Here is a 122038-nt window from a genome sequence, read left to right on the forward strand (position 1 = left end):
AAGTCTTCCCGACACCTAAAAAGATGAATTGACAAAGTCATCAATTGATCTCTTTCAAAAAAAAAATATATATATATATATACGAATTAAAAAAACATGCGACTTTCGCCGTTCTTACATAACTTGTGTCTTATTTTTCAATGTTGTAAGTGGTTTCTTGTGCTCTCTAGCCCATGGTAGAAAGGGAACTTTAATAAAAAGTTCTCGGTACTCATTTTAATGAAAAACCACATTTTTACACTAAAAAGTCAATCATGATACTATTCACTTTACCTTTTATTTTATTCTTATAATTAAAACTCAAAGTTTTGAAGGGATTTTCATTAGTTTTTCTTAATAGCGATCATTTCAAACCTTTCGGATATGCCTACCAAGTCCCATTAAGATTCGCGTCACAAAGAGCTAAGCATCATAAGATGCTGAAAGTTCCAGACCATATACGTTAGGATTTTAAATAAAAAAAGTCACTATCATATTCCTAGCTTTTTCTTAGTGGTGAATTCTTTTGGGTATTTTTCTATCCTTTGCATAAAATAAAGTAAAAATTATAACAATGATTCGTTAACTTTAACTAATTAGTAATCCCTTAACTAAAAATTATGATCATTGGTCTTTTAGCTCATCAACACGTGTAGTTATAGTTATTTTCGTCTACTTCGTCAGAATTCCATCAATATGAGTCATGTTGGAAGGATCATTGCTACAATTGGGTTAAAGTTTGGTGACCATTGCTATAATTGGGTTAAAGTTGAGGGACCATTTCTCCAATTAGGTTAAAGTTTAGCGACTATTGCTATAATTTTTCTAATTTGGTTTTCCATATTTGTCATTTGATTCAACCTCACAGGCATGGCGCATAACTCATGTTGCGAAAATTTTAACGAAGTTGATGAAAATGACTATAACTGCATGTTTTGATGAGTTAAATGACCAATAGTCATGTATTTTTAGTTGAAGAACCATTACTCAAATTGTATTAAAGTTGAGGAACCATTACTATAATTTCTTCTAACATAAAAAAAAATATATTTTTACCAGAACAAAAATAATTTTATTATTGTCATGTCATTATAATTATATATCTCCATTCTTATGGGCTGGAAAATTTGTAATCATATATTACCTGATATTTTCTGGTTCATTGTAGAAGAATTAAGTTAAATTTGGAATCAAATGTAATATATAACCAGCTAAATTAAAAGTTATATTTGACTTTCGATATAATTTTAGGGTGAGATGTGAGACTCCACCTTTAAAAGATACGACATATATGTTTAACTTTAAATTTGACTTAATATCTCCCTAATTTGGAAATTTTGATTCAATCATTTGAATTAGTTCTTACTTGTTCGTGTTTTGGATCTAAAAATTTTGATTCAATTATTGAAATTTAACAAATAATAAATTTATATTGCTAATGATTTTCATGCACAAACTTAAATATGACTTTATAATTTATTTCACACATAACACATTGTTATTGTTTTTTGTTCCAAAAAAGAAAGGAAAAAAAAAACACGTTGTTGTTGTTATTAGAAATTCAATCAATTATTCATGAGATCTGAAAAAAAAAAAAAAAAAAAAAAAAGAGGCAAGAACCAAGAGAGCCACCCAATTACAAATTTTAAAATGACGCTCCAACCTGTGACATCTCTGTTTATCCCCTTATGCAATTATTGCTCATTTTTCTCATTTTTTTATACCCAACTAGATAATGCTTCTGTCACGATTAACAAATTTTTATTGTTCAAACATTATAATCGAAATTGTTCATTTTCTTTATCATCATTTAAAGATTATATGTGCAAAATTTAAAAATCGTTTAGTCATTCATACTTGTACCAATTAATAATTTTGGTAACAAGTAGGATCCTTATGATAAACTGTCCATTTGTTTCATACATATGAATGACTAAAAGCCCTCAAAGAGTTCAATTTGAAGATCGTTAAGTCACCCATACGGGTTTAAAGAATTAACAATTTTGCATGTAAGTAGCATCCTCATAATGGATCGTCAATTTGTTTAATGCATATGCATCATTAAAAGATCTTTAAATTCTTGCATGTATGATATTAAGTAATGATAAAAAGAAAAAATAATTTCAATTATAATGTTCGGACAGTAAATATTGATTAATTGTAATTGAAAGATAACCAAATTTCCCTAATGAGGGAACACAAGCATTATCCTACCCAAATGCCATAAACATGTTTGATTGAAAACACTTTAATTTGTTCTGAGTGAGTTGACAGCGATTTTCGCTCTTATTTTTTTAACTATTTGCACTTTGAAATAATTAATTGGTTGTTCTTTTACACTTGCATGTGGAGTGGTAGAAGTCTAAAAATGACGGTCAAAATCACTAGCATTTTAAGTCAATGATGATCAACCCTCTGTACAGAACTACCCAAGTCAACAAGATTTCTCGCTTTGAAAGGGTTAGGAGGAAAAAATGTCTATGGTACGCACTCTTAAAGTTACTTTACAAATAGATTGTTTTCACGATTCGGACATGTAACCTTTTTATGATCAACCATTCATAAATTATAAAATTTATTCTATGGTCTCATAATGTATTAACGAGTAATATTTACCCACATAAAACATCACGTAACCATATCTTAACTCATAAGTTATGATTGTACGTGGTTCAATATCCTAGTGGATAAGATGTTATAGGATGTTGGATTTCTACCTATGCATCCGGGTTCGAAACTCCTCCTTCCCCTTTTTTCTTGTAATAGTTTTGAATAGTTAAAAAAAAAAACTCATAAATTATGTGACACACCCCGACCGAGATCAGGGCATGCTGGCCGTCACACGAAGGTGACGTAACCATGTGCGCGTGCGGAAGCTATTAAAATAGTAATATAAAAGTACGAATAAATAAAAAAACCTAATAGCATACAAAGTACTAGTGTATGTGAAACACAGTTCAGAGCAAGTCTACAACAGTCCAAAAGGAAAATGTACGACATAATTACACCCGAAGGTGACCCTACAATGGTGAGTGTCTGTCAGAAATGCCGAGACGCCCTCTGGGATAGACCACTGAACTTGCTAGACCACTAGAACCTGGAGGGGCGAAAAACAAAAGCGTGAGTGGGCAAAAACAAAGCTCTTTGAAAACTCTTTAGCAAAACACATTCTAACCCCTCGCCGTAAAACCTGTATACTTCCCAGAAAATGAACATATATACGTATGTATAGGTATGTCAATCATGCTCCACATATGCCATTTATGCTCACAATATGCCATTCATGCTTGAGAATATGTCACAACAGAATCTCATAATCGAATGTAAATGCTCAAGCGTAATTCACATCAATCACATATAAACTGGCAGCCGGGAGTCACCTAACGTGACATGTACCGCTGCATATAGAGTTCCAATCTCAACTCAATATCTGAATCTGCACACGAGTCGGAACCACCTAATGTAGTCTGTCCGACAGGACTGGGTGTAATATATATACGCTCTAGTGCTACGATCACGTGAAGACTGTGCGAATAATCGCGGGTCACCTACGAGTCGGAACCACCTAATGTAGTCTGTCCGACAAGGCTTGCACCTAACTTGGATCCAAGGCGAGCGTGTGGTGCTGATGAACATCACGTGAAGGACTGTGCCCTGGCCCTGGGCGGGAGCACTAACACCGGGGGTGCAGATTATGAGCTCTCTAAACATCTCAAACTATAATTGCATAACAACAAGAATACCACTTACCTGGCACTTACCTGTGCGTCCACAGCACCAAATACACAAATATGAATGTATGCCACTACCAATGCATATGATGATGCGTAAGTGATAATAATATAGTGCATGGCATAACTCAAATAACCTTTTCTATTTAATTTCTGGGAATATAACTGTATATAGGTATATACGGAAAACAAAAGCCCACTCACTGATAATTAGAAGGGTCGTAGCCCCCCTGCCTCGAATGTGAACGTTCGTCCTCGGAAAACGAATCACCTATACGCAACAAAGTTACGAAAACATTAATTTAAAAGCACCTAAGCAACTTCTCGTAATAACTTCTCATACATTGCTCAAATTGGACAATTGAATATACCAACGTGATCTACACAACCTCAGGATCACACCCATATTTTTAAAATAATTTTTGGACCACACACGCGCCCCCACGCGCCTGACCACGCACGGACCTACGCGCCCCCCACGCGCAGTCACGTGCACTGCACACTGACGGCGTCAACTGACGCCGTCAGGAATATTCCGTTATCCTGACGGAATATTCCCTAACTGACGCCGTCACTGCCGTTAGGAATATTCCGTTAAACTTAACGGAATATTCCCCTTTCTTCTCCGGCCAGTCGCCGTCGCCGGCGCCGCCGCCGTCGCCGGCGCCGTCGCCGGAAAACTGGGAAAAATTCAAACCTTGTTTTCTCCTTCGTTTTTCAACCATTTTTCACGTTCTTTATACCAAAATGAAGCTTAGGACTAGTAGAACAACGTTAGACTAGTTTTAAGGCCTAAAAACCATGAAATCTCACCTACAACAACGATCCAAGTTCGGCCAACTTTGCACAGGACAATCCCGACGTCCAAATTCACCCAACGAACCACTCCCAAGCTCCTTGGGACCTCACAAACACATCTACAAGCTTAGAAATTCCAAAAACACACTAGTTTAGGTTTGCATGAACAGTGCAATAATTCGGCCATTGTTGAAACTACGTGAAAACGTTCGAATTCTTACCTGGAATTGGTATGGTTGTGCTCCTCACAACCTCACGAGTACGATGGTGGTCTTGGTTTCTCGATTGGTGGAGATTTGAGTATATGTGTGTGTTGTCTGTGTGTTTGTAGAAGGAGAAGAAGAAGTTGGACTCGGGGGAGAGAGAGAGAGAGACTGAGACAGAGACAGAGAGACAAAGAGTGAGGGAATGAGGGAGGGAATCCCGGGAAAAGTGAGGGTGTATGAGTGTGTGTGGTCCCACCACACTACACAACACACATTAACGGGATAAAACGAATTAGGGGTATAATCGTAAATTCACACGTACGTTAAAATGAAATTTGGGACGGGATGTTACAACCTACCCACCTTAATAGAATTTCGTCCCGAAATTCAAAATAACTAATTACACCCCTAACGGTCAAAGAATAATCTAGGATACAAATCCCTCATCCTATTTTCTGTCTCCCATGTCGCTTCTTCAACCGAGTGATTCCTCCACAAGACTTTCACCAAATTTACCGTCTTGTTCCTCAGAACCTTTTCTTTCCAATCCAAGATCGTTAACGGTTCCTCGTCGTACGTCAAATCTGGATTTATCTCTAACGGTTGAGGAGGTATCACATGTAACGGATCGGCAACATAGTGTCGGAGCATAGACACGTGAAAAACGTTATGCACTTTAGCCAACTCCGGAGGCAACTCCAACCTGTAAGCTACCTCACCAACTCGTTCTGTGACCGTGTACGGTCCAATGTACCTGGGACTCAACTTTCCCTTCTTTCCAAACCGCACAACACCTCTCCACGGTGAAAGCTTTAGAAACACCCAATCTCCGACCTTATACGTTCTGTCCGTAGCATGTCTATCTGCTAAACTTTTCTGCCTGTCCTGAGCTGCTTTCAGGTTAGACCTAATTACCTGGACATTTTGAGTAGTCTCCTCAACAATCTCCGGACCTACTAAAACTCTTTCGCCAACCTCTGACCAACACAACGGAGTGCGACAAGATCTACCATACAAGGCTTCAAATGGCGCCATGCCAATGCTCGAATGGAAACTGTTGTTGTAAGCAAATTCCATCAAATCTAACCGCTGGTGCCAAGCATCACTGAACTGTAACACCGATGCTCGCAGCATATCTTCCAAAGTCTGAATAGTTCTCTCGGACTGTCCATCCGTCTGTGGATGATACGCCGTACTGTAAAGTAGTCTCGTACCCAAAGCTTCCTGAAAAGCTACCCAAAACTTCGATGTGAATCGTGGATCACGATCCGAGACAATACTTACAGGGACACCATGGTATTTTACAACCCTTGAGATAAACAATTCTGCTAACCGGCTCAAAGAATACTTCTCTCTCACTGGAATGAAATGTGCCGACTTAGTGAGCCGATCAACGATCACCCAAATGCCATCAAAGCCATTATGTGTACGCGGCAACTTGTACACAAAATCCATAGTGATATTTTCCCACTTCCACTCTGGAACGGGAAGCGGCTGCAACAATCCAAACGGCTTCTTTCTTTCTGCTTTAACCTGCTGACAAACAGCACAACTGCTCACATACTCAGCTATCTCCCTTTTTATACCCGGCCAATAGTAAAATGGTCGAATGGTATGATACATTTTAGTTGCCCCTGGGTGCATGGCATAAGCCGAGATATGTGCTTCATCGAGAATTTCCTTCTTCAATTCCACATTACTAGGCACGAACATTCTACCCTCTAACATCAACATGCCATCAGAATCACGAACTCTGAGATCTCGCCTCCTTCCTTGATCTCGAGCTCGAATTAGTTCTTGAGTTTGTTCATCAGCTACTTGAGCTTCAAGCACCCGATCAACTAAGATTGGCCTAACTTGAAAATTAGCAAGTAACGCCACTTCTCGATCTTCTGCTTCTAACCTTACTCCCGTAGCACGCAAGTCTACCAAAAGAGGAATACGATTAGCGTACAGCGCATTGATACGACCATGTGACTTCCTGCTAAGTGCATCGGCCACTACGTTCGCACGACCTGGGTGATAGTCAATCGTGCAATCGTAATCGCTGAGCAACTCCAACCACCTCCGTTGACGAAGATTTAGTTCCTTCTGGGTGAAGAGATACTGAAGACTCTTGTGATCTGTGAAGATCCTACACTTCTCTCCGTAAAGATAATGTCTCCACAACTTCAACGCAAAGATGATAGCAGCCAATTCCAAATCATGTGTAGGGTAATTCATCTCATGGGGTTTCAACTGCCGCGAAGCATAAGCAATCACCCTACCATGCTGCATCAATACACATCCCAGACCATTCAAGGAAGCATCACTATAAACCTCAAAATCACCACTATCGTCCGGAAGTGTCAAAATAGGTGCATTAGTAAGACAATGCTTCAACTGCTGAAAACTCTGCTCACACTTATCATTCCACTCAAACTTAACATCTTTCCTTGTTAACCTCGTCAGTGGCAAGGCAATCACCGAAAAATCCTTAACGAATCTCCGATAATATCCCGCCAAACCGATGAAACTTCTCACCTCAGTGACGGTTCGTGGTTGCTCCCAACTCTCCACAGCTGCAACCTTTTGAGGATCAACAAGAATACCTTGAGCAGAAATGATGTGCCCCAAAAACGCGACTTGATCTAACCAGAACTGGCACTTGGTAAACTTAGCATACAATTGGTGTTCTCTCAACCTCTTCAACACCAAAGTAAGATGTCGGACATGCTCTGCTTTGGACTTAGAATACACCAGAATATCATCAATGAAGACAATAACAAATCTATCCAGGTAAGGCTGAAATACCCGGTTCATTAAATCCATAAAAGCTGCTGGTGCATTCGTCAACCCAAATGGCATAACCAAAAACTCGTAATGACCGTAACGAGTCCTGAACGCCGTCTTAGGAACATCATTCCTACTAATCTTCAGCTGATAGTACCCAGACCTCAAGTCTATCTTAGAAAATACACAAGCACCTCTCAGCTGATCAAACAAATCGTCGATACGAGGCAATGGATAACGGTTTTTAATCGTCACCCGATTCAATTGTCTGTAGTCGATACACAGCCTCAAAGTTCCATCTTTCTTTCTCACAAACAACACTGGAGCGCCCCAAGGTGAAGTACTAGGCTGAATGAATCCCTTATCCACTAATTCCTGTAACTGCACTTTTAATTCCCTTAACTCAGCAGGAGCCATACGATAAGGAGTTAAAGAAATAGGATTGGTACCTGGAAGCAACTCAACATTGAACTCCACATCTCGATCCGGGGGTAAACCAGGTAAATCCTCAGGAAAAACATCAGGGAAGTGTCTAACCACTCTCACATCCTCAATTCTGCTAGGAACGGTCTCCTCTAGCACCACATGAGCTAGATACCCCTGACAACCTTTAGACAACATCTTCCTCGCTCGCAAAGCCGATATAACGCCGTGTCTTACCCCACTCTGCTCACCCACAAAAGTAACCTCAGGTAATCCAGGACGGTGAAACGTAACTACTTTCCCGTAACAATCAATGTTAGCACGATAGAAGTGCAACCAATTTGTGCCCAAAATCACATCAAAATCAACAATATCTAACGGGATAAGATCCGCTGGCATAACCACATCCTCTACTATCACTGGACATCCTGGGTACATACAATCTACGACACATCTCTCTCCTCTAGGCATAGCGAATTCTAAATCGTACCCTAGAGGTGTGGGGCGAGGTTGCGTTACTTGAGCAAATGTATGAGAAATAACGGAATGTGTAGCTCCACAATCAATTAAGACTCTAGCAAAATAACCAAGAATATTTAACGTACCCATTATCAAGTCCGGGTTGTTCTGAGCATCCTGCAGGGAAATATTGTGAATACGCCCCTGGCCCTGCTGTCGTCCTCCACGACCTCTGCTCGCACGAACACCGCGACCTTGAGCTCCACGCCCCTGACTGGGCTGACCCATCTGTCTCGAAGATCCTGCACTACTAGTGGCATTCTCACTCTGCTGATATTGTCCTCCTTGGTACCACTGAGAACCACCAACTGGAGCTGGAGGATACGGCATGTAGTTGCTGGGATATGGGGGATAACCACCTTGTGAATACGGATCCTGGGGGTACTGATACGGTCCCGGGGCATAGGGAACAACATCACCCTGATAGTGATAGGCACCACCTCTACCTGTTTGACTATAATTACTCGGACCTTGGATTTGCCGAATCGGTGCAGGTGGCGGCATAAAGGTCTGCTGCGGCTTCTGCTGTTGACTCTGGGGACAATTCACAGCTATATGTCCCATCTGCCCACACGTGAAACAAGCACCGTTGCCACGCCTACATTCGCCGAAATGTCGGTTATTACATCTACGGCAAAATGGAAGTCGGTTTCGGCCACCATCACTTTGTCTCTGGCCTCGAGCACCTCCATAAAACCTACCTCCGCGTCCTTGTCCAGAGGCACTGAAACCACCACTAGACGAACTTGAACTCGCACCACCCCTTTTAAAGTTCTGAGTTTGACGAGGCCCCAACGATGTTTGACCTTTTCCTTTGTCGTCTTTCTTCTGATTGCCGTTTTTCTCTTCGTCACTATCACTTGACATATTCTCAGAGTCCTCTACCCTCAACAATATCTCATAGAACTCCTGGTAGGACTCACAGTGAGTAGTAGTTACCATAGAACGCCATCTCTTCTTAGTGCCCAAGCGAAAACGACGAAGCATCTCCGCCGGATTACCAGCGACATCAGGATAGTAACGAGACAAATCAGTGAACTTACGATAATACTCGTTAGCCGTCATCTTTCGCTGTTTCAACTCAGTAAATTCCTGTTTCTTACGGTCGATATACTCAGGGGGTACAAATCTCCTCTGAAACACGTCCTTGAAAACATTCCAATCGGTCCTCTGAGCTGGAGTCAACATACGAAGTTCTTGCTCCCACCAAGCTGCAGACTCCATCTCCAGAAACCATGACGTTGTCTCAACCCACCTTTCCATAGGAAGGTTCCCCTGGTTATGTAACACACGAAAAGTCTTCTCTATGTGTTCCAACCAACGTTCTGCGCCTTCATGACCCTCGTTACCTTTAAACTTATCCAACTTCAGGTTATACATAGTCTCCAGAGGAGTCCTCTGGGGAGGGCGCATCACTGTTTGAAGGGCTGTAGCAATCACTTCCCCCAACTGAGTAAGATCAGGGAAACTAGGCTCATCTGAGCGACGTGGTTCCCGACGAGGCGGCATGATTCTGACAGAAGACACCAACTATTAGAATACTCACAAAGACACAGGACTGCCAAACCTAGGCTCTAATACCAAGCTGACACACCCCGACCGAGATCAGGGCATGCTGGCCGTCACACGAAGGTGACGTAACCATGTGCGCGTGCGGAAGCTATTAAAATAGTAATATAAAAGTACGAATAAATAAAAAAACCTAATAGCATACAAAGTACTAGTGTATGTGAAACACAGTTCAGAGCAAGTCTACAACAGTCCAAAAGGAAAAGGTACGACATAATTACACCCGAAGGTGACCCTACAATGGTGAGTGTCTGTCAGAAATGCCGAGACGCCCTCTGGGATAGACCACTGAACTTGCTAGACCACTAGAACCTGGAGGGGCGAAAAACAAAAGCGTGAGTGGGCAAAAACAAAGCTCTTTGAAAACTCTTTAGCAAAACACATTCTAACCCCTCGCCGTAAAACCTGTATACTTCCCAGAAAATGAACATATATACGTATGTATAGGTATGTCAATCATGCTCCACATATGCCATTTATGCTCACAATATGCCATTCATGCTTGAGAATATGTCACAACAGAATCTCATAATCGAATGTAAATGCTCAAGCGTAATTCACATCAATCACATATAAACTGGCAGCCGGGAGTCACCTAACGTGACATGTACCGCTGCATATAGAGTTCCAATCTCAACTCAATATCTGAATCTGCACACGAGTCGGAACCACCTAATGTAGTCTGTCCGACAGGACTGGGTGTAATATATATACGCTCTAGTGCTACGATCACGTGAAGACTGTGCGAATAATCGCGGGTCACCTACGAGTCGGAACCACCTAATGTAGTCTGTCCGACAAGGCTTGCACCTAACTTGGATCCAAGGCGAGCGTGTGGTGCTGATGAACATCACGTGAAGGACTGTGCCCTGGCCCTGGGCGGGAGCACTAACACCGGGGGTGCAGATTATGAGCTCTCTAAACATCTCAAACTATAATTGCATAACAACAAGAATACCACTTACCTGGCACTTACCTGTGCGTCCACAGCACCAAATACACAAATATGAATGTATGCCACTACCAATGCATATGATGATGCGTAAGTGATAATAATATAGTGCATGGCATAACTCAAATAACCTTTTCTATTTAATTTCTGGGAATATAACTGTATATAGGTATATACGGAAAACAAAAGCCCACTCACTGATAATTAGAAGGGTCGTAGCCCCCCTGCCTCGAATGTGAACGTTCGTCCTCGGAAAACGAATCACCTATACGCAACAAAGTTACGAAAACATTAATTTAAAAGCACCTAAGCAACTTCTCGTAATAACTTCTCATACATTGCTCAAATTGGACAATTGAATATACCAACGTGATCTACACAACCTCAGGATCACACCCATATTTTTAAAATAATTTTTGGACCACACACGCGCCCCCACGCGCCTGACCACGCACGGACCTACGCGCCCCCCACGCGCAGTCACGTGCACTGCACACTGACGGCGTCAACTGACGCCGTCAGGAATATTCCGTTATCCTGACGGAATATTCCCTAACTGACGCCGTCACTGCCGTTAGGAATATTCCGTTAAACTTAACGGAATATTCCCCTTTCTTCTCCGGCCAGTCGCCGTCGCCGGCGCCGCCGCCGTCGCCGGCGCCGTCGCCGGAAAACTGGGAAAAATTCAAACCTTGTTTTCTCCTTCGTTTTTCAACCATTTTTCACGTTCTTTATACCAAAATGAAGCTTAGGACTAGTAGAACAACGTTAGACTAGTTTTAAGGCCTAAAAACCATGAAATCTCACCTACAACAACGATCCAAGTTCGGCCAACTTTGCACAGGACAATCCCGACGTCCAAATTCACCCAACGAACCACTCCCAAGCTCCTTGGGACCTCACAAACACATCTACAAGCTTAGAAATTCCAAAAACACACTAGTTTAGGTTTGCATGAACAGTGCAATAATTCGGCCATTGTTGAAACTACGTGAAAACGTTCGAATTCTTACCTGGAATTGGTATGGTTGTGCTCCTCACAACCTCACGAGTACGATGGTGGTCTTGGTTTCTCGATTGGTGGAGATTTGAGTATATGTGTGTGTTGTCTGTGTGTTTGTAGAAGGAGAAGAAGAAGTTGGACTCGGGGGAGAGAGAGAGAGAGACTGAGACAGAGACAGAGAGACAAAGAGTGAGGGAATGAGGGAGGGAATCCCGGGAAAAGTGAGGGTGTATGAGTGTGTGTGGTCCCACCACACTACACAACACACATTAACGGGATAAAACGAATTAGGGGTATAATCGTAAATTCACACGTACGTTAAAATGAAATTTGGGACGGGATGTTACATTATGACTCATTAGAGGCATCAGATTTATTTTTTATTGTGTGTTGTTCGTAAAATTAAAACTTCAAACTTTTTTTATGTTTATAAGCGATATCTAAACTATATATTAATAAAACACTCATTGTTAATTAAAATCCTATAAAATTATCAGTTTAACTCTCTAATTAAAATTGAACATGAATAAGTAATATGGGCAGAAATGTAATTTCTCACAACCAAATTTTACCTTTTTTTTTTCAAAGCCTCATTTACATATAATTCTAACATATCTCTAATTTAAAAATAATAATTTAAAAAAAAAAAAAAAAAAAAACTTCCTACTACTACATTCTCTATCACTCTCTTTCTCGCTCCTTCTACTTCAAAAACAAAAATTAAAAAATTTTCACACGCACCTTGTATGTATATGCTAGTTTTCATTAAATTCATCTAAAATTATCGGAAAAAAAAAAAAGATTTAATGCCTATTACAGGAGCACGATGGTTTAGCCAGCTTTATAAATTTACAACAAACGATAATTTGATTCGAAAATGTGACGTGAGCATTTTTCCAACTTTTGCGTTTGATGGAAGCCCATGCCTTGATTCTCATGCAGAAATGTTTTAATTTCCTTGAACAACGAGCTCGGCCCACTAGCTCAGGCCAAAGGATTTCTCTTTAATCCCCTGCATCCAGCGTACTGTTGTCACGATCCAACTTACAATCATCCTGCGCCACGTATGCAGATGCTTTCGTCATCCTTTAAAGTCAAGGCTTACCTGTGGAGAAATTACGCGTGGCAGGACGTCGAATCGCATATCCTTTTATTTCTTTGCGTCAAGAAAAAGAAAGATTCTGATATTAAAGGTTACATTCCAAAAAACTCAAAAGTTCATAAAAATTAACGTTAAAATTAAGTAATTCCAACGTGTGATATAGGTTGCAAGTGAATTCAAAAAATTGAATCTACATAATGGAATTTACAAATTTTATGGAAAAGAATGGAGTAGTGTAGTAGGACTTTTGATTTTTTAGGATAAATGCTAACGAAACTTTCTCAAAGTAGAATTTTTTATGAACTATCTGATATCTTACATTTTAACGTTAACTCTTTGAGAAAGTTTCGTTAGCATTTATCTTAAAAACTCAAAAGTCCTACTACACTACTCCATTATTTTCCATAAAATTTGTAAATTCCATTATGTAGATTCAATTTTTTGAATTCACTTGCAACCTATATCACACATTGGAATTACTTAATTTTAAACAAATTAATTATATCATTAATGTTTTTAACATTGTACATGAATTAATAGCGTGATTTATACGCGAAATATTAAGATAATGATAAGAAAATTAAGCTTATGATTGAACATGTTCCATAAATAAATACCTCGTAATGCAAAATCACAATCAGAAACATGCAAATTATTTTTTATTTTTAGGAAAACTAATGAAAAGTATTTGAAAATTTTGAGTTTTAACGATAAAGACAAAATAAAGAATAAAATGAATAATACCAAGATTGACTTTTAAATGTAAAAATATGATTTTTTTGTTAAAGCAAACAGTGCCGCGATTTTTTCGTTAAAACCCCCTTTTTTTTTTTTTTTTTTTTGTGTGGAAAAAGAGCACTTAACAGGATTTTGTGTTGTTCTCAAGCACCACCTTGCTTCTTCCCTCCCCTTCTCTCTCTCTCTCTCTCTGACTCTGATTCTGATTCTCCATAGCAAAAATGTCCAACGGCGACGACCCAATGGAGGAAACAAATGGGGATTCGTTTCACCAAGCAGTGAGGCAAGGGTTGAAAGACCGATCAAAGGTATGGCCAAATTCGTTTCCTTTTTGTCTTTTTGTTGCAAATTTCGTTGTTTTGATTCGTTTTGGATTCTGGGTTGTGTTTGCTTTTGGTTTTTGTTGATTTGGGAATGCTTGGTTTTTCCAGAAAGTTGCTCAAACGAAAGAGATTTTGTCGAAACAAGCGGTTCAGACCAAAGAGGTCCTCTCGAAGCAGGCTGTGAAGATCGTCAAGCAAGCTGAGGAACACGAAAAGTTCATCAACAAGGTAAGCACTTCAACTTTTATGTAAAAAATTATAAACCAATTTCATGTGATTGAATTTTGATTCAATAATATGTATTATGTTTGTGTAATTGTGTGAAGTGAATGTATTGGGTTTGTTAATTTTTGTGTTGGAAATTTATGATATAAGTTGTTTTTTACATGCTTTAGGTGACGTATCTTGTGGGGGTTCTCGGTTTCGGTGGATTTTGCTTCCTGTTAGGAGCAAGTAAGGTTTCTTGATTGGTGAAATGGTTGATTGGTGCAATGGTTGTAGTAATTACTATTTGAGAAAAGCAATTACATCGTGTTTTTGTTTCTTACATTTTTATCTTTTAACAGGACCGCAAGATACTCGATATGTATATTGTTTGTTCTATGTCATCTTTGTTCCTCTTCGTTGGATATACTATCGGTTCAAGAAGTGGCATTACTATCTTTTGGTAAGCTTTGCTATTTCATATTGATTTCGTTAAATGCATCCGTTATTTAATGAATGTATGTGGACCTCTAGTAGTGATTTAAACTCTGTTAGTAAATTGTTACCGCATTTGGATGAATAGGGTATTGGTCGTATACATTGGACGATAGTGATAACCATTCACGTAAAACAATTAAATCATAGGGGGTTTGCCATCTTCAATACATCTTTCGGCTTGATATGGGATTCCAAGATGACAGTGGGAAAAATTTTGGGTGTGTTCTAACTGGTTTTGTTCTTTTCTCCTTTTTATTGTCTTACCTACCTTGACAAAGAAGAATGAATACTTCATAAAAAGTTAGAGATAAGAGAGGAAGCAACTGTTGGTTTGAAATTAAGAACAGTGGCTAAGTGTTCGGGTTACCCTAGTTCTATGTTCTTATAGATGGTAGAAGAAATTTTATGGTGCTTCTAATCTAATGTGTCTGATTGAAATCTTGGTGGAACTATTTCTATATATTGTCGAAACTCATCATGCTCCTATCATCCTTTGCTTATGTACTTTTTACTTTCTTCGGATTAATTATGATGAAAACTGAGGAAGTAATAAACTTGTTTGTATGTTCTAGGACTTTTGCTACTATGCCAATACGATATTTTTGGTTGACCTGCTTCTTTATCCAAGGAACGAAAAGTTTTTCATGGTTTGTTTCTCATTTGCTGAGGTAAGCAAGAACTCCTTAGTTGCTTTACTTTGTGGTGAAGTAACGATTCACTTGTACAATTGTTGATTTTTTCAAATGCTTAACCAGGGGCCGTTAGCATGGGCATTGATCGTTTGGCGTTGTAGCTTGGTTTTTAGTTCTCTTGACAAAATTGTCAGTGTCCTCATACATCTTTTACCTGGTGAGTCAATTGTTTCCTTACATGTTCTTATAGATTCAAAAATTTAGATCCAATCAGTAGGTTGATCATGCCTTAGTTGTGGCCAACCTAGTAAATGCATTTTAAGTATGTGTCTTAGTTCGGCAGTCAGGGCCTGCAAATCAAACCTCCAAATCAAAGTTTAGTACAATATATGTCCGAGCTTCCCCGAAAACTTTATGTTGCATACTCTGTAGTGATAAATATACGTTAATGTCATGCCCCTGATGCAATAGGTTTATTTCAGGGTTAGTTTTCTTCACCATTCGATGGTGGGATCCAGCAACTTTTGCAGCCATGCATCCGGAAGGAACTTCTCGCAGAGCTTTGTGGCCTTACGTAGAAGACAAATCCTATCTTTGGGTATGGCTCTTTTGGGTGCCCTTGTTTGCTTACACCCTCTGGCAGGCTTTGTATTTCCTCATTGTCAATGTTTTACGTCGGCAAAGGCTGTTGAGAGATCCCGAAGTCATGACTTCTTACAGGTTCTTACTACCTCTCTCTCCCCATCATCCCTTGCATTTTGGTTCTCTTTCTTTTTCCTCGATTCTGATTTCATCTCCAACAGGGAGCTCTCAAAGAAGGCGCAGAAAGCAAACAACGTATGGTGGCGCTTGAGCGGTTTGCTTGGGGATCAGAATCGCTTGCTCATGTACATTCTACTCCAAGGCGTATTTACTGTGGCGACAATGGCACTCACAGTCCCAATCTTCTTGTCATATGAACTGCACGTTAGCTTCCAAATACTCAAGGTTTCCGCAACTGTATGGAACGGAGGAAATTTCTTGCTGGAGGTAATGCCGAGGCAAGTGATTCTCAAGGAGAAGAAGAAGTCGGAAGTGCAGCCAACACAAACTCAGGGAGATCAATCGTTGGATTGTGATCGAAGGACGAGTAATCCAGTCGAGGCATCCCCGAAAGTCCTGTGAAGTAGTAGGCTGTGTAATTTTGTATTCCTAGAACTTAGCTTTTATTTGTAGGAGGTTCATATTTGTTTTCCATACAGATGGGAAATGATTTGTTTGTGTACAAATTTGTAAAAAATGAAATTCAGACCGTTATGGGCAAGAACCCTAGTTATCTCTCTCAAATATTATAAAAAGGGCGACCCCAAACTGGCAGGCTCCCTGCTTAGTCAGGGTTAGAGAAGGGGTAACGCCTATCTTACGCAGCCTTACCCTTGCTTTTCAAAGAGACTATTTCCACGACTCGAACTTCTAACTTACGAGTTTTTATAAGTACCGAACTTTGAGTTCTTAAAAGTAATGCACAAATAAGGAACAATGGAAAGCAATTTTGAGGAAAAGAGGTCAAACAAAATAAAAATCCAATAAATTTGTATTCTGTAATCTTGTTAATACAAAAGCTTCCATCTAGTATTAGAAGTAATAAAAAAAACATTACACAACTTAATTACAACTTGCTTCCACATACAACAAATGATGGCCTACAAATCCACTCAAAAACCGGCAGACGACCTTAAAAACCAAACAAAGGAGCTACCGGCGCCAGTGCCCGTTTCCAGGCACATCGTCACATAAATTGTGACACGGCAACCTACGAAAATACCCTCGTGTTGACAAAACTCGAGGGAAAGAATGAACTGACTCCGCCATCCAAACCAAAATGGATGGCATGAGCAGATAAAACAAGCTCTATACACAAATGTTGATGATTGCAAACAATGAAACTATATGCACAGGTTTCAGCACATCACCTGATGTGCTGTGTCTTTCGACATAACCACAAAGACCCGAGCGGAACATGAGAGACGATGATCACGAACATCATTCAGACCGGGGGAGCAAGAAGCCAAACCCAGAGTGTTCACGAATCAATGGTGGAGGTTCAATGTCAGTTACGTCTACTTGTTGCATTGACTTTGAGATATCGTCCACCGAGAATGGTATGCTGCATGGAAATTCATCGAATTTAAGCAAAGAGAGATAATTTTCAGATGGATAATCAATACATAATTACATTGTAGTTCGGGGATCACGAATATCAGTACCTTGAGTCATCGTCTAATAGGAAAGAGCTGCTCACAGCATTGTTGGAGTCCTCAGTCATCAGAACTCTCATGCTTGAAATAACCTGAGGCATCAAGGAAGAATTTTAGAACCGAAATGTTTTAACATACATCAGTGGACAGAGGCTATATGTCGGTGCCATCTGAAGTCGACTTACATCTGAGGACACACTGTGTGTACCGTATTTGTCATCCCAGTACATTGTACTGATCCTGTATAACTGCTGTATGCTAAGCACCTGATGACGCCACAAGCAGCAATAACATCAGAAGGAAGGAAACATACAAATACGGGAAAAGAAAGAGGTCTGACATTTCAAAGGAAGAGGCACAAACCGGGCACAGCTCGTTCGTTATTTCATTCAAGGTCTTCTTCGGTTTCTGATGTATAACCTGAATTTTTCAGAAAATCTGTCAGCAAATTAAGCAAAAAGTGAGAATTACCATTTACTGCAATGAAAAGATCATAGGAACGAAATTTTACTAGGAATCCAACAGCCTGCCTAATATGCTTCAGTTCATCCCAAGCTGAGCCCGCATACTGTTGACAAAAAAGGTTTAAGGTAAAGACATGAGAGATTTGTAAAAAAAGGGTAAAGACATGAAAGAATGCATAAAATAAAGTTCATGGTTCTTACTTCCTCACTTGCCCCGTAGCACCACTGTTCTAATTCGGCCAAACCCGCTTTCACATACTCCCCATTACTGAACGAACAACACTCGCGCCGCAAAAGAAGGCTGCAGAAAATGATTGAATTAAATGCCAGAAGACCTCTAAACAAAGAGTGGTGGACGAAAAAAGGCGTGGGAAGGGATGCCGCAGAGAGGGAAAGGACTGATTGGATCTACCTATTGAATAGCTGGACATTGATGAATGAGAATATCTGAGTGAACACCTTGCGGACCAAGAAGGGAGGCACCTGCGATTCGCCAAACAATATAAGAATAAATTACTGTTCACCCGAGAAACGATCACAATTTTTTTACATTCTATGGGGAACCATATAACTCACATAATTTGCTTTCATTGTCTTCAGGCAACTGTCCAAGCTTTTCACAATGCTTTGCCAATGAGCAATTAAAGCTTGCTGAGCAACAGCATTAGCTTGGGCACGTCCTTTCACTAAACTTGCCCGTGATGTCCTGGGGGCCTGCATGGTACAAAAAAGCAAAATCAATCAAATTTTCCAGTTGTCCAAGTTGGTATCCCCATTATTTAGGGAGGAGAACATCTACAACACCAAAACACGGGCAACAAGAACAAAGTTTTCAATTCCTCCTTTATTAGCATATTCAGACACAATTCCTTCTTTTATTTTCTTTCTTATCTCACTTATGTCTATGGATTCTATAACATCAAAGAGCATGCTTTTGTTCACAGAACCATAAAACAGTTAAGTAAGCCACCTGGATACATAATCCGAGCAATGGTGAAATCTCCTTCTTCAAATTGTCTCTCATCATTCCATATATCTTCTCGAGGAAGGCAGTAAGCTGCTGCTTAAACAATAATGCAGGATACTTGGCCTCAACTTGCCGTAAGTCATCCAGTCTACCAAGTCCTCTACCATTAAGAAATGAGAGCCCCCCACTTTGAGGAGAAGCCCGTAACCCCTATTGAAGACGAGGGTACAGATGAAGATTGGTAGAAAAATAAGGATAAGTACAATACGAAACAACAAACTACTTAAATTAGAAGATAAGTAAATGTAAATGCTTTGTACCTGAGACATCCTTCCAAAAAGAGATGCTGATGATGTTCTCCTCCGTTGTGGTGTCAAGCTAGCTGCACCACTTGCCTTTAGTGTGTGCTGGAGCAGCAACAATAAAGTTGAGGTATTGGATAACCAATAAGCTAATACGTCATTATTATCCGGGACCTGCAGTACGTAAAACCAATTGTAACATGTTTAAGAATATTCAAAACTTGTTCTAAAATGTAGTAAGAAGGTACGACAAAGTTTGCACTAACAGGCTGTGATTTCTTAAAACCACCCAGAGTAACTTACCTCTATGGCTGAAGCTATTGTTTGAATTACACGGTCAAAAATTCCAGTCCTTTCCACTTCAAAGGACCTCCAGTGAAGAAGACATTTGTATACGACACAAGCAGCAATTGGTCTTCCCCCGAAAAAACCCAAATCCTGTGATATGCATTTGACCAGCAAGTCCTGGTTCTCCTGAAAACGAGTGGATAGCGGTAAACTAATTAGAAAGAGAAAAAGAAAAACCAAGGCATCAGGACATGCCAATAGCCACTTACCAGCTGCTTTTCATTTAGAGATTTCTGTGGTTTTTCCTCTGACTCAGGTTCGCGTGCATTTGATAAGGCAAGAGTCATATCCTGAAGCATATAGCAAACAGTAAGCAATACAAATAAATTCTTATCCTCTAAAGATTTGCAAAACTTTCATTCATTAAAGCAATGAAGTACACTTACCGATGTGACCTTGGATACTCCATTTACATAATTCCCATTCTCTGGTGTCCTCTGCGGATTTCATGAAACACTCAACCTATGAGTTTAAATGACAATGCAAATAAATGCAGAATGGGTAATGATCCTAAATTCAATAGACACCTGAATAATCACCGTCTTTGATCTTGAAGATAGAGATTTTCCAGTCGGCGACATGGTCAATGCTTGTTGACGAAGTACTTGATTCTCGGACTCTATGTTCGAAAGCTTCTCCTCTAGCCTGATATGGAGAATAAATCAAGTCCAATGAATATGACTTCACAGAAAATTGAGAGACAGAGAGAGAGAGACAAAGAGAGACAGAGAGATGCTTTGGATAAAATTTTTTAAAAAAAAAACAAAGGAGGGCACATTTCGAGACAAGAGAGGCAGAGGGAATAGTGCGTATCAAGGTGACAATTGATAGCAGGTTAAAAAAGCCTGATTCGTAAATGTAAAGGGGCAAAAAGGGAAAAAATGTAAAATTGAGTGAAGAATGGGATGTGGGTTAAGCAACTATTCTGCCGTCTAAGTTGGGCTCTTTTTAGCATAATTTTCTTCCACCTTTTCTTTGGGGCCTCTTTATAATTATTAATTATATGCGTTTGGGCCCAAAAACATTTTCTAAATCTTTTTAGTTCCTTTTAAGTCAGGCGAAAAACAAAAGACCTCAAGTAAAAACGTGAGTAGTAATTGTAAAGGGGCGGTGTGGAAAAATAAACATAAAAGTGAGTGAAGGGTGGTTAACAACCAACAAAATGTGAGCTTGCATTTTAACCTGCTGGACATGATGGGAAAATCTCGAGCCAGCCAGGTGTATGAAGCATAATCGTCATTATAACATACTAGAAACCTGACAATTCCATTATCACAAGTGTTTACAAACCTCTGTGCAGATTCCTGAAGCTGATCCACTTTTCTGCATGAATCTTCAAATTGTTTGACCAGCTCTGCATTTCTAGCCTCAGCATCAATAGAAGCTTTCCTTGCCTCTTCCGCTGCCTGTCTTTCTGAGAGCAGCAAGGCCTGTAAAGTTTTAAGGCGTCATTAAGTCAGCACATAACATAACTTTTCTACATGATATAATTAGAACAACTTTTAAGCAAAAGAACATAAGCTTAACAAAACTCAGGTAATTAATTCAGGCCAAATACTTCAGGCTTCAAGCTAACCCAACCAATTGGCAGTCCTAAACCTAAAATGCACAACCGGTTGCATTTTCAATGTGACTGTCTGCATTACAGAGATATGACCTCCTCTGAAAATGCATTATTGTCATCGTTATGGTCATCTGTTACAAATTGGTAAATCTAACAGAAGATACTTCATTGACAGATAGATGGTATTCATCATCCAAGTTAAGAGTCCCCACCTTCAAACTCTCCACCTCAGCAGATAATGAGTCAATTTTTTCAGTGTCTTGAATTATTACAGGAGTCTCCTTAATGACAGGAGGTGCTTCTTTAACAGCTTTCTCAAGTGCTTCTCGTTCTCTAATTGCTCTGGCATTTGCTTCTTCCATTTGTATTTGCATTGCATGCAAAGCTTCTTGCAACTTAGCAGTTTCTTGGGCCCTTTCCTCTTCTAAATCAGTCTGCAATTTAACTCATCACACATTAATTTAGGTGCTATTAAATGATCTACATTCTCTCACCAACCAACAACACCAACCAAAATGGATATTAAATATAAACATATTTACCCTTAATCGCTTCTCAAGTTGTAGGCGCCATGTAAGTTCTTCCACCCGCTTTTCTAGTTTGTCCTTAGCTTCTTTGAGGGCCCCTGTTTCTCTTGCAGCCTGAACAGATTTAAACCACAATGTAATTGATACAACGCCTTAGATCCTCCTACAGAAACAAATCACATTAAGGAGTGGTAATACAAACCATTTTGAGATTTCTGAGCTCTTTCCGGGCAACTCTACGCCTCCACCCACACTGCGTATATAATGCAGCTTTCTGGAGACTCCTATAGTAAGAATAGGCTATGTGACCACGCAAATGAGTCTGGAAGCAATCAACAAGAATGACTAATCAATATTAATTCATCTGAAACAAGATGCACTAACAGAAACATAGAAGTTTCTAGAATTCGTTACGAAATTTAAAACAATACAGTAAGAATATGAGTGATGATAGGACCTGGATAAGAATTGCAGCCTTAGTTTGCTTTCTGAATCTGAATTCATTTCGCGCAGTCATTGCTCTCAACCCTGTCTGTATTGTGATTGCAGACAACCGTACTGTCGAGAATGATTTCCTGGCAATGTATCGTCGGAAATCTTTCTGTATCTTGACAGCTGCTGCTTGTTGTCGCAGCTGCTCAAATATCTCACGAGCGTATGTTCCTGATTTTTTTTATAAAAACCAAGAATACAGTTATAATTTGGAATACCACTGGGTTGAACAACCAATTAATATGATGTGTTTGAGGCCAAAGGTTATTATTTAAATGCCAATAGATGATGATACCTCTCACATAAGATTGCAATTGAATAGCAGCTTTGCGTAATGCAAAGAACTCTTTGCGTGCAACATATGTACGGATTTGCCTTTGTATGGTTCTGGCTGCATTTCCAAGTACCTCTGCTCTCCTTGCATCCAACTCAGCCATCTGACCAGCTCTTAGAAAGACCTTTGTCTTGCCTATCTGCCAAGGAGTTGAACAAAATGATTATCAGACAAAAGGTACATTGACAAAATGCTTGGCAAAATATGAAAAATCAAGTGAATTACGCAGAAAACAACAGCATACATATAGAAAGTTCAAACAGGTTACACAAGCATCATCTATTTGATAGCATTAAGAACTAAGAAAAAGTGAGGAAATTTCAGAAAGCTATTAGCCTGCTAGGGACAGCTGACAGGCATGGATAGTCGGGTCCCCGTCAACTCCTATTAGAACAGGGATGTCAGCCCTACAACCTGGGTTCGTGCAGTAATGACCTCATCCCAAGCCGGCATTGTTTAAAGATAAGCTCGGGTATAAAATATAGGGTGTATATGGGTTGCACTACCCAAGCCTGCCTAACTGCCGTAGCTAAGTAGTATCATCAATGAACATAAAAACTTGAATCACCTGATAACCAGTCAATCCCAGTTTATCCAGGATCATTTGGCATGCAACCTTGTCCTCGCAGCTGTTCAGGCAAAAGTAAAAACAATTCAACATTTCTGTTGAAAATGAAAGCTAAAGATAAAAAAAATCTGTCTTTCACCTGGCATAAAAATGTGTACTTACTTTCCTTCCAAAACTTCAGGAGCAAGAACCCCAAAGCGGAGAAGAAAATCATAAAATGTACGTCGGGTAGGATATCCAGCGCAGCTGATCCTAATTGCCTCAAGAACACCCTGAAAAATAATAATAATGACTGGTATAAGCTACCCAGAAACACAGGTTTTCGGATGATTGTTTTTGCAGGTTATGCAGTAGAAATTAAGGACAAGAGGAATTTATAGGCAGATCATACTCACACCACAGCGTAATTGTTGTATAATGTTAAAATTCTCAAAAATGGCAGGCTTGAGGACACTGTTCGGCTTCACACATCTGATATAGTGAGGTTCTGTTGAATTTAAGGTCTCCATCAAAGATTGTAGTTGTAACTGCATTTTCAAGAAGATAATCTCAGCTGTTGCCTCCATAACAAAAAGTTTTCAATAATATAATATATTAAGATGTAGCTGAACATTAAATTTAAAGTAAAGGTGTTCTGTACAGACAATTCCATACATCGTGTCTTGCAACAGACTCGGTGCTCCAGAAAGTGACTAAGAGAGTACATGGTGCTCAATAAATCAAACTTTTGGGTGTTATCTGAGACAAATTTGCAATGTCAAGGATAAGAATTCATCCCCGTTTAGACTTATGGCGTCCCTCCGACTCACTACCATAAATTTAAATCTAAAATGTGGATACTAATTCAATAAAAAAACTATAATCCACACAATTATAAGACAGCGTAGAGTACTTGATCCAAATAATACCTTGAAGCGTGATCCAATGGATGAAAACTTCGATGACTTGGATGAATCCTCTGGAAGTGGAGGAAATAGCCCCGCCACAAAAGGGCATTTGGAGGCTGTCAACAGATCCTGGTGCTCTGCAACCACATAATCTTTGTTTTTATCAAGGAACTGATCAGCCAGATAAGTTACCTGAAAAACAATTGATGAAAGTTTAGCACAAATTACAATAATATATAGAGGTACTGGACATGCATAATGGCCCCAACATGTATACCTCCCCTGCATAGTGAGATATGGTAAAGCTAGTACGAGAAAGCTTCGGTTTGATAAAGCGCTTGTTTTTTGTAAATGTCTGGTATAACTTCTGAGAGAATGTTTCATGCGTGGATTTAGGAAACATACTGCGAAGCAAAAAGACAAACATGAGTCCAACGAAAAGGAAGAATTTAAAGAATTCAAGCTTGATTACAATTGTTCATAAAAATGAAAATTAGAGGATAAAAAAACACAAAAACTAGAGCAAGTTAACTTCTAATGAAGGTAAGAATTCTGATTCCATCAACTTCATAAAAAATTGCATGATTAAATATTATCTACATACCAGGCTTCATCTAAAAGTGCAATTATCCCTCCAGGTTTCTGGAAACAGAAAAGAAAAAAATAAAAGATTAAACAATAACTCAAGTGAAATGGAATGAGGAAACAGTAGACTTCTGTTATTCTTTCAGATGAAGGAATCCCACATTATGAGTTTGTAATCATGTAAACTATAGTAGCCATTTTGGATAATAAACAAGAATGCAGCAAGCACCAATCTGTCACCTTTTCAATCAGATCCAACACATCTTGATTATCAACAAACTCGATGTAGCTCCAATTGATTTCTTCTTTTGTATATTCTTCCTGTTCCATCTTAAAGACATGCTGCAACAAGCAATTACCAAAAGATTTTGATTAAGACTGAACTAAACTATTATCATGAAAATTAGGAAGTGAGAACTATGCCAAAAGTTTCTGACCTGATTGAAATGTTGTTGCAACTTCTCATTTGTAAAATTGATACAGAACTGCTCAAAACTATGGAAAAGGAAACTTGTCAGCTGCAAGACCAGATCGTACATTGTAAACAATATTTGAAGTTGAAAGTTTACCTGTTGAACTTAAAGCTCTCAAACCCATAAATATCAAGAACTCCAATCAATGTCTTTGAGTTTGGATCTTGACCAATTGAGATGTTAATTTTCTCCACAAGCCTGTTGCATTAAAGAGAATTTAACGTAAGAACCAAAAACAGTGGTTAGAATACATGTGTTCGATACTATACGACAACAGATGTTCATGGCTAAGCATGCATGGACACAACAAACACGTACAAACAAAACCACTGTAAGGAAATTGGATTACCAGTCAAACAAACGTGAATAAATAGTTTTGGCCAAGGCATCTCTGCTAGCCAATGCAGAAACAGGGTCAAGAGTCCTTGTGATGATTTCTTCTGGTGTTACCATTACACGCTTAATGAGAGCATCTTCCAAGCTCTTAGGATCACACCTACAATAAAGAATAATTGATATGTCATTAATAAAAAGGTAATAATATGAGATTCAAAATGCACCAAATGCAGGAAATGATAAAAGAAGCATACTTAAGCAACTCAGCTGTCGTCTTCAGATGGAATCTAGACTTCTCATCCTTAATGACAGAAGAGTCAATATCCTCTCCTTTTGCAAATTCAACATTGCCAAGATGCAGAATTGCAGCTACTACCAAAAAAATTGCATCCTGGAAAAGAAGAATTATTATCAAACTGAATGTAACACCACACAATCTATCTTAGCACATCTGATAACACCGACCTGCTCTTCCTCACTGATCCCAACTACATCCATAGCCCTTCGGGTTGCAAGATATTCTTCACCGTCATCTATTCCATCCAGCTCATAGCAACTGGATTGATTCAAGTAATGGAATTGTTTGGGGTCTCCCAACTTAAATTTATCTCTCTCCTGAAAGATTTTAAGAAGCAACAATAAACTGTAACTATCCATCACAGGTATAGAACAGCAAAACATATGACGGATGGTGAGGTGTGTGGTTCAATGTCAAATACATTTTAAATACCTCAGGTGGCGAAGCACAAAGAAGGTAAAAGCAATGATAGTTTCTTTCAGGATCTGAGATTTGGCAAACTCGAGACCTTTCAAGCAAATAAGTCCTTATAGCTGCCCCAGAGATCCTCCCATTCTTGTCAAATTGAATCTCCACAAATTTACCAAACCGACTGCAATGTGCAAACAGAACAGACATTGAGAGAGTAAACTGTGAAAAGGGAAAGATGTACACCAAATTTCCCTGACATCAGTTGTATGATTTATGTATTAAGATATGTGATGTAGGCTTGTGTGGCTGGCCAACACAGTATCCAAGACAATCTCAAGACAATCTCTCTTCCTTATTAACAATAGAATACAGTACTGTTAGATATATATTATATTATTATCTTGCATTTCTTCTTCCGCATTGTCCATCATTCATTTGACAGTTAAATGCACGATATGGGAACCAGACACATTTACACTACAATCTTTCTGGCATTGGTGAAACCATGATTCGACTTGTCAAGCTCGGGAATGAAAATACTCACCTGGAGTTGTTGTTTCTGACAGTTTTGGCATTTCCAAATGCTTCAAGAACTGGATTGGACTGTGAATAATCAACCAGAAAATTAATCCAGGTAACGATATTCATCCCATTTGAACATAAACAATATTAAATTTTCAAGATAATCTATGGACCACAGTCTAAAGGCAGAATATAGTCTCATCATACTTCTAGAACTTGTTGTTCAACTGTCCGCCCTTCTACACCAGTTCGACCTCCAAGGTACGCAAGATATCGCATAAGCATCTTTGTTGTCTCTGTTTTACCAGCACCACTCTCTCCACTAACCAGAATTGAATTGCTTTTTCCCTCATTGATCATTGCTCTGTTATATAAAATACTCAAATAGTAAGAACATGATGGGAAGAAATGTGGGGGAACTGAGAACATAAATATTGCACCTGATAGGATATATTTAAGTTACCTATAAGCAACATCTGCAATTGCAAAAACATGAGGGCTTAACTCCCCAAATTGGGCTCCTTTATATTGTTCCATCATATGTACGTCATACAAATGTGGTAACCTTTGAAATGGATTTACTGCAATCAAAATATTTCCAGTGTATGTCTGGAAAGATATACAAGGATAATACAACAAGACAGTCAAAAACTTTTCATTTCAACTCAAAAATTCCTCCAGCACTACTAACGAACAGAGAAAACTTTGTATCTTACATATATTTCATTGAGTTCATATCTGGCTGCCAAATTATTCAGAACTCCTGGTTCATGCAAATATGACAGCTTTGTCATGTCATCTACACCTCCAGGAGGAGCTTCAGTATCCTCGGGAAAGACTTTCGAGATATTTGAAACAACCTGCAACCAGATTTTCAGTTAGTGAACGTTATAATACCTAGCATAAAGTATATCATGATTGGTCGTACATCAAATTTCCACTTAAAAATTGAGGATAAAAAAAAACCAATTTCATTTGCATAGAGAAGTTTCCAATGCAACAAAAACATATCTCTCATCACACAGTAAATACATTAAGTATGGCTCACCGTTTTCCCATTTTTGGTACGTATGTGAACTTCTTCACCACTAATACGGAAAACTTCTCCACCAATCCATGCTTCTTTTGGATCTTCAACCCAGACATGAGAACCTACAATAATGTTAACTGGTGGAGCCTGCAAACACAAACACATTAGAATGGAAAAGATAAAACGAATACAAGAAACTATTGTTCACAAACAGCACATAAATGAAAAAGAAACATTTCTCAAGAGAACTATTTTATAGCTCAACTTTTGGATTTTATAAAATCAACGAAGTGTTTTAGTAACGACTTTCTACCATAATGGAATAGAGTGAATAGGAATTCAATCCAAAAGTAAACCTTATACGAGTGAGTTCATAATAAGTTCAACTATAAATAACACAGGTGTCCAAAGTATTTCATCGAAAATTGTTGGAAAGCTGTTTGAAAATTTAGCTTAAAAGTTGATTCAAATAACGTACTCAATGGCTATAAAATTCTTTAGAATAAAAATGTAAGTGAAAATTTACACTAAAATCATATTGGTGGCTGGAAAAATCCATGAAGAAATGTAATAGGGCCCCAACATGTATCTAACAAAATTCAACAGTTGTTCAAAACAAAAAACAAAAAATCAACAAATTGTTCGCGGACTTCAAAACCACTAAAGGAACTAAAACAAGAAATATGGCTAAAAACCAGAAGTAGCTGACAATAAATTTACAATTGCAGCAACATTGCCACAGACACCCGTCTTACTGTTGACTTAATGTTGACTATAAAGCCACACTCAAAGTTTATGGCACAACTAACCACACTACTTCCGAAAGCTCCATTTCTTATATGTATTGAAAGGCCACGAACAACTATTATGCATGAAAGTTGCAAAACCTGACGGGAGCCAACCAAGTCCTCGTTAATTGACTAAAATGGACCACCACCCTCTCACTAATTTCAAAAATTACCTTGCCCCGTCATTTCGTATGGAATTAGAACCTCTTATGGTAAGTAAATTATTCCCCATCCACTTCACCTATCACTTGATTACGCATATGACTAAACTCAGCCGAATCTATCAAGTAGAATTGGATTGTTTAGACCACAATGCCTGTACTAGACAATCTTAATGCCCTTAGCATCAAAATCCAACAATACATTTTTTTTATCTCTTTTACTCGTTCCTCTTGTAGCGGCCATAGCTACCGATGCATATTCATTGAATTTGAATTTCGCAAACCCCTTTCGCATCGCAACCAATAGAAGCTGACAATTCAAAATTTAAAAATTAAACATTTTTTGGTGCCTGTTTTTGCAAATTTCCTATCTTTTCAATTGCTACATCATTTGAGCTACAAAACTAAAAACCATACAATCAATCCGGAGCTTCGGATAATCAAACTTTCGGCAAATTAAGCCAAACCAACAATTTCACTATTAAAAAAAACTAAATCAAAATGAAACTTGCATAATCAAACTTCAGCTAAGCTAACCAATCAATCAAATAAATCAAACTAATCAACCATTTCCACATATTTCTTTCAAGTTACCATATCGATTGCACAGAGCGATCTCCTCTGCTATGACATCCGATACAGGACCGAGGCAAGCAGCAACTGACTCGGCGAGTCAGATCGGAGCGAACCGGACCGGAAGCTTTGAACTTTCAGCCGCAATACCGATAAACAAATTTGAACTTCGAGCCGGCGAAGACGACAATGGGAAGCGTACAAAGCAGACGATAAAATTCTCGGCCCCTTTCTTCCGAAGCTTTCTTTTTCTTTTTTTTCTTTTTTCGAATTTTTTGTTTCTCTCTCTAGAAATTGAGGTGTGGAAGCTTAAATACGAAGAAGCTTTGAAAGCTTCTACGTCTCTCTGACTCTTTCTCTCTTTCTCTCTCTAAGTTTTTGAGTCTTTCTCTCTCCAAGTTGTTGAGTCCTTCTCTCTCTAAAAGTTTTTGACGTTGTGTGCTCTCTTTGTTTGCTTGCGGCTGTGCGTTTCGGACAGTTGAGATTATTTTTCTACTTTTTTTATTTTACTGGTCTGGTCGGCTGGGGTCCTAGAGGGAGAAAGGAGAGAGAGAAAGGAAGAAATGCTTCGTGAGCTCCACAAACGTTGGCTTTCGGCTCCAAAACCGACAGATTAGAATCAAAATCTATGTTTTTTGGGTGGATACGTCTTTGTAAATTACGGAAAACCCCTTATTCATTTTGGGAGGTAATTTTTTTTCTTCTAACTTCGATTAAACGCATGTGCAAACTGCAAAAATACGTTAAGAAACTATTATTTGCACTGACTGTAATATATACTGTTTGATAAGCATCACTCATCTTCAATGATGACGCTCAATACTGTAGCAAAACTTAGAATATTGATACTTATAGAAAGGTTTCATAAACGGAAATAGTGAAAGGTAGTAATACCTTATAAATATTTAACTACCTTATTGTAATATGTTTTCAATGTACCTAAAACGGTATGAATGATTAAAATTTTCATGAGATTTATAGATTTATAATCCAATTACGGTTATTGAAAATCTCATAAGAATTAACGAATGTATGAATTTCACAATTATTATGATTTTTTGCAATATTATTTGAAACTATAATTAACTAAGCTTCAAATTTTCGTAATTTTTTATTAAAAAGTAAAAACAAAAGATGGTATTTTCAATTTGAACTTGTGTTGTTGGAGTAATTAATTACTATTTTACCAACTTTTGCACTTGACTAATTTGCACTAAGCCTATTTGAGCAACTACATTAGAAGTTTTTTTTCTCACCAATTGACCATGGAGGTTAAAATGGTAATTCGAACAACGCCATACGACCAATATATTCTTAGGAAGAGAATTACGTTTTACGACATGACAATCACGTTTTACGACATGACAATCCGATATCCGCCTACAATTCGCTGGCGCCTGAATTTTGTATTGCCTCTAAATACTTGGGCTGGAGGAAACATTCCGTGTAAACACTCACACTGTATGTTGGGTGTCCGTGGATTGCCATTTTTTTTTTTCTTTTTTGGTACAAAAGTAAAGTTCTTTACCAAAACACAAACTTACAACGCAAAGGCCCAAAGACAAAAACACATGCAAGCAAAAGTGGGCCAGCCTAACAAACCAAAAAAGAGTCCAACCAAAAGTTGAGGCCCAAAGCAGAAAGAAAGCTAAAAAAATCGAGAGTTCCACTGCAACCACCGCTACAACAGTGCATCTCGACCCACACAACTCCATGCCCACAACCGAGTATCGCCTCATCGATCGCATCAGTCAACCCCAATCATCCCCCCGAGCACAACCACAAAGTGAAGAGAACCAACGACCAAGTGAAAAAAGTTCATGGGATTCCATGAGCAACACTACCAACAAAGGCACACAACAGAAATAAGGTGATGGTGTTAGGAACACCAGACCGGTGGAAGCATCAGAGATTTATTCACCATCTCGGTGGGCTGCAACAAATCGTGGTGAAGCGTGACTGTATATCGAAGCTTGAATAAACAAGGAGGAAGAACACATGTGGGGTGAGAAGAAAATGGCAAATCGAAATGGAGAATAGGGAAAAATCAACATAAGGGAGATAAGGAGGAGACAAAGAAATAGAGGAAATAAAGGCCACTAACCCTTGTCGCAATTAGAATCAGCGATACTGAAATTGAACACAATTAAAACCATTAACACAGACAGTGAGAATTGCCCTCAAACAGAGGGTCTCTCACAGGGTGAGAAAAAAGTAGCTAACGCATGCTTAATTTGTGTTCCCCATGGCCACAAAGTATGAGATTCGTTAGTTAGGTACCAAAAAAGGATTTGAGAGAGGTTATATTTAAATCATAGGGTGTGATATCCACTCACTCTATTAACAAAGAATGTGTTGAAGTAAAAACAAGTGTGTTTTAGCCACGCCAATTGTTCTGACCTTTGGTCACCATCCTTTGATCAAAAACCAAATTATAAATTAGAGCTATGATAATCTTTTGGAACTAATTTTTTTCCTAATTTCTTTTACTAATTAGAAAGGAAAAGAATTTAGTTATATTTGGATCATATTTCACGTGGGTGGGTCCAAAATTTATGATATTATTCAAAATCTTTATGGTTCAATTAAATAACTATTGACTCAATTGCTTACAAAAATAAATAAATATTTACACAATTGACTCATAAAATAAATAAATAAATATTGACTCGCATGTTCACAAAAATACTAGTCTCTTGTATGGCACTTTGTTTTATACATGTTATTTTACTTACAATTTTTTTTGTTTACATAAGTTTTTATATTTTGTTATTAAAACAAACAAAATAGCCACTTAGTACTACGATCAAGTCTTATTTACTTGCGAGTAAAATGTATTAGGTTTGATTCTCGTAAAATACGAATCTGAACCACATTATTACTAATCTAGCATCTTACGTTTTGATGGAAGTTTTGATAACCCCAACCCTTTGCCTTATTTTTCTACTGACGTGAAATTTTATCTTTTGTTGACAAGTTTGCACTTTTGCAAAATGAACTTGAAGGACCTACATGCACAGACTTCTAAATAAAATTACAATTAATAATGCTAAAATAAAAAATCAACCTCGACAGCCAAGTAGCCAACCCATCATCCAACCCTCCTCTCTCTCTTGATAGTGCGCCATATTGATTCGAATTTGGTGACTACAAATGCGTACAGAGGAGGCCTAGATGGGTTGAGGCGTTTTGGGAGCTTTGGTGGTTCTGCAAAATTTGGTACTTAGGTGGATTCAGGGTGTTGCGCGCACCTGTGGGGGGTGGTCGTGCATGTGGATTTTTTTTTTATATTTTGTTTAGCTTAAGAAGAGGGGGGCAATTTTTGGCCTTTTGAATGTTTCACTGAATCTTGCCTCTCCCATTATATATAAAGATTCACCGAATGTAATCGAAGTTTTGTATTCGATTTTCTTCTGCTTTCAAAATCACTAGCAATTATCGAATAAAAATTTTGTGTATCACAAATTATATACTCGAACATGTTGCAACAAAACTATGCACAACCTAATTTGATAAGTTGCTTGTTGCATACCCACACGTAATTTCTACAAACGGAAATCCCTTGATATATTAGGCGTAAGCATGGTGAGACTGTTTCTATTTAGGCCTAAACTACAAGTGAATTAATGTCAACATCACAATTTGGGTTAGCCCTTTAGTTCTATTAGACCTTATAACTCCAGCCGTATAAATGTTAATATCTCAATCTGGTTTGGTTCAATTTAAGTTCAAACGAGTCGTATTATTGAACCAAATCAATCGTTTTATTGACCAATTTGGTTCTTTTTTTCTTTTTTTTTTTCCTCCGTAAACAAGTTAGTAAATATTCTAGAGAACTTTAACGAAATTTTTTTGATATTGTTCATTTTAACGAAAAATCATATTTTTACACTAAAAAGTCAATCATGGTACTATTCACTTTACCCTTTATTTTGTCTTTATCGTTAAAACTCAAAGTTTTCAAGTCATTTTTATTAGTTTTCCTAATATTCTAATGTATCTTACATATATCTAAGTCGACCAAGAGTTAAGATAAGAAATTTGAGAGACGTGTTATAAATAAAGTATGGAGTAAGAGAAAATAGAGGGAGACAAGAGAGACATTGCACGAGGAATTAACCTACAATTTCCTTCTCATTAGAGTGCCTATTACTAATATAGAATTTACGTAAAAAGATATTCAACTATTAAGATATTACATATTATTAAAGTAGAACGTGAACAGTCACATAATGAATAATATTGACAACACTTTACACACAAAAAAAAAAGAAAAAGAAATGAGATTTCATAATAATAATGAGATTTTCAATACATTTCCCATAAAAAAAAAAAGGAACACTAATAAAATAGCCTTGAAAACTTTGAGTTTTAACGAAAATGACAAAACAAATAGTAAAATAAATAGTATCAAAATTAATTTTTTAATATAAAAATATGATTTTTCGTTAAAATAAATAGTATCAGAAATTTTCGTTAAAATTTCTTAAAAAAAATCCAAAAACCAAAAAGGATTACATAAGTTTCATAAACACAAAACGAAAACGTGCCTAATTTGTACACGTGTCCCAAACGGACCTACTAATGAGTCACGACCCCCTTGCTCCTCCTGCTCCTGCTCCTTGGTCCTTATGATCACCCACCACTCCAAACACCTCCAAAATCCAAACGCCCGCCGCCTCCTTCCACACGCTTCCCCTCTCTTTCCTCTCAGCCATGGCTTCCTCCGCCTTGTTCCACTCCTCTCTCTCCTCCCTCTCTCCTAATCTCCCCGCGTTTTACCAAAACCCCGCATCCAAACGCCCCCCTACCCCCTCACTCTCCGTATCCTGCACCTCCTCCACATTCGATCCCTCCACCGCATCAAACACCTCCTCGCCTCAGCCCCCTTCCAACAAGACCCGCCGCGCCGCCGACGAGAACATCCGCGACGAGGCCCGCCGCCACCGCTCCCCCCATAATTTCTCGGCCAAGTACATCCCGTTCAACTCGGGCTTCGACTCCCCCGAGTCCTACTCGCTCGACGAAATCGTCTACCGCAGCCAATCCGGCGGCCTCCTTGACGTCCAGCACGACATGGAAGCGTTGCGGAAGTTTGATGGGGCGTACTGGCGGAGGCTCTTCGACTCGCGCGTTGGAAAGACCACGTGGCCGTACGGCTCCGGGGTCTGGTCCAAGAAGGAGTGGGTCCTCCCTGAGATCGACGACGACGACATCGTTTCGGCGTTCGAGGGGAACTCCAACCTCTTCTGGGCGGAGCGTTTCGGAAAACAGTTTATGGGCATGAACGATCTCTGGGTCAAGCACTGCGGCATCAGCCACACCGGCAGCTTCAAGGACCTCGGCATGACGGTACTAATCAGCCAGGTCAACCGGCTCAGGAAGCTCAAACGACCCGTCATCGGAGTTGGCTGTGCCTCCACCGGCGACACGTCGGCCGCTCTCTCCGCCTATTGCGCATCCGCAGGTATTCCCTCGATTGTTTTCTTACCGGCGAACAAAATTTCAATGGCGCAATTGGTCCAGCCGATCGCGAACGGCGCGTTTGTGCTGAGCATCGACACCGACTTCGACGGCTGCATGAAGCTAATCAGAGAAATCACGGCCGAATTGCCGATTTACTTGGCGAATTCACTGAATAGTTTGAGGCTGGAGGGGCAGAAGACAGCGGCGATTGAAATTTTGCAGCAGTTCGATTGGGAGGTGCCCGATTGGGTCATTGTTCCGGGAGGCAATCTCGGCAACATATATGCATTTTACAAAGGGTTCAAAATGTGCCAGGAATTGGGGTTAGTGGATCGAATTCCGCGGATGGTTTGTGCTCAGGCCGCGAATGCGAACCCGCTTTACTTGTATTACAAGTCAGGGTGGAAGGATTTCAAGCCGGTGAAGGCGAATTCGACATTCGCCTCTGCTATACAGATTGGGGACCCTGTTTCCATAGACAGAGCCGTGTATGCTCTGAAGAATTGCGATGGGATCGTGGAGGAAGCCAGTGAGGAGGAGCTGATGGACGCAATGGCGAAAGCCGACTCCACAGGGATGTTTATCTGCCCTCACACCGGCGTTGCCCTAACCGCATTGGATAAGCTCAGGAAGAGTGGTGTCATTGGAGCCGGTGATCGGACTGTGGTGGTCAGTACTGCTCACGGTCTGAAGTTTACTCAGGCGAAAGTTGACTATCACTCGAAGGCCATCCCGGACATGGCTTGCCGGTTCGCTAACCCGCCCACGGAGGTGAAGGCGGAATTCGGGGTGGTGATGGATGTGCTCAAGGATTATTTGTTGAACAAGGCTCCAAAGGAATAAGTGAGAGACGAGGGTTTTAGCAAGTTTTTTGTATTAATGTAACGAAGTATGCCTTTTCGCTGTTGATGCTCGGATTTCAACAGTTTGCTTTTTGGTTAATCCACAGAAGTAATTTTGAAATTTCGAACCAAGAAGCAACCACAATCAAACCAAATTTAATTCTAAGGCTTCACCAATTCGATGGTAAAAGATCCGTTGAATCGGTATGTGCATGCATTCCCTAGACCGACACTAGTTTCTTGTATTACACACAGAACATCAGAACAGGGTATCAAACAAACCGATTACAAGCGCACGGTCTGGTAAATTTCATTTCTCCCCGAGCCAGCTACTTCAAGAGTAGTCGTACAGCGATATACTCTTGTCATCGGACACACTAGCAAGTCTACCAGGCATTCCTCCTGGTCGAAACGCCACTCCCCAGACTTGGTCAGTGTGGTTGCTCATTGTCTGCACAGCTCCCCTCATGCTGATATCCCACAGCCTCACAGTTCTATCACTGGAGCCCGTTGCAACAGCCGCCCCATCACTGCTCACATCCACACTCAGGACCCAGCCTGCGTGACCTGACATAGCCCCAACCAAGGTTTTACCCTCAGCATCATACATGTGCACATGGGCATCATCCGAGCCTGTGAAGAGCAACCGGGGCTCAACGGGAGAAAACACGAGAGACCTCACTGGCATGAAGTGGCCTTCCAGGTGGTGCAGGAACTTGGCACGATCTGTATCAAAAACAGAAACAGTTCCATCCATCGACCCACAAGCAATGCGTCTCCCATCAGGACTCCAGGCAACCGATAGCACAAACTTCTTGCTGCTGCTTTTGTCAGTTGGCTTGGTTCCTTCAGGGCGAGGAATCGACAATGTGGCTACTATATTCCATGTGGCAGTGTCCCAAACTTTGACGGATGCACTTCCCCCACCTGCCACAGCTAGCATGGTACCCTGATCAAGAGCCACAAGTTAGCATCAATTTGAATAGGCTTTTTAGCTAAAATGGTCTTGCATAACTCATCAATTTGGTCCCTAAGATTTGAAATCGATAGAATTGGTCCTTGAGTTGGTCCACAATCAATCATTTTGGTCCTTCTATATAAAATCTCCATTAAATAAGGACAAAATGATAAAAATCCAAAAAGCCATTTGAATATAACCAAAAGGGTTTGCTTAATACTTCAATTCAGCGCCTCCAAACTTAATTTAGCAAAAATAAAAGATGGTTCTCAATTTGATCCACTTTGAATATCAGTCTAACAATGAAGAACTAAAAGAGATCAACAACTTTTCGGGAAGAACTTTCCTGGAACGGTGATACCATTTTGGTGGTATCCAAGCCAATCACGCAATGTCAGGTGAGAGATTTCAAATGGTATCACCAAAGTCAATCACACAATGTCACGTCGGAAATTTAAGAAGCATGGCATTATAAAGACGGGTGGCATTATAAAGACGGGTGACAGAGTGTGATTGCCTTGAGATACCGACACATCCCGCGTAGGTAACTTTGTCTCCAATTGGCATCTCTGACACTATTAGTAAAGCATCCAAACAAAATACACCATATTCTAAATCCCCAATTCTAATTTTAGCATAATTTCCCAAGTAAATAAAAAAAACAAAGCAGAATTAAATGCATAGATACAAAAACAAGTAAACCAACATTTAAACACAAAATTCACTCAGAAAATAAAATCCAGAATTTCCAACATTGTAAAAATGTACCTGGGGATTGAATCGTAATTGCCACACTTCAGACGGCGGGGCTTCGAGACTGGCCACGGTGTTGTTGGTGTCAACATCAAAGATCCTGACGAAGCTATCGAGCGAGGCCGAGGCGGCGATGCGGCCGGAGGGGTGAGCCGCCACCGAGGCCACGCCGAGACAGTGGCCGGTCATTTTGCCCCGGTTAACCAGCTCGTCCGGTTGCCACAGCCTCACGGTCTCGTCCAGCGACCCGGTTAGCAGCAAAGCAGGTCGGGAATCGGTGGCCGGGACCCACGTTACCGCCCATACCGACTCGTCGTGCGCGTCGTCAATTGATTTCAGTCCGGCGAGCTTCATTGGCGATTGATTTTGGTGAAACGACAAGAACCCTAGTTTGCTTGCTTCTTCAGTCTTTTCAGTCTTCGATTTTCTGTTTCCGGGAGTTTTTTGGGTTTTATGTTTGGGCTAAGATTTTGGTTGGTGTTGAGATTGGGCCTTACCGAATTTTTGGGCCCGTAATTGAGTAGGTTTGTTTACGTATTTGTTTATTTGAGCCAATCGTCAGGTCCGTTCAAGACTGATTTCGAAGGAAGTACTTTTGCTCGGAAGGGCTTTTTCTATAAGTGCTTTAGTTCGTTTAATCAATAGAAAAGACTGGTTCATCTTGCCCTTTCATAATATAGAATAATGATATGCATTTGGGGTTCAAAACTTCATTATTCCCTAAATTAATGTAATTGTTTCGAACTCTCTCCTTTCTTTTACAATAATAAAAAAAAATTGTTAAATCTGCAATAACAATCATTGCTACATCTGCAATGTAATAAGAAATAGGATGAGATGATTGTATACAACTTGTTACATGTATGTTTAGGGAAACAAAATATTGTACTGAATTCATTTCAACCCAAATTTCTCGCCATACAAACATGTAAAAAAGATTCCACACGAAAACAAAATTAGGTCAAACTTGAAAACCCATATGCATATATATATATATATTGTACTTTAATACAAAATGGCTCTAAGAGGTGAACAAAAACACATTTAGATCCCCCAATCCATACAAATAATACGAGCTCCAAGAGGTGAGGAAAAAATAAAGCCACTCAGAACCCATTGTGTCCTTCTATACACAGATCATCAAAACACAATGAACCCAGAATCCAATTCACATCACTCTGTATCTACATAAGAGAAAGATTCTGAAGTGTAACTGGAAATATAATCCCGCCGACTCCTATATCTTTAGTCACGTATACCTCCGATAGATCTTCAATATAACCGGGAGTATATTTCCCCTCTTCTTATATCTCTCTTCACGTATATCACTGATTGTATGCAAGAATATTAGCGCAGAAGGTGCTCCAAAAGACGAAAAAAAAACACATTCAGAGCCCTAATGCCTTCCATCTTTTCTTTGCCAGTGCGTACCATAATTCTAAAACAATGTGTTAAGATTGAAGGTGAAAGTAAAAGTCGAAAATGGTAAGTAAAAAACCAGTGCATGCAGATTAGGGCATCTTCATTTTCTGCCTCATTGAGTTCATCTTCTCAAGCCTCCACTCATCTTTCAGCCTAGCAATGAAGTTATCAGCTTTCGTATTAACATCTGGGCTAGGGCAGAACACGGAGGATCCGCTGCCGCCGTCCATCGCGTTGACTTTACTCTGTACTTCGGACTTTGACTTCATGTCTTCTTCCTTACGTGGAGATGCATCAACGTCGTCAACGTCGTCAACGTCCTCCAGTTCAGGAGATCCACAGCGCGAGCTCTGCGCGCTCTGTATCTTAACAAAATCCCCGCGCACAAAAAACTTCAGCTCTGGCGTTTTAAACGATGGAGGTGGCGCAGGCGCCACCGGAATTAACGGACTCTGGCAGCCGCTATTCACTTTCCCATCGTATAAATAACTGTTCGCCTTTGTTGGCAACGGCGGCCGGCCACTGGAGGGGGAGTGTCGCGGCCGGGAAGTAGCCGGAGGCGGTTGTTTCGGCGGAGTTGGTGGTGCCAGCGGGAAACTAGTATTCCAACTCTTGTGTTTTCGCAATGCCGGCTGCGGTGGCGGTGGTGGCGGAGTCGGAGGCGTCAAGACGGAGTGAGCTTTCTTAGTTTTGCTCATTCCCTTTTTGAATAGATTGTGAAATACAGAATGTGGCGGCGGCGGAGGTGGCGGTGGAGGAGGTGGCGATGGTGGCTGTCTTGTGAAAAAATATTCCCCTTCTCTGTCTTGTTGTTCGTGTTCATGCAGAGAAGCAGCGGTTTCGTAAATGTTTCTGGTACCGGTGACCTTGTGCTGCTTCTTCCTCTTTCTCTGGTTAGACAGAACCGAAGCCCAAACCATCGCTATCTCCTTCTTCACATTGCTCTTTCTACGCTTCGACTCTGATCTAATCCGAATTGGTGACGGCGGCACGACCGGACGTGGCAGTGGATGCGGCGGCGTCGGTGGCGGAGTTCGAACTTTCTCCAACTCTTCAGCCTCATTAATAACATTTTTATTAACTACTTTCTCCGTCTTTTGATCTCTCCGTCCAACAGTCTGATACGTCCTTCTCGGTTTCGGATTACGGGGCGGAGGAGGTGGCGGAGGTGGTGGTGTCGAAGGCTTGGATGGCAGCGGAGGAGAAGAGTGAAGCACAAAAGTATCCACCGGAATCTCCTTAATTACATCAGAGTACTCCTTGGGTCGCCGTTGGTGTGAAACTGGCGGGACACGACGGTAATCACCAATTTCGAAGTCGTCGAAAAAGTGAAACTGTGACTTGTTGTGATCCCGAGTTTCCCACACCGAGTCCTGCCCGAGTGGCCTCAGATCCGGGTAGGAACTGCTGCTCCTCCTCAACCGGTCGCCGCCGGATTCAGGCGTCCTCCTATCTGAATATCCAAACCATTGTTGCGGAAGTAGGGATGCAGCTGATTCCGATTCCGATATGTTGGCTCTGTTTGTACGAATATTGTCCAAAGGGTGCGGAATATTAGTGTCGGGAATGCGATCTTCTTCAGAGGATGATGCGTCGTCATTTAGCTTGGCGAAAACGCCGCATAGGATTGCGAAAATGACGAGAAGCACGTTGAGGGAGTCCCAACTTTTCTTGACGGAAATGGTGGGGCGGAGGAGTTGAGAGGTGAGGGAGAGGAATTGAGGGATGGCGTAGAAGAGGATGATGGAGATGATAATGGGGAACAGGATGATGAGCAACGGTGAACTTAGAAGTGGCGATGGTGAGCGGCGGGGAGGCATGGAGGAGGAGGAGGAGGCGGTGGAGGTGGTGGTGGTGATGGTGAGTTGGGACAAGTAGGTGGGGGGTGGTGATTTTGGTGGGTCTTTAGGCTTTGTTTACCTGCATTGCATTGCTTTTGATGAGGGAGGCAGATTCTCTGCCCTCCCACTTCCCATGCCCTCCTGTTTTGTATGGTTATGGTTAAGACATGTTAACATATTATATTGTTTTTTTATAGAGATAATAAGACAACAAAAAAATAGTAATATAAAATATTGACGTGATTTAACTGTGACCACACAAACAAGAGGGCACGAAAAGTGGGAGGATAGAGAATTTGCCTCCTTTGATGAGTTGGGAATTTTGCTAACAGATATACTATGCCGTTAGAAAACGAAATTAATAATGCACCTTCCTTAATTTCTTATTAATAAAAAACCATTGAGTTACATCAAACATAATACGAAAATATTTTGAGTTACATCAAACATGATATTTGATAAAAGAGATACAAAAAGTATGCAATTGAAGATAATTAAGAACATTTTAAACGTCTAACTCATTACCTGGCTCCTTTTTGAAACTAAGATAGCTAAGAACCTCTCAAGCGCACAACTCATTACTTCACTCTCTTGAGTTACTTGTACTAAATATCTTCTATTGGTATTAAATTTGGTCAGTGATAGGACATTATTTTGACTAAGAATTGACATGTTAATTGTAACATCCCGTCCCAAATTTCATTTTAACGTACTTGGAGAATTACGATTATACCCCCTAGTTCGTTAAACTTACGTGTAGTTTTGTGTTGTGTGGTGTAGTAGGACCACACACACACTCATACATTTTCTTTTTCTTCCCGGGATTCCCTCCCTCATTCCCTCACTCTGTCTTTCTCTGTCTCTCTCTCTCTCTCTCTCTCTCTCTCTCTCTCCCCCGAGTCCATTTCTTCTTCTCCCTTCTGCAAACACACAAACCAACTCAAATCTCCACCAATCGAGAAACCAAGACCACCATCGTGCTCGTGAGGCTGAGAGGAGTCCAGTGGTGCCATTTCCAGGTAAGAACTTTGACGTTTTCACGTCGATATCACCTTGGCCGATTTGAACACTGTTCATGCACAATTAATCTAGCTTGTTTTGGGAGATTCTAAGCTTGTAGTTGTGTTTGTGAGGTTCCCAGGAGCTTGGGAGTGGTTCGTTGGGTGAATTTGGACGTCGGGATCGTCCTGTGCAAAGTTGGCCGAACTTGGATCGTTGTTGTAGGTGAGATTTCATGGTTTTTAGGCCTTAAAACTAGTCTAACGTTGTTCTACTAGTCCTAAGCTTCATTTTGGCTTTTGAATCGTGAAAAATGGTTGAAAAACGAAGGAGAAAACAAAGTTTGAAAAATTCCCAGTTTTCCGGCGACGGCGACGGCGACTGGCCGGAGAAGGAAGGGGAATATTCCGTTAAGTTTAACGGAATATTCCTAACGGCAGTGACGGCGTCAGTTAACGGCGTCAGTTAAGGTTAACGGAATATTCCGTCAGGTTAACGGAATATTCCTGACGGCGTCAGTTGACACCGTCAGTGTGCAGTGCACGTGGCTGCGCGTGGGGGCGCGTGGGTCCGTGACTGTTCAGGCGCGTGGGGGCGCGTGCGTGGTCCAAAAATTATTTTAAAAATATGGGTGTGATCCTGAGGTTGTGTAGATCACATTGATATATTCATTTGTCCAATTTGAGCAATGTATGAGAAGTTATTACGAGAAGTTGCTTAGGTGCTTTTAAATTAACGTTTTCGTAACTTTGTCGCGTATAGGTGATTCGTTTTCCGAAGACGAGCGTACACACTCGAGGCAGGGGGGCTACGACCCTTCTAATTACCAGTGAGTGGGCCTTTGTTTTCCGTATATACCTATATACATATTAATTCCCAGAAATTAAATAGAAAAGGGTTAATTGTTTTATGCCATGCATCATATGAATATTGTTTACTCATCATCGCATGAATTAGTAACGGCATACATTTATATATGTGTATTTGGTGCTGTGGACGCACAGGTAAGTGCCAGGTAAGTGGTATTTATGTTTGTATGCAATGGTAGTTTGAGAGGTTTAGAGAGCTCTTAATCTGCACCCCCGGTGTTAGTGCTCCCGCCCGAGGCCAGGGCCCAGCCTTCACGTGTATGTTCACCAGCACCGCATGCTCGCCTTGGATCCAAGATAGGTGCAAGCCTGTCGTACAGACCACATTAGGTGGTTCCGACTTGTAGGTGACCCGCGATTTATCGCCCAGCTTCACGTGATCGTAGCACTAGAGCATACATATATACATTACACCCAGCCTGTCGTACAGACCACAATAGGTGGTTCCGACTCGTGTGCAGATTCAGTTATTGAGTTGAGAGTGGAGCTCTAGATGCAGCCGTACAGGTCACGTTAGGTGACTCCCGGCTGCTAGATTATATGTTATTGATGTGATTTACGCTTGAGCATTTATATTTGATTATGAGACTCTGTTGTGGCATATTCTCGAACATGAATGGCATATCATGGAGCATGATTGACATATCTATACATACGTATATATGTTCATTTTCTGGGAAGTATACAGGTTTTACGGCGAGGGGTTAGAATGTTTTTTGTTAAAGAGTTTTCAAAGAGCTTTGTTTTTGCCCACTCACGCTTTTGTTTTTGCGCCCCTCCAGGTTCTAGTGGTCTAGCAAGTTCGGTGGTTTATCCCAGAGGGCGTCCCGGCATTTCTGACAGACATTCACCATTGTAGGGTCACCTTCGGGTGTAAATACGTCGTATCTTTTCCTTTTGGACTGTTGTAGACTTGCTCTGTATTGTGTCTCACATACACTAGTACTTTGTATGCTTTTAGGTTTTTATTTATTCGTACTTTTATATTACTATCTTAATAGCTTCCGCACGCGCACATGGCTACGTCACCTTCGCGTGACGGCCAGCATGCCCTGATCTCGGTCGGGGTGTGTCATTAATGCATTGATCTAAGCTATTAATCATGTAGATTTTCTTATGTAGTCATGATGTATTACAAAATAATTATCTTTTATGACCAAGTTACGCGCTCGTTTGGTTAAATGATAAAGATAAGATTGATATGAAGATGTATAATCAAATAGAATGAAAACGAAACTATAAATGTGAATCATGAGGGTGTACGTTAGATTGAAACATTCGGATTAATACAAAACTTAATCACGCTTAATGCATGACACATAACTAGTTTTTACAATTGTATGGTAGTGTGTATCACTCAACAATAGTTGTTTGCTAACAACTAATAGTCTACTGACAAATGGCAACGTTGAGTTGATAAGAATCATTTTCTATGCTAGATCAAAACTTAGGTTCGAATTTCTTTGCCGACAATCTCTTAGCCAAATTAATAATTTGATCTGCCAATTCCTCAAAATCAAAATCAAAATAAATTAAAACTGATTTAAAAAGACAGAAAGATAACAATATTAATTTGACGTATTTCTAAGGCAAGCAAGTTGTAGGTGGAGTCCATAAGACAGATCAGTAGAGGACGTGTATGTACGAGTCAACCAATTTTCTTCTTCTCTTCTCTCCTTGTTTGAATGATGGGAGCGTGGTTGCAATCATTGAAATTATACCCTTTGGCTTTTACCATGAAACCACCAAAACCATGCCTCTTGGGTGACAATCTGTCAAAAGAATAATTCTGGAGAGAATCTGCTGTTTTATAGGCGGTTGTAGGGTTTACGTAAAGCTATGTACCGTGATAAGAGATAAAGACATGCAAGTGTGTTGTGACGTATCTTTTTTCGTATTTACCTTTGATCACGTGACTTGAATTTCTGATTGCATGAGATAGACAAACAAAAAGGCACCAAACGAATCTCTCCCTTTTTATTTTTCCTTAACAATCCATTATTTGGTAATACAGCTTTTAACGTGACCAGTTTTCCTGCATATTTTTCTCTAACTATGTTGGTTGCAGACTGTTTTCTAATTATGGCTTTCCATGTGTGGAAAAATTGACTTGGATAAGAAATAAGCAGAAGCTGTGCTGTGGGAAAAAAGCTATGATTCGAGTCCTAGTGCTTTTAGCTTATCCATGTCCCACGCATGTCCTTGGATAGAGAGGTCACAGCTCCCATGTCTTGCAAGCAACTTTTTTAAACAGCAGAAAGGTACAGCTCCCATGGCCACCACGACCAATTGTCGTCTAAATCTCCCCAAAGGGAGGGCTATGGCTACTAGGTAGCGTTTAGGGACGCCCTTTTCTTTTTTCGAACCTTTTCTTTATATTCTTCTCCATGTGAATATTGGGGAGATCTCCATTGTTTTTAAGTCTTGAGTTTTTACTTAATTAGCAAAAGTAAGTGATTACCGATCTCGATCTCTCCTCTTTCATATGATATTTTCTTGGTTTCTAAATTGAATAAATTGAAAGACAGTCGAGATAAAAAAAAAAATGAGAGTCATTTTGCAGTACATAATTTCTTGCTTCTCTCCAAATTTAACACAAGATAAACTCCATGCTAATACAATTTGATTGATGGCGTGGGTTCGAACCCTGTCAGTGGTTAATCTAACATCTAATATAACAAAATATATTGTTTGAAAAAAAAAAAATATAAATTGATACTAGTGATTGGTGGATATTTTATCATGCTGATATTTAAGGGAGCGCCAAGTGCTTAAAAGTTCAACAAAATCATTGCTAAAACCAAAATTTCACTACTTTTTGGGATTTTAAACCAACATTGGATGGAAAGTTGTATTTTTAATAATAATAAATAAATAAAACTATGACACAAGAATGAAGCGACCCAATTTGATATAAATTATCAAAAGGAACACTCCTGAAAAAAATGGACTTTTGGAGAAGGGAAAAAAAAGAGTTAATGCAAGAATATAACCATTAATTTTAATAGGGATGAATTATAGTTTTTTTTTTTCCTAATTACTATGTGTTAGTAGTAGCTAATTGGAGTTGAGTTGGGCGCTAATTTCTACTAAAAGGTTCCTTGAAAATTAGCTCCGATTATTTTTTCTAATTTACATATATCAATGGTCAAGAATCCTCGCTTACTCCTAGCACGTCTCAAAGTATTACATATATTTAAAGCAGGAATGGACATAGCCAAGTTACATATACCAGAGTGTTCGTTTCTATGCTTAGTAGTTTAAATTAGCTTAGAATATCGCTCTGATAATAATATAAAAAAGAATGGTACTATCTGTGCACCCAACATCTCTCAATTTATAGCCGTTGGATCGATTAAATTGAAGATGATCAATGAACAAAAAAAGAGCAAGTAGAACGGGAGCGAAAACTAAACCTTCATTTTTCAGCCTAATTAACAAGTGTGTATGAAAGATAAAAATGATGTTTGAATAGCATTGCTATTAAAAAAAAAAAAAGTGTTGTCCAGAAAACTATGCAGCAGAATGGGCTTAATTTGAGATAGACATAGTTCAAATTTTGGGCCTCCAATTATCCTTCACATGTGGGCCGAAACATGTCGCCAATCATGTAAAATGAAACCGAGCGGATCGCAGTCGTTTTGGTATTGAAAACTTCTAACCCAAAACCCTAATTCTAAATCCTCCTGCAAATGCCTTAAACCCTCCGGAACTTGGATCACCTCTTCGGTCACCTGGTCGTAGACTCGTAGAGCTTTCTCTCTCTTCTGGATTTGAGCTTGGGTTTGTTGCATACAGCTGAATCAGAGAGAGATGGTGTGGTTTCAGTGCGAGGATTGTGGGGACAACCTTAAGAAACCCAAGGTTCTGGGTCACTTCAAGTGCTGCTCTGCTCGAAAGGTCTCTACTTTCCTAATCCCAAGACTGTTTGGTTACCGAGAAAATTTGGGCTGTTATTAAGTTTTGATCTTTTGACTTATTGGGTTGCTAATATTGTCGCTGTTGTTGCTGTTCATGTTTCAGTTTTCGTGCATTGATTGCGGAGAGACATTTGGGAGAGAAACCGTTCAGGGTCACACACAATGTATGACTGAGGCGGTGAGTGTTCATTGTTTGGATTATGAATCGAACGGTTTTGATTAGAAAATATTTTGAATTGAAGGGTTTGGATTTGAAAATTTAATGAATGGGGTAAAAGGGGGTGATAGTATTTTGCCGGAACTTGTTATGGATTATAATTTTGCCGGGATGTAGAGTTGATTCCTTTGTTTTTGTTTTCAGGAAAAATACGGTCCCAAGGGCGGACAAGGGAAACCTTTGAATGGTGGGGTAGCCAAGCCCAGCAAGGATGGAAAGCAGCAACCCGATTTTGATATTACTGTCGGGTTGACTAAGCGATTTCCATGGTTTTGTAGGTATGTTCATCTCATCTTATTTTGTTGGTAATCTTTTATTCGCATGTTTATTTATATTTCGTATCAAATGATTGCCGTGATCTTGAGAATTTCCCATCGCGATGCATGATTGCCATGAACTTGAGAATTTCCCATGGCGATGCATAATGCATTTTATGTTTTTTTTGTTAAATTTCTATATGCATTCGTGCTAGCGCTTCCCTTTGAAAGTGATGGTTTCAAATTGCTGAATTAGTTTGTTTTGAACTTTTGAGTAAATGCATTGTCTGTTGTCGACATGAAACATGGAAGAGAGTCAGAGAAGAAAAAGATGTAAATTGACATTGTGATCTGATAGTTTGCTGGATATATCTGTGTACTTTCAGTCTTTGCAATACTAAAGCTACCAGTGAGCAGACCCTCCTGCTGCATGCTGATGGAAAGAAGCACAGGGCAAAAGCCCGAGCTATCCATGCTGCAAAGCAACAACCTAAGCAGCCGGAAGAATCTGTTCTGGATACAAAACCTCCACCCGAGGACACGCCAAAGGGTGAAGTTCTTGAGAATAAACAAATAGAGGAACCTAAGTCACATGATGCGTCTAGGGTCAATCCCAAGCATAAAATTTCCGAAGCAGAGAATGATGCCTTACTGAAAAATAAAAAGAGAAAGCTTGACGCATCCAAGAACGATGAATCAACAAAGAAGACTAAGGATAGTACATCATATGAAGTAGGAAATGGCAAAGTGGTTCAGAGTGGGAAGAAAGAAGCAAATGGGAAAGAGGGAGAACTCACTACGAATATAAAGTGGAAGAAGTTGATTACATCAACCCTAAAATCGGTGTGAAATCTAAATAATCGTTTCTTGCTTTACCCTAAAATTGTGCAATGCATCAGGCCACTCTCAAACAGAGAAAAAGATAGCAATATTCTCCTTTATATACAGATTAGTGAAATGAACACTATCATGAGAAAAGATTCACTTTTATTTGTTATGCATTTGCTTTACGCCATTGCCAGTTATTTGATATAAATTCAATCGGCTTTTTATATGCATCGTGCAGAATGATGGAGTCCTGAAGATGAGGAAATTGAAAAAACTTGTGATGAAGGCTCATGAAGAATCCGGAGTAACAGATGACGAAACCAAACTGAGTAATATGTTTGAGCACAAGGTTTGCGGCCTATCCAATGTTTATTTATTCCTTTTTATTCGTTATATGCAAACTAGTAGTATCAATTGGTCATCAGACTCACCCGTTTACATTATTTTTGACGATGCTGATTCCTTGGTCCCAGATCAATTCAAGTTCCAAATTTAGAGTCGAGAACAAGTATGTTCATTTGGCGGCCAAGGATTGAAGTACGGTCCGTTTGAACTGGAGTGTGACTGGGGGATTTCAGCTAGTTTCTTCTCCTTTGAAGCCCTTTCAAGCCGTGGTTTATCCCCTCGTTTGAATTCAAATTCGAATGCAGAGTTACAAATCTAGGACACGGAGGAGCTTAGGTTATATCTACATTTCTCATGTCATTTCTTCTGTTTTAAAAGTTTTCAGAAGAAATATCGTTGTCATTAATTCTTCAATTCTCTATGAATCAGACATTCTTCATTTGTTTTATGTGTTTGGAGAGAAGCTTAATCTAAAACTTCATGTTCACGAACAAGGTCATAAAAATAACAAGAAGATGGAGCAAATAAAAACACGAAAACATGAAAAAGCATTACTGGTACTATGTTTTCAGGCAACCGGCGATGGTAATTCCGATGGGTTTGCAAATGGAAGCACTTACAGTCTACAAAGCCGATGATTCTGGTATGGGACTGACCGGCAATCATCTCCACCCCGGTCATCGGATCATAAGACTTCACCTTACAAAGTCCAGTGTTAATGACGTTTCCCGTGTTATTAGTCACTCATAACTGATGACAAGTAAGTCTCGGAAGCTGCTTGCAAGCACGGCTAGACATGTCAACGGATCGGATTTTGATCCAAATTCGACATAACGTAGTGGATAGTGTTGTAACGAGGGCTCAGGGCCTTGCTTAATTACAAGTTCACGCTACAAGGCTTGTTAATTTTCTGTCATTTTAGTGAACTACGGTGGTGGAAAGCTCGTAAAAAGCTCGTACATTAGCTGATATTATATTTTGGTTGGGCAACTGAAATGCGTTCAAGGATTAAAGATCACACAGCTCTGTATTTCACCTCTATAAAATTCTGTATAATTACAATGTTTACACATATACTCGTCTTGCCTCATTTGTTCATACAAATATGAAAATACGAAAACATTAGCTCATCATCATCCAGAGCTTGTACTCTAGACGTCTGAAGAATTGTCTGGGAAAAGTCCAGGTTCTTTTCATCTGTCCTTTCCTTTTTTTCGTTTACATCCCTTTCAACCGGAATAAAAAAAAATAAAAAAAAAAAAAAAAAAAACATCAGTATTTGTGTTCTTACGGTTTCCAATCCCACAATGATTTCTTCACGCTTGTGAAGAAGTTGCTAGCGCCTCCAATTGAGCAAATCTAGAACATCCGACACAATGCTATGATCAACAGCACGACAGAACAAACCAGTGTCTGCAACAATTGGATAATTATGCCAATTAATCCTCTGATACATGGTTGAGGATGTAAACTTTAAACTGCAGAAACATGCTAGAATGGAAACACATAATCGAGAGAGAGAGATATACAGCAATTGCAGAGGCGGCTAGTCCTGCTCGCTCCCTAGGATCCTTCCGATAGTAATTTCCAAAATAGAGGACTGTGGCATAGTACCACATTAATGGGAAGACGAAGCCTAAAAGAAAACTGCAGTGCAAGAAACAGGAATGAGACAAGGAATAATGAAAACTAAGGAGGGATAGAGCAATTAAAGATACTCACGAAAACCATCCTATCCCGCAGCCAAAGCAGGGAAGCTGTTTCTCGTACATCCCTGACGAAAAGTCATCTGCGTCTCTAATTAAGGTATATTTTCCCTTTTCAGGATCCGCAGCTTCTGTTGCTTGCCCTACCATGACCATAAGACCTCTCACTTGTCTGGATAAACAGTTGATATAAAAGATCCAGTTGCTATAAAGATCTTGTTTATCGACAGAAAATAGAAATTATATACATCCCGGATCAGATTCATGACATTTTTAAATTACTACTGCATCCCAGCCCAATGTTTAATCAGGGAGTATATTAACACAATCATCAATTCTAGCATGCCGATACATTCTCCCGCTAACAGGTCTTAAACAAGCTGATTGGTGCTGGAAGTTGATACGACAAGAGGCATTCCATTTTAAATACTAAGTTAAAAAGCTATCTAAACAACAAACTATCATGGATGGAAACAGTGCATGAATGACAAAAAAACACAATTTGATAGAACAAACACATTCCATAGTCCATGCGAGGAAGATTGATACTTGTCACGGATAATTGTAAAAGCACTTAAAGTTGCGAAACCCAAACAGGATTTGCTAAAGAAAATGTCCAAACAAGATCCTACCTTTAAATATTGTACTTAATCGAGCTGATGGTCTCAAAAGTTCAAGATGCTTTTCAGATGATGATCTCACCAGCTCAAGGTCGTTTCTCAAACCCTCTCCCGAAGCATCTGCAACACCAATAAATCTTGTATCAGAGTAACTAAGTAGTAAAATCATGACTGGTCATGCTAACTTAATCATTATAGTTCCGAACAAGTGAATATATAGGCATAATTTATTATATACAAAAAAGATTAAGCCCGAGTAATTAAGAGATGTTTGAGTACTTTGATCCATGAGTCCTACAGCAGAATTGCAGATGAATATGAGGGGCCAAAATCCTGACTTCTGTTACCACACCTTAAAATACCTGCTCCACAAAATTAGAAATTCAGTTCAGATCCAATTTATCCAGGATTTTTTTTTTGTTCATGATCTTTGAGAAAACATTTATCTTTACTTGCTCGCATATCAAACATAAAACTTGAACTAAAGTTTGCAACTGCTTGGAGCTAAACAAGCCCTCCCCTTACTATGGTTAAAAATCATTCAGAAATCACCTTTCTCATGGCAAGCAAATTCATTCCTTACAAATTAAAGCATACTACGGGAATCGGGATCATTATCTTGAACCGGAACTGAACACAAGCAATTGATTGTAGCTAAACAAGCACTCCCCTTACTATGGTTAAAGAAGATTCACAAATCACCTTTCTCGGGTCATGCAAATTCATTCAGTACAAAATTAAAGTATACTCCGGGATCATTCACTGATTTGCTATTGCTGTGCTTTGCAAAAAAACTGTTTTTGCTGTGCTGTGAGAATAAGCTCATTTTTGCTGCTTCACGTTTTCAGCTTTTTTTTTTTTTCACCCAAAACTGAACACTGGGGTGGATTGGACCCAGCAACATTTTGCTATTCTCCAGCTCAGGTGGAAATACAACACAGGTTTTACATGGTACTATGGTGGACTACTACTTGGGGCAACAAAACCTTAGTTCTTTTGAGTTGCGTCCCAAAAAATTTCATTAACCAATCACTCGCATCTAATTATCTATGCATGTGCCGCAAAACCTTCCACAGAAATTCCAAATCATCCCAATTCAGCTCATAAACCTTTGAATTAAGAAATCCGAAATTCAAGCACACACAATCATGTCAAGACAAATTATTGAAAACCCATCAAGCACTAACATCAAGTTTTGTAAAAGTTTTGAACTTTATGCAAATCCCAGCAAACCCAGAAGAGAATAACAGTTCAAACAAACCAATCATAAAAATTGAAAGAAAATGTGCAGATAGAAAGCTGGAAGAGGAGAAGGAACTTGCCCAATGATTTGCAGGAACTGGGGAGCAAAATTCCAATGAAATTTCTCCTGCACAGATCAAAATTTGAGAGGGGCACTTTGCGTATTTGAGAGAGAGGTAGGTCTTGTACTGTCTTACGGGTCAAGGAAGGCTCCCTACAGTGCAGAAAAATTGACTCCTCCTGTCTGTTGTCTTTTAAAATTATAAAATACAATTTACATACTTATCAAGTTATAAATAAATTATTTATATTCTTTATTTATTTTTTAATTTTTTTCAACTATTTATTTATTTATTTTAATGGTTTTGGTTTGTATTAATAATTTTTTTTTTTTTTTGTAGTAGTTGCTAAAATTATTTGAAGAATGGTTGGTAGAGGAATCGACGATTTTGATTGGATAATAGTTAAAAAGACATCTAAGCCCATTGTTTGACTCTCAATTTTCTGCGAAACTACGCAATTTGATTGGGTGGGGGATTTTGGGCTTCAGAGCGCCCACGGTTGACATGTCGTTTTCCATTTGTTTTTTTATTTTCCGGTTTAAATATCGCCGCCTTGTGCCGGCAAAATAATTGGAAATAAATTATGCTTTTAATCAAGATTTTTTTATCCGACCAAGAAAAGAGTTTTTTCTACTATTCTATATTATCTTTAAATTTTAAATTTCAATTTATATAAAATACTAGGTTGGATGCTTAGTGATGTCCAAGTTTAGGAATAACGATTTAAAACAAGAATAATGTTAGGTTGGCTAAATTTATAGATTAAATTTGCAAATTAAATAATGCATTATCAATAAAAAATAAGCACGTTAATCAACATTTAAGTAATAATTCAATCATCAACTTTCATGTCATCTTATTTACAAAATTTATAAAATTGCATCTTAACCTTTTCATTAAAACTTCAAAAAATGTGTGTGCATACTTTATTCATATTTTTGTGTGTGTGTGTGTGTGTGTGTGTATTCACTATTCTATGGACAGTAATCTCTTGTGAAATGTGATGGTGAGATTTATATTTCTGATCAATATATAAGTTAGTAATATACCCAACAATGTAATGCAACAAACATTTTCTAATTTACGTTATCATCGCAAATATGAGTTGTATATCTGTTGATTATATAAATGGATGATAATTTCTTGTGAATTGTGATGGTAAGACGTCCATTTTGGTCTATATATGAATAACGCTCCAAGAATATGATACAACCAACATTTACTACTTTATAATTTTCTTGTTTTTATAATTTTATTGCTTTCTAATATCAATTTTTATTTTTTTAACTAAATGGAATTAGTGCATCCATATTATCAACGTGGTTAAAAGGCACACAACATATTAACACATCAATATGGGATCCACGGTCCACCTTTATATGTATTGTTAATACTATTCTGAAAAGCATTCTAGGTGGGATCTAAGCGCTAGGCAGAGATTGGACGCTATGGTTAGGGTCTAGACGTTTAGAAAATTGGTTAACTTTTTAGGTAGCAATTAGGCACCTGCCTAGGTGGTCTAGATGGCTCTAGGCGGTTCAATTTTTTTCATTTTTTAATCTTTTTATGTAAAGGCTTGAAGATGGTTTTCTTGTAACATAACTTTGAATACATAATTCATTTTTTTCTATTCAATCAATTGTAGCTACTTATGTTTTTATTGTTATACTAATATATTTAAACTATATATTAATGAAACCCTCTTTGTCAATCAAAAGAGGGTGAAAAGACAATTTTATCTTTTATTATAACAAAAAAGTTAAGGACAGTAACGTAATTTCACAAAAAAAATTTGCTATTTTTTGTTTAAGTATCACCTACGAGTGATTTTATCATCTCTAATTAAAATTTAAAAAAAAAAAAAAAAAAAAAAAACCCTCTCTTCCTCTATCCACTTCCATGTTCTCTTTCACTCTCTTCCTTTCTCCTTCAATTTTAAAAACAAAAGTAAAAAAATTTCACACATACTTTGTATGTGGGCATATACTAATTTAAATTTTTTTAAAAAGGGGCCTAGGCCCCTAAGCATTAAGTTTCTGCCCGCCCCTAAGCATTAAGTTTCTGCCCGATGCCTGACTAGCGCCTAACGCTTTTTAGAACTTTGATTACTACCCAAAACAAGTCACATGATGATTAATTGTGGGTTTCCTTTGTTTTGTGACCCAAATTGTAATCAAGATTACATTATGGTTGCATGACACTCCAACAACTTTGCCAATGTAGAACAAGAACATTCTAGAGCCGTAAACCTGAATCAACGGGAAGAAGTAGAGGGAGAGCCATCTGGTTTGGCTTGGTGATTAGCTTGCTCAACAAATTAAAGGATGATTAATAATCTAACAATAATATTTTGGTTGTTAAATGAATCATTATCTTCTAAACTTCTCACCCGCTAATTAACTTTTAATTTTATGATTAATACGCAAATTTCCTTAATTAATTAACTTTCATCATCCAAAGCAAAGGGGATATGGGGTTATACATCTTTTCAAGTTACTTGGCTTGCAAGAATTGATGAATATTGAGTTTTTCTTAATTAGGTTAACTATTCATCATATTTTTGAGTTTCAATGATCACTGATTGAACTTGCAAGTTGGTGTGATTTGATTGTAAATATCTAATCTCAAAGGACCAATCTATAAGCTTGTTAAATATAGAGGCATAAATCAAATCTTTTCTTTGCCTTAACCACCACGAGATGGTCCAGTGGTTGGGAACGAATTTCAAGTATGTATTTCACACGAAACGTCTTACGTTTGATTCCTGACGTTGGTGAATCACACGAGGGTGGCCAATGGGAGACTGAAATGTCTCCGTGAGCCTTCTCTATCCTCGCGAAAGTGGACTAAACGAGCTGATCCCCTTTTAAAAAAAAAAAAAAAAATCTTATAATTACCTTGTCAATCAAATTTACTCTCATTTTATTCGTCTCATATCACTTGAACTAAAACTTATATTCGAACCTTATCGGTTATCATTCTGCGCACTTCTCCATCTGAAATCAGAAATGCCTTCCTCCACATAATTTAGATCTTGTCAATTTTTACATCCAATATAATAGTTACATTTTTCACAAAGAAAATTGAAATTGTATAATTTACATTATTGTTTGTGGCCAAGAGCAAAAACGAAATTTGCATTTGTTGGTGGAATTTTATTGGGTCACCAAGCAAATCAGGCTTCAGTGGGGACAAAACGAGTCCATATTTGGACCCAAAGAACCCACAAAAAAAACACCAAAAACATATCCAAGCCCATGAAAAATCCCCTACCACCTTCCTACATAACACATATACAACATATTGCTACTATGATGTATTGTGCTAAAAAACCCAAGACATGTTATTTTGATATGACACGAGTATATTGTTATTGTAGCATTCTGTATAAAATAAAAAACACAAATAAATTTTTTTCACGTAGCATTGTTAAAGTTGACACAAACGACACGGTGCGGTATATCCCCGTTGTTCTTCTCTCACTAGTGACAAGTAGCCAAGTAGCCAATTCTCCAGGTCTCTCCGGAACGCCACGTTCGAGAGACGACACAAGAATTCGTTACCAAACTCCATACACAGGCCACCTTTCCCTTCTCTCTCTCTTTCTCTCTCTCTCTCTCTCTCCCCGTCCCTCCTCCTCTCTCCCCTTTCCTATTTATTTCTCCTCCTGCGCCTGAAATTTCAGTTCTTCCCGTCCTATCAGTGCTTCACTTCACAAGAATCCCAGAGAGAGAGGGACACTTGAAAAATGGGGGATGAAAGGGGTTCCTTACACGTGTCAGACAGCAACGGTCTTGATCATCGTGACAGCGATGATCAGAGCCGTACGCTGGACATATACCCTCTCAGCAGCTACTACTTCGCTTCCAAGGAAGCCATTCCTGTCAAGGTCGAAGCTCCGGCCGATCGTCTTCACAGATTAAAGTCCAAGTACTTACTTTTTTTTTCTTGGGTTTTTATTTATTTATTTGTGTATTTTCAATTGGGTTTCCTTTATTTTCATCAGTTTTTGCTTAAAAAAATTAGAAATATTAATTTTGGTTTTGTGCTTGTTGAAATATAGTTATGCTGCTTATGGATTGAGGACTTGTGTGGAAGCGGTTCTTCTGGTTGGTTTTCTTTGTTCTTATCAAGCAACATGTTTTATTATTTATTTATTTATTTATTTTTATTCGAGCGATATTCTAATTAATCTAATGTAAATTACGGGGCGAGGGATTTCGATATCGAAAATGTGAGTAAATTTGATATTGCCTTCACCATAATTCAGGTTGAGTTGTTCAAACATCCTCATGTGCTACTCTTGCAAATAAGAAACTGCATTTTTAAGCTGCCCGGGGGCCGCCTAAGACCCGGCGAATCAGGTGAATTTAACTCATCAGTTTCGTCGAAATAAGGACTTGAAAATGTTGTGAGGTTTTACAGAAATGGAAGCTGTTTGAACTCGCAGAGATCAACGGATTGAAACGTAAGCTGTCGAGGAAGCTATGTATCAATGCTGATGGTGATGGGATTCCTTGGGAGGTAGGGAACATGGAAATATGTTGTTTTGTTTTCGGGTGGTATTCATGTTGAAAACTTGTTGGTGTAAATTGTTTCAATGTTTAGGTTGGGGAATGTCTTGGGGCATGGTTGAGGCACGACTTCGAATCATTGCTCTGCCGGGACTTGCCAACCAGAGTTGAAAGCCCAAAGGTAATGCGCTCGGTCTCCCTCTAACATGTGGTAGTTAACAGTTAACTGAATAATCGACGTGGCAACCAATCTGTTAAGATCATAATAATTGATGTATAGCGGGGTGCTAGGATCAGTTGGCAACACGCTGGTGCTGATTTGGCTGTGCCTTGTGGCTAGGATCTGCCCGCCTGGGTGTGCAACTGATCGTAGCACTCCCTTGATGTATAATATTGGGCATGAAGTATCATATTATGTCATCGATTCATCAGTTAATGTGTTTCCCCTCCTAACAAGGCTGCTTCATATGGATGCCAAGAAGCGTGATTTCTTATGTTTATGTCATTATGTAGGAGTGCACAAAACTCTACGTTGTCCAGTTACCAGATTGTTGGAAGTTCGTTGCGCCAAAAAACCAAAAACTGCTTGCTATTCCCTTGTGCCAGATCGCCAAAAACAACGAGGTAAATGAATCTTAAAATTTGTGTCCGTACATGTCTGTAAGCTTTTGAACATGTGATGGGAGATTGAATTAGTCTTATTGTGTTCCACAGACGTATGGACCTATAATATCAGGTGTTCCAGAGATGCTATCAAAGTTTACCATCAACATTGTAGAAGATTAAAACCAATTTGATCGCCGTTGTAGAATATGCCGTGTGGTTTGCAGATGAGGATTAGCAGCAAAAATGTGCTTTGGGGAAAGTTGTTCCTTGGCAGCTATCTCTCTGTAAATTTTGACAACCGTTTGTGTAATCTACATAGCGTGTAGATTTCGTGTGTAGATTTCTTTTGTAACTTCTATGTCCGACGCTATAGTTTTCAATAAGGTCGGAACATGGCTACAATGTCAGCTCTCTTAGAGAATTAAAAGAAAAAACTGTTTATGGAAGTCCGAAGTCGAAAAATGAAGGTTACATCTTCACTGAACTTAAAATTCATGACTACTCAATTGCACTCTGCCCTGGTGCTTTTATGATGCAGTTTTCCCTCATCAAATCTCTAACTTTCTCAACTTCGTCCCACCTGCCTTCTTCTGCATAAATATTTGACAGCAACACATAATTACCTGAATTCCATGGTTCGATATTGATAAGCTCTTTAGCTGCAAGTTCCGCGAGCTCTACTTCATCGTGACTAGAGCAAGCACCTAGCAGTGCACCCCATAAAGCAGCATTCGGTTTCGTAGGCATACTCTTAATCAGGTCATGAGCCTCCCTCACCTGTCCGCTTCGCCCGAGAACATCAACCATACATCCATAATGCTCTAGTTTTGGCTCAATTTGGTGAGTCTCAATCATTGAAGCAAACAAATCCTTTCCCTTTTCCACCAAGCCTGCATGAGCACAACATGTTAAAACCCCAACAAATGTTGCATCATTAGGTCTCTCGCCCTTGCTTATCATCTCCTCGAACAAGCTGATCCCAAGTTCACCTTTCCCATTAAAAGCATATCCCGAAATCAGAGTGTTCAAGGAAACAACGTTTTTGCAAGGCATTTGGTCGAAAACACTACAAGCAGCGTCCAAGTCTCCACATTTAAAATAAAAGTTTATAAGTGAATTCCCTACTGATACAACTTCTTGCAGAAGTCCTTTAGAATCCGTATAAGAGTGTATCCATTTCCCAACTTCAACAGCTTCCAAATGAGCACACGCAGGCAAAACCGAAACCACAGTCACTTCATCTGGTTCAAAACTCTGATCAAGCATCTCACGAAAAAGTTCCAAAGCCTCACTATCTCGCCCACTATGCGCTAAGCAAGAAATCATCGAGTTCCAAGAAACAACATTCCGTTCACCCATCTGCTTAAACAAACACAATCCCTTATCGACATCACCTGTCTTGCAAAACCCACGAACCATCAAATTCCAAACGATGATATCTCTCTGAGACAAAGCATCAAACACCTTCTCAGCATCCCCCATTCTCCCACAAGTTACATAAAGCTCAATAACTCCAATCCTAATCGAACTAAACCATTCAAACCCAACTCTTAGAATCTGTCCATGGACGCACTGGCCTAGTCTGTAATCGCAAATGTTCGAGCATGACTTGAGCAACGGCGCGTAAGTGTACTCGTCGGGGCGGATGCTCTGGTATTTCATGAGAGAGAAAATGTATAGGGATTGTTCGAAGGGTTTGCAGAGTGAGAATCCTTTGACCATGGAATTGAAGAGGAGGATGTTGGGGTTGTGGGTTTGATTGAAAATGCGATTTGCGTAGCTCATTTTGTTGAGTGACCAACAAACGGAGACGAAGTGGGCGAGGACTTGATTGACTTGGCCAAGGCCATGGCGGAGGAGGTGGGCGTGGATTTGGCGGAGATGGGTTCGGGTTTTGTGGCCATGGAGGAGGCGGAGGACTCGCCGCTCCGCCTCACGGCATGCTCTGCTCATGGTTGTAGAGTGGAGCTCAGGATTACCGGAGTGGGTGAAGGTCGAGAAGATGGGGAGTTGGCGGGAACGGTAGTTAAACGGTCACTGGAATTTAAAAGGTAATGAAGTTCTTTACCACTACTCAAAAGGACGTAGTATATGAAATAGGCTTTTTAGTCAATATTGTTTTTGAGATTTGCATAACTCATAACTTTAATCATTGAGATTCAAAATCACCATCGATCATTTTGGTATTTATGTTAAAAAGCTCCGTTAAGTTAAGGGTATTTTTGTAAAATTAAATTCTCCACTTCCTTTTTCACCCTTTTTCTCTCATCTCTCTCATCTTTTCTACCAAAGTTCTCATGTCTCTCGTCAATTCGTCCTCGTGGGTTGATAGAGAAAAGGGAAAAAGTGATTAGGGTTTCTGAATTGGGGGTTTGGGTGACATAGATTCAATTCGAGTAGAACCAAGACTGAAAATCAGAAATTGGTACGAAATCTTTTCGAATTGGTGAATTGCGAGGCAGTGAAGTTGACTGCCACATGGTAGACCATTTTCGCAGATTTGGGAGGCTCCCAAATATAGTGGTGCATGTTTACTGCTGTCTTGTGGTGTGGAATAGTTTAAAGGTTTTGGCATTGAATAAGAGTAGGAAATATATGAGGAAGTAGGGTCCTCTGGTTTTTGACATCTAACCTTTTTGCAACATTTTCTTCCTTTTGACAAGCTTATTGATTGAGTGCTTTCCATTCACATTTAATAAGCCTATTTTTTTGTTGAAGTTGTGCCTTCCATTCACATTCATAGTTGGAAAGCAACACCGAGGTATAATCTGTTTTGTGCTGTATTTTTTTTTATTTTTTAATTGTAGATTTTGATAATGAAAGTGAAGTCCATTAAATTGGTTGATATTGTAGGTGGGGAGGGGCAGGGCATGGGAAGAGGGAGAGGCATAGTATCTAGCTCACAACCCACTCCACAAGTTCAAATGGTACATTCAGTAGCCCTTTAGTTTTTCTATTGTTTATTCTTTTCCTTTTTTTTTCAACAATAACTTGTGTAAATTGTGATAAAAGGAGTACGATTTGGATTTTATAGGGTGACTAAGTGTAAGGTATTATCATTTGGTTTTCAACAGGTACAAGGCTGCATTGGTGTCACTTCCCAAGTAGTGCCACCACAATCACAACCTACCAACAAACGATACAAATCACCAGCAAAGAGAGGCAAGTCCTGGAAGCCTTGAGCATGGAGGGAGTTTGTAGTTTGGATATCATTGCACAAATGGAAGAAAACGAGCTGCAACAATTTATTTTCTTCTTCTTTTTGAATTAGAACAGTTGGATATTGATTTTGTAGTTGAACATTTAGAGTTTGATCTTGCTGTTAAACATGTGGGATATTGTTTTTTGATGTTGAACATTTGAACATATTTTGCTTTGGGATATTTTGCAAGTTACAATGCTAATCATGTTGAAAATTTCATGTAATGGAACATGGTATCTCTTTTTTGTTGATTCTATTGATTTAGCCTTGTCTATGGATATACCATAGTTTGAACCATTCATTTCATTATATTCAAGTGTGCAAACTGTACAATTTTTTTTCCAAAAATTCATGAAAGGGAAAAAGTCAAGTACCGTTTGCGATGATTTATTTGAGTTTGATGCCAAATCGTTTTTAATAATAGTTGAAGAGTTGATATCACTGCCAAAATTAGCAACATAGGGTTTTTTTTTTTTTTTTTTTTTAGAGAAATGAGAGAAATGAGAGAAAAAGGGTGAAAAAGCATGTGGAGAATTTGATTTGACAAAAATACCCTCAACTTAACTGAGTTTTTTAACCTAAAGACCAAAATGATGAATGGTGGACAATCTCATGGACCACTTATATTGATTTTAAATCTCAAGGACCAAAGTTATGCGTTATGCAACTCTCATGGACCATTTTGGTTAAAAAGCCTAAGAAATAAGACTAAGGGAATCTCTGTAAAAAAGGTGACAAATTAACTCATTGGGTTGATACAGGTATCATTAGAGCAACTCCACTCTTTAAAAAATAAGTTGGCCCAAAATCCATTTAATCCACCCAAATGAATAGTAATTGACTGTAATGAACAGTAATTGACCAAGTGCATTTCCACACCTAAAAAAATGAGCTGGCAACAGTTTAGTTATTTTGTATTAAAATTTTTTACAAAATAATAATTTTTTTTTTTTAAAATTTCATATAGGATTTTTAACCAATCTTGTCACACCATGTGTCATTATCCGAAAGTATAATGTGGAAGATGACGGTTAGGTATTTATAGAAATGTAGGGTAAGGTAGAAGATGATGGTTAGGTATTTATAGAAAAAAAATTAAATTTTCGTTTTAATTTTTTCTATATTTTTAAACAATTTTTATTAAGTAATTAATATGGACCGTTGAATTTCTAAAAGATTGAAATCCAATAGCCCAAAAGTGGACACGTGGTCAACGATAAGATTTCTGACATTTTTTAAAATGTTTTTTGGATGAAAAACCTAGATGGTTGATTTGGAAATCGAATGGTCCTGATTTCGCCACGTCATTGGCCGTTATATTTTGAATTCAAATTTTTTTTACCGTTGGAAATCCAACAGTAAAAAAAACTAGTCATTGGAAATCCAACAGCCAGCACCGCGCCACGTGGCCCAAGTCTGACGTCTAGTTAGTGTGCCTACAACGTGGGCTCCCCTCTGCGAGCTGTCAGGAACGCGCGTGTTTCCCACGCTCCAGCCACAAAAAAAACTCTGCCTGAGGCTGACGTTAGATGGGCCGGGCTGGGGTGGACTTTGGGCCAACCTATTGGGTAGGGTGGAGTGGGTTTTTAATTAGGGGACTAGGCTGTTTTGGGGGACTTTGGACCAACCTATTTGGATGGGGTGGAGTTGCTCTTAAGACCCATTTAATTCAATTTCACCTTATACCATCATCACTACTACTAATCTCATCTCTAGATTGGGTAATACCAAATTAAACAGGTCTTAACGGTTATCTACCCAATAGGTTGATTCGCCACCTTTGAAGATTGAAAAGCTAAATATGTGATGAGATATGTAGATTCCTTAAAAACCTAACCCATGGCAAAACACTTAAGTTTCAAGCGCATCACCATTCTCTTCAAAAAGGCATGTCATAAGCCAATTCGTAAAGCTGTATCCTTGATACTCGATTCGCGCGCTTTTTATTTTGATCTTCGATTCATTCCGTCATTTGATATATATCAAAACAACAACAACATCTCATATTCCTCCAGCACAGTCTTCTGTACCGTAGTCAAACTACCATTCAACATTCAAATTGTGGTATATGTATGATCGAGTTTAATTTATTATAGTATAATACGACGTATCAAACGAGTCATAACTTGGTGAAGTTCATCATCTTTTGCATCTAGTGCCCTCATAGTTTCTCTTCTATTTATACACATGACATGATCTTCTTTGTTGATAACATATACCAACCATTATCTTCTTGTGCCGAAATATCTTTTTATCCTTATCCAAAAAAAATGAAAAAAGGAAGGTGACAACTAAAACGGTGTCCTGTACTGTCTTCTATGGTAAACACTAACAGAAAATAAAAAGTAAGGCACACAAAGACAAGACATCAATTTTCCTATGTGCCACGGTTAATGCTGAATCCTGTTAGCAACAAATGCATGCACCAAGGTTAATGCTGAATCCTGTTAGCTACAATCGTCGTTTATGCATGCATGAATAGTATTTACATTTGTTGACGTGTTGATTATACGTGCTTAAATAGTAAATTATATAGTTTTAAAGACAGTTCACTATTTCAATTAATCTTTGGACGTTTGAAAAGTAAGAAATAACGTCTAGACTTGCCTTAAATGTCTAGGCTCGAGGCCCCCGCACGCCTACCAACTATCACCTAACGCCTTTTAGAGCCTTAATATTTGTTGACAAATTGTGAAGGCTACCTTTCATCTACAAATGCATGCATGAAAGTTAGTTAGAATTTGTTAACGACAATCATTCAAGCACCCTTAAATAGTTAATTACACTGTTAACGAGTTGTGAAACCTATTTCCGTCAACAACATATAATTATTTACATGCGCTAGTTGTAGATGGAAATGGTAAGTTGCTGTGAGTTGGTGACGATATATTTATGTCATGAATGACATACTAATCCTACATAATTTATCAAAATGGAAGCTGTGAGAGTGATTGGAAGTCGTAGAGTATATGGATCCCGTTTGTATTTGTGGCCTCACGATTAACCAACTAACAAGCAACTATTCAAGGCAAAGTGTGAACCAAAGATCTGTCAACAATTTTCAAGCCCATTTTCAAGCAGTCAATCATGTGAATTAGTGCGTCTAAATTTTATGTATAACCTCATTTCACACTTCACACGTGCCTTGACTTTTCCTTTTCCTTTTTCATCTTTTCAATAAAATAGAAATTATGCAACCTCTTCGTTGAGATGAAAAGATTTTTCTGTGTATTCAAAACAGGAAGTGTTACATAAAATGTTATTATATAAGTAATGGGATACTTAAAATATAAAACTTGTATTCACTTTTATAATGACCTGCAGTACATCATTCCGTGTTTCAAGCGCATTGAAATTTTTTCAATAGAAATGGCTTATTAGACCAGAGCAGTGTTCATGTCTCATGTACGTAATTTGAGTTCGTACACTTAATTTTGTTTATGTAATTTATATTCTAATTCAAGCTGTACAAAAAAAAAAAAAATTGAATTGCTTGACAAGAATTATATAAATTATTATATTTATTATTTTGACTATTGTTCAAGTGTTTACAATTTTTTTTTTGTCAATGTTCAAGAGTTCAGATTAGTCATATGAATACATAACATGTGGAACAATTGTATAAGATCGAGTTTCAAACTTTCCGTCTTATAAAAATCAGGAGCATCTAAGCCGTGCACTCCGACTTTCAGTTTCCTTCCTCTACCTCTGTATATCATGCGTACAAGAAAAATACATTTAAGTCAAAATCAAGAATTTAACAATTGAAGGTAGAAACTTACGTTGTTTTTTATTTTTGAATATATCAATATTCTTACACTAGGAAAAATGAGAATGAGCAACCTAATTTTGTATCGAATTCGTCATCTATAATATTTGAACTTAAGACAATTCACTTTCAAATGAAGAAAAATATTAACAGTATGTGGTACTAAGTGGCAAAAACTCACGTTTTAATCTAAAAAAAAAAAAAAAAAAAAAAAAAGGGGTTGAAGGGTATTAACAAAAAGTTGACGGTTCCATCTTCTTCCCCACCCATTTTGCAAAGGTTTTTTTGAGTGGGACGAGTCTCCGCCAACCTTCCAAAATTTCCCAACCAAAAGTTGAAGCTGGAAACACAGCACTATTACTAGTCCAAGTGGGGACCCACCTTATTTCCTTAATTACATATTAGTTAAATAAAACATTTTGTCGACATTCTGTAAATTCCAAGTGACTGACTTCAACTCACAGACTGTGAAGACCAAACGCAGAAGCACCAGAAGAAGTGCTTCGAAGAAGAACAATAAGCAAAAACAAGAAAAGCTCACATAGTCATGAAGACAGGAAGCTTAGGACCCAACCTCAAGCTCACTCTCCCTCCTCCTGATGAAATTTTCATCTCTAAGTTCTTGTAACTCTCCCTCTCTCTCTCTCTCTCTCTCTCTCTCTCCCCCTCTCTCTCTCTCTCTCTCTAGATATGTGTGTGTGTGTACGTATCTATATACATATGTATATTACGAGTTTTGTGGTATGGCAGGACTCAAAGCGGCACGTTTAAGGATGGCGATCTCCTGGTTAATAAACAAGGGGTTCGGATCGTTTCTCATAGAGAAGTTGAATTTGTAAGATTTTTCTCAGAAGATTTCTGTTCAATTTTGTGAAATGTAAAGATTGAATCTTTGAAGTGAATTGGGTTAAATTTTGCCAATTTGGTGAGCATTGTTGTGATTAGAAAATGGGGTTTGCTTATTACTCAAGGTTATGCACTGTGATGTTGTGAATATATAAGAAAGAAAGGTTTTTGATGTGTTTTTGTTTTGGTTGTGAATGTGAATGCAAATGCTCAGCCGCCACCTATTCAAGCATCAGACAACCAGATGATTTTAGCCGACCTCGATGCGATTAAGGTTATTGGCAAGGGAAATGGTGGGGTTGTGCAATTGGTTCAGCACAAATGGACTCACCAGTTTTTTGCATTAAAGGTATGGCGGAAGGCCCATAATTTTCATATTATTTGTTCATGTTTTCCCAAGTCGAGTAACTCCTTGTGTAGCGTAGAAGGTTGGGCTCGTTTTTTGGAGGTATGATCAATACCGTGTTGTGCCTTAGCACCATTTTAATTTTCCAAATATTTGTGTGCGCTGTCTGTTGTGAGGATGTGAAGGTAAACGAGTCACACATCGGTGAAAGGAGAAACCTTGCAAGGTACTATAAGAGGTTGGGCTAACCTCAACTTTCTTCATGTGTTAGCCTAAAGATGGATTTCCAAAAGTTATGCTGTAAGCTGCAATCGTGTTTGAATCTTGAGATGAGTAAAGTCGAGTAGTAGAGGTCTCTTGTAGAGCTATTTCAAAATTCTTACTGTTTCAGGAACTTCTTTGAGTTAAGATTCCTTAATTATAAACACCACTCCTTACATGTTTGAAATTCACACTGTTAGAATTATCTTCATGCTTTTGTAGATTGTAGAGATATCCACCGATATACCTTCGATTGGATATTTCTGCATATTGTGTCGTTTGCTTTATGTTGTCCTTATCCCAATTTCAGGTAATTCAGATGAACATTGAAGAGTCTATCCGCAAGCAGATTGTACAGGAATTGAAAATTAATCAATCATCACAATGTCCAAACATTGTTGTATGTTACCAGTCCTTCTACGATAACGGTACCATTTCAATCATCCTAGAGTACATGGATGGTGGGTCTTTGGCAAATCTTCTGAAGAAGGTCAAAACGATTCCAGAGTTTTATCTTGCTGCCATTTGTAAGCAGGCAAGTTACTTCACCTTGACGTATGAGACCTGAAACTCTCTGCCTTTCGTACTTTGATAAATACTAATTATAACGTGTTGTTTTCTCCATTTCTTGTTGATGCAGGTGCTGCAGGGTTTGTGCTATCTTCATCATGAAAAGCACATCATCCATCGGGACTTCAAACCTTCCAATTTGTTAATCAATCATAGAGGAGAAGTTAAGATAACGGACTTTGGTGTGAGTGCAATAAAGGCAAGCACGTCCGAACAGGCAAATACTTTCATTGGCACATACAACTATATGTCGGTGAGTAACTTACTTATTATTGTATACAAGCATCATGTTTTCTTGTTCAGGGCTCTTGAGTTGCAGGCACTAACTGTTTCTGTTAAAATTTGTTTTGCAGCCAGAGAGAATCGCTTGTCGCAGTTATAGCTACAAAAGTGACATTTGGAGCCTGGGGTTAGTACTGCTCGAGTGTGCAACAGGTCAATTCCCATATGTACCACCTGATCAAAGTGAAGCATGGTTTAACTTTTTTGAGCTTATGAGTGCCATCGTTGACGGACCAGCACCTTGTGCCCCTTCCGATCAATTTTCTCCGGAGTTCTGCTCATTTATTTCTGCATGGTAAAGCTTAATTTTTCCGCTCGTATTAAGTTTGTGATATTCTAAAATTAAATATTTTTATGTTATTTCTCACTTGTAATTTTTGGTTAACGATTCTCACTTGTAAAATACTAGTCCTCATCTTCCTATCCAATGGTTTACGCCTGTAATAGCAATTTTGAACCAACTGTATTCTCTAAGGTTGTATTAGTTAAATTTCATTTGCCATTTGTTATTTTTCGGTCATTTCCGTCCATCCCCAAAAGGACTGAACCATCGAACCACAAGAAACTTGGGTTTCCTTCGAATTCTCTTTGCGTGATTGAGTTTCTACTCATTGCGTTGTCTGTTGATGAAGTTGCTGTTTTTAACTTTGTTGATGTTCATTTATTTTTTTTCCCGTTTATCTCGAATGTTTATCCTTTTATGTTCTTGCTCTTTGAGGTTACTAACCCTACCTTGGGGATCTTTTCTTTATCTCAGTGTACAGAAAGATCCGAAGGATAGACCGTCAGCTCAAGATCTCCTGGTACGGCCCATGAAACCCTTTGTCCCAGTTTCTTCTTCCTCGTACAAGTTTGCTGGATTTTGTGGATACTTTCAATCTGATTTGGTCTTTGTCTTTTGGTCTCATTTCAGAGACATCCTTTCATCAGCATGTACGATGACTTGCATATTGACCTTTCCTCTTACTTCGCTGAAGCAGGATCTCCCCTTGCAACATTTTAAAACTAGCTGGTATATTCACATCTGTATTTCGGTTCACATCTTGGATTCACTATTGAAACTGAAATTCGAAAATTCATTGCTTTTCTTTATTAGTGTAATTTGGTCTCGTGGATGAAGACAGTTGCGGAAATGAAGAATCACTGCTATGGCATGTCCTCGATAGTATTTTTTGGTTCTGCAGAATTTCTTTTTGTATGGTGGATGAAAATTAAGCTTATTTTCTTTGTTATGCCGTTTTCTGTTCAAATATTTATACTGTACTCATTTTTTTCTTGAAACTCCTTTACGTGAGATGTTTGAAGTTTTGTCTTGCTTACCAAGATTGAATTAGAACTGTAATCTAATGTATGCCTAGAGACCTTGTTCAACGAAAGATTGGATTGTAGAATGAGTCGTACTTTTTCCTGCCGTATTGGAAATGCTTCTTGTAACTTGTAAGTGACTGGTTTCTCCTCCTTGATAAGTCGATTCGACTGTACACTCCGATACCCAATTGCTATATCAGCACACCAATGAAAGAAGTATACTTTGCATTCAACGCTGGAAAGCGAGCAACTTTCCATAAATTTGAGGTTTATGATTGTTGGGGGAAATTTGTTTGTTGTTCGTCAAATGCACTTGGAAATCTGTTCATCTGTCTAGTGTCGAAAGCATTTGTTCGTCTTTTACGATTGCAAATTCATTCATCTGTGTTATGTAATTTTCCTTCTGTGCAAGTAATTTCTTCTGGATTGTGGTTTATGCGGTCGGATTGTTGGAGAGATTATCAAACAAGAAGGAAAGGAACATAAAAAAAACACCATTGTAATTCGTTGGACTTCTGTGTTCATGTACAAATTAATAATATAGTAAGAACAACGCAAAGGAAGGCGAAATAATTCTTAAACGCTATAGTTGTGGAGAGATTTTTCACTGTGGTTGTCACTCCGTCACGTGATTTTATCAACCTATCATTCACACAATTAACCACGTGGTGTGACGGTCACACCAAAAATTTCTCCGTGTCACCCAACCCAGGTGAAAAACTTAGGGTTGCGTCATTTTGGTGATTAAGATAAGATCTCTGATTACCAATTTTAATTCTAATTAGGGTTTTTTCTTAAACTTCCTTGTGGATTTCAAGTCTACTACTATAACAGTGATGTTGTCTTTGCTCCCCTTCTGCATGGCAAGCCTTGAGAGATAGTCTGCTGCAGATTGAGCAGCAGGATCAGCTCCCTCGCGCCGTTCCGTTGACATGGTATCGCCGTACTTCTTGTGCCACAGAAGGATCCGCCTTCGTGCAATGTCGCAGGCCTCCTGGTTTGTGATGAAATCCCACAACCCGTCGCTGGCTAGAATTAAGCACTCGTCTTCCTTTTCTCGAGAAACAAACACTACTTCTGGATCCGGTATAATCCACGGTTTCAAATATCGGTCCCCTGATTAGATTGAACATCTCCATCAGCATGAATAAAATCAAACTCAGACCATACATACAAGCACAAAATGAGTTTCCAAGGTTTGTACCAATGGATCTTGACGTTGCAAGAACACCGAAAACACGTGAACCATTCCACTGTATGACCTTGCCTCCTGCAGCCTCTATCCTTGCATATTCATCTTCTCTATCTGGCTAAAACCAGAACAAAACCTAATCAGTCTCTCTAGAAACTTAGGCACGACCGGGATGATAAACACGCGGTTGCACTTAAGATTTTGTGAGATGCAAAATGGATGAAATAATGGAAAACTACAAAAATTAAAGGCCTTACCTTGTGATCTACTGACAAGGGCACAGAAACTTTCCCTCTACACAATACTGCTCTTGAGTCGCCACAGTTTGCTACGATAATATGCGTTGGACAAATTACGGTGACTACAGCAGTTGATCCGGCGGTTTCAGGAGCCATAGGTTGGAGAAGGCCTCCTGGAGCTCCCCCAGAAGAAGCATCAGGTTTGCTCTCATACGTGCCTCTTGGAGCTCCTCCAATCTCAGCATCCACCTTAAAGAAACTATTCGAGAAGGCCTCCTTCCACCTCTCCTGCCAACCCTCCTCCCCATTGCTTCTGCCGCGTAAGCCTGTTTTCGCAATTTCTAGCTCTTCGGCCAGTGCAGAGTGCAGGCGTTCGCGACAATAATTAGCAACCTGCAGAATTGAGAGAATCCAGTTGAGTAATTCGACACGAGAAGTTCTTTGATCTATGCAAAAATGGAAATTCTATAGGAAAAAAAATTCGAATTTCAGTTAAGCTATCATACCTGCCAACCTCCATGTCCATCATAAACACCAAAAAAATGGGCGGTTAAGTCATTTGGGCCTTGGTTCATGCCATTCAAGACACTGTCATCCATTAGCATTTGAACCGGAACCTGCGAAAATTGCGGCACAACTGCAACGTCATCTTCCATCTCCGGTCTCCTTCCAATGATGGACGTGGAACCCCAAAGGGGTTCGCGATCCAAATCGAAAACTCTCTGACTGCAGCTTGTTCCGCACATTTTCTTATCCCCACTGGCCGGAAAAAGTGAGGTGGACGCATCACAAGTACTCGATCCATCGCCAACGCGGTCACACGTTGGCCTAAACTTACTATATTCCTGACTTTCCCGATTCACGACTTCCGCTCCCCGGTTTTCGTCATGAGGACTATTGAAGAACAAAGGTGACGCGTTTGCTATTAGCTTGAGGCCAGTAATTTCCATCTGGGATTTTACTGCGGAATCCTCATGGATCAAACTACCTAGCCTATATGGAATAGCAACTGCCTGAGCTAAATCCTCCATAGATTTAACCTTCACCTTCCAAACCCAACTTACAAAATTACCAGTGTTCAATCACTGCCTTCGGTAAAAATCAAATCTTTTGTGATCTAATTCAAAAACATGAACATTTAGAAATGGGAACTTGAAATTCCACAATATAAATAGAAAAACTTCAGAAATCCTTCAACTTCTTCAAGTCTCTAGAGAACCAAAACCTTCCTTTTCTAACTTTTTACCGACCCACTGATCTCACAAAAAAAGAAGAAGAAAGCTTTGTCCTATTTCTAGCAAACAAAAGTCAGGAAAAGAAAAAGCCAAAGCAAATACAGAAAACCCCAGAAAGGAAAATGATTGAAAACTTCAGTTCCCTGGATCAAAGGCAACTCATATCAGCCTCTTGAAACTTGGATTTTCTATCTCTTGTGGAACTTTCATGTATATCTCAACCAAACCAACTTCAACTAACTTAAATCAAAAGCGGATGGAAAAGTTAAGCTGAGTCACCCAGCTACTTTACCTCATAACCCTCTCAACTATTAATTCTCACCTCGGCACATAAGTGATTAAGAACGTTTATTCTTGCACCCAAACAATTTTGGAAACATATCAGAAAATAGTAGACACAAGAAACAAAGGTGTTTGATGGTGAGTTTGCTCACTCAACTATATTATTCTCTGCTTTGTAATCACTTGTAGCTCAAGCGATTAAGAGCGTTTACTTTGCCGAACGGTTCTGGAAACAGATCAGAAAACAGTATGACAGAAGATACAAAATGTGTTCTGAGGGGTTTGCCCAGAGTTTTCAAAACTGTGCATGCAGATTTTAGGTGGGAAGGGAAGAACAAGGAGAAAGTGGCTAAACGAAGAAGAAGCGTAAAGGGACGGTGTGCAAATGCATTGATGCAAGGTCTTGGATTTATATATAAATAACTTGAAAAATTATATTAAAAAAATGTTGGTAAAATTTGGAAAAGAGAAACAAACACGTGTTCATGATATGTTAAAGAAGGGAATTAAACGAAGCAAGGCATCTATTAGTTACACACCCACGTAATCAATTTAATAAATAAAATAATATAAAATTGTCAAATAAATAAATAAGTGGGCCTAAAATATCCCAAGGTTTAAGAATCATATCTTTAAAATGGTGATTTGTAAGACTACTCACCTAATAATTCATTATTATTAAATAGAGCAAACCATACAAGACCATCCCAAAGAATTCTTTTAAGCATATAACTATTTTGTTTGGAATTAGTTGGTTGAGCTCTTGAATTGAGTGGATCTTTTAATCATATTAAACTTTTTTCTTGCATAAGAGGAAGAGTTCCTTGTTTTAATAAAATGGTAGGCGAGATTTGAACAAATGCTCTCTTTCAACATTTGGAAGATTTGAAGTCACATGACAAGATTGAGTTTGTAACATCAACAAATTAAGGGCTAATTTGGTGAGCTGGATATGGGTGGGCCTTAGAGATATGATTTGATTGTCATATATTTGTAAGATAAGACCTATAATCCATATGTAAGAATAAGTTAGATAACTCATTCTATTATAGACTCATAACTCATCGTCTCCAATCTTGTCCATATTACATTTGACATAACAAACAACAGATTTGACTCAAGTCCATTTTAATTGGTTATAACATATCTCATCCAACCCACTAAACGAGGCCTAATAGGAAACTACCACAACTCTTTTCTTCTGGATTGGAAGAGATGTTGGTCGATCATTCCCTTTCTTCCATATCACAATTCAACACATGCATAAATAACTTATCAAAAACACGAAAAAAATGTATTTTTACACACAACTCAAACTGTTATCGACTTGTAAGTAAGAATGACTACTTCCCAAAAAAAAAAATCTAAAGCGTAGAAGAATGACTACTTCTGGAAAAAAAAAATCTAAATTTCACCACTTTGATATTTAAAAAATAAAGAAAAATAAGACCAACTCATCCACCCTCGTACTTTTTTTTTTATTAACAAACGAAGACTCTCACATGTCCCTTATATTGTTTTAAATAGTCGACAAAGAGTGTAGGTTTTCTTGGAGGCATAAAACTAAACAACCCCATAGAACTTGGTACACAATATTTAAATCGAATTGGGATTAAAAATTAAGCACGATGATACGATTATTATGATGAACTTTACGTATGTATTTTACATGCTATTTTTGAATTCAATTCTCAATTTTAATAAATTACATTATAATTATCAAAAAGAGATTAAAATGTTTCTGTGTATTTTTATGCCTCCAAAAAAAGAAATTATCGTTGCTTTGCCCTGAACCCTTTTTCTTTTGTTTTTTTTTTTTTTTTTTTTTTTTTGAAAATTGTGACAAAAAATTAAATATCAAATTTTCCATTTCGTTTCCATGCATGAGCGACCACCAACCCTGTCACGTCATGGCTCTGAAATTCTGGGTAAAGATTTGGCTGCGAAAGGTTACGTGGCGGATTACGAGTGCACTGTTATGTTGGGGGAGATGTACCAAATTCTTCTTCTCTCTCCTACTTTCTCTCTCTACATTTTTTGGGACAGACAGGTGGATTCATTCATTCAATCATGCGCTCATATCTCAAACTGCGTGTTGTGTGACGCCTTTTCATTGGACAACACAAACACACAGAAAAGCAACCGATCTTGCCGCGAATTTCGTGCCAAAGAAAAAGTTTGACACAACAACTCTCTGGTTCGCCGACACGTGGTATCCAATCATGATGCGGTCAACTGGGAGTTGGAACCGACACGCAAGCACCACAAGCACTTTTAGTTTACTTGGTAATCTGTCTCACTGTTTTCAAGCTTTTAGAAACTCCAATTCCGTGGACTAACGATGGTTTGTTTTTGGATAGAACACTGCAAATGGGAGACGCATTTGGTGAGATGTGTTCTGGAAGTGATTGATTTGGCCAGTGCGATTCCAACTACCCACAAAATCTTGGTATGTAGGTTTTAGGTGTCTCGCCGAGAGACATCTTCATGTTGTGCGAGCATAACACTTGTTAAGTGACATGATATAGGATAACACGAAATGTTAGAGTCACATTGAATAGACCCAAATCTTTGACTGAAGAAGTTTTCTTGCAACCAATGCACCAACTAAATAATATTACTCGTCCAATACACATTTAAAATGTGTTCAAAATGTGAGCAACCCGTCCAACACACATTTGCCATATGATGAAATGATGACAACAAAGAATTTCTAAAACTCCAAAATGAAAAAAAAAAAAAAAAACAACCTGAGTCTAGTATTTGGGTCCCGATTCTCAGAAAACTTGAGCCCTGAAAGATTATATTGATACAAAGATGGGCTATCAAGAACGTAGATGAGGTAGAATGAGCAGTTGATCAGATTTAGTATGAATTGTACATGGACGATAATTAGAGTCAATGGCTCTTCTAGGATTTCCCCATCTGGGATCCTTGGGAAAGAGGATCGTAAGCCCCAATTTCCTCACCGGAACCATAAATTTGGGCCACCACCAAGGCCCGAGGCCAGCAGAGCAAGGGTGGCCGGACCTAAGAGGCCAGCAACACTAACTAGCGAATACTTCTCCCCACATAGACGCCATCACATTTAACCTTGAATTTGACTATGGAGGCAGCCTTTGCCTGAAGAACTCGAGAAGGAAATATAATTTACCTACGGAGATGCATACCAAGAAAAACTTTCGGTTTCGGGATAGAACGATAGGATTGAACTCAGAAATTAAAGGCGGCCCTTCAACGATTGGAACAGGATAACTAATGGTAAAATACAAGTTCGGAGTATGAAACTGCTAAAAACAAGACACCGTGGAGGCCGAAACACATAAGCGGTGTGTAAGAAATGTCACCTAATCCATCTACTGAGAACATCTCCAAATGAGACATCAAATTTCAATTTGATGGCTGACTTGCCAATTTGACATATTGTCAATTTTTTCCTTCCATCCGATATGCCAAAATTTATGGCTTCATTTATGTTTTGTTTAGGGAAGTGTTATTAGCACTCTAAAAATCTCATTCTATACTCCTCACAAGTGTATTTTTCTTTCCAAATATAAAAAGTTTAGAGTATAAAATGAGATTTTTAGAATGCCAATAACAATTCCCAATTAAAAAAAATAAATAAATGTTGGATTGTTAGCCCTTGACCACAGTGGTAGAATGGTTTTGAGCCCTTGCATGACGGCGTGCATTCAAATCCCGTCAGTGGCTAATCTAACATCTAATCTAATCTAACAAAATCTATTGTTTAACGAAAGTAATACTTAAATATGTGAGCATTTAAGGTAAGGCAAGTGGAATGCCAATGGAAATAACAAAAATCAAATTTGAAGACGACTTCAAATTTGATATATTTTTATCCATGTCAGCTTAGCCTTCTTTTCCATGTCATCTTTAATATCACGGTTGGAATAAATAATACATCATTTGTTACTGTTGTATGTCTATGCGGCATTTTTGACATCTCCAAAAATGGTCTAAACAAGTGCAGATTAGGCTGCATGCTCCGTACCTAACACATTTCTGGTCATCCTATGTTTTATAAGGGGGAAAACAACGGGGCTGCAGCTCAAGGACATATATATGTAAGATGGGTACAATATATGATCCACCTTGCAAATGAAACTAAGGCAACAAATCAACATGATTCTGGAACCACGAGCTGGTGGCCCAGTGGTAAATGGCGGATTACGAGGCTTCCTTAAAACAAAAAACTGGAGTTTGAAACCTGCGGCTGGTGTGGAAGCCAGACTTGTGGCTAGGGGAAGGCTAAAATGCCTCTGTGAGTCTTTCCATCTCCCGGAAGGGGTGGATAACCTTGGCTTGCCACTAGTTGTCCATCTTTTTTATATAAAAAAAAATCAACATGATTCAGGAAACAGAGAATACATCAGCCAAACCCGGGAACAACGTCTAAATTAAAAAATGTTCAATATCCTTGTAAGTTTCTACTATTCCTCTTCTAACAAGTTAATTACTAACTACATAAACGAAACACAACAAAAGATTGGGCAACGGAAGCATTGGGAGACAATTGAACACAAGCTTGCCATATACATCCGTGATCTAAATTAAACTCTAAAATTGTGTTTTGAATTCCTGAATTCACTGACAATAATCGAATACATAGGGAATGAACTAAACAGAAGTATAAACACATTTCAAGTTTCAAACTAAATAAAACCAAAATCAAGTAAGCGCAAGACATAACGTAAGCTCCAGTGAGCGAAGCATCAAATTTGAGATGATAAAGCAATAAACCTCAAACAAGATGAGCATCAATGCAGTGCAAAAGCAATGAAACCAAAGGTTCAAACTCAAGATTCAAAACAAATTCAGACCAAGGTTCGGGAGCAGCTATAGGCTTAGGAGTAAAGACTTACCTCGGTGGTCTGAAATCAAGGTCCACAAAAAGCACTTGGAAGTTCATCTGTGCATAACATTCCAGGTACGGTATATCATATCAGAAAAGTACCGAGTCTAATAAATTGAAATCTACAGCAACTGATGTCTGATAACAAGCAAAACTATAATGGGGAAGGAAATTTTCTTACCATCAGTAAGCCTCATCAGTATACACACCGAAAGTAATCAAGTGTGGCGGAAGCTGAGTTGGAGAAGACCAAAACCTCAAAGGAGCATTCTCTGAAGATATCTGTAGAACAATAAAAAAACCAATAGAGATAGAGAAGGCAAAACCTCAAATAATGAGTTTGCCTGCTAGAGAATAATACATATAAATTAAGAGCTGATTTTTATTAGGAATATAAAATGTATGTACAAGAGGACGTCGTTCTCTGATTTGTAAACGCTACAGGCAGGATACACTGTTTGCTAAGATATAATCACTAAGCCATACTAACTAGTGCCTTGAACAAAAAGATCTTTACAGTCAAAGTAACCAACTTAATACAGGAGCAAAATCCAAAACATCCGAAAGGTTCACTCAAAATTTAACTTGCAGGAGCCTACGAAAGAATCTATATAACCTAACTGTGGACCGATAGCCAAACGACTATGCATGTGTAGCTGGGACTCTGGATACTCCAATGACTATTCTTATCACTAGTCATTTCTTGAAACATCAATTTTGTTTCATTTGTCAATAGTATAATGAACAAGACTATACAGAGAAACAACTTCAAACCATCATATTTAAGTCTGAGAGGTCATCCATTGGAATTTCAAGACCCATAAAATCATGATCTTGTAAATTGTCATCATCGATATTCAACCACGAACCCAAATCTTGCCCTTGGCCATCAATATCATCAGGGCCAACCAATACATCCATTCCTGGTAATTGCAGGTGAGACAGGTCAATGGGATCCTCCATTACATCCGTGGAAAACTCATCCTTATCCTTGGCATTGTTACTGGCAGTCATTCCACCTGACCTTGATCCAGAAGGCAATGCCGGTTTATGTTGCTCTGATGGCTTGCCAACGAGGCCATTCACTGAAATAGATAGTTGGGTTTTCTGCTTAGGCTTCGTCTTTGACTTTCTTTCCCCTTTAGCATTAGATACCGCTGGCCGACCACTTTTTGGAGTTCCATTTCTAGATTGCACCTCCCTGTTGTGCCCTTTTCCATCTCTATCCCTCTCACTCCTCTTTCCTTTTGCACTGCTCGTTAAAGAACCACCCATACCCGATGCAACAATTGAAGTTCCAATATTATTACCTACGTCATCCAGTGATAATTCCCTCTTCTTGACCCTGTTAAACCACGTCTCTTCTCTACCAGTAGTTTGTTCAGATAAGTGATTTAAAGGTTGAAGCACATCTGAAGAGGTGACATTAAGATTATCCGCATTCTGACTAAACTGTGAATAGCTTGGCTGGGAACCCATGGAAGCTGCGGAAGAGACAATAAAAAATAAAAAATGACATGTCAAACAATAGAGATTGAAAAAGAAAAGGAAGAAAATACCCAGAGTGCAAAGTCCTTCATCCCTTTATGCAATTGATTACACAAGTAATAGAAGAAAATGCATCAGAAGATAATGGAACGGAAAGCACATTCACAATATTACATTCAAAGGCATAAAAAGAAATACCCGAAACCCTGGAGGCATTACCACCCTCTGCAATAGCCTCTGCTTGTCGCGTGCCAGAAAGAAGTATATCCCTATATAAGGGTTCACTGAAACAGCTTTTCCCTGTATTTTTAAATTCTTCACATCTGTCTAATGTCCGCTTAACAAATGCTAAGGCAGCTTGCTTGGCCATTTTATTACTGGAGCTCTTCCCACCAGTAGCATTAGGACCCCAAGCATTCTATCACAAAAAATATATATGTTAAAGACAGCAAGCAAGAACTTTGACAGTAACAAGGGCCATCCTAAGAAACAGTCGTTATTTTTATGGATCTATTATGGATCAGTTAAATTTTACAGCTCTAGCCCTCTAGTTATTACACCTAAATTTGCATCCTGAAAACCTTACAAGGAGTATTGCATAAAAAGAAAATAAGACAATGGAAGGTCAAAGAAATTACCATATACTTTTCATAAGCCATTCCAACAAGTTTGTCAAGGGCACGCTGTTCAAGCTCCCTATATGAAACCAATTTGAATCGTTATACCATAATGGACAGAATGTTAAGCAAAATTACCACAGGATAAAGGATTAATTACTTTTCTCGGAATTCTTCTGCCATAGAGGTAGACCTCATCAGTCTATCCAGCAAGCCTTTCTTCTTGGAGATCTGTTACATTGAAAAAAAAAAAACATTAAATGGAAACCTTAACAACAAAATCAGAAACACAGTAACTAATAACTGTTCCAATACATCCACACAATTAATTTCTATAAGCTCCTATCCATATCCATTCCTTAATACATTGTAATACAGAGTAATACTATACATGAAAATACCTGTTCACGGTGCTTCGCCTCTAATTTCCTGATTTCCTCATCAATTCCTTCATCCTCCGTCTGTGTCATATCAGGCTTAACAAAGATTATGCAAAAACATGTATAATTAATAATATTCCATATTACGGAAGGATAAAATATATAATTCTGAAACATTAAAGCCTAAAAGGAGTGATGAACTCCTAACCCCAGCAGCAGAAGGAAAATAAAAAATGCAAAGCTTCAAAAGGAAAAGCTTGTTACGATATGTCAAGTAAAACCAAAGAAAATAAAATTAGTGTCTTCTAGAACCATACCTCTAGCTCTGGAAAAATTCCAACGCTTTGAACCTCCAGGACAAGTTTTTGATCTAACGACATGTTACCATACTGAAATTCTGAACAGGCCAATCCAGGCATCACCGCTGGGTCTGAAAGGAAACCATTTCGCAAGTGACCAAAGTCTGAACTGATTACTTTGTTTGGGATGCCCACTACACCTTCTGGCTCATCATATTCTGGCCTCCCAGTAATCCTATAAACATTAAAAGCAGTATGCCCAGCAAACTGAACATTATCTTGTGATTGATCCAGACCATTGGATTCCACCTCTGCATCCAGATCGAAATCAACTCCGTATGAATCAAATGTAAAGTCTTCATTTACACTGCTAGAATCCTCCTCTGAAATCAATGCTGCTAAGAGTCTCTGACAGAGGGAAATTGCAGCATGATCTCCAGTTCCTCGCACAAATTGTTCTGGATGGAAGTCACCAATCCTTGGTTCACATTCAATTTTTTCATGCCCATTAGCAACAGTAGTGCTCCCATGTACACTAGAAGGAACTTGAGCAAGAGTTGTCACATTAGATTCAACGTCGCCCTGGTAAATCAATAGAAAATTAGAAGACCTCATTATCCACAGCAGAGACAGAGGTATAGTTGACCCATGAATATAAATACCAAATAAAACATTTTAGTGACATGACATTGTTTACAGACATCATTTTTCAAGAAAATAACAACATATATTCCTTCATCCCCTCTAATTAAAGCAGGCCATCACCTGTTGCTTCAGGAAAGCTATGTTGGCATCAGATAACAAACTAAAATATGGCTCCATTTGCCCCCAAAATGAGTTGGAGAAGGAACGAGCTGCGGCAATAATAGAACTATTAATTCAACAAAACATTAAATGCTGGAAAAGGGTAAAAACAAAAGTGATCAATGAGAAAGGCACCAGAATTAACAACTGCATTTGCAGCAGCCAAAAGCTCTTCATGTCCATCATCTGATCCCACTTAGGAAATTGCAACAAGAGTGAAAAAGGAGCAATAAACACTAAAGTAAACAAAGATAAAGTCAAAAATTTATTCCTTCAGAAACTTAAAGGTTTCCCTACCAAGAAAATCTGCTGCTGCATTGATTGCTGTGTGCTTTTGACGTGTATAGGCCTTTCGATCAGAAAGTCTCCTAGTTGGCGGTCGGCCTGCCTTGCTGTGTAACAATTTATATTAAATATGAGTCAATCCCAAATATTAAATGTTACAAAATAAACAGGATATTTATACGACAGTCAGACAAATATACAGAAGTACAATATTTAAACCTTTCGCTCTTGTCAAAACCAAGTCTGGAACTTCTTAGCTGTTTTGCTGTTCCAACATTTCCAACCTTCTCGACAGTCATTGGCATGAGAGCCCTTGTGGAACTAAAACCGCGCCCTGTCCTCCCTTGCCTCCGAACACCATCTCCAAGGTCTTCCCCAGTAACCAGCTTATTCTTTCTTGATGGCAAGACCAGAGTGGACATCTTTTGAACATTCTGTCCAACTTTCTCATCTATCTCATCAGTCTTTTTGCCTTTATCTCTGGACTTAATCTCAGCAGCTCCCGACTCCTCACTCTCGGATAGTGCAGCAGAAGACAAAGGATCGGCTTTTAACTTAACCTGCTGAGAAGAACTTCCAGTCAGGCGTTTGGCAAATCCCAGCCCAATGTCACCACCAGTAACATCGGATGGACTATCCATAGGAGGGGTTCCCTCATTACTTGAAACAACAGGAACAAAATTTGATCGCCTTGCAGTACGGGAGATCTTTTGTGGTCTCTGGCCAGCCCATTGAGCAACAGGTGGAGATGAAGATCGTGCTGATGTCATGCGTTTGCGATTGTTAGCTCCAACGGCAGCAGGGGGCTTATTCGTACAATGAGAAATCTCCCAATCATTAGGAACATTTGCTCGATTAACAACTGGGGACAACTTGGGTGCCACACCTGAGCCTGATCGTGGAGCCCGAACAGAAGCGTTCATCTTTGTGCTTGAGGTAGGACTAGCTGAATTAAAATCATCACGGACACTTGCCCTGAAAGAAATACAAAATAAAAAGAAAGTGGAAATTACTATATAAATAGGTGGAACGGAGCTAGAGATAAATATGCAGCTTTAGGCCCTTAACAAGCAGCGAAACACCATTCCAGAAGTTAACCACGTGAGTAAATACCAAGGCAGCTATGCTTACTTATTAACAGCTCTGTGGTTTGCCCTTTCCTTATCCGTACCAATAGGGCGATCTCTCTTATCAGTGATAAGGGAAGAATTGTCTGGTTCAGTCTTAGGAATGGATGAACGAAAGCCGAAGCCAGTTGGTTGCGAGATTCCGTCTGACTTTCCGACTCCAACAGCTTCATTAGTGACTCCTGGCCTATAAAAATACAAGGTGTTAGCATTACCTCTCAGGCAGAATATCACAAAAATCAATCAACAACACAAAATAAATATGTAAAATTTCAACGAAATAACATGTCAACAACAAGAAGATTGATCCTTCGATTCACCCATTTTTAAAAACGTTTTCATATGACAGAAAAAAACTTTTGCCCTCTGTACTATGAGGTGAAAGCCCAGAAGATAGTCCTGGGTTATCCATTCCAGTTCCAATCACGGGGTTCATCCTTGTCAATAACAGCAGAAGTTTCAACAATCACTACTGGTAGACAAAGGACTCCACAACGATACAGATATCCTTCGGGCAATTGTTAACACCAAGCACATTGCCTCTTATATCATCGGATCAAGATTACAAGTACCAAAGTCTTCGATAGTAATTATATTATAAAAGGCATAATTTGCCTAGAATTTCTAAACATGGCTTTTCAGATTCGGAGAATCTGACCAAAAAATATTAACACGTTTTCCTTAAATAATTGGACAATACAACTCAAATGAAAACACGGAAATGAAGAAATAGTATTGTTTTACATATGAGGAAAAATAACTAAAACCATATAATCTGGTGTCATTATTTTGTCTGATTCATCGAACCCTTTTACAACTTTTTGAGGGTGATGTCAAGTTGTGTCTACAAGTTATCTCTTATCATCAATACCCAAATATAATAGTGAAAAAAAAAAATTAAGTGTAAATCAAACCTGATATTAACATAACCCTTAGATACATAAAATACAACCTTGGCACTTTCAAATTTTGCATATGTTGTGCAACCTCTATACATAAATGGTGATTGAAAGGTGACAAACAACAACTTGCACAATGTTTAAAGAACTATTACATCCACTATGGATCCTCAGTGGAAATATATAAACAATAAGCATAAGTTTGTTAGCATTGAAAATCACTGAGACTTCTTACCAGTAAGTTGACCCAAAAAGAACTACGTATTCCTCAGTTCCTTTTAGAAATAAAAATTAAAAACTGCGAAAATGCCAAACAAATTAACCTAAAACATGAAGGAATACAATTTAAAGTGACAGGGTCAATCTGTTCTTATGGGAAGAGCAAGTCGTTCTTTAGAAGTCATACCTAAACCCATGGGAGTCATTATTTGACCTTGAACGCACATCATTCACAGGCCTTTGCTGCATTCCCTGTTTAGTTTCACGGTAGCCATCAATTGGTTTGCTGGATACCATACTTGGAGAAGCATCTGGCTTTATCCCGGAACGCTTCTTCTTCATTTTTGACTTTTCCCAGCCATCAACACTGACAGATAAATTTCGATCCTCTCCCTGAACTGCACCACTACTTGCAAGCCTCGGCATTTCCCTATCCTTGTCCACAGCCCCAGATGGCCGCACAAGAGAAGTACTCCGCACATCCATCTACAGTTATCATAAGAGTGCAGCAAATATTAATGGTGGAACTTAAAGATCACAACAGACATTATCAATTCATGGATTAACAAATGGAATGCATATGGTTAAAAGCACAAAAACCAAATGCAATGCCCAACCCAATCCACAGCTTGAGAACAATAAAACAGAGCTAAACTAGCATGCAGAATCATAATTATATGCAATCATATATGCACTATAATTCCAAGAAAAATAAACAAAAATACTACATATATCAAAATCTACTGTAATGCACAAAAGCAAACTACCTTTCAGTACCATAACCCAACTCATTCAAATAAAGATGTTCCTACTCATGACATTTGAAAGCGATATTTAAGTGGAAGAAGGTTCCAGATTAGATCAATGTTAAGCATCCAAATAAGCCCATAAGCCTGGTAGCTACATACAATAATCACAACAACTTATGATGATTTCTAAGGAATCTTTAAACAAAACGTAGTTTAGCCACAACCACAAGTAAAATAGTACCTAGAAGCTAATTCTGAAAAAGACATGCATATAGAATGCTCAATAAATTATTTTTACATAAACAAGACGAGTTAAAAAAGGAAATGTAGCAGAATTTTTCTAAAATACGAACCCTCGCATCCACCAAAGAAGTACGAGTGCGTTTGTTTGGGATAGAGTTCTTTGTCCTTTCTTCTGACTTTTGTTGCTCAAGTTCAAAACCACCTGAGACAGCATGATTCTGAATACCAATCTTTCCCATATTTGGCCCCAGGACTGACCGATCGCTCGATAGCATCGAACTAGAACGTTCATTAGAAAAACTTTCTGCTCTTGATCTCTTCTTAGATGGTACGCTTGGGAAAACCTTGTTGAATGCACATAAGGCTTCATTGAAAGTTTTTACACGTTCCCTGTACAATTATTCAATGTTATGGAGTAGTTGAAAGTCACAACCACAAACCAGATTGCAAAACATACACAGAACTACCTGGCCTTAATAGAGCTTTCACGCAGACCAGCCTTAACTCGTTTGATTTCCTCTCGAATTGGAGATGGTAGCAACTTTCCTTTTACTGAAGCAGATGGAGATTCATCAGGTGAAATGCTAAGAGCGACACTCATAAGTTTTTTTAAGTCCCCTTGTCTGTTAGACTTGTGCTCTGCAGCAACCAATTTTGGATCAAAGCGTAAACACTGCAAGAAGTTCGTTACATCTCCTTGTGTTATTGCGGATGTGCTTCTTGACATGTTTGGAAGTGAAGATAAAATTGGATTTTCCACGCTTTCGCGAAAGCTACCAGATCTATCCAATTGAGCAGCTATGTGGGATCCTCGCTGCCCACTGGTGTATAATGGTCTATCTGGGCTACCAGACGAGAGATCAAACTTGCTAGAAGTTGCCATTGCATCAATTTCCACACAATAATCGTGTCACAAAGCCAGAAAATACAGAGGTGCATGACAAAGACGCACAACGGCACATAAAGCCCTAACTTTTAAGAACAATGACTGGGCAATACACCTGAAACAGATAAGGATCATAAGATACGAAGCCAAGTCCCTGTTCTTTTTTCCAAACTATTGATCAAGTTTTCACCTATCATAGGATGGGTAGTCATTTTTAATCCTGAATGCTGAAAGAAAAGAAAGAATGATAGGAAACATAACATGAAGTAGCCAAATGCAAAAATGTATAAACAAAAAACTGGACTGAGATGCATCAACCATAGAGAACATTAATTAATAATTTCTTCCTTCAAGGGTAAAACAAGTTGAAAAGATCACATTAAAATTTGAAGTAAGGGTACATTTAATCTCAGAGAACTTGTCCACAGAATACAAACCTAAAGGATTCAAACAAACTCGCAAGCTCCTGATCCAAAATGAAGAAGAAGGAAAGAAATTAAGCCTTATATTAGATGTTCAATCTTGTTACATCCATAAAAGTGAATTGGTGAAGCAACCCACACAAGAAAGATTATCACATATCCCTGATATATAAGCAATCTAGCATTACAGCCCAGAAACCACGAGACTGTCACAAACAAGACACAATATAAACAAAAATAAATGCAACTGATGTGCATGCAATATAAGAATTTTGAGCAGGAACCAAAGTATGAGCATGCAGCTCCATTAATGTTAACATTGTTCCGATCAACAAGATTATAGTAAATTCAGGCACAAAGCAGATAAGCTGAAGTAAATAGAAAGCATTTTAACTTCAATTTTGCACAATTTACTAAACTGGGGTACTGTTCCATTCTTGGGTGTTTGGCAATGATTTGATTAAACTTCCTGAGGTATGGCTTCTCCAGGGTAACTAAGGGCACACCCAACCAAACAATCAGTAAAAAGCGTCTCCTTTGGTCAATCTCCTCCCAGGTCTATCCCCCGAATTTTACAACATGTTCATTAAAATAAGAGCACACCAAAGATCAAAGGAGAATCATATAAGCTGACATAAAAATGAATTACTTGTTGATACTATTTAATTATGAGTTTCACAGTTCCAGTTGACACTCCATAAGTAGCTCATTGACCAATAAAAAGTAAGTTAAATAATGAGCAAACCAAATGGAACATGCTATCACCAACGCCCATATGACGGCTCAAGTATCATTACTCTTGAGCTTAGTAGAATAATCAATATTGACCGTCATTCTCTTTTAACCTAAAAAAGAACCTGAGATAATGAAACGAGCACAGCTATCTCTAAGTACCACCGCAGTCACCATAGGTGGTGCCTTTTACATTTATCATCTTCCCTTCCATGAAAATAAAATTTTCCCCCTAGTCTTTTTTTTTTTAGGTGGATTATTCTAGCTGAAGTACGATTTGTAAGTTCAATGTCTTTCGCGCTAAATTTCACTCAACGAGACTACTATTTCCTAATTTGTCATCAATTATTCTCCATTCTAATCAACAAAACATACCTATCAAAACAGATAGTCACATAAAAATTTCAAATTTTGGTCTACTGTTAAGATTTTGTACTTCATTGCATCCTAAGCTCAAATTTTTCTATAATTTCACTTCATTAATAAAAAAAACCTTAAAACCCCCAAAAAATTCGCAGATACAAAATGGAACCCTGGAAGCTGAATCCACGAAACCCTAGATAAATCAAGCATTACAAATCAAGCATTACAAACCTTCAATCACACGTAAAAAATTCAACCCAAAATTCGACACGCAGAACTTAAATCGAGCAAAATTAAATCGAAATTGAAGTTCAAAATTCAAATCTTATACCTTTAAAAAATCAGAGCCAATGATGTCCAATTGGCGGCGAAGCAAGCGCGATTCTTTGATTTGGAGATTTGAAGATACGTCGGGAATCGAATATTCCAAGGGTTCTAATTAGAGTTTTGAGCTCGAAATCGAAGGTTCGTACGAAGCCATGGAGGACGAAGACGAACCCTGTGTTTTGATCGGCAATGCAATTGGGGGGGCGGTTAAATTACAGTTATGCCCATGTTCCGTTTTACCGATGAACTAAAATGGACATTGAGGGCGGGGGCAGTTTGGGAACAATATTGTTGAGCCGGCTCATAACAGCTACATAGAGTTTTCAATGGATGTATGTAATATATATGTTGTATGATCGTATGAAGCTACTATATGTGTGTGTATATATATAATATTTTATATGTGTGTGTATATATATATATATCCATATACGCACATGGGTTGAATTAGGAAGTGAAATTATTGAGTAATTTGAAAGAAAAAATAATTACTTAGTGAGAAAAAAATAATTCAAATCAAGTTTTTATTTTATTTTAAAAAATGATATAATAATGGTTTTTGATCATGATGTTAATTAAGTTATAGATAACTGAAAACATTACGATATATATTTCGTTCAACCGTTAAACATCACGTAGTGTAGAAATCATCAAATTATAATAGGTACAATTGGTCACACAACATGTGCGGTTCTGTATGCACGGTTTAGAATTTGGATATTTGTGCATGTATTATAATTTAGGTTTATACAGAAGGTAAACAAAAAATTCACATCCTAATCTTTATGGTAATATCGTAAAAATGTTTATCTAGTTTAGGCATGTTTTCTTATTTGGTTCCATTGGTACATCTCCCTCAACATGTTGAAATAGGTATTTAAAACACCGTCACTTTTTGCTGTAATTTAACAATTCAAACTATTTATTTGTGAGATAATTTCGTATTATTTATTTTTACGTTTCAATTCATAGACTATTCTTACAACGTGGGGTAGTTCAGATTCTTTTGGACTTCGAACGGTCTTAAACTGAAGCACGAATCAGACACATGAGAAGCCTCTGTCATCCGACAGCCATTACAACGTTTGATGTTTTGGAAGCCACTAATGCTATCTAAACCATGTCATGCAATTTGACCAAAACAAAAAAAAAAAAAAAAACCATGTCATGCAATTGAGGACTTTACGTGAAACATGAACATCGAGGTGGCGCTGTGTCAAACTAATCATGTGAAAGCCATAGGAGGAAATTAAACTATGTGGCAACATGCGAAATTTTGGAACTCAAGGGTAAATTTAAAGACGTGGACAATGGGAGAAGTATTTTCCCTCGTACCATCGAGATTTCTTAGAAAGAAAAGAAAAACGAAATAGGTAAGCCAGATAAGTATTGGAAATATATGAGACTATAAGATTGCAACATCAGTAACATCCTCAAACTTAGGAATCAAAACCTCAATTTCTTCATGTTTCAGCAGCCATAATTTCCTAGACAATCAAAGAGAAGAAAGATCGAAAACCGCCACAAGTGAAGGCACATTGCCAACCTGGGTAGCCAGGCCCTTGATAAAAATCTCACCCCTACACGGATACAAAATGCTCTAAAGATCTTCTACTACTGTACACTTGAAGTTCTGCAAACATGTAGCAGTCAACTGTGTTGATCATGTGGTGGTCGGGGCAAAACCCAACCGGGAAAAACAAGCAGGCGTGCGCAGCATGTTACTAGAAGGGCCCTGTCCGCCTGTCATACTAGACGCTATGAATCACTCTGACATGACATCCTCTGGTGCAGTAAGTACCTGAGCTTCCATGTCGTACGAGGGATACTTGGTGGAGTAGTCCACTACAGAATCACCTGGACAGGAACACAGTCGATTATTACATGCACATTACAAACAAAAGTTACAGTTAACGAGACCAGTTCGGGTCAGGATTTCTTACTTTGAGAAGAGTCAACAGATGTCCGATTCAGCGATGTACTTCTCTTTAGATCTGTAACATTAACGAACATAATCCAGGAAATTTAGCAGATTGCAGAAGATGTTGCTCATTAAATTAAAGCTTGTAGCATGTTGAGTCTAGAAAGAGAAAGGAAAGGGAGAGAGGTGAAGAAAATTGTACTTCGGTACAATGACATACCAGATGAACGATGTAACCCTTTGACAGCCTCAAAATTCTTGTATGTGTAGCCAACAAAACTGAGATCTTTAGGAGTCAACAACATCTGCAAAGAAAGATACAGAACAAGCATAAAGTGCCACGGAAACTATTTTACATAAATCAAAACTAATATAACAGGAATTTTCTTTCCGCGTTTTCCCTTCTTCAAGAATAAAAATGTTCCTTCATACAAGATCATGAAAATAAGCACACCGGCCTCCAAAAGAAGATTAGTCAATGTTTTCGATAAGTTCAAAGCCCCAAAAATCTAAAGAAAACTTGTTTTATTAATCTAGTAAGTCAAAATGGACCCTTTTAAGTGTTTAGATGCCGAAAGCCATCACCGGATAATGAATCAACATTATGCCACTTCAATTTTGGCTATGAGAAACATACCTTTCTCATCGGTCCAGATCCAGTTCTTCCAGGTGCTGGTGGATCCACCTGCAGCACAGTTGAATTTAAGTCACAAAGGCACAATCCAGTACTTCACTAATAGTGACTAGTATAGGTCGGGTGTTTTCGTGAACAGTAGACAGGAGTATATCTGACACTTTACCTCATCATACTTCATAAAGTTTTGAGTATCAAGTTCATCGTTGACCTCTGGTTTAAATGCTGCCTCCGTCTCGTAAAGTCTGTCCCAAGCAGTATCTCTAAACCAAGGATGAGCCTGATCCATTTAAAATAAGAGGACTTATTTCATTAAGAATGGCGTAACAATGTGACAGTAAAACCGTAAAAGTCATCTGAAATAGAGGGAAAAAAAAACCTTAATTTGGTCTGCTCTACCAAGTCTATTTTCAACATCGCAAAGAAACCTTTTGATCAGATCCTTTGCTTCAGGTGTCAACCGTGCCTCGACAGGAAATTTCAAGTGATTTTTCCAATGTACAATCTGCATACATTGGTCCATATGTCAGATTATGCACAAGATATGAATTTATCAACAAAACTTTAGTAATTCTGTAAGTCCTCAAAGAGGCCTGTGGTATGCGCTTAATGCACTTGAATCAGAAAATATAAGCAAACTGTAAACGGACTGCAAACTAACCTTTCTGCATGTTGTAACGGGATCATCAGAGTAAAATGGAGGATAACCAACAAGCATCTCATACATTATCGCACCAAGTGACCACCTACAACCAGGAATTGGGTGAGAAATAGAATTCACAAACGAACTTGCTCGCACCATATTTTAGCTATTATAACAATCCAATAATGCTGCAAAAATCGTGGACTCACCAGTCACACTCCATGCCGTATCCCTTCTTCAACAATACCTCTGGAGCGATGTAATCTGGAGTTCCAACTGTCGAAAATGCCTACCATTGAAACAAAGGAAATGGCATTAAACGTTGGATCTTAAATCTACACAGTATTAATTATCCACAAATAGCAAACATTTGTTGCTTTCACTTTATCCAGTTAGGAATCTAAGAGCAAGCGATGTGAAATTCCACATTAGAAGATAAAGGAAAAGATCATTTGAGTACCAATTTTCTCCTGTTTATCTGCCAATGCTGAAGTTGCTCAAGCGGGCTTTTCCAGCGCCTCCCATTTTTTGTTTGAGGGAAGGATTCATCAATATCCATTGCCTCATTCAGGTTCTCATCATCAAGCACTTCATTTTCATTTATGGAAGATAAATTCGAGCAGTCGAGAGGCTTGCAAAGACCAAAATCAGAGAGCTTCATGTGACCATTTTTGTCTAACAGGAGATTGTCTGGTTTTATGTCTCTGCAAAAATAGACGTACCAAATGCAAGAGTTAAATTATGTTATCTTGATATACCACTTATTAATATAATGCACTTTAAGAGAATCAGACTTCCAGTGTTGGCAAGCTTGTAACCAACAGGATAAACCAACCTGTGAATATAGTTATGTTTATGAATAGATTCTATGGCCAAAACACTTTGCGCAATGTAAAATCTTGCGACAGTTTCAGTCAAAGACTCTTCCCTAATAAGCAAAGTCATCATGTCGCCACCAGGTAGATATTCCATGACCAGATACAAGTATTCAGCATCTTGAAAGGAATAGTAAAGTTTCACAATGCAATGACTGGCAACCTCTGCAAGCAAATTCCTTTCGGCTCTAACATGTTCAACCTACATTGTGGATAGACAACCAGTGAGCGCAGGATTTGCACGGAAAGTAATGGATGAAAATTTGAGAACCTTTAACTGAAGTTTCTCTTTCCTTTAAGGTAATAGAATTCAAATTAAATCAACTCCTGATATCATATAATTACCTGCCCCCTACTGAGCATTTCTGACTTCTTCAACTTTTTCATGGCATAAATGTTGCCAGATTTCTTCTCCCGGCACAGTCTAACCTGCAAAATATCAATATAAAGATTATTTATCAAGAAATTATCAAACATAAACCAAAGAATATAAAAAAAACTACGACAAAGAAAATGAAAATGGTTTGTTTTAGAAAGTAATGAGCGTATTGTAACAGTACACAACTCGAGGGTGACTGAAACAAGCTTATACTCACTTTTTCTGTATATTAATATGTTGAAAAGGAAATTAAAATCATTTACACCTAGCACCTATGCAAGTTATGAGAGATGCATATCTCTAACCTCTCCAAAGGCCCCTCTCCCAATTATGGCCAGAAGGTCAAAATCATCCACACAAATTTTGTGCCTTTTAAGGCGTATGTATTGCGTCTCTGTGAGCTCCAAATCCTTCAGCAAATTGATCTGTTCCTCCTCCGGTACATGTTCAGATGCCAACTTCTTTTCCAGCACTGAGCGCCTGGAAACAGTGAACACATTTGAGGGCGGATATCAAGATTGACGACAGAACCTTAATCCTCTAACCATTGCCAACTTCACTTTAATTACCAGTGGTGGAGGCACATCACAACTATTGGACTCTAAAAACATATAACAAAACAAGAACATATTCAACACCAGCGATATAAAGTTTATGTGGCATGAATGCAAGAGTGTGTATGAAGCAGAACTGCCATAACGGACCCCTGAAAAAGAACAGACCAGGCATTAAAGATAAAGGTGAAACACTGCAGAAATAACCATACTAACAGACGCATTCTATTGCCTAAGAACTCAAACATTTAGCTTTTTCAGTACTCTCTTCCTGCTACTCTAGCATGCACAAGTTGAAATACGAACACAAATTATACACCTGATGAAAAGGCATGAGAAAAACACAACCGAGAAATAATCCAAACAATCCATAAAGAACCGATGACAGCCACCACCCATTTTATGTCATGAAACATGTCTCTCGCTCATTGCTAAACCAAAGGGGCTCAATCACACAGTCAACCGCCAAATAATTCGTCGAAGGTGACTAAAATCATAACAAACCAATAACCAAATACTTCTCCAACTAAGGATTTGCGGATAATATCTTTGCGCAGCTGCCTCAAAACTAATAACCGTCACTAGGCAATTCTTTACTAATTTGCAATGTCATTCAGTAACCAAATTCTTATCATATTTCATATTTGGTATTCCTCATAAGGTTTGTACTTTGTCAACATCGTATGCGCTGTTACAAAATCTAAATACAATCCGACTCCGCGATTTGCAAAAGTAAACAACAATTACTTTCAGTTCATGCAAGCATATGCATTTCAGAAGCACAATGATTTAGGAATTTCCAAAGAACCACATTTCCCAAAAAAAGTAAAACCAATCAAATTCCAACTCGTTCCAGGAATGCAATTCCAAGGTAGTCAAAGAAACACCCTCATTTCTCAGAAAAATCAATACTTTCCTTTCGAACAGAAATAAAATAAAATGCCCGGAAAAAAATTGATCACAAAAAACCAGCTGAAATTGCAAAAACAAGAACTAGGCAAGACAGAAAGATCCTTAAAAACAGTAAAAACAACAAAAGTTGATGTCTTTTTTTTTTTTTTTTTCAACCTCTGTTTACGATCCTGGATGTGCTTCATCTGAGCCTTGTAGTGGCTCTCTATGAACTGCTTGGCCGCAGCCACCCTCTCCAGGGTCAGGCTGGACCCCACCTGCCCGTCCTCCTCCTCCACCGCCATGCGCCCCGCCTCGTCCTTCTCCATCTGCTTATGGTTCTCCATCCTCTCTCACCTCTCTCTCTCTCTCTGTGGCTTTGAGAAATTTGGATGAATGTGACGAGTGACAACGAAGCAAAAACCCCGGAACGATTGAGAATATGAGACCCCTCCAAAAACAGCAACAACTAATTTTTATATTTTCATCACCACCAACGTCTATTTTGTCTGTTTGACACGTGTCCGCCTCCGGTTGGCTGTTCCTGGGTTCCTACAGTTGGACTCTCTCTTTGGTGGCATGTCTCTGGTGGCAGAGTATGTTAAGTACAACTAAAATATATTCTCTTTTTATTGAAAAAAAAAAAAAAAAAAAGGGCATTAACCAATTTTTATTCGTTAATTGATTAAAAAAAATCCTATTTTGGAAAAGAAAAATTATAAATAATCATATTTAGAAAATGGTAGTTTCTAAAAATGAAAACCAAATATTTCACTGTTGTTAGTAGGCAGTTTTGCAGGTGCAATGAACTTTCTCAATGACAGTCATTGCAAAAAGGGTAACTCATCATGGTTCATGAATTTGGTGAGGTAATGAAATTGCCCTCAAAATGTTAAAACTTGAATGTCAAGGTGTATATGTATGTTCGTTCATTTGTATATGTCTTTACGGGAGGAATGTATATATCTTTTGTCTATATGTAACATCACGAAATAAATGTATACACTGTATTGTCATGGGGGGAATGCATGTACCTTTTTCTCTATCTGTATCATCACAGAAGGAATGCATACACCTTTGTGTCTATCTGTATCATTACATGTGGAATGACTATACATTTGTTTCTATCTGTATCATCACGAGAGGAATGTATTCACCTTTGTCTCTATCTGTATCATCACGAAAAGAATGCATACACTTTTGTGTCTATCTATATCATCACTTGTGGAATGTATACAAATTTGTTTCTATTTGTATCATTATAGGGGAATGTATACACCGTTGTCTATATATGTATCATCACATAAAAAATGCACACAGCTTTGTGTAAAAAAATCATTACGGAAGGAATGTATACACCTATATCTCTATCTGTATCATCACGGAAGGAATCTATACACCTATGTCTCTATATGTATCATCACGGAAAGAATGCACACAGCTTTGTGTCTATATGTATCATCATGGAAAGAATATATACACCTATGTCTTTATTTGTATTATCACGAAAGGAATGTATACACCTATATTTCTATCTGTATTATTACATAAGGAATGTATACACCTTTGTGCCAACCTGTATTACCACAAGAGAAATGTATATACATTTCTCTCTATTTGTGCCCATCAATGTAATATAATACATTAGAAGAGAGACTGACACAATAATATATATAACCGTGACACAAAAGTTATTTCCAAATTAGATTTTACGTTCTTAATCAAAGGCTTCTCTTCAATAAATGCCAATCAAACAAAAGCAGAGAAGCCCTGTTTGATCACTGCAAACATTTTGAAAGAGGCAGATGATGTAATCAACTTCCAAATGCAGACCAACAAGCCCAACTGGCTATAAACATCATGTCACAACAAGTTTTCCATCACTCCCTAAACTACGAGCATAAATTGTTAAATGATCCACAGTAGTATGTCTACATCTTTCTCGTCACAATACAAGGGAACAAAGAACAAATTACAAGACAGATTCATTCAATCCGGAACAAAACTAATGTAAATTTAAAATGTTCAATCTAGTAAAAGTGATTAATTAATTTATAAAATAGATTTGTATGGCTGGTTTAGAGTTGCTTAAATTTTTTAAAAGCAACTTCTTTGAAAAAAAAAAAAAAAAAAAAAAAAAAATCAAAATCATAGGTCTAAAACAGTAGAAAGCAGCAACAGCAGCTTTACATATGCTTCTTAAAAAAACACATTTTTCATTGCAGGCAGGTGAAGAATACCAATTAATTAAACTTTCATACTGACAATCATACCCCGATCCTTTTTTTTTTTTGCAAAATGCACTTTTAGCACTATAATTTACCAAACACTTATCTACTTTTTTTATAGCTATTTATTCTTACAGTACACCAGAAACAATTTTGAAAAAAAAAAAACTCAATAGCTCCAAACTATCCGCTAATCTTCCCCATCACTACCAATTTGCCAAGAAAATGGTTGGTAAAAGTCTTCCCCATCACTGCCAACTTGCCAAGAAGGGGTTGTAGAAGTCAAAGAACAAAGGAGACCAGAATTACTAAACTGCTGAAAATAATTCAAAGGTCAGAGACTCAGAGGAAAGCAAATGAGAATTGTTGTTGTGCCAAAAGCCAGGGGAAACCGCGTTGCAATCAGCTTGTTGGACCAAAAGTTGTTAAAATTCAGGACCGCAAAAGGGATTTGACATGTTGAAAAATGGGAGTTTATGACATCACAAATTCTGTCAAAACATGGTACTTTCGGGTCTGCATATCTTGGTAGCCTGATATGGCCAAGAACTAAAAGTTACACGGTTGACAATGTATGTTTTTTCGTTGTATCTATCTTCTCGAACCAAGTAGGTAAGCGCGTAATGAGAGACATTATATACAAGCGATGTTATAAGAAATTATCTCTTGACAATCTGATTTAAAAATCGCACATAGGACTATAAGCTTTCAAACTTCAGAATAAAGGAGATGGATGCATAATTTATATACAACTGGTGATACGATAAATTTTTTCTGCAATTGAATCAAGAATCTCAGCTAATTATAATTACTCAAACTTTTTAAGTTAGAGAGATAGGCACAAAATTGTATATAATTGGTGATGCATCAACTTTTGTCTTGAATATGTCAACTTTTCTCTTGACAACATAATTGAAAATCTCATCCAGTCATAATCATGCAAACTCTAGAATGTCTACGATGAAATCATAAATCAAAATCTCGACCAATTTTACAAACTCAAACTTCAAAGTTAGAGAAATAGATGCACAGTTAGATACAATTGGTGATACGAAAGATTTTTTTTTCAACATAATCAAGAATCTCAACTATGGGTGCTCAAACTTCGAAACCAGATTTAGAATTTCAGATAGCAAAAATGAAGAACGAACTATATTGATTAAGATAACATATGATCTTATTCACAAAGCTAATCAAAAGCCCAACTATATTTCTCTCCGTATAATATTTTACTCTACAATATGACTACAACAAAGACAGCGCCAAAAGCCTAAAAGCACAATACAAAAGCTGAAACTCAAAAGCACCCCCCTATAGAAAACCAGTGCCTGCAGCAAGGCCATGGTGCAACAAATTATGAGCAATGTGATCCCTCGCCTGCACCGAACCCGCCGACCTCAGACTATTCACCGGTGTCACCACATCGTCGAAGAGCTCGAACCCGAACTCGGGATCGAGCTCCTCATTCCTCATTGCACAGATGTTGTGCAAAACACAGCAGGCTCCAAGCACCACAGGCAAGTCCTGCAGTTTGACCTCAGTCCTCTTCTGCAAGCATGACCACCTCCCTTTCAACTTTGCAAATGCATCTTTAGCCACCCTTTCGACCTCTCCGATTTTCTCGTTGAATGCGTGCTGGGTCCACGTCAAGTTCTGGTGGGTGTAAGGAACCAGCACCCAATCCATCAGAGGCAACCCAGCATTTCCTGCAATCCACACATCCTTCAATAGTCCTCTGGTTGCTCTCTGGTACAACGCAGACTTCTCCAGCACCTGTTCGTCCGGCATCGAACCCGGCCAGCCGATGCAAACGTCGGTGAAAACGCCTCTCGGATCGACAACCCCTTGAACCGTGATCGAATACGAAGTCTTCTGGTTGCGTTCCGTGTGCCGCTTGTTGAAATACGCAGCCACGTTCACCTTTGGAGCAATAATTGGAATGTGGGTGGTGTACATAGACCCAGCAACGTTTGGAATTCCGGAAATGGTCTCGAACTCGTCCTTGATTTCCTGCATCCTGCCTTCGTCCGGCCACTGGAGAAACTTGGGCATCAAGACAGTCTTGATAGCAAGGCAAACTTCCAGAACCAGCTTGTGGCAGGTGGAGATTCCAAGCCCGAAACGTTTGGAAACCTCCCGGAGCGGCTCCCCGGTGGCAAGCCGATATATGCACACAGCCACGCGCTGCCGCACCGGAATCGCCTCGCGCAGCATTGTGTTCTTCTTGAAAACCGCCGACTCCAGCTCCGCGCATATCATGTCAAACGTTCCCTTGCTCATCCGAAACGCCTTTCGAAACTCCTCCTCCGAAACGTCTGGGTGGCCCAAATTCTCCCACCACACCTTGGACCTGTCCTTCACCCAAAGCCTCCTGTGCGGACCCGGAATCGTAGCACTCGAACTCGCTTCCGGACCAGCCGCGGATGTCTCAGCTGCGGCAGTGGCCGCAGCGGCTGCAGCGGAAGCGGACTGCCGACTCCGTTTCGCCCTCGACTGCTCCGATTCATCAGATTGAGAATGATGCTGCTGAAGATCAGTGTAATACTCCTCCATAGCTCGAGTCTTCTGCCTGTGATTAGCTTCAAGCAACAATCTTTCCTGCTGGGCATCGACCAAGTAGCTCTCCTGCTCCTGCTTCTCCTCCTCGTCCAGCAGAATCAGCGAAGCCAGTATGTCGCTCATTGCTCCCGGAGCGGCTCCAGCGCCGCCACCAATACCATTGTTGTTTCCGTCGTCCTTTCTTCGCTTCTTCAGGTTGTGATTCCCTCCATTTATGTCGAATTCGTCCATGTCAGTGAACAGGGTGTAGAAATGGGTGTAATCTTCTTGATTAAGAAATGGGAACGGAGTAATTTCCATGAAAGGTGTGGACTTTGATGCGTCTGAAAGGTGTTTGATGAAATGCCTGTGTGAACTTGAATCGCGAGTGCGGAGGTGAACTGGTGGAGATGGAGATGTTGGCTGAAGGACTTGGACTGGGGACATATTTTATACCTGCGCGAGGCGTGTACGCAGGTGTGAACGCGGAGTGGGGAGGCTTTTGACTTGGACTTGACCCTTTTGGAAGAGAGCTTTTACGCGGTTGGGGCCCGGGGGGGCGGTGGTTTTTGGGATAAACGTTGGGAATTTGGAAGGGGAGGGAAAGGGACGGGGAAGTTTCGTTTTTAGGGGAAGGAAGAAGGAAAGAGGGGGAAAAAGGGGGAGAATAAGTGAAATGGTGACTTTGCTTGTACTCAATTGCAAAACAACTTTTGTCGCCAAAAAGATCCCCCAAAGATTCACGGTTCTGTGAGTGCCTGTGGTCATTTACAAGTTAACGATGACATGTCAAGTAAATTTGATTGTTGTGCGCAAACGAAGGTTTTTGAATTAAATTGGTCGGGTTTTGTCGTACGGGTATGTTTTCGTGACGATGAAATTAGGAGGACTATTAAGCGAACTTTAAAATACACGCGTAATCATTTGCGAGTAATGAGTGTTAAAAACAATTGATTGTTTCAGGCCAAAAAAGGTTTTGAAGTAAAAATGTTATGAAGTAAGCTTTGGATGCATGTTGTCATATGCACCAAAGAAGATTTTCAACTAAACGATTCAATAACGTTCTATATGTGTAACCATTTGCAAGTGGTGAGGTATCGAGTACATGTACTAAAAATTGTTTTGTGAACCTGCAATTATCATGTTTTTTTAGAGAAGTTTGATGTCACATGAAAATTTTATTTAATTAAACAAAAAAACGTTTCGATGATATAATAAATAACTCCGATTGTAGCCATTTTCAAAAAATCGGTAGTGAATTCTACATTGTCCGCCCCAAATTTATTGAAGGCATTTCCTTACTTAAAACACAAACTTGCATAATTAAAGTTTATATATTAACCAAATCCATAAACACATTCAACGTTGTTTTACCGAGAAATTTTCCTTAATAACGAAACCTTGAATATTAATGTTATATTTAGTGAATCTTTACCAAATATCCTTTACTTTTTTGAATTAAATGTTTATCGAAAATTATCTATTTTCTATTGTGATGTACTAAACAAAATCTCAAACATCATGGTGTATGAATCTAAAAACTTGAAGTGAAATGATCTAATGAGCTTGTTTGGAGAGGTGTGATTAAAAAAGAATTTAATTTGATGCATTAAAATTCTTTGGCTTTACTAGAATTTTTTCGTATTAAAAATTTAAAGTGATTCATTTAAAAAGATTGAGGGGTGAGAATAGAATTATCCTAAATTTAAAGGTCAAAACCATCAATCATCATTTTTCTACAATGTACTTGTAATTAAATTACGAACGTCTAGTAAACGGGCGTTATTACCGTGGCCGTACGGTGTAAACAATTTAAAACGTGATTTGCAACAATTTAAAACTCTACCAAACATTCCGCTTTTCACCTTTTTTTTATAACATTGCTTTAGTCAACTTCTCCTTTATTTAAGATGATTCTTTTTCAAAACCAACAATTTCTGTGTTCTAACCATAAAAATCCGGAGGTGGATTGTCTACTATTCTATTTATATATTTTTTTTATGTCTTTTTGTGATGTGTGATCATGGTTAAGTTATGTTAACATTTTATATTAATTTATATTTCTAAAAAATAATAGGAATATAAAATGTTGATGTGGCTTAACCGTGATCACACAAATAGGAGGGCATGAGAAAAGTATGGAAATGGGAGGACAAACAATCCACCTCCTAAAAGTCCACCACCAGCAGTGAACACATGACACTATCTTGTTTTCGATAAAATGAATTTGGCTAATCAACATCTTGACCATCAGATAATGATTGTATTATATACATTTATTTATATAAATTATATATGATTGTCAGATAATAAGCGTATTAAATTCATGTAAGTATTGTAGCCATGAATTGATTTAGATCATATTTGCAAACCATGTGATATGTCACCAATAGAAAATAAGCATGTTAAGTAACACTTAATAATAATACAATCATCAATAACCACGTCATATGATTTACAATATATAATTTAAATAAATAGTTTCCCTAGCATTACCCATATATATCATGTAAATAATAACTGCTATTTTTTGCATTTAACCAATAAATGATGGGGACAGATTCTTAACATCACTTTTTTTACACAACTTTTGACACATTTTTTGTTGGGTCAACTTTATAATGTATTTCAACGATTCGAACCGTCTATCATTTAGGTATTTCCTAAAAAAAATCATGTTTACCAAAACTCACTCAAATCTGAAATCATATAACCGTTGAATTAAGGATTTAGGCTTTCTTTGTAGAATCGTATTCGTCCATTTTTTTCACTACAAATTAATGTCTTAATGATTTTGGATTTGTCTAATTTTTTGCAAAGATGATCTATAAATGTGTTGACCCTAAAAATTACAAAGTCTACGTGGCGCACATGCCGAGTAACTAATAAGCTAACTACGTCATTCGGTTGAATGCGGGGCATGCCAACTCGTCAGCCGAGGAGTAAAATTTGTTGATCTGCGTTAAGTGCGCTGCTGACTTCTTGACCTTGCAATTGCGACCCAAGAAGGAACACGTCTCGGTCTTTGGGTTCTCAAGCCTGAAGACAAGGCTGCTAGTTCTGCGAAGTTCAATATCAAATTCGGCTCTCAGGATTCCGAATGTAGTAACCTGGTAACACCTCACTTCGTCGAAAAGGCTAATGAGATGACCTCTGCCAATAAGGATTCGAAAATCCTTCTCAACCGAGGCTTAGATAGATAACCAGTCGGCCTCGACGCAGTGTTGTTTATCCAAACTGATGGTGCTTTGCGGTCAGCTGATTCTACGGCAACAATGTTGTTTATCCAAACTGAAGATGTTCGCTAGTTGCCTTCACAATGCTGTTTATCCAAACTGAAGGTGTGTCAACGGAAAAAGAAAATTAAAAAAAATCTCAAGTTGTTTGAGAGGTTTGCACAGGGCAATTGTGTTGAATTAGAGTCCCTTTCATGTTGTCTGTGACCTCTTATATTTATAGTGATTATGCATCTACTCGCAGCCTGGTATTTGTAGAATTCAATTGCAACTCAAACTCCTGATAAGCCAATCCCCTTGCTAATAATTATCACAACCTGAATTGGTGCCAGTCATGCAGCATATTGGAAACGCCTAATGCCAACCACGTGTAATAGAACTCTCATTAATTTCAAACCCTCCATGTTGCTTGGCGGCTAAATCCTCCATGTGTATGTTTAATGTTACCAAGCCTAGGCTACCTAGGCTTTATATCTTATCACCTTTAAACTCATCCATCCATGCATGCATCATGACCCTTCTTTCTTGAATACCAACTTTGCAGCATATCCACACGTCCACACACATCCCAACTCAATTTAAAATGTACAACTTGCTTCGAGATATAATTCGCACCCTATTTACCTAGTTAAAAAAGATGCTAGGATAATTCATATTAAAAGATAATTATTATGAGAAAAACCATAATATTATCCTTTAATAATGAAAAAATTATCTCCACTTTTCCATCCGACAATTGAGAGCTATGTTCACTTAACGACCTAGATTGCACGGGCCGATAGTGTAAATTTGGATCCAAACAAAATGATATTCTAAAAGGTGGACAGTTCAGATCGTTAAAATACATTACATAGTGGCTCTAAAAAAATGTGTGTCAAAAATTGAGTAAAACAGATCCGTCCTCATAAATGCATGGTTTTTTAAATATAGCATAAATACATGAAGTTAATGTTCTTTGTTCTTTCTCTCTTGATTTAGTTTCTATTGACTTCGATTTAATTCCAAAATTAAAATGGATATTTTAAAGTGAGTTTTAACGAAAAACCTACGGTACTGTTCACTTTAACGAAAAATTACATTTTTACACTAAAAAGTCAATCCTGATATTATTCACTTTACGCTTTATTTTGTCTTTAAACTCAAAAAAATTTAGCACTTTTCATTAGTTTTCCTTATTTTAAAATTAATGTTCTTTGTTCTTTCTCTCTAGCTTTAGTTTCTATTGACTTCGATTTAATTCCAAAATTAAAATGGTTATTTTAAATCTCATTGACCCAAAAACTATTGGTCAACGTTACCTTCAAAATTATTGGGCTTAATTATTTTTTTGGTCTATTTGCTGATTGATAGTTACATAGATATTTAAGTACAAGTTTGAAAGAAGAAACAAGTTCGAAGATCAGCATGTGGTACGTAAACCACCATTATCAGGTTGTTTGACATCTATGTCCACTAAAACATTGCAATCAAAACCCAAATTAGTTATAATTACAATTATGCACACTAGCCTTCATGCATGCATTCACACGTATGTATAAGATATTTTTTGAATTACAACATGCTATGCAAGATTTACACGTTTTAAATGTATTATTATGCGCATGTGAAATACTTTTTTTTATAACCAGTGAGCGTGTGCAGGAGACATTTTTTTAATCACGACGTGCTATGTGCGACTTATACATTTTAAATATATTATTATGTGTATGTGTTGACCCTAAAAATTACAAAGCCTCGTGGCGCGCAGGCCGATTAACTAATGAGCTAACTACGTCATTCGATTGATGCAGAGCATGCCAACTCGTTGGCCGAGCTCGGCTAAGGAGTAAAATTTGTTGATGTTACGTTGAGCACGTCGTTGACTTCTTGATCTTGTGACTACGGCCGAGGAAGGAACACGTCTCGACCTTCGGGTTCTTGAGTCTGAAAATAAGGTTGCTAGTTCTGCGAAGTTCAATATCAAATTCGGCTTTCAATGTGCTAAATGTAGTAACTTGGTAACACCTCACTTCGCCGAGAAGGCTAATGAGATGACCTCTGCCAATAAGGATTCAAAAATCCTTCTCGACCGAGACTTGGATAGATAACCAGTCGGCCTCGACGCAGTGCTGTTTATCCAAACTGAAAGTACTCCGGGAACGGCTGATTCTACGGCAACAGTGTTGTTTATCCAAACTGAAGATGCCACCGGTTGCCTTCACAGTGTTGTTTATCCAAATTGAAGATGTGTTGGTGAAAAAAGAAAATAAAAAATCTCAAGATGTTTGAGAGGTTTGCGCAGGGCAGTTGTGTGTTGAATTGAAGGTCCTTTTTGTCGTTGCCACTGCCTCTATTTATAGATTTTGTAATGCTCAGCCACTTAAATAAAGTATTCCAGTTTCATTCTAACTCTCAGCGTACAAATATTGTGATAAAGAACCTTTTTGATAATATCCCTCAAAGTCAAGATTCCTCGGATCAATGTCGTGTGCTCCTTTCATCTTTGCAGAACACCGATCTAATCCAAAGATTGGTTATAATATTTAAATGATGTGGATCTCTGTCATCCAAATTTCATGTACCAATGACATTCCAATTTGCATCAGTATCTTGACTTCAACATTATCCCAAAACCATGCATCTTGACTATTCAAACCTCATCTTAATGCACCATCACCATGTTGCTGCTCAATCTAATAATAGGAGTCCCAAGTCCATTTGAATTGTACTGCTTGCTCGAAAACTTACTTTGCATCTTATTATCCCGTATAAGAAAATATCAAGATAATTTGTTAAACGATAATTATTATGATAAAAATCATAATATTATCTTTCAATAATAACAAAATTATCTTCACTTTTCATCCGACGGTTGAGAGTGATGCTCACTCAATGACCTTGATTGCACGGGTCGATGGTGTAAATTTGAGTTCAAACAGTATGCAAAAGACCTTTTTTTTATAACTGGCACTACATGCCTCTTAAGATCTTGTGAACGTGTTTAAAAATAGAAAAAATAATATTTAATAAACAACTGATTGAATCACATCATTACTAACCTATTTTGAGGTACTAATTAAAAAAAAAACACTAAAAGAATTCATCATTAAAAAACACTGTTTATATGATGAAAATATCCCTACATTCCCCCATCATCTCACTGGCCGACCTTGACCCCTGTTATTTTGAGGTCATATCTAGTATTCAGAGTTTGCCTCGATTTGGTACCGCTCTCGCGGCCCGCACCGAAACAGTGCTTTATCCCTAGATGTCCAGTCAACTGATGTGGTGCATTATTTTAGATTGCTTTTGAACTTTTTTATTTGGAGTGAATTTTTGTCCTAAATTTTTTTGTGAAGTTGGTGACCCTAAAAGGATATGTGTTTAGTGTGAATTATTATAAAGAAAACTAATGAAGAGATCTTTGAAACTTTGAGTTTTAACGATAAGGACAAAATAAAGGGTAAAGTGAATAGTATCAGGTTTGATTTTTTAGTGTAAAATGTGATTTTTTTGTTAAAGTGAATAGTACCGCGGACATTTCTTTAAAACTCCCATTATTATATGATCCAACGCAGTTGACCAAAAATACAAAGATGAAATCAAGTAACTTCAACGCTAGTTAGGTACGGTAGTTTGACCGTCTTATTTGATTTGAGATCGTATCTCATTCTTCGTAAATAAAAAGGAAATTATTATTAGCATTCCAAAAATCTCGTTCTACACTTCAAACTTTCTATATTAGGAAAGAAAAATACACTTGTGAGGAGTGTAGAATGAAATTTTTGAAATGTCAATAACATTTTCCAATAAAAATACATAGTGACAAACTAAAGCATGATCTAATTTGCTGGTCATCCCACAATTTCCCCTTACGTTTTTTTGTTTTGTTTTGTTTTATTAGCAACTTGACTTGCATGTCAACAACCTTCAGAGTCCTCTTTCTTTTGGAATACACTTATTTTTACCTTTCATCTTTATGTTGGAAGAATACACTTATTTTTACCTTTCATCTTTATGTTGGAATACACTTATTTTTACCTCATACACACCCTTATTAATCTTTGGCCATTGATGTCTATTCATGTGATATGATGACAAAAAATTAAGAGATGTGTATGAGAAGTAAAAGTAGGTGTGTGGATAACCCTACATGGAATTCTTGACTTTTAATTTGTAGGTAATGTCAAGTTTATAATTAAAATACCCATATATATTAGTCTTTATGATTGATCAAGGGAAGAGGATCCTCTCTGAATCCACTTTGTGAGGATCCTGGGGATTCCCACATCTTAGTCGTTCATCGTATATCTTGCAGTCAATTTTTGTTAAATACTATTTGTATTTAATTTTAAATAAAAAATTTAAATAATTTCTAACCGCACAATGCACAATGAATGACTAAAATGTAATGATTTCCACAATTTAGATTCGGATGAGATCCAAATCCTTGATCAAGTGGTTGAAAAGCCAGTTCTTAGATTGTTATAATTATTTTTCAATGGCCAGTGCATTTTTATTCATAGTGGACCAAGGTAAACATGGACATGAGATCTTATCATGTGATGATAAGTGTGATAAAAACATAAAAGCATAATTCTCGTGACACATAATTTATCGATACAATCCATAACATGTTTAGTTTAAAAATGAGTTATACTATATTATTACAAGCTCTTACAAACACAGGGAGTATATATATATATGCCTCAAGAAGATTTGTGTTTTTACTAAAAATAGAAGATATCAATTGTATTTAAGCACATAGTACAATTATAGTGTTCTTTTAACATGTGTTTATGTATACTTGTCGTTTGTAAGTGGGGTAAACTGATGTTTGACCCTTCAAACTTACTTTAGTTGAAGCTGACATTCCAAACTATTTTTTTGGTAAAATAATCTCTAAATTATTTGAAATTAACAAATTAACAACTCACAATCAAATTTGATAAAATTTCATCAACTTTACTATCTACTGGCACGATTTTACTCTTAAGAGTGAATCACGTGCTAGTATTTGACGGCAAAGTAGATAAAATTTCGTCAATCTAACAGTGAAGGGTCAATTTGCTAATTTCAAATAATTAAGATGGTTAATTTATCAAAAAAATAGTCGAGAAAGTCAACTTCAACAAGATAATCATTTAAGAAGTCAAACCGCAATTTACTCATGCAAGTTATTATATATGTCACCATCAATCATAAAAGTCGACAAGAAGTGAAATAAGATGTGTTTGTTACATTTATTTATACTCATCTACATCACATTTTAGAAAACCCCAAAACATCAAGTAATGGCTCATGATTTCTAAGTCATTTCAGAGTCGAAAAGAGTAGATAATCGTGACTTACTTGCAGTTGTCTCCCTTTTAAGCGCAAATACAAAACATCAAGTAATGGCTCATGACTTCCCTAATATTGTCTAATTTATTATATTTTATGTTTCACAATATCGGCACAACACAAACACTGCGAGCCTGCAGCTGTAGGGAAATGGTCACAAAGAACACAAGGCACCGACAAAAACCCAGATGAACAGCTGCTCTTCCATGGTTTCCCTTCTCATCCCACCACCCACTCTTCGTCTCCAACTTAAGGTAATTTTATCATTCCCATTTATCCACTTTCATTTTTCTGATTTTATTTTAATTTATTTTATTTAGGGTTTTGTTTATTTGACCGACTGCAGGAAGATGGGGTTAGAGTCAGAAGTCAGAACTGTGCCAACGAACTTATCATCCAAAATTGATCGGACCGGTCTGAGAAGTTGCGGACGTCAGGGACGGTGTTGCGTGACGAAAGCTAAGGATTCATTAATTTGTGGTACTTGTAATTTAACAACTTAGATCCTTAATTTGGTTAATTAGCGTATAACTTAACTGTATTAGTGAGGTTCCGTGGTTATTTATGAGGAACTGGATCTCTCCTGAGCTCAGGATGGTGATCCTCCTGAGTAACTCATCCGGACCATTGAAATTTAATCCAACATCTCTAAACATGGGGTTCTTCTAAAAGTTATAATAATTACAATTGTTGAATCAAATTTGAACAATCCAGATGAATTGTTCATGAGGATTCACATTCTGAGCTCACGAGAGAATTCCATTCCTATTTATGAAACTCTAAGACCAATTTTCTCCCTCTAGGAGAAATGACGTAGCTAAAAAGTTAATTACAAGTAAAGGTACTGTCACATAATTAATATCTATAATAATATATTATAGGAAAATGCAAGGGTTACTAAATTTTCTCTTTGTGCTTTTTGCTTTTAAAGATGGTGTATATATCAAAAGAATAGTAGTTAATTAAGCCGGTGTTCAAAATAGTATTAACCATTGATAATATGAACACTATAATAGGAACCGTTCATTATTTATATTATCATCTGGAGATCATATTTGTAAAAAAATGCAATTTAGAGATCATTTAGTTATAGATACGTCTCAAACTCAGTTTAGGTAATAAATAACATCCTCATAATAAACCATCTATTTGTTTGATCCATATGAATGGCTAAAAGATATATAAATTGATTTTTTTTTATTTTTTTATTTTTGCATATATGATATTTACAGGATGATAAAAAGAATAAACGATTACGATTATGATGTTCGTAATGTGAAATACGTAAATCGTAAGTGGTGAAACAAGTAGGGTTTCTCATGAACAGAACACAAATATTATCCTTTCACAAAACCTATTGTAATGTAGAAACTTCAGGAACGAAAATGTAACATCAAGAGGAACAATTTACAGACAGAAGTGGCAAGTCTTATCAGTTGCAAAACAATTTACAGAAAGAAGGGAAAAGGGGGGAGAATAAGTGAAATGGTGACTTTGCTTGTACTCAATTGCAAAACAACTTTTTGTTGCCAAAAAGATCCCCCAAGGGTTCACTATTTTGTGTTTTTTTATTTTTTGTTGTTGGATGTGCTTGAGAGTTTTCTTTCTCAACGAAGTCTGTAAAAAGATGGTTCGTGAACTTTGAGTACCTTTGGTCATTTATAAGCTAATAATGAGGCGTCAGGTAAATTTGAATGTTGCGCACCAAAGAAGGGGTTTTTTTTTTTTTTTTTTTTTTTAAACAAATGATATTATGTACAATAAGGGGTTGGAGGTGGGCTTAACCTCACAATAAGCTAGTAATAATGTAGTTCAAACTCTCATTTGACAAGAATCAAACTTAGGACCCCTCATGTAACATCCCGTCCCGGGATTTATAGAAACGTACATTGAATTTACGATTTTACCCCTAGATCGTTTTTGTCACGTTATTAGTTGTTGGTGTGGTGTGGAATGTATTGGATTACACCCACACACACACACACTTTAACTTTCCGGGATTCCCTCCCTCATTCCCTCACTCTGTCTCTTCTCTCTTCTCTCAGTCTCTCTCTCTCTCTCTCTCTCTTCCTCCCCGAGTTCACCTTCTTCTTCTTCTTCCTCTACACACGGACACACTTACAAACCTAATCAAATCTTCACCAAACAAGAAACCAAGACCACCATCGTGTTCGTGGAGCTGAGAGGAGTTCAAAGGTGCCATTTTCAGGTAAGGAAAACACCATTTTCACGTCGATATCGCTTTGGCCGATTTGAACACTGTTCATGCACAATTAATCTAGCTTGTTTTGGGAGATTCTAAGCTTGTAGTTGTGTTTGTGAGGTTCCCAGGAGCTTGGGAGTGGTTCGTTGGGTGAATTTGGACGTTGGGAAGGCTAGGTTCGAAGTTGGCCGAACTTGGATCGTTGTTGCAGGTGAGATTCTTTAATTTTTAGGCCTTAAAACTAGTCTAACGTTGTTCTACTAGTCCTAGGCTTCATTTTGTTATAAAGAACGTGAAATTTGGTTGAAAAACGAAGGAGAAAACAAAGTTAGAATTTTTCCCAGTTTTCCGGCCACCGGCGCCGGCGACGGCGCCGGCGGAGGCTCGCCGGAGAAGACAGGGGAATATTCCGTTAAGTCTAACGGAATATTCCTAACGGCAGTGGACGGAATCAGTTAAGTTTAACGGAATATTCCGTTAGTTGACGGAATATTCCTGACGGCGTCAACTGACGCCGTCAGTGTGCAGTGCACGTGGGCCGCGCGTGGGGGCGCGTAGGTCCGTGCGTGGTCAGGCGCGTGGGGGCGCGTGCGTGGTCCAAAAATTATTTTAAAAATATGGGTGTGATCCTGAGGTTGTGTAGATCACGTTGGTATATTCAATTGTCCATTTTGAGCAATGTATGAGAAGTTATTACGAGAAGTTGCTTAGGTGCTTTTAAATTAATGTTTTCGTAACTTTGTTGCGTATAGGTGATTCGTTTCCCGAGGACGAACGTTCATACTCAAGGCAGGGGGGCTACGACCCTTCTAATTACCAGTGAGTGGGCTTTTGTTTTCCGTATATACCTATATACATTTAAATTCCCAGAAATAGATTAAAAAGAGTAATTGATTTATGCCATGCATTTTATTATTAATACTTATGCATCATTACATGCATTAGTAACAGCATACAGTTATAAATGTGTATTTGGTGCTGTGGACGCACAGGTAAGTGCCAGGTAAGTGGTACGTATGTTGTTATGCAATGGTAGTTTGAGATGTTTAGAGAGCTCATAATCTGCACCCCGGTGTTAGTGCTCCCGCCCAGGGCCAGGGCATAGTCCTTCACGTGATGTTCACCCGCACCACACGCTCGTCTTGGATCCAAGTTAGGTGCAAGCCTTGTCGTACAGACCACATTAGGTGGTTCCGACTCGTAGGTGACCGCGATTCTTCGCATAGTCTTCACGTGATTGTAGCACTAGAGCGTATATATATTACACCCAGTCTTGTCGTACAGACCACGTTAGGTGGTTCCGACTCGTGTGCAGATTCAGATATTGAGTTGAGTTTGGAGCTCTATATGCAGCCGTACAGGTCACGTTAGGTGACTCCCGGCTGCCAGTTTATATGTTATTGATGTGATTTACGCTTGGGCATTTATATTTGATTATGAGATTCTGTTGTGGCATAATGTGAGCATGAATGGCATATCATGGAGCATGATTGACATATCTATACATACGTATATATGTTCATTTTCTGGGAAGTATACAGGTTTTACGGCGAGGGGTTAGAATGTATTTTGCTAAAGAGTTTTCAAAGAGCTTTGTTTTTGCCCACTCACGCTTTTGTTTTTGCGCCCCTCCAGGTTCTAGTGGTCTAGCAAGTTCGGTGGTTTATCCCAGAGGGCGTCCCGGCATTTCTGACAGACATTCACCATTGTAGGGTCACCTTCGGGTGTAAATATGTCGTATCTTTTCCTTTTGGACTGTTGTAGACTTGCTCTGAATTGTGTCTCACATACACTAGTACTTTGTATGCTTTTAGGTTTTTAATTATTCGTACTTTTATATTACCTTCTTATTAGCTTCCGCACGCGCACATGGTTACGTCACCTTCGGGTGACGGCCAGCACGCCCTGATCTCGGTCGGGGTGTGTCACCTCAGTTACAAGTAAAGAGGAATATCACTAAACCGTAATACTAAGTGACACCAACGAAGGTTTTTGAATTAAATTGTTTAGGTTTTGTGGTACGGATATATTTATAGACTTTGTAACTATAAAATTAGTAGGATTATTTAGTGAACTCACATTTAATAATTTGCAAGTAATGAGTATTAATTTTTTTTTACTTTCGGGCCAAAGAAGGTTTTGAAGCAAAAATGTTACGAAGTAAGCTCTGGATACGTGTTATCATTTGCAAGTGGTGAGGTATTGAGTACTTGTACTAAAAATTATTTTTTAAACCTGCAATTATCATGTTTTTTTAAAGAAGTTTTATGCCGCTTGAAAATTTTATTCAATTAAACAAAAAAAAATGTTTTGGAGGATTATAATAAATAACTCCGATCATAGTCATTTTCTAAAAATCCGTAGTGAATTCTAGATTGTCTACTCCAAATTTATTGAAGGCATTTCCTTACTTAAAACACAACCTCACATAATTTAAGTTTACATATTAACCAATCCATAAACACATTCAACGTTGTTTTACCAACAAATTTTCCTTAATAACAAAACGATGAATATTAACATTATATTTAGTAGATTTTTATCGAAATCCTTCACTTTTTTGAATTAAATGGTTATAAAAAGTTATCTATTTTATATTCTGATGTACTAAACAAAATCTCAAAACATCATGGTGTATGAATCTAAAAACTTGAAGTGATGAAAAGTTTTATGTTCAATTTGTTAGAGGAAAAAAAAAAATTTCTTTTCATCATATGCCTCTAATGATCTAATGAGCTTGTTTGGAGAGGTGTGATTTAAAATGAGTTTAATTTGATATTTGAAATTCTTTGGCTTTACTAGTACTTTTTCGTATTAAAAATTTAAAAGTGATTCATTTAAAAAGATTGTGGGGGTGAGAATAGAATTATCCTAAATTTAAAGGTCAAAACCATCAACCATCGTTTTTCTACAATGTACTTGTAATTAAATTACGAACTTCTAGTAAATGAGCGTTATTACCGTGGCCGTACAGTGCAAACAATTTAAAACGTGATTCCTTTCTAACGAAACTCTACCAAACATTTTACTTTTCACTTTTTATTTCTGTGGTCTAACCATAAAAATCCACTACCGGTAGTGAAACATGAAGCTATCTTGCTTTCGATAAAGTGAACTTGGCTAATCAACGTCGTGTCAGTGATGATTGTATTAAATTCATGCAAATCATAGTTAGGAATTAATTTAGATCATATTTATAAATAATGTGATATGTCATCAATAGAAAATAATTACGTTAATTTATACTTGATAATAATACAATCATTAATAACCACGTCATATGATTTACAAGATATAGTTTAAATAGATGATTTTCCTAACATTACCCATATATATCATGTAAATAATAATTGCTATAATTTTTGGCATTTAACCAATAAATGTAGGAGACGGATTTGTGACATTAATTTTTTTGCACAACTTTTAACACTTTTTTGTGGGGTCAACTTCATAATGTATTTCAACGATTTGAACTGTATATCGTTTAGATATTTCCTAAAAAAATCATGTTTACGAAAACTCAAATCTGAAATCATATGACCGTTGGATTAAGGGTTTAGGCTTTCTATGTAGAACCGTATTCATCCATTTTTTTCACTACAATAAATGTCTTAATGATTTTGGATTTGTCTAATTTTTTGCAAAGATGATCTATAAATGATATTTTAAAAGGTGGACAATTCAGATCGTTAAAATACATTACATAATGACTCCAAAAAAATATGTGTCAAAAGTTGAATAAAAAATGAAATGACAGATTCGCCCTCATGGTTTTTTAAATATATCATAAGTACATGAAGTTAATGTTCTTTGTTCTTTCTCTTTAGCTTTAGTTTTTAGAGAGTTTTAACGAAAAACCCACAATACTGTTCACTTTAACGAAAAATAACATTTTTACACTAAAAAGTCAATTCTAAAACTTAAAGTTTTCAAACCCTTTTCATTAATTTTCCTAAGTTTCTATTGACTTCGATTTAATTCCAAAATTAAAATGGATACTTTAAATTTCATTGACCCAAAAACTATTGGTCAACGTTGTTACTTTCAAAATTATTGATGCTTAATTATTTTTTTGGTCTATTTGCTGATTGATCGTATATTTAAGTAAAAGTCGGAAAGAAGAAATAAAAAGTACAAGTTTGATGACCAGCATGTGGTACGTAAGCCCACATTATCAGGTTGTATGACATCTTAAATGTCGACTAAAACATTGCAATCACAACCAAAATTAATCATAATCATAATTATACACACTAGTCTTCATGCATGCGTTCACACGCGTGCAGAAGACATTATTTGTACGTTTTAAACGTATTATTATGCACGTGTGAAAGACTTTTTTTATAACCAGTGAATGTGTGCAGAAGACATTTTTTGAATTACAGCGTGCTACGCACTACTTACATGTTTTACAATTGTATTATTATGCGCATGCGAAAGACATTTTTTTATAAGTGGCACTACACGCCTCTTAAGATATTTTGAATATGTTTAAAAATAGAGAAAATAATATTTAATAAATAATTGATTGAATTACATTATTGCTAGCCTATCGTGAAATACTAATTAAAAAAAACACTAAAAGAATTAATTATTAAAAAACACTGTTTATATGATGAAAATACCCTTACATTATTTTAGATTGCTTTTGAATTTTTTTATTTGAAGGGTATTTTTGTCCTAAACTTTTTTATGAAGCCGGTGTCCCCAAAAGGGCTTTTTGACTTTATATATAAACTAGCCTTCATGCACGCGTGTGAGCACGTGCAGAAGGCATTTTTTGAATCACAACGTGCTAAGATGAACTTACAAGTTAAAAAAAACTGTACAAAAGAATTAATCATGCGTTATGCCCGTGCGAAAAATCTTTTTTATAACCGGCATTACACACCTTTTAAGATATTTTGAACGTGTTTAAAAATAGAGAAAATAATATTTAATAAAAAACTAATTAAATCACATTATTGCTAACCCATTGTGAGGTACTAATTATTAAAAAAACAAAAAAACACGGTGTGCTACGATGGACATACACATTTTAAATGTTTTTATATTTAAAAAATATACAAAAATAATTAATTATACATTATGCATGTGAGAAAGACCTTTTTTATTTTTTATAACCGGTACTACACTCCTCTTAATATATTTTGAATGTGTTTAAAAATAAAGAAAATAATATTGAATAAACAACTGATTGAATCACATTATTGCTAACCCATTGTGAGGTACTAATCATTAAAAAAAAAAAATTGTATAGGAAAAAGTTAAATATTAAAAAACTGTTTATCATTATACATTAAATAGTAAAATATTAAAACATTGTTTATCACTGTATTGATAAAAGAAAAGTCAAATATTTGAAGTAAATAAATAATTTTAGATCATGCTAGAAGCAACCTCACATAAACCAATTAAAGCAGCTGAATTCACATAATAAAATTGGTCTATATAGAATTTACATTAAGAATAGAGAAAATAATATTTAATAAACAATTAATTTAATCATATTATTATTAGCCATTGGTGTGACAGCCCGTCCCAGAAATATTACAACGTACGTGTGAAAATATGGTTTTGCCCCTAGTTCGATTTCTTTACGTTTATTGGTTGTTTTTGAGTTTGGTTGGCATGTTGTAGGCCACACACACTTTCCCACACACCACAACCTTTCCTCCTGTTTCCTGCACACTGTCCCGAGTCCCCTTTCCATTCCCATTTCCTTTGAAACGTACAGACACAACCACACATCCATCAAACCTTCACAGATCGTGGAATCCAAGTACATATTCGAGCTTGTGAGGCTTGTAGGAGTCCAACCATACCCATTTCAGGTAAGAACACATTCGTTTTCACGTCGAATCCACGATGCTCGATTTCGGGTACTGTTCATGCACACGTGATTTCTCACGTTTTAGGGAATTTCAAGCTTGTAGGAAGCTTGGTGAGGTCCCTAGGAGGCTCGGGGTGGTTCGTTTGAAGGTTTTGGACGTCGGGATCACTGGTTTCGAAGTTGGCTGGAGTTGAGTTGTTTTTGCAGGTGAGATTTCGTGGTTTTTAGCACTTGAAAGTAGTATTATTGTGTTCATTTAGTTTTAAGCTTCATTTTGGTACCAATTTTGTGAAATTTGGTTGAAAAACGAAGAAGATATCGAAGTTTGAAATTTTCCCGATTTTCCGGCGCCGGCGACGGCGCCGGAGAAGACGACAGAATATTCCGTCAAATCTAACGTAATATTCCTGACGCCGTTGACGAAAACCGTTATAGATAACGGAATATTCCTAACGCCGTCAGTTGATGCCGTCAGCGTGCCAGACTGCCAGGCACGTGCCTGCGCGTGGCCGGCGCGTGAGGGCGCGTGCGGTGGTGAAAAATTATTTTAAAAATATGGGGATGTTCCTGAGGTTGAGTAAATCATGTTGGTGTATTCATGCACCCCATTTGAGCATTGTATGAGAAGTTATTTCTAAAGGTTGGTTATGTGCTTTAAAATTGATGTTTTTGTAGTTGTTTCGCATATAGGTGATACCTATCCCGAGGACGAGCGTGGTCACTCGAGGCAGGGGGCTACGACCCTTCCACATACCAGTGAGTGGGCTTTTGGTTTTCCGTATATACCTATATACGTATATTTTCCCAGAAATTGATTAAAATATTATTAGTTTATACGCCATGCATTTTATATTGCCGTTGATTATGCTTGGTTAGTTGCATTCATATTTATATGCATATTTGGTGCTGTGGACGCACAGGTAAGTACCAGGTAAGTGTTATTCATGTTTACATTCAGTAGTGATTCGAGATGCTTAGAGAGCTCATAACCTGCACCCCCGGTGTTAGTGCTCCTGCCCAGAGTAGGGCACAGTCCTTCACGTGATGTTCACCTCCCGCACCACACGCTCAGCTTGGATCCAAGTTAGGTGCACAGTCCTGTCGTACAGACCACTATAGGTGGTTCCGACTTGTAGGTGACCAGCGATTATTCGCCCAGCCTTCACGTGATCGTAGCACTAGAGCGTATATATGTATTACACCCAGGCCTGTCGTACAGACCACTTTAGGTGGTTCCGACTCGTGTGCAGGTCCAGTTAGTGAGTTTGAGATTTGAGCTCTAAATTCAGCCGTACAGGTCACGTTAGGTGACTCCGGCTGCTAGATTATATGTTATCGATATGATTTACACCTGAGCACTTGCATTTCATTTTAATGGTTTTGGCATGGCATTTTCTGAGCATGTTTGATATATATTTATACGTATATCTATTTTCTGGGAAGTATACAGGTTTTACGGCGAGGGGTTAGAACGTATTTATTAAATGGTTTTCCAAAAGCTTTGTTTTTGCCCACTCACGCTTTTGTTTTGCGCCCCTCCAGGTTCTAGTTGACTAGCAGGGTTGGTGGTTTCCCAGAGGGCTTTCTGGAATTTCTGACAGACATTCACCAGCGTAGGGCCACCTTCGGATGCAATGTTGTCGCATCATTTTCATTTGGACTGCTTTAGGCTTATGCTCTGAACTAGCGTCGCACTTACGCTAGCACTTGTTTCTATTACATTTTGTATGCTAGTTTTTATTATTCGTATTACTATTTACATTACTATTTTATTAGCTTCCGCACTGTGCACATGGCTACGTCACTTCCACGTGACGGCCAGCATGCCCTGATCTCGATCGGGGTGTGTCAGTTTGGTATCAGAGCCTAGGTTTGGCAGTCCTGTGTTTTTGTGAGTATTTTAATGGTTTTGGTGTCTTCTGTCAGAATTATACCTCCTCGTCGGGAACCACGTCGCTCTACTGAGCCTAGTTTCCCCGATGTTGCTCAGCTGGGGGAAGTTATTGCTACAACCATTTAGTCGGTGATCCGCCCTCCCCAGAGGACTCCTCTGGAGACTATGTACAATTTGAAATTGGATAAGTTTGAAGGTAGTGAGGGTCATGAGGGTGCAGAGAGATGGTTAGAGCATATTGAGAAGACTTTTCGTGTGTTGCACAATCAGGGGAACCTTCCTGTTGAGAGGTGGGTTGAGACGACATCATGGTTTCTGGGTAAGGAGTCTGCAGCCTGGTGGGAGCAGGAATCTCGTCGTTTGACTCCAGCTGAGAGGACTGATTGGGATGTTTTTCAGGAGTTGTTCATGAGAAGGTTTGTGCCTCATGAGTACATTGATCGTAAGAAGCAGGAGTTCACTGAGTTGAGACAGGGGAAGTTGACGGCGAATGAGTATTATCGGAGGTTCACTGATCTGTCTCGCTACCATCCAGATGTTGCGGGTAATCCAGCGGAGATGCTTCGTCGTTTCCGCCTAGGTACTAAGAAGAAGTGGCGTTCGATGGCGACCACTACCCACTGTGATACCTACCAGGATTTCTATGAGATATTGTTGAGGATTGAGGATTCAGAGAACATGCCGAGCGAGTACCTAGGTTTCTGGGTAAGGAGTCTGCAGCCTGGTGGGAGCAGGAATCTCGTCGTTTGACTCCAGCTGAGAGGACTGATTGGGATGTTTTTCAGGAGTTGTTCATGAGAAGGTTTGTGCCTCATGAGTACATTGATCGTAAGAAGCAGGAGTTCACTGAGTTGAGACAGGGGAAGTTGACGGCGAATGAGTATTATCGGAGGTTCACTGATCTGTCTCGCTACCATCCAGATGTTGCGGGTAATCCAGCGGAGATGCTTCGTCGTTTCCGCCTAGGTACTAAGAAGAAGTGGCGTTCGATGGCGACCACTACCCACTGTGATACCTACCAGGATTTCTATGAGATATTGTTGAGGATTGAGGATTCAGAGAACATGCCGAGCGAGAGTGAGGAGGAAGAGAAATATGGTAATCAGAAGAAAGAGGATAAGGGTAAAGGTCAGGCGTCGCTCGGACCTCGTAGGACGCAGAACTTTAAGAGGGGTGACACTAGTTCGAGCTCTTCTAGCGGTGGTTTTAGTGCCACTGGTCAGGGACGAGGAGGTAGGTTTGCTGGTGGTGCCAGAGGGCAGAGACAGGGTGATGGTGGTCGAGGCAGGGCCCCAGTTTGCCGTAGGTGTAATAACCGGCATTTTGATGAGTGTAGGCGTGGCAGCAGTGGTTGTTTTACGTGTGGGCAGATGGGACATCGGGCTGCAAATTGTCCCCAGAGTCAGCAGCAGAAACCGCAACAGGTTTTCTTGCCGCCACCTGCGCCGATTCAGCAGATTCAGGGTCCGGGTAGTTATGGACAGGCAGGTCGAGGTGGTGCCTACCACTATCAGGGTGATGTTGTTCCTTATGCCCCGGGACAGTATCAGTATCCCCAGGACCCATATTCCCAGGGTGGTTATCCTCCGTATTCTGGCGGCTATATGCCGTATCCTCCAACTTCAGCAGGCGGTTCTCAGTGGTTTCAGGGAGGACAGTTCCAGCAGGGAGAGATTGCTGCGAGTAGTGCGGGGTCTTCGAGGCAGTCTGGTCAGCCCAGTCAGGGGCGTGGCACTCAGAGTCGTGGTGGCCAGGCGAGCAGAAGTCGAGGTGGACGACAGCAGACCCAGGGGCGTATTCATAATATTTCACTGCAGGATGCTCAGAACAATCCGGATTTGATCATGGGTACGTTAAATATCCTTGGTTATTTTGCTAGAGTATTAATTGATTGTGGTGCTACATATTCTGTGATTTCTCATACATTTGCTCAAGTGGCGCAATCTCGCCCCACACCTCTAGGGTATGATTTAGAGTTCGCTATGCCTAGAGGAGAGAGATGTATTGTAGATTGTGTGTACCCAGGATGTCCAGTGATTGTAGAGGATGTGGTTATGCCAGCTGATCTTATCCCGTTAGATATTGTTGACTTTGATGTAATTCTGGGCACAGATTGGTTGCATTTCAATCGTGCCAATATTGATTGTTACGGGAAAATAGTTACGTTTCATCGTCCTGGACTACCTGTGGTTACTTTTGTGGGCGAGCAGGGTGGGGTGAGACATGGCGTTATTTCGGCTTTGCGAGCGAAAAGGGTTGTTATCTAAAGGTTGCCAAGGGTACCTAGCTCATGTGGTGTTGGTTGAGGCCGCTCCTAGTAGAGTTGAGGATGTGAGAGTAGTCAGACACTTTCCTGATGTTTTCCCCGAGGATTTACCTGGTTTACCACCGGACCGAGACATGGAGTTTACTATCGAGTTGCTTCCAGGTACTAATCCTATTTACTCCTTATCGTATGGCTCCCGCTGAGTTAAGGGAATTGAAAGTTCAGCTGCAGGAATTAGTGGATAAGGGTTTCATTCAGCCTAGTACTTCACCTTGGGGAGCTCCAGTATTGTTTGTGAGGAAGAAAGACGGAACCTTGAGGCTATGTATTGATTACAGACAATTGAATCGGGTGACGATTAAAAACCGTTATCCGTTGCCACGTATAAAAAATAACATTTCTCACCATTTATATAAAAACACATAATATATTATTCGTGTTCCAATCACAATGAAAAATTTCTCAAATCTTTGGAAAGAAATCTCTTGGGAAACATAGCCTTAAGAAAGAATTTTGATAAAGCAGAAATTGTAAAACCACGGTGAAAGCAGAAATTTTATATACTATGACTGAGGAAAAATAAAGACACAGTAATTACAGGAGAACACTCGATACGTTTTTGGGACAAGGAATAACAAATATATACTTTCTTTTCTACCTTTTTCACCATATATTTGGAATTGAATTCAGATTTGAATAACAATACTCCTCTCTCTCTCTCTCTTCTATTGGTGTAAGCTTCAGCACTTGCGTACAAGGTTGGTAGGGCTTCATTACTTGTCTCTGTATTGGTGTATCTAAGTTTTAGTTTGCCATGCACATGCATATTTGACTACTAATCATTGACATTATTTTCTGGTACTTGTATTTTACCAAGCTAGCTCGCTTCTGAATTTCGTTACCAGAGGATATAGACTATCATGTGAACTTGAGTTATGGCGGGATCCGATTCTGATTCAATTGTAATCATACGTGTTGGAGCGAAAAAAATGGGATCGTTCAATCTTCCAACAAGTAAATTTTGTAACCATGATAAGAAGCCCACAACACCATCTTCACTCATCATCATTGATGGAGGAGGGGACCTGCAAGAAAACAGTCTGACGTTCAAGTTAGTATTTGTTCAGAATGTTTATAAAATATAGAACGATCTTATACTTCTCTTTTTGTTCCCCTGTTCTAATGCGATTTTAGGCTTTTTATAATGTAATTTCACAGGTCCAAATTTTATTGTTTTTTATATTACATTACTACCAATATTTTTTTATTGTTGCTTAGTTTTGATTAGAGGGTTAAATGGTAATTTTATGGGGTTTTGGTTGCATAATCAGGTTTTATTAATGTAGTTTATAATATTATTATTTAATAATAATAATAATAATCATCATCATCATTTAAACTACCTATTAATAGAACCCTCTTTGTCAATAAAAAAAGGTGAAATGATTATTTATCACCAAAAAAAAGAGAGGCAATAATGTAATGTTAAGATATATCTAATATTAAAATAAAATAATAAAAAAAAACCTCCCACTCCTACTCTCATACACGTTCTCTTTCCCCCTCTTTCCTTCCCATTTTAAAAACAAAAGTAAAAAAGTGTTCATACACATAAAGTGACACACCCCGACCGAGATCAGGGCGTGCTGGCCGTCACGCGAAGGTGACGTAACCATGTGCGCGTGCGGAAGCTATTAAGATAGTAATATAAAAGTACGAATAATTAAAAACCTAGTAGCATACAAAGTACTAGTGTATGTGAGACACAATTCAGAGCAAGTCTACAACAGTCCAAAGGAAAAGATACGACATATTTACACCCGAAGGTGACCCTACAATGGTGAGTGTCTGTCAGAAATGCCGAGACGCCCTCTGGGATAAACCACCGAACTTGCTAGACCACTAGAACCTGGAGGGGCGCAAAAACAAAAGCGTGAGTGGGCAAAAACAAAGTTCTTTGAAAACTCTTTAGCAAAATACATTCTAACCCCTCGCCGTAAAACCTGTATACTTCCCAGAAAATGAACATATATACGTATGTATAGGTATGTCAATCATGCTCCACATATGCCATTCATGCTTGAGAATATGCCACAACAGAATCTCATAATCAAATATAAATACTCAAGCGTAAATCACATCAATAACATATAATCTGGCAGCCGGGAGTCACCTAACGTGACATGTACCGCTGCATCTAGAGCTCCAATCTCAACTCAACATCTGAATCTGCACACGAGTCGGAACCACCTAACGTGGTCTGTACGACAGGACTGGGTGTAATATATACGCTCTAGTGCTACGATCACGTGAAGACTGTGCGAATAATCGCGGGTCACCTACGAGTCGGAACCACCTAATGTAGTCTGTCCGACAAGGCTTGCACCTAACTTGGATCCAAGGCGAGCGTGTGGTGCGGGTGAACATCACGTGAAGGACTCTGCCCCTCTCTGGGCGGGAGCACTAACACCGGGGGTGCAGATTATGAGCTCTCTAAACATCTCAAATTACTATTGCATAACAACATGAATACCGCTTACCTGGCACTTACCTGTGCGTCCGCAGCACCAAATACACATTTATATATATGTATGCCGCTACTAATGCATGTGATGATGCATAAGTAATAATAATAAAGTGCATGGCATAAATCAATTACTCTTTTTAATCTGTTTCTGGGAATTTAAATGTATATAGGTATATACGGAAAACAAAAGCCCACTCACTGATAATTAGAAGGGTCGTAGCCCCCCTGCCTTGAGTGTGAACGTTCGTCCTCGGGAAACGAATCACCTATACGCGACAAAGTTACGAAAACATTAATTTAAAAGCACCTAAGCAACTTCTCGTAATAACTTCTCATACATTGCTCAAAATGGACAATTGAATATACCAATGTGATCTACACAACCTCAGGATCACACCCATATTTTTAAAATAATTTTTGGACCACGCACGCGCCCCCACGCGCCGTCCTAGGCACGGACCCACGCGCCCCCACGCGCAGCCACGTGCACTGCACACTGACGGCGTCAACTGACGCCGTCAGGAATATTCCGTTAACCTGACAGAATATTCCCTAACTGACGCCGTCACTGCCGTTAGGAATATTCCGTTAAACTTAACGGAATATTCCCCTTCCTTCTCCGGCCAGTCGCCGGCGCCGTCGCCGGAAAACTGGAAAAATTTCAAACTTTGTTTTCTCCTTCGTTTTTCAACCATTTTTCACAATTCAAAAGCCAAAATGAAGCTTAGGACTAGTAGAATCACGATAGACTAGTTTCAAGGGCTAAAAATTGCTAGATCATACCTGTTTTCAAGGTCAAAACTCGGCCAACTTTCGAACCTAGCCTTCCCGACGTCCAAATTCACCCAACGAACCACTCCCAAGCTCCTGGGAACCTCACAAACACAACTACAAGCTTAGAATCTCCCAAAACAAGCTAGATTAATTGTGCATGAACAGTGTTCAAATCGGCCATGGTGATATCGACGTGAAAACGACTATATCCTTACCTGAAAATGGCACCACTGGACTCCTCTCAGCTCCACGAACACGATGGTGGTCTTGGTTTCTTGATTGGTGAAGGTTTGAGTGTGTTTGTGTGTTTGCAGAAGGAAGAAGAAGAAGAACTCGGGGAGAGTGAGAGAGAGACAGGGAAGAGACAGAGAAGAGACAGGGAATGAGGGAATCCCGGGGGAGTGAGACGAGGTGTAGGAGTGTGTGTGTGTGGTCCTACACACCACACAACACAAAACTACACGTAAACGAATAGATTAGGGGTAAAATTGTAATTTCAAATGTACGTTTTAATAATTCCGGGACGGGATGTTACAACCTACCCACCTTAATAGAATTTCGTCCCGAAATTCAAAACAACCTCATATAACCCCTAGTGATCGAAAAACAATCTAGGATACAAATCCCTCATTCTACTTTCTGTCTCCCAAGTAGCTTCTTCAACCGAGTGATTCCTCCACAAGACTTTCACCAAATTCACCGTCTTGTTCCTCAGAACCTTTTCTTTCCAATCCAAGATCGTTAACGGTTCCTCGTCGTACGTCAAATCTGGATTTATCTCTAACGGTTGAGGAGGTATCACGTGAGACGGATCCGCAACATAGTGTCGGAGCATAGACACGTGAAAAACGTTATGCACTTTAGTCAACTCCGGAGGCAACTCCAACCTGTAAGCTACCTCACCAACTCTTTCTGTGATTATGTACGGTCCGATGTACCTGGGACTCAACTTTCCCTTCTTTCCAAACCGCACAACACCTCTCCACGGTGAAAGCTTCAGAAATACCCAATCTCCGACCTCATACACTCTGTCCGTAGCATGCCGATCTGCTAAACTTTTCTGCCTGTCCTGAGCTGCTTTCAGGTTAGACCTAATTACCTGAACATTTTGAGTAGTCTCTTCAACAATCTCCGGACCCACTAAAACTCTTTCTCCAACCTCTGACCAACATAACGGAGTGCGACAAGATCTACCATACAAAGCTTCAAATGGCGCCATGCCAATGCTCGAATGGAAACTGTTGTTGTAAGCAAATTCCATCAAATCTAACCGCTGGTGCTAAGCATCACTGAACTGTAACACTGATGCTCGCAGCATATCTTCCAAAGTCTGAATAGTTCTCTCGGACTGTCCGTCCGTCTGTGGATGATATGCCGTACTGTAAAGTAGTCTCGTACCCAAAGCTTCCTGAAAAGCTACCCAAAACTTCGATGTGAATCGTGGATCACGATCCGAGACGATACTTACAGGGACACCATGGTACTTCACAACCTTTGAGATAAACAATTCAGCTAACCGGCTCAAAGAGTACTTCTCTCTCACTGGAATGAAATGTGCCGACTTAGTGAGCCGATCAACGATCACCCAAATGCCATCAAAGCCATTATGTGTACGCGGCAACTTGTACACAAAATCCATAGTGATATTTTCCCATTTCCACTCTGGAACGGGAAGCGGTTGCAACAATCCAAACGGCTTCTTTCTTTCTGCTTTAACCTGCTGACAAATAGCACAACTGCTCACATACTCAGCTATCTCTCTTTTTATACCCGGCCAATAGTAAAATGGTCGAATAGTATGATACATTTTAGTCGCTCCTGGGTGCATGGCATAAGCCGAGATATGTGCTTCATCTAGAATTTCCTTCTTCAAATCTGCATTACTAGGCACGAACATTCTACCCTCTAACATCAACATGCCATCAGAATCACGAACTCTGAGATCTCGCCTCCTTCCTTGATCTCGAGCTCGAATTAGTTCTTGAGTCTGTTCATCAGCTACCTGAGCTTCAAGCACCCGATCAACCAAGATTGGCCTAACTTGAAAATTAGCAAGTAATGCCACTTCTCGATCTTCTGCTTCTAACCTTACTCCCGTAGCACGCAAGTCCACTAAAAGAGGAATACGACTAGCGTACAACGCATTGATACGGCCATGTGACTTCCTGCTAAGTGCATCGGCCACTACGTTCGCACGACCTGGGTGATAATCAATCGTGCAATCGTAATCGCTGAGCAATTCCAACCACCTCCGTTGACGAAGATTAAGTTCCTTCTGGGTGAAGAGATACT

General features: G+C 38.5%; 14 protein-coding genes and 3 long non-coding RNA genes across 20 annotated transcripts; 7 read left to right on the forward strand and 10 right to left on the reverse strand.

Annotated features, from left to right (window-relative positions):
• Positions 1–3910: 3910 nt before the first annotated feature.
• On the reverse strand, positions 3911–9937 carry LOC148698799 (uncharacterized). The gene is made up of 2 exons (XM_088677788.1): positions 8515–9937; positions 3911–3981 (listed from the first exon to the last, which is right to left on the reverse strand). Exons 1-2 carry the CDS (start codon positions 9935–9937, stop codon positions 3911–3913), a joined length of 1494 nt encoding a protein of 497 aa, XP_088533914.1.
• Positions 9938–13896: 3959 nt separating this feature from the next.
• On the forward strand, positions 13897–16855 carry LOC137748242 (glycerophosphocholine acyltransferase 1). The gene is made up of 8 exons (XM_068488361.2): positions 13897–14100; positions 14224–14343; positions 14511–14568; positions 14682–14782; positions 15390–15485; positions 15573–15666; positions 15932–16169; positions 16253–16855. Exons 1-8 carry the CDS (start codon positions 14014–14016, stop codon positions 16611–16613), a joined length of 1155 nt encoding a protein of 384 aa, XP_068344462.2. The 5' UTR covers positions 13897–14013; the 3' UTR covers positions 16614–16855.
• A 139-nt stretch (positions 16856–16994) lies between these two features.
• Positions 16995–29781, reverse strand: LOC137748241 (myosin-17). The gene is made up of 39 exons (XM_068488360.2): positions 29338–29781; positions 27813–27941; positions 27481–27624; positions 27228–27373; positions 26972–27128; positions 26787–26845; positions 26264–26423; positions 25999–26148; positions 25788–25924; positions 25547–25693; positions 25294–25395; positions 25162–25219; positions 24965–25066; positions 24744–24781; positions 24417–24543; positions 24161–24331; positions 23648–23779; positions 23415–23524; positions 23253–23313; positions 22646–22823; positions 22316–22521; positions 22061–22180; positions 21874–21972; positions 21544–21765; positions 21058–21197; positions 20295–20412; positions 20154–20204; positions 19977–20057; positions 19723–19893; positions 19438–19593; positions 19121–19327; positions 18727–18864; positions 18563–18633; positions 18352–18451; positions 18198–18254; positions 18050–18106; positions 17872–17952; positions 17696–17778; positions 16995–17595 (listed from the first exon to the last, which is right to left on the reverse strand). Exons 1-39 carry the CDS (start codon positions 29338–29340, stop codon positions 17472–17474), a joined length of 4593 nt encoding a protein of 1530 aa, XP_068344461.2. The 5' UTR covers positions 29341–29781; the 3' UTR covers positions 16995–17471.
• Positions 29782–33785: 4004 nt separating this feature from the next.
• LOC137747523 (threonine synthase, chloroplastic-like) lies at positions 33786–35745 on the forward strand. Its single transcript, XM_068487652.2, has one exon. The coding sequence runs from the start codon at positions 34033–34035 to the stop codon at positions 35623–35625; it is 1593 nt and encodes a 530-aa protein (XP_068343753.2). The 5' UTR covers positions 33786–34032; the 3' UTR covers positions 35626–35745.
• A 15-nt stretch (positions 35746–35760) lies between these two features.
• On the reverse strand, positions 35761–37789 carry LOC137747524 (WD repeat-containing protein VIP3). Its single transcript, XM_068487653.2, has 2 exons — positions 37351–37789; positions 35761–36573 (listed from the first exon to the last, which is right to left on the reverse strand). The coding sequence occupies exons 1-2, from the start codon at positions 37687–37689 to the stop codon at positions 35959–35961; spliced, it is 954 nt and encodes a 317-aa protein (XP_068343754.2). The 5' UTR covers positions 37690–37789; the 3' UTR covers positions 35761–35958.
• A 412-nt stretch (positions 37790–38201) lies between these two features.
• On the reverse strand, positions 38202–40721 carry LOC137747030 (uncharacterized). Its single transcript, XM_068487025.2, has one exon. It carries the CDS (start codon positions 40575–40577, stop codon positions 38847–38849), a length of 1731 nt encoding a protein of 576 aa, XP_068343126.2. The 5' UTR covers positions 40578–40721; the 3' UTR covers positions 38202–38846.
• An 809-nt stretch (positions 40722–41530) lies between these two features.
• Positions 41531–43319, forward strand: LOC148698800 (uncharacterized). Its single transcript, XR_015952435.1, has 4 exons — positions 41531–41617; positions 41740–41822; positions 42360–42426; positions 43249–43319. It is a non-coding gene; the product is annotated as an uncharacterized LOC148698800 (long non-coding RNA).
• A 2777-nt stretch (positions 43320–46096) lies between these two features.
• Positions 46097–48472, forward strand: LOC137747446 (uncharacterized). The gene is made up of 6 exons (XM_068487553.2): positions 46097–46366; positions 46490–46564; positions 46748–46881; positions 47247–47703; positions 47927–48037; positions 48162–48472. Exons 1-6 carry the CDS (start codon positions 46280–46282, stop codon positions 48222–48224), a joined length of 927 nt encoding a protein of 308 aa, XP_068343654.2. The 5' UTR covers positions 46097–46279; the 3' UTR covers positions 48225–48472.
• Positions 48473–49041: 569 nt separating this feature from the next.
• Positions 49042–51850, reverse strand: LOC137747447 (uncharacterized). Its single transcript, XM_068487554.2, has 6 exons — positions 51682–51850; positions 50639–50721; positions 50372–50479; positions 49756–49882; positions 49563–49680; positions 49042–49446 (listed from the first exon to the last, which is right to left on the reverse strand). Exons 2-6 carry the CDS (start codon positions 50646–50648, stop codon positions 49393–49395), a joined length of 417 nt encoding a protein of 138 aa, XP_068343655.2. The 5' UTR covers positions 50649–50721; positions 51682–51850; the 3' UTR covers positions 49042–49392.
• Positions 51851–55148: 3298 nt separating this feature from the next.
• Positions 55149–57229, forward strand: LOC137747445 (pre-mRNA cleavage factor Im 25 kDa subunit 1-like). The gene is made up of 7 exons (XM_068487552.2): positions 55149–55593; positions 55727–55772; positions 55934–56027; positions 56114–56187; positions 56272–56358; positions 56691–56801; positions 56892–57229. Exons 1-7 carry the CDS (start codon positions 55412–55414, stop codon positions 56961–56963), a joined length of 666 nt encoding a protein of 221 aa, XP_068343653.2. The 5' UTR covers positions 55149–55411; the 3' UTR covers positions 56964–57229.
• On the reverse strand, positions 57197–58829 carry LOC137747443 (Tetratricopeptide repeat (TPR)-like superfamily protein). Its single transcript, XM_068487551.2, has one exon. It carries the CDS (start codon positions 58734–58736, stop codon positions 57282–57284), a length of 1455 nt encoding a protein of 484 aa, XP_068343652.2. The 5' UTR covers positions 58737–58829; the 3' UTR covers positions 57197–57281.
• Positions 58830–59432: 603 nt separating this feature from the next.
• LOC148698801 (uncharacterized) lies at positions 59433–60236 on the forward strand. Its single transcript, XR_015952303.1, has 2 exons — positions 59433–59710; positions 59858–60236. It is a non-coding gene; the product is annotated as an uncharacterized LOC148698801 (long non-coding RNA).
• Positions 60237–64045: 3809 nt separating this feature from the next.
• On the forward strand, positions 64046–67474 carry LOC137747061 (mitogen-activated protein kinase kinase SIPKK). 2 transcript variants are annotated; one of them, XM_068487065.2, is made up of 9 exons: positions 64046–64378; positions 64505–64589; positions 64815–64949; positions 65518–65742; positions 65848–66030; positions 66131–66354; positions 66817–66862; positions 66973–67071; positions 67156–67474. In XM_068487065.2, the coding sequence occupies exons 1-8, from the start codon at positions 64302–64304 to the stop codon at positions 67060–67062; spliced, it is 1065 nt and encodes a 354-aa protein (XP_068343166.1). In that variant the 5' UTR covers positions 64046–64301; the 3' UTR covers positions 67063–67071; positions 67156–67474. The 2 variants fall into 2 exon arrangements, with proteins under 2 accessions (XP_068343166.1, XP_088544633.1); XM_088688507.1 differs by having other exon boundaries at positions 64180–64378; positions 66973–67474.
• Positions 67475–67850: 376 nt separating this feature from the next.
• On the reverse strand, positions 67851–70794 carry LOC137747059 (protein phosphatase 2C 77). The gene is made up of 4 exons (XM_068487064.2): positions 69305–70794; positions 68817–69191; positions 68572–68677; positions 67851–68483 (listed from the first exon to the last, which is right to left on the reverse strand). The coding sequence occupies exons 1-4, from the start codon at positions 69827–69829 to the stop codon at positions 68149–68151; spliced, it is 1341 nt and encodes a 446-aa protein (XP_068343165.2). The 5' UTR covers positions 69830–70794; the 3' UTR covers positions 67851–68148.
• A 3729-nt stretch (positions 70795–74523) lies between these two features.
• Positions 74524–75509, reverse strand: LOC148698802 (uncharacterized). The gene is made up of 3 exons (XR_015958138.1): positions 75370–75509; positions 75199–75245; positions 74524–74656 (listed from the first exon to the last, which is right to left on the reverse strand). It is a non-coding gene; the product is annotated as an uncharacterized LOC148698802 (long non-coding RNA).
• Positions 75510–75552: 43 nt separating this feature from the next.
• On the reverse strand, positions 75553–85255 carry LOC137747573 (uncharacterized). 3 transcript variants are annotated; one of them, XM_088688500.1, is made up of 16 exons: positions 85033–85254; positions 83622–83650; positions 82766–83299; positions 82409–82688; positions 81494–81792; positions 80193–80375; positions 79281–80036; positions 79074–79168; positions 78912–78971; positions 78738–78826; positions 77991–78554; positions 77695–77769; positions 77454–77524; positions 77315–77372; positions 76875–77094; positions 75553–76672 (listed from the first exon to the last, which is right to left on the reverse strand). In XM_088688500.1, exons 3-16 carry the CDS (start codon positions 83179–83181, stop codon positions 75957–75959), a joined length of 3882 nt encoding a protein of 1293 aa, XP_088544626.1. In that variant the 5' UTR covers positions 83182–83299; positions 83622–83650; positions 85033–85254; the 3' UTR covers positions 75553–75956. The 3 variants fall into 3 exon arrangements, with proteins under 3 accessions (XP_088544626.1, XP_068343805.2, XP_068343804.2); XM_068487704.2 differs by lacking the exon at positions 83622–83650 and having other exon boundaries at positions 78912–78962; positions 85033–85255; XM_068487703.2 differs by lacking the exon at positions 83622–83650 and having other exon boundaries at positions 85033–85255.
• Positions 85256–86411: 1156 nt separating this feature from the next.
• LOC137748687 (uncharacterized) lies at positions 86412–91511 on the reverse strand. Its single transcript, XM_068488862.2, has 13 exons — positions 91103–91511; positions 89786–89960; positions 89447–89530; positions 89062–89303; positions 88687–88930; positions 88436–88515; positions 88245–88329; positions 87963–88088; positions 87750–87863; positions 87587–87634; positions 87170–87254; positions 86972–87022; positions 86412–86885 (listed from the first exon to the last, which is right to left on the reverse strand). Exons 1-13 carry the CDS (start codon positions 91270–91272, stop codon positions 86794–86796), a joined length of 1596 nt encoding a protein of 531 aa, XP_068344963.2. The 5' UTR covers positions 91273–91511; the 3' UTR covers positions 86412–86793.
• Positions 91512–122038: the final 30527 nt, after the last annotated feature.

Source organism: Pyrus communis, chromosome 2, assembly GCF_041283825.1.
Source record: "Pyrus communis isolate YQ-2024b chromosome 2, ASM4128382v1, whole genome shotgun sequence".
Lineage (NCBI taxonomy): Eukaryota > Viridiplantae > Streptophyta > Magnoliopsida > Rosales > Rosaceae > Pyrus > Pyrus communis.

Excerpts from the sequence above, each read along its gene's own strand:
- LOC148698799 (XM_088677788.1), bottom strand. The coding sequence starts at position 9,937 with ATGCCGCCTCGTCGGGAACCACGTCGCTCAGATGAGCCTAGTTTCCCT. Across the intron at positions 3,982-8,514 it reads CAACCCGGACTTGATAATGG|GTGATTCGTTTTCCGAGGAC; the intron begins GTACGTTAAATA and ends TGTTGCGTATAG.
- LOC137748242 (XM_068488361.2), top strand. The coding sequence starts at position 14,014 with ATGTCCAACGGCGACGACCCAATGGAGGAAACAAATGGGGATTCGTTT. Across the intron at positions 14,783-15,389 it reads AGTGGCATTACTATCTTTTG|GACTTTTGCTACTATGCCAA; the intron begins GTAAGCTTTGCT and ends TGTATGTTCTAG. Across the intron at positions 15,486-15,572 it reads TTTGTTTCTCATTTGCTGAG|GGGCCGTTAGCATGGGCATT; the intron begins GTAAGCAAGAAC and ends ATGCTTAACCAG.
- LOC137748241 (XM_068488360.2), bottom strand. Across the intron at positions 25,067-25,161 it reads TGCAACAACATTTCAATCAG|CATGTCTTTAAGATGGAACA; the intron begins GTCAGAAACTTT and ends TGCTTGTTGCAG. Across the intron at positions 18,452-18,562 it reads AATGTCCAGCTATTCAATAG|CCTTCTTTTGCGGCGCGAGT; the intron begins GTAGATCCAATC and ends CATTTTCTGCAG.
- LOC137747523 (XM_068487652.2), top strand. The coding sequence starts at position 34,033 with ATGGCTTCCTCCGCCTTGTTCCACTCCTCTCTCTCCTCCCTCTCTCCT.
- LOC137747524 (XM_068487653.2), bottom strand. The coding sequence starts at position 37,689 with ATGAAGCTCGCCGGACTGAAATCAATTGACGACGCGCACGACGAGTCG. Across the intron at positions 36,574-37,350 it reads AATTACGATTCAATCCCCAG|GGTACCATGCTAGCTGTGGC; the intron begins GTACATTTTTAC and ends GCTCTTGATCAG.
- LOC137747030 (XM_068487025.2), bottom strand. The coding sequence starts at position 40,577 with ATGCCTCCCCGCCGCTCACCATCGCCACTTCTAAGTTCACCGTTGCTC.
- LOC137747446 (XM_068487553.2), top strand. The coding sequence starts at position 46,280 with ATGGTGTGGTTTCAGTGCGAGGATTGTGGGGACAACCTTAAGAAACCC. Across the intron at positions 46,565-46,747 it reads CACAATGTATGACTGAGGCG|GAAAAATACGGTCCCAAGGG; the intron begins GTGAGTGTTCAT and ends TTTTGTTTTCAG. Across the intron at positions 47,704-47,926 it reads TTACATCAACCCTAAAATCG|AATGATGGAGTCCTGAAGAT; the intron begins GTGTGAAATCTA and ends TGCATCGTGCAG.
- LOC137747447 (XM_068487554.2), bottom strand. Across the intron at positions 49,681-49,755 it reads TGCGGGATAGGATGGTTTTC|TTTTCTTTTAGGCTTCGTCT; the intron begins GTGAGTATCTTT and ends CTTGCACTGCAG. Across the intron at positions 49,447-49,562 it reads TAGCCGCCTCTGCAATTGCT|ACACTGGTTTGTTCTGTCGT; the intron begins GTATATCTCTCT and ends CAATTGTTGCAG.
- LOC137747445 (XM_068487552.2), top strand. The coding sequence starts at position 55,412 with ATGGGGGATGAAAGGGGTTCCTTACACGTGTCAGACAGCAACGGTCTT. Across the intron at positions 55,773-55,933 it reads GTGTGGAAGCGGTTCTTCTG|GTTGAGTTGTTCAAACATCC; the intron begins GTTGGTTTTCTT and ends ACCATAATTCAG. Across the intron at positions 56,188-56,271 it reads GTGATGGGATTCCTTGGGAG|GTTGGGGAATGTCTTGGGGC; the intron begins GTAGGGAACATG and ends TTCAATGTTTAG.
- LOC137747443 (XM_068487551.2), bottom strand. The coding sequence starts at position 58,736 with ATGAGCAGAGCATGCCGTGAGGCGGAGCGGCGAGTCCTCCGCCTCCTC.
- LOC137747061 (XM_068487065.2), top strand. The coding sequence starts at position 64,302 with ATGAAGACAGGAAGCTTAGGACCCAACCTCAAGCTCACTCTCCCTCCT. Across the intron at positions 64,590-64,814 it reads CTCATAGAGAAGTTGAATTT|CCGCCACCTATTCAAGCATC; the intron begins GTAAGATTTTTC and ends GCAAATGCTCAG. Across the intron at positions 66,031-66,130 it reads GCACATACAACTATATGTCG|CCAGAGAGAATCGCTTGTCG; the intron begins GTGAGTAACTTA and ends TTTGTTTTGCAG.
- LOC137747059 (XM_068487064.2), bottom strand. The coding sequence starts at position 69,829 with ATGGAGGATTTAGCTCAGGCAGTTGCTATTCCATATAGGCTAGGTAGT. Across the intron at positions 69,192-69,304 it reads ATGGACATGGAGGTTGGCAG|GTTGCTAATTATTGTCGCGA; the intron begins GTATGATAGCTT and ends TCAATTCTGCAG. Across the intron at positions 68,484-68,571 it reads TGCAACGTCAAGATCCATTG|GGGACCGATATTTGAAACCG; the intron begins GTACAAACCTTG and ends CAATCTAATCAG.
- LOC137747573 (XM_068487703.2), bottom strand. The coding sequence starts at position 83,181 with ATGGCAACTTCTAGCAAGTTTGATCTCTCGTCTGGTAGCCCAGATAGA. Across the intron at positions 80,376-81,493 it reads AATGACTCCCATGGGTTTAG|GCCAGGAGTCACTAATGAAG; the intron begins GTATGACTTCTA and ends GTATTTTTATAG. Across the intron at positions 77,770-77,990 it reads GAATTTTTCCAGAGCTAGAG|CCTGATATGACACAGACGGA; the intron begins GTATGGTTCTAG and ends ATCTTTGTTAAG.
- LOC137748687 (XM_068488862.2), bottom strand. The coding sequence starts at position 91,272 with ATGGAGAACCATAAGCAGATGGAGAAGGACGAGGCGGGGCGCATGGCG. Across the intron at positions 88,931-89,061 it reads AAACATAACTATATTCACAG|AGACATAAAACCAGACAATC; the intron begins GTTGGTTTATCC and ends CTATTTTTGCAG. Across the intron at positions 88,516-88,686 it reads AGATAAACAGGAGAAAATTG|GCATTTTCGACAGTTGGAAC; the intron begins GTACTCAAATGA and ends TTTCAATGGTAG.